Source organism: Acipenser ruthenus, chromosome 22 (genome assembly GCF_902713425.1).
Source record: "Acipenser ruthenus chromosome 22, fAciRut3.2 maternal haplotype, whole genome shotgun sequence".
In the NCBI taxonomy this organism is placed as follows: Eukaryota; Metazoa; Chordata; class Actinopteri; order Acipenseriformes; family Acipenseridae; genus Acipenser; species Acipenser ruthenus.
This window is the reverse complement of record NC_081210.1, coordinates 31,044,878-31,166,668: the sequence shown is the minus strand read 5'-3', so window position 1 is coordinate 31,166,668 and position 121,791 is coordinate 31,044,878. Positions and strand designations below refer to the sequence as shown.

Here is a 121,791-nt window from a genome sequence, read left to right as displayed (position 1 = left end):
CCATCATCTGTGCTGTCAGCTCAACAGTTTAGTAATTATGCAATTACAGCCATTGGGCATTGCATGTGCTTTACCATGACGTCACTGTGATATACCGTGCATGGCGTGGACACAACTGGGCATGCGTGACAGTTTGACATGCAGGCCGGCTGTGTTCTGCAAACTGACAGCGGCAGCTCTGCCTGGCAGTACCCGCTTAATTAGGGAAGGCTTTGATAATCAAGTGGCGTGCATGCCGATTCAATTATGCAGCTTGTGCTCAAATGTGTTATCTACGAAAACAAGGCAAATGCATTTATCATCTGAACAAGCCCTGTGCACGCTGGCACCTGTTGTTTTCTTATTGATCATCACTCCTTTGTATTTGAAGAGCGCTTTAACTTGAGTCCTCCTCTCATGCAAGCGATACGCAGCTGTACCCATAGAGCGGAGGCACCGCGGCAGAGTCCATAATGACCGAGCGATCCTTCAGAACGAGGACGCGAGCCTGTCCAGACAGTCGCTTACAGCACATATTCGGGCTTTTTCTTGCTCCTGGTCGTTTACGTCAAAAGTAAAAAAAAACAAAAAACAGAACACATGTTTGTGGTCAATGCATGCATTAAAAGTGTAGATTCCCGTCTCAGTGCGCAGCACAAGAGTGTAACACCCCCCCCCCCCCCCCCGATTTCTGGTTCTGAAAGATTGACAATTGTGACCATAAACGAGCCGTGGCTAGGGTGTCTCTTATTTTCTGTTCGGTTTGCAGAACGAGCTCGCCTTTTTCTGGGTTTAGAAGAAGGGACACACAGAACGCGTGAGGTGTGTGCAGCTCCTTAGTCCCGTCACAGATAGGATTTCATAATCAGTAATGGTCAGGATTAGTGCATTCTGCAAAGCTGGATGCTTGGGACCTGAAGCAGATGTGTGATGCTCTGGAATATTGTGCTGATGTACTCTGTGTGTGTGTGTGTCCTGATGCCAGGTTACCACCGCGGCACATTAGCAGGGTAATGATGCCGTTTCCCAAGGTTATACGAGGAGTTTACCATAGTTTACCATGTCTTTGAAACATGCTATACCATACCTGGCTGGACCCCTTTAAGGTATAAATTATAGCACCCCTTTAAGGTATAGTGAATTACAGCACCCCTTTAAGGTATAAATTACAGCACCCCTTTAAGGTATAGTGAATTACAGCACCCCTTTAAGGTATAGTGAATTACAGCACCCCTTTAAGGTATAGTGAATTACAGCACCCCTTTAAGGTATAGTGAATTACAGCACCCCTTTAAGGTATAGTGAATTACAGCACCCCTTTAAGGTATAATTTACAGCTCCCCTTTAAGGTATAGTGAATTACAGCACCCCTTTAAGGTATAAATTACAGGACCCCTTTAAGGTATAGTGAATTACAGCACCCCTTTAAGGTATAATTTACAGCACCCCTTTAAGGTATAGTGAATTACAGCACCCCTTTAAGGTATAATTCACAGCACCCCTTTAAGGTATAGTGAATTACAGCACCCCTTTAAGGTATAAATTACAGCACCCCTTTAAGGTATAGTGAATTACAGCACCCCTTTAAGGTATAATTTATAGGACCCCTTTAAGGTATAGTGAATTACAGCACCCCTTTGTTATAAATTACAGCACCCCTTTAAGGTATAGTGAATTACAGCACCCCTTTAAGGTATAAATTACAGCACCCCTTTAAGGTATAGTGAATTACAGCACCCCTTTAAGGTATAGTGAATTACAGCACCCCTTTAAGGTATAATTTACAGCTCCCCTTTAAGGTATAGTGAATTACAGCACCCCTTTAAGGTATAATTCACAGCACCCCTTTAAGGTATAGTAAATTACAGCACCCCTTTAAGGTATAAATTACAACTCCCCTTTAAGGTATAGTGAATTACAGCACCCCTTTAAGGTATAATTTACAGGACCCCTAAGGTATTTTTTAAAGCGTTCACTACTATTTTTTGAAAGGAATAATTCATCCTTTTGAAAAATAGAAGTGTTAAAACACTGCATTCATTTCCATACCTTGTGAAGCACAAAGACCTCAGACATCCAGCACCTTCAAATAGGTGTGAATGCAACACAGGCTGCTGGCAGAGTAAAAATAAAACCAAACGCTGCTTGCATCTGAAGTGGGAAAGCAAGCTGACATGACCCAGTAAAACACACAAGCAGACTGACTGATAACAGCAAAGTATTTGTGGGGTTGAGTATTTCAGGTTTTATTTCGTCGTTGTGGTGGATCTGCTGACATCAGATCACACCTCAATTTACATTATGAACCTGTATGAGATCTTGTCACAAAGACGGCCAGAGTGGGTGGCGTCAGACCAAAAAGGAATACACAGACACAGACAGTGGTTGTGATGAGCTGAGTGCAATGGCTGCACTCAGCGTTTATTAACAAATAAAAGGTTTGAAACCAGCACAAAAACAGGACACGGCACTACACGCCAAAATAAAAAGACAAACAAAACAGACTACACAGACAAACAAACACGGTGAGCAGATACTCTAACTATTTACTTATATTTACGTTACTCCTCTCTCTCCCGTTCTCCACTCACCGAACACCCAACCCCGACTGAATGAAATGTGCGTCTATATATACTATTGTGCTGGGATTCAATTACTAATTAATTATTCACTTGAATCCCAGCACGTGAATTCTGTCACTCAGACTTGATGCAGACAGTCAAAGCTCCGTGCTACTGGAAGTGACCAAGACAATCCCGAGCTGGGTTCCTGGGAGAGAGAACACGGGAAGATGAAATGCCTGGAAATGCTTCTGACACGTGGCACCCTTGTAGTTTGTCCTCTTTGTTCCCTGTAATGGGTGCTAATTTCTTTGTATTATACAGACAGGCGCTGCATGGATTGAGGGCTCTTCTGTGAATCCTGCACAGGCACTGCTTGTCTTGTTCCCTGCCTGCACTCCACCTCGGAGTGATGAGGTCAGAGACGGTTCTGAATGTCAAACACATCACGCTGAAGGGAGAGCTAACTGCTAGGCAACAACAAATCCTCAACTGAGCAGAGTGGCTTCAGACAAACGCTTTTCAGAATTGTCTAGTGAAGTCATGTAATTACCAGCACATTAGTCCCACAGATTCATTTAATTATTGCAATGTTAATGCTGTGCACGGCGTGTGTGTGTGTGTGTGTGTGTGTGCGTGTGCGTGCGTGAGTGTGTGTGTGTGCGTGTGTGCGTGCGTGCGTGTGCGTGTGTGCGTGAGTGAGTGTGTGCGTGCGTGAGTGTGTGTGTGTGCGTGTGTGCGTGCGTGAGTGTGTACGTGTGCGTGCGTGCGTGAGTGTGTGCGTGCGTGAATGTGTGTGTGTGTGTGTGTGTGCGTGCGTGAGTGTGTGTGTGTGTGTTCTGTATTTGTTTCATTATTGCAGTGTTATTGCTGTGCACAGTGTGTGTGTGTGTGTGTCAGTGTGTGTGTGTGTGTGTGTGTGTGTGTGTGTGTATGCGTGTGTGTGTGTGTGTGCGTCAGTATGAAATAAGAAATACTTATTTCTGTTTGAGTGGCAGTTCAAAGCCAGGGCTTAATAACACCAACAGCAAGTTAATAAAGAAAACCAAACTACATTTTTTTTAAATAAATAACAGATATTGAAATGGATTCATTTCCCAGAGGCTTTTTTTTCATATGTAGAATGGAAGTGAGCACTGGTAATGACTGCCATGACAGTATATAAGCCTCTGTGGCCTTGGGCTCTCTCGTTCCTCTCGCGCTGTCATTTCTTATTGGGTAATGTATATTATTATTCAAATTCTCTCCTGGGCTGCTGCGGCTTCATTACCCGTCCTCATGAACAGTCATCCTGGTTCACCTCATTGCAGAAATACGAACGTTAGCATCATTTTATTTGTGGGACACATATGGCCCTTGTAGCTTAAAGGCTCAAGATATTATTGGAATAGAAACAGGAGAGCCCAGCCCAGCGCTGCAGGTTTCTATGCTTGGGACCCTCTCTGGAGCAGGTCTCACTGTCTGGTACAGGCACTGGCACTCCACTGCTTCCCATGATTGTTGCTGAATAGTTGCACAGTGCTTACAGTATATAGGTTTCATACACATTGGCACCCAATGCAGACGGGAGGGTTTTTCTAATTCCAGCTCCATCCTGCAATGTGTTGGGTTGTTGTGTCTCTAAGGCATTATTCTGAACTTTCACAGACCTGGATTCCTGCCTGGTCTGCTATTTACCTGTTGCAGTGCATTTCTTATTAAAATACTCATGCGGGCATGACTGGGCCAGCAGCAGCAGCAGCAGCATTTCCACGAGGCCTGACAGCTGTGTGCTTTTAGTACCTCCCTGCATTAGCATTTAATAGATGCTTTTTAATTCCTCTTCTCACAGAGGGTAGCCGTGGCCTTTGCTTCTCTGAACAAAGGTACAGTATGTTTTTCACGAGGTCTCTTGGAAAGAATGAAAAATATTTTTTTCATTCAATCTTTTGAACCAAAATGATTCCCTCCAGCTTTGTTATGCTAATGTGTTTTGTGTGTTTTTCCAGCACAGAGCTGTTCTGGTAACACCTCACAGCTATAGGTTGGAGCTGGCTCTCATGAATAAAGAAGGGACAGAGCGTGAGTCGGGGGCTGGGAGACTGTGAGCAGCTGGTAGTCACAGCTTGAGAACAGGCCCGTGCCTCCCGTGTTCTGCAGGCCTCTATAGTGTACCTGCGCTCGGTCAGTGCTTGAGAAAAGAGTGTGAGAGAGTGAGAGAGTGAGAGAGGGAGTGTGAGAGAGAGAGAGAGTGAGAGAGGGAGTGTGAGAGAGAGAGAGAGAGAGAGACTCTCTCTGCCACGCTGCCATCACAGCCCGTCCCTCAAAGCCTATGAGCTTCTTTGCACACTTCCTTCTTTTCAAATCGCTCTCTAAACAAATACAAGCTGCCAGATTTCCCAGCTGATGCCGTTGATGCATCTTTAAACAGATAGTAACGGAGATTAAAACCCATCGCCTGCAAAAAGAGAGCGGCTGTTACAAGAGAATCACAGGCGGGGAGCTATTTAAAGACACGCAGAATCAACACTCAGCATTGTGAAGGGCAGGCATGGAAACGAATGTGATGCTGGGGAACTGTGACATGCTGTATACACACACGCATGCACACACGCACACTGACACACGCACGCACGCACGAGCACACACACACGCACGAGCACACGCACACACACACAAGCACTGATCAACGCACACGCAGACACGCACGCACACTCACTAGATCTGCACACACACACAGTGATGCAAAGACATCCCTACAGTACCTGCACACATAGATATTCTCACAGATTGACGTGCAATTTATATTGAACTTCCAGATTCTGACATTTTTTAGGATTACACCAATTCGTTCATAACCCTGATATTTCTCAAGTTCATATCCCGAATACACAGATATCCTCCACACCTCTACCATCTAAGTTCAATAATAGAGAGGGGAGGGGGGTCTAGTTTGAGCCAAGAATCTCCATTCCTCATTCTGATAAATGGAACCTGGCTTTCTTCTGTTTGCATTCATCACTGCTGCTGTCCATGCAAGAGAATTCTTAAGTGTTCTGAAGCGATTCTCCTGCCATTCCTGCAGAGCCGATGTCTGTGTATTTGGAAGACGCTGCCTCAGGCTGGCTGCTCTGTTCTGCGTGGCCCTGTGCAGGCTGCGCTCCTCTCCACTGTGGGGTCAGCTTGGAAGCACCCCTCTGGGGTCCCTCTTTGAATATCAGCTTTCTCTTCTTCATGATTTTATGAGCATGCTGTAGCTCTGTGTGGAACATACCCACATGTGGGCATACTGAGAGTGCCTGGATAAGGGCTGTGGGTTAGGAGCTGCCTGGACCAATATTAATACCAGGTAGCATGCATTTGGTCACCAAAGCTGGTTGGGGTTAGGGTGCTGTGATGTCGAAACGCCCTGCTTTGCCTGAGTGACCCCAATCTCTGTTGTGAAATGAGAGCTCTGGGTGTCATATGTTCATTGCTGTGTCTGATAAAGACAGTTGCTGGGTTATGTTCTGCTGCCTCGCTCCTTGCCCTCTGTGATGTTCGAATGACTCTCAGTCAAGCCTAGTTGAGTGACTTGCAGCTCATACCTTGCTGGCTGCCAGGGCTGTTAGTCTTACACTACCCTGCTCTGATTTGCTTGAGCTGTCGTTTACAGTACTAGGAAAGCATCCTGAAATGATAAATGTATATGACCTCTAAATGCTCACTGCTGATGTTGTGAATTAGTGAGTTATAATGAAGTGCAGGTGAAACATCAATGCATTGGGGTTCTCCACAGTGATGTTTGAGTAGCACGCGTTCTTCATGATAGGAAATGGAATGGACGCGTATATGCTGTGCAATGCACATTCAGACCAGTTATGTGACCAAGAAGTCATCATTGCATTTCATTCAAGAGCAAGCACGAAGTCTGCCAAGCATTTCAGTTTCTAATCCTGCTCGGAAAGACAATTCTCAAGTTACGCTAAAAGCAATTACTGGCAGACGTCACCCGACAATAATTGGTATAAATTGGCTTTGAAAAACACGCTGCGACTCAGCTTGGAGCTGCATCTGAATCGACTCTCCCTACCTGTCCATCTATTCTGGAAGCATGAGAAATCATTGAAATAAAAGGAAAGTGTTTTTCAACTGAGAGCCGCTGTATTATTCATCAAAGGCGAGCCAGACGATCTCCTCTAATACTGTTCATCATCCCTGCTGAAAGGTGTGGGTGAGCATGACGAGTTCAAAAGAGATGACCCTTTGCTTCTCAACCACAGCTATTATAAACTACTGTAGACATCGCCTCCATCAAAGAGGCCCCATTCTGAACTGAGGAGTCCAGAGAATAATGCAAAAGATTATAACGCACATGCAGGTACAAAAAACAAAAAACAACCAGCAGAGCGTTACTTTAAGAGAACACAAAACAACGGCCCCCTTGCTGCGTGTGGCCTTTGGAAGCGGCTGCTGTGAACATCGAGATATTCCTCATGCCTCCTTCAAGTCATCAACAGAAGCTGTTCCTTGTGATCTCAATCAGTAACACTGGAGCTGTCAGCGGCCGCGTTTAGCAGCGTGAGGTAGCGAAACAGAGAAAGCACATTTTCTATTGTGTGTGATTTCAACGTGCTGAAAACACTGCCTCTCTGTTTTACAGACACCAGAGTCGTTATCGTTAGCTCCCAGCTGTGTCTGCCAAACGCGAGTCTCCTTGACTTGTCTGTCTGTCACTTCCACAGCTGAGTGGCAGCAGAGGAGCTCAATGGAGAAGCTCAGAGCATGTGCTCTTCATCTCTGCCTCAGCGTTTCAGGACGCATTGCTGCGCACGGTAGCCAGGGGGCGCTCCAAGACGCTCCACAGTGCCCTGACCTTTTCAAATGCTACAGTCTGAAAAGCACTCGAGCCATGAGAGACAATAGAGCCTCAGAAAGAGGAAGAGCGAATGCCATCTCAATATCTGAAATCCAGGGTTTCTAGTTTTCCCAGGGCTATAATAAGAGTTGGTTACAGTGTATCTAATTCAAGTTGTACCTGATATAATAGCCAATAGTGCAGTGGTTTTTACATCAGAGAAAAGATAAGTGACACTTAACCACGCCGAGGTTCTCTCAACGTCATTTCACAGATCTGTCGCACTTCATTTATTTTTGACACAACATGCGGTTTTATGCATGGATGGAGTTCAATTTTGTCACTAAAACCTATTGAATTCTATTGCAATGGAAACATGGCAGCCTCATCCATTTTCATTTGTGATTGTGCTCCGATCGAGACACTTCCTTCCCTGCTATGAATAAATGTGCTGGACCTTTTGTTCAATAATGCCAGCTGAAGTACTGTAACATCCACCCCCACACTTTAAACCGAGTTAGAGAAACGGATCTGCAGTAATGAGAGCAGAAAATATACTGTAAATGTAATCTGTGCACAAGTTAAAGCAGTGATGTTACTGAGACGGAAGACTGCTGTATTCGTTCAGCTATCAAATCAACCCGGTCCCACACCCTAGAAGGGCCACAGTGCCACCAGCAGTCTACGCGCTGTAACTGCAGCTCACCCCTTTAACCCAGAAAGAAGTCTGAACGTTCCAGCCCAGAAACAGGGCACAAATCATCCTGCCTGATCTGGAGCACCATCAATAATCTCTCCGGTAATCTCTGCATGGGTGACTAAACCCTATCAGGTAATGCTGTCACGTGTCCTTTCTCATCATCAGAGCTGGGCGTGGTTGTTCTTGGCGTAAACAGTTTTGCAGTTGATGATGCTAAAAGCCTAGCTTTATTAGCAAATCTATAACCCAATTTATCAAGAAAACTAATTGTTGAGCACCTGATGCATCCACTGCAGTTCCCTTGGGCAGGGTATGCTGATTGAATCGGTCATGTTTTATAGTTTTATTACTAGACTTTGCATTAAGCACGGTCTCCACCTCAGCCTGAATGAACAGGTTCTGCTCCCTGTGCAGTTCGGATGAATGAACAGGTTCTGCTCCCTGTGCAGTTCGGATGAATGAACAGGTTCTGCTCCCTGTGCAGTTCGGATGAATGAACAGGTTCTGCTCCCTGTGCAGTTCGGATGAATGAACAGGTTCTGCTCCCTGTGCAGTTCGGATAAATGAACAGGTTCTGCTCCCTGTGCAGTTCGGATGAATGAACAGGTTCTGCTCCCTGTGCAGTTCGGATGAATGAACAGGTTCTGCTCCCTGTGCAGTTCGGATGAATGAACAGGTTCTGCTCCCTGTGCAGTTCGGATGAATGAACAGGTTCTGCTCCCTGTGCAGTTCGGATGAATGAACAGGTTCTGCTCCCTGTGCAGTTCGGATGAATGAACAGGTTCTGCTCCCTGTGCAGTTCGGATGAATGAACAGGTTCTGCTCCCTGTGCAGTTCGGATGAATGAACAGGTTCTGCTCCCTGTGCAGTTCGGATGAATGAACAGGTTCGGCTCCCTGTGCAGTTCGAAGATGTGGTGCAGTCGTAGCTGCACTGAAACCTCAGACACGCCGAGAAATAACTGGGAGAGAACTCACTGTGATGCCTTTAAAAAGTTTCTGTTGCTCTTATTGTATGACTTATATTGTAACACTTGAATGTATTTGTATTTGCTTGTGATTGTAAGTCGCCCTGGATAAGGGCGTCTGCTAAGAAATAAATAATAATAATAATAATAATACATTCTTCTTTTTATAAAGAAAGCCTTTTACATGCGTCTCCAGTGGAGAATTTCAGTTACGCGCTCTGCAGCAGCAGTAAGTACGTTCAAAGAAAAGTCTAACGGAAGTTGACTGGAAACAGCGGAGGACTGGGCTCAAGCCAGTGACAATAATGATATTCCGTTTAAATTGCAATAAAGCTACCCCCTGACACTTCACTCTGAGGAAGAGAATCTGCTCAATACTTAATGCCTTTCATTTAGAAACAGCTTGTCGACTCACAGTGCCAAGCAAAGTATGGATGAACAAAGTGAGTTTCCTTTTACCTGTTGCAACTGAAACAGGAAAATGATTCCATGTACATGTGAGATCTTTCATGACGAGCTACAGTAAATGAAGATGGTAAAGAGGACTGTGCGATGGCTGTGTTACAATTAAAATAAAGAAAGCCTTTTTCATTAAGGCTGTACAGAGCAAAATTAACAGTTCTAAATAAGTCAAGGCTACATCTCTGCCATGTGAAAGAGGACTGTCAGAGTAAATCAGAAGAGTCAGTGCCTCTCAGGCTCTGGAGCCACACTGCGCATCTCCTTCCCTTACAGATGAATGCAATAATGGCTTGAACTCAGACTCTCTGACTGAACTCTGCATGCACCATCAATGAGGACGCTGCTGTGATGAGGAGACTGCAAAGAGCAAACAACACGAGGAGGAACTCACTAATGGAGTGAGGAGCAGTGTGGAGTAGTGGTTAGGAGCAGCAGTGTTGAGCAAGGTACTTTACCTAGATTGCTCCAGTAAAAACCCAACTGTATAAATGGGTAATTGTATGTAAAAATAATGTGTAAAAAAATAATGTAATTGTATGTGAAAATAATGTGATATCTTGTAACAATTGTAAGTCGCCCTGGATAAGGTCATCTGCTAAGAAATAAATAATAATAATTAGCTTTGTGAATGTGGGGCTCTGCATTGCTGCCTTCATCTGGGGTCTTTATCACACAGGACTTTAAACACTCATCCAGGACTCTTACCATGAACCATGAGAGAGAGAGAGTGCAAGAGAGAGACAGGCAGAGAGAGAGAGAGAGAGAGAGAGAGAGAGCGAGAGAGAGAGAGAGAGAGAGAGAGAGTGCAAGAGAGAGACAGGCAGAGAGAGAGAGAGAGAGAGAGAGCTATCCGTGGAGGATCGAGGCTTTGAACTCGTTTAACTAGAGCAGCACAGTGAAGCTGCGATTTCTGATTCCCAGGAAGAAAAAGCTGCATTTTCATCCAATTTCACAATTTCTCTCTCTCTCCACTGGCAAACCATTAGCCCACACTGCTACCTGAAATCATAAGCAATCTTCAAATTTCTCTCAGTGTCGGTGGCAGGGCTGCTTCTGTGTCTGTTATTGTGCTGTTCTGAATGACACACTTAGCTGTCCCTACTGCCTGTCTCAGCACTGAACTCTGAGCAGCTCACAGCTTTGAACAATGCGTGCAGATGCAGCCTGGCAGAGAAACAGTCTCTCTGAATAGGAAATGCACAGATGAAGCACAACATCATTTTCACATGTCTTGAATACTGAACACACTCACAACAAGTCTATTGAAAGTCTTCAGCAATCACTATAAAAGCGTATTAGCATTTTGGTAAGACGTGCACTTAGAAAAAAGTGACAATGTCATTATGCATTGTTACAATGTACTTAAAGGGGAACTGTCCTCAAAATCACAAGGCTCTCTGAATGCTCTGTATGCAGAACACATGCGTCTCGCTGCGCCCATGTTGTTACAAAGTCAAGCGTTTGGCCAGTATTTCAGTTTTTGTGTCAGCTTTCTGGGTCTACCTACTACTTTTGTTTCTAGCCCCAGTTTTGATGAACGCATGCGATTGGCAAATAGACTTTTTATCTGGTGGTATAATCTGTATTTAACATATGCAATTGTCCATTAATATCCATTCTAAGCTTTAGTGCCATGCATATCTTTCCTGGCTCTTGTAAACATGGGAGTGCACCTCTGGTTCTTGGTATGGCTCTGACTGCTGTATTTACTGCTGATTTGATCATGCTTCGCATTTTAAAAGCACAGCGAAGGATCTGAGAAATATGCCTGTCTGATGTCATATATTACTGTGAGCTGCTATATATTGTTAATATGCTGGAGAGTCGGGTGTCAGGCTGCTTCGGGTTCACTTACTGTGATGATTTCCTGAATTAAAGGCAACATGTTTCATCACTGTCAGTCCTGAGCAGTGAGGATTTTCTTCACACAGAGCGCTGCTGTAGGCTGGCTTCAGAGATCCATCATGTGTCAGGAATGCTGTGACTTTACATAACTGCTGACACACCGTGAAAGCCAGAGAAATTACACGAGTTTCCTTTTTCACTTCTAATGTAAAGATGCACACGTTACTATAAACTAAACGAGACACTGAAAAATAACTTCTTTTTATGCATGGGATTTCAAAGGGGTGTTTTATCATCATATCTTCTACCATTTCTCAATTGTTTTGTATATTAGATATTTTTATCTGTAAAGCTCTTTCAGGCGATTTATCACGAAAGGTGCGATATAGAAATAGAGATTGATTGATTGAGATCAATAAGACAGACACAAGCACAGGCTATGCTGGTCTGCTGATCCCATTTCTGAGAAGGAGGCTCCATATTCATGACTGCTAATCCCATTTCTGAGAAGGAGGCTCCATGTTCATGACTGCTAATCCCATTTCTGAGAAGGAGGCCCCATGTTCATGACTGCTGATCCCATTTCTGAGAAGGAGGCTCCATGTTCATGGCTGCTGATCCCATTTTTGAGAAGGAGGCTCCATGTTCATGACTGCTGATCCCATTTCTGAGAAGGAGGCTCCATGTGCATGACTGCTGATCCCATTTCTGAGAAGGAGGCTCCATGTTCATGACTGCTGATCCCATTTCTGAGAAGGAGGCCCCATGTTCATGACTGCTGATCCCATTTCTGAGAAGGAGGCTCCATGTTCACGACTGCTGATCCCATTTCTGAGAAGGAGGCTCCATGTTCACGACTGCTGATCCCATTTCTGAGAAGGAGGCTCCATGTTCATGACTGCTGATCCCATTTCTGAGAAGGAGGCTCCATGTTCATGACTGCTGATCCCATTTCTGAGAAGGAGGCTCCATGTTCATGACTGCTGATCCCATTTCTGAGAAGGAGGCTCCATGTTCATGACTGCTGATCCCATTTCTGAGAAGGAGGCTCCATGTTCATGACTGCTGATCCCATTTCTGAGAAGGAGGCTCCATGTTCATGACTGCTGATCCCATTGCTTTACTTTGTTTTTTGGGGTCAACACATTCTGCACAGAACCTCTACAGCTGTTTAATGGTTTTCCCTGGAGCTGCACTCTTGTAGATTTTTTTTCAGTCTGCTCTTGAACGCTCTGTGTGCATTTTTATCCTCGTAATAAGCAAAGGTCACTGTCCTCTTAGACAGGGTTACAACTTCCTCAGGGGGCGTCGCCCCCTGGCCTCAATCAGGTACCAAGTCAAAGACAGGCATTAGCAGGGCTAGGAGAGGCAGACTGCATGACTGGTGTCTTTGCTAGAACACCTCTCTTCACATCTTCCAAAGCAATACTGGTGGAGTGTGATCCGCTGTGCTCTGTGCAGTGCCGACTCTTTTAAAGAAGCACATGCTCCTTGTCACAGTGGTGCTTTCAGAACTTTGTAATCCATCTGTCTGGCATCATCCCAAGCTAGGCCTGCCTCGACTCCCACTCCTCCCCGCTGCCTGGTCAACCTTCAGTGATTAAATCAGCAATTACTTCTCCTTTTCTATCATTTTTATGCTCTCAATACTTGCCATCTGTCAGGAAACCTGCATGATACTAAATGAGCCAGAAAAAAAGCTTAAAAAAAGGCATACAAATAAATCACAGACCAAACACCCCAACAACAAAAATATCAAATCTCAACTCACATGTTCCATTCCAATACTTTCATGCTTTTGCTCATGACTTGCAACACATATTTGCAGTATAGCTAGATTTGCTATCTGCCTGTACCGATAGCTTAGTGACAGGCCCCTCTAAACACATCCCTAAACAGACTGCACTGTAGTTACGTAGTATCAAACTAGCCAGATACAGCGACCACTACACAACGCATTCATATGTCAGAGAAAACATGTTTTATTTGTATTTGTGACATTTGTGAAGCTGATACTGGGCAATCTGTGACATGCTGTCCAATCCCTTCCATCTGCCTGTCCATCTGTTAAACACATGTACAGGATCGCCTCTGCAAACCCAGCTTCGTATCAACCAGTACTAATCAGGGGCAGCAGTGTGGAGTAGTGGTTAGGGCTCTGGACTCTTGACTGGAGGGTCGTGGGTTCAATCCCTAGTAGGGGACACTGCTGCTGTGCCCTTGAGCAAGATACTTTACCTAGATTGCTCCAGTAAAAACCCAACTGTATAAATGGGTAATTATATGTAAAAATAATGTGATATCTTGTAACAATTGTAAGTCGCCCTGGATAAGGGTGTCTGCTAAGAAATAAATAAATTAAAAAAAAAAAAATAATCACACAGCTCCTTCCAACTTAACATACCAGAGAACTGGGGAGGAGAGAACGCGGGTCTGAAAGAACCACTAATGGAATGTCTTGCAAAGTGAGCTTTTAAACTGGTTACTAGATCAAATCTATGAACACAAAATGAAAGCTCTGAACACGTCAGTAAACTTCAATCAATACATTTAATAAGTGACCCTAAAACAACCAACACCCTCAATCCCTCTGTCGCTACTCTACTGTCTCCATTTATGCTGGGGATTAGAAATAATTACAATGAACTGGGCACAATATATTACAATGAAACTGAAGCCTGGAAATCATAAGCAATGAAAAGAAGTCATTGTTAGGCATGATTCATTGCACACTGAATACAAACGTGCCTTACCAGACGCTATTAGTCTCAATTGTGTGTGCGTCTGTTAGGAAAACACACCACCTGCCTAGTTTATTAAAACGCAGGTAAATTACCAGCCAGTGCACCGCCATGTGTTACCCAGCACCTGCTGTTTGACTTCATTCAGCCTCACTCAGTGTAAACAGAACCAGAACAGGGAGGGAACAATACTATTGTGTCATAAAGATAGAGTTGCATTAATGAATGAAGCTGATTTATTCATTAATATATTTAACAGGATGCTTCATGTCAACTTTTTATTATACTTGATCAAGTCTGCTGAGCGAAATCCAGAAATAATTCACTCACAGTACTTTAGTTCTTTAAAAAGAGGTTCTGTCTTGAAAACACACGGTTCACCAGAGGAGAGCTCATCATGAAATCTGTCTGAATCCAACAGGAACACCACCTGGTTATCTGGTGCACTTTCTCCCAGTTCTGAAGTCATTCATTTTGATTTGAGCCCTGTTAATTCAGTATGATTTACAAGCGTTTACTGTCACTTCAGCTTTCCCCTCCACCCATCCATTCCCAATGAATTCACGGTTATTCTTCACTAGTTCTGTCTGAATTCAAACCCTCTTACTCGCCCACCGCGGGATTGTGAGAAGCGTTCATTCATGCATGCCGTACGCTTGTTACAAAGGAATTAAATCCACGTTTAATTACCCGGAACAGGGGTTGAATTCACAGTGAATGACTTCAGAACTCGGAGGAAGTGCAAGAGATATTCAGGTGTCATTCCTGCAGGATTCAGTCTGAATTCATTAGGAATTAACACCGGTTAATTTAAAGTGTTCCTGAAAGGAGAGAGGATTACACACTGTGCTTCCCACACAGCAAGCCTGCTAACAAGCACATCGTTTTGGAAGACAGGGCTTTGTTGTGCATGACACCGGTGTTCTGTTTCTCCTAATGCAGCAAGAAAGGCTGATCTAATCTAACCAGCAAATTTGGTGCCGCACAGAGATTTATCCGACAAGTAAAAACCCATGACAGCAAGCAAGCTCTGCTAAACTGCTGGTCTGCCTTGAGATGCATGGCTCGCTGCGAGGGACTGTGCAGTGTGCTGATATGATTGAGATCAGTGTCTCCAAGCAGCGCAGTGAAGCCTCTCTGGATTTCTACAAACTAAATTACTTGTTAACCATTGGCTTGCCTCTCATTCCAATTCCAGCAAGTTGGTTGAACACGTGTCGTCCCTCAAAGTAAACCCCACTTACCTTGTCCTCTCGCAATTCATTTTATATCATAACCCAATCCAGACTTTCTCCAAGTCCCAGGAGCAGTGGCTCTGTGGTAAAGGGAGCTGAACTGTCTAAGCCATTAATACAATTGAGGCTACACTGTTATTACTATGCAGTGTAAAGCATTCATTCATCAATGCATCACTCCTCTTCTGCTGATCAGGCATATGCTGCATCACTGCTTGATGTCTGGCATGCTGTTTGCTGATGATTCATCACAAACACTCAGAATGCGTGCTTGGCACTAATGATAGTTGCTTTTACCTACTTCCTCGGGGGCGGGGAGCCCTCACCCTGTCTTCAGTTCCACAGCATGCCCTGTACGTGGGAATTCAAATGTCAATGTTCAATTAAAAGAACTCATTGAGAGGATGGGAGATTACTCGGACAAGTGCCGTCAATCCACTACAGTTAATTCAAGAAGGCCAGGACAGCTAAAAACTAAATGAAAAATATTTCAAAACAAGTTTCATTGGGAATCTATTAACCTGGAATACTCCACAACGCCAGCAAGAAAAATACTACAATTACTGAGATCATGGCTCCTTCATATCCTGACAAAACTAATAAACTGCATAAGAAAATAAAATCAGTTCTGAAAATAGAGGCCAGCTGAATTAAAACTGAACCAGCTATCCACAGCAAAGTGCCCCCCCCCCCCCCCCTCCCCACAGGAAGGTTAGAGTGGCACAAATCATTCGTTAATAGTTAAAGCACTCCATTGTCCTGGTTATCTACAAACCATTTCTTATTGTGAGAGACAGAAGCTCCACTTATGAGCTCCTCTGTGGGGATCAGGAAAGGGAAGTGCATTTATGTTCAGGGAGTTTTTTAAAAAGCATTTTACATTACAATGGAATGGTTTGTTTTAAAAAAAGTCTTAAAATAGACGTGCCGATTGGTTTTGAGAAACAGATGCGACACACAGCTAAGTTATGCATGAAGTATTTCCATCTTGTCAGATTAAGACCTATTAAGATGTATCTAAAGATATATCTTGCCCTGAACACTCAGATAATGGACGTTCATCAGTGCATAATCACAACAAGCACATCACTCAAACAACTTTAAATGACCTCTCCTGATAAAGCAGGCAATCTTTCCAGGTATTTATTTAATATAACCAATAATATATTTCAAGCAGGTCAACCTGAAATGAAACGGTTTTCCTTTTCCTCATGCAGTATGTGGCAGCGGTGGACTAGACTATCCATCTGGACAGACAACACAGGATATATTATCACACACCGAGAAGCCTGGACAGACAACACAGGATATATTATCACACACCGAGAAGTCTGGACAGACAACACAGGATATATTATCACACACCGAGAAGCCTGGACAGACAGCACAGGATATATTATCACACACCGAGAAGTCTGGACAGACAGCACAGGATATATTATCACACACCGAGAAGTCTGGACAGACAGCACAGGATATATTATCACACACTGAGAAGTCTGGACAGACAACACAGGATATATTATCACACACCGAGAAGTCTGGACAGACAACACAGGATATATTATCACACACCGAGAAGCCTGGACAGACAACACAGGATATATTATCACACACCGAGAAGTCTGGACAGACAACACAGGATATATTATCACACACCGAGAAGCCTGGACAGACAACACAGGATATATTATCACACACCGAGAAGCCTGGACAGACAACACAGGATATATTATCACACACCGAGAAGTCTGGACAGACAACACAGGATATATTATCACACACCGAGAAGCCTGGACAGACAACACAGGATATATTATCACACACCGAGAAGTCTGGACAGACAACACAGGATATATTATCACACACCGAGAAGTCTGGACAGACAACACAGGATATATTATCACACACCGAGAAGTCTGGACATCCCAAAGCTGTCCATAAAGGTTGTGTAAAGCAGCAGCAGAGTACAGAGATTGAATTCTCACTACCTGCTGCCACTCGCCTTTCCTCTTTGATGGAAGAGGAGAGTACTGTTATCTATCTCTGCATGTCAAGGGGTCGGAATAAATCTGTTACAGCCAGCAATACAAAACTTTGAATTACTGCAACTCAATTCCATTGTGCCTGGGCAGTTCAACAGCAGAGAGAGAGAGAGAGAGAGAGAGAGAGAGAGAGAGAGAGAGAGAGACAGAGAGAGAGAGAGAGAGAGAGAGAGAGAGAGAGAGAGAGAGAGAGAGAGAGAGAGAGAGAGGTTTGGATAAGGCTGTGCTTTATTAGTCAAGCTGCAGCTATAGATCAAATAGGCCTGCAGTGCACGACTCTGGTCCTCCATTCCAGTCCAGATCTTTATTCCAGCCAGGTCTGCAAGAACCTGCTTAGGATGCGTTTAAGACCCGACTGGAACAAACCCCCACCAGCTCCAATGCACCCGGGGGTCAGCGCTGTGCAGTAACACACGGCATGGTTTGCACTCGGTTACAGGGGCTCATATGATTTCCATGCAATGCTGCTGTACTTCCAAACCACACAGTCTCCTTTACAATTCGACAGCACGTTACATTGCTGTTTAAAACTACCAGAAACTGAGGGGGAGGGTTTTCTGTCGGCTGCCAGATCCGAACCTTCACCCTGTTTGTCCAGCAGCTTCTTTCTATGCGTGGAGAGTCCTCCTGTGTGAGCCGCTACAAGCAATACTATTGTATTCAAACCAAGTGGACTGGAATCAACTGCTGTAAGAAATAACAAATACATCATTGAGGGGGTTTAAAAAGTGGTTAAAGAAATGAATAAATAGAGCTCTTGTACTGTGGTTTTAATGCATGGCCAGTCAACAGTGCTGCTCTTAGACCTCTCATGCAGTCATTAATACCACACTCTAACTTACCAGCCTTGCACAGCAAATCAACTTGCACAATACTCCATTCATATCAACAGCACCAAGTTTATTTCATATATGTTATACACACACACTGCTGTGCACAAGTCTTAGACATGATGCATTATGAGCATCAACAATTTACTCAAAGCCTCCACTAGTGTTTTCTATTATTATAACAACCTTGACTCGGTTGTTGATTTTCAAAGTGTGGTATCTGAAGCATAATCAAAAAACACAGAGAAACACCATCTGTTTATATATACACTATGTACATATACTGTATATATATATATATATATATATATATATATATATATATATATATATATATATATATATACACATAGTGCTGGGTACAATAGATCATCACAGCAACACAAAAAACAAACAAAGCTAGCTCATCCACTCCTGCCAATTCAGAACGAAACTCTCCAAAACACTGAATCCATCGAGCAGCATTAACAATAAACCTGCATCTGCTTCAGCTTAATGAGGCACAGCTCGGTGATACCAGACACACACACACACACACACACACACAGAGACACACACACACACACACACACACACTCTCACACACACAGAGACACACACACACACACACACTCTGACACAGAGACACACTCACACTGACACAGAAAAACACTCTCACACACACTGACACACACACACTCTCACACACACACTGACACCCACACAGATGAAAATCCAATTAACTGACTGACTTTCAGAAGAACTGTATCATCTGCTCTAGAAATGTAGTTTTACCGTTTATGAGGCTGATAGATGATGATTATTATTAGTTGAAAGGGATTGGAAAGATAGTCTGTATATTTACAGTTAGTTTCAGTAGATAACGGTGGGATCTATTCTGCTGTCATTTAAATCTGGCGGAGGCCCTGTTTAATAACCCAGGCAGACGAGGTGTGCAGAGCAACAGGCATCCGTAAAGATTTCATTTGCATGTTTTATCAGGGCCCTACCCACTTCCAGAAGTTACACGCAGGCTGGCAGAATGTGTTTTTATGCACTTACAAGTACCACCCCAGTATGAGCAACGACTCCTCAGCAGCCCCATGTTTGAAACGGTTGCTTTTTCAGATAAATGAAAGCGACTGAGCCCTTCTAAAGGACACAGCCCTGGTAACTGCTGCTCCTGCCTTAGCAACTCTGACGTTGTCATTAGAGGGAGTTTGCCTGTGGGAGTCCAAGATGCCTCAACAATCACCCCACTCTCTGGAGACGTGACAGCTTTCCAAGCCCTGCTATTAGGGCATTTCAACTCCCCTTCACTTCAGAGATATCAGGCTTGTGTCATCCCGCAAAGTCATCTGCTTTCAGAGCATCTCCAAATAAAAAAAAATAAAAAAGACTGAAACGCTGCTTCTGACTATTATTTTCTTACCTTCAGGTAGGAAGGGACATTTAGTAAATTTATTTTTTTGCCAGTTTCTTGCCTCCTTCTCCCTGGACTATTTGTATACACTGTACATGCACACATCTGACTGTGCTTCCCAGTTACAGCTGCCCTGGTTTTTGAATTCTTTGTTCCAAGGTTCTAGTTTTTGAATTCTTTGTTCCAAGGTTCTAGTTTTTGAATTCTTTGTTCCAAGATTCTAGTTTTTGAATGATTTGTTCCAAGGTTCTAGTTTTTGAATTCTTTGTTCCAAGGTTCTAGTTTTTGAATGATTTGTTCCAAGGTTCTAGTTTTTGAATTCTTTGTTCCAAGGTTCTAGTTTTTGAATGATTTGTTCCAAGGTTAGTTTTTGAATTCTTTGTTCCAAGGTTAGTTTTTGAATTCTTTGTTCCAAGATTCTAGTTTTTGAATGATTTGTTCCAAGGTTCTAGTTTTTGAATTCTTTGTTCCAAGGTTCTAGTTTTTGAATGATTTGTTCCAAGGTTAGTTTTTGAATTCTTTGTTCCAAGGTTAGTTTTTGAATTCTTTGTTGCAAGGTTCTGATCATATGGAATGGCCTCCCACACACGGCTATTCATTCTTCTAGAGCTTCTTTTGATCTCCGCTGTTTACATTAATTTAATTTCTCTGCACACTGTCCAAAATTATTATTTTGTGTTTGTTTGTTTGCATAGCTTTATTTATTGCTTCTCCCAGCAGATGTTTTTCAGTTTGTGTACGGAATATCTAAATGCAGGATTCCTGTCTCTTCCCTGGCAAGCTGCTCCTGCTGATGTGCTTCCACCCCGCTTGATCCGTCTTTAACAATGCTTCTTGTGCCACTCCACACCTGGGAGAAGTGATGGCTCTACAGACTGTAATCACTTCTGTGCCTGGCACAGCAGGGCACAGAGAGGGCACCGCGTCTGCCACTGCATTTATACTGCTGCAGTCAGCCTCTAGCTCTTAACTCTACTGCAGTGTTACATCTCAGATAACAAGTCTTAGATTTAGAAGCAGCACGGCTCTATAAATCAACAGAAATGGTGGTATGTGATGATATAAATGCATCATGATATTCCAGGCCCCTAAATTCACAAGCAGTAGATGCCTGCTGACACAATTAAGAGCCTTTCCCAGATCACTGATGGAAATGCTGAATTTCTGTGAAACTAATGTTCTTGCTAAATAGCTTCTGTGCTGTAGAAAGGAGCTGGATGAAATGACACACTCCACAGCAGAGCCACAATTACTATCAGCTTTACTGAGCCGCTCTGATTCATCGTGACATTCTCCATTAAAACATGACAATATCATGCAAGCGTGGGCAAAGCAATTAATCAGGAATTGTTACAGTGAGTTCTTATACAAGGATATAGTTGTACATGCCTCTTGGATGTGAAGGAATAGAGAGGCATATCCTTAGAGTTTAAGCCAGCATTTAATGTACACTGCTGTTTATTGAAAGGAGCAAACACACCTGTTCATGTCAATCCAGGTTCTTAAACACCATCAAACCACTAGGTTCCCATTCTGTAACATTAACATCAGAAAACCAGGAGGGGATTAGAGACCAGAGTCAACGCTTTGCAAACATCACCGCAGCATCCTAACTCGAGGAGATTCCTGCAGACCATGAAAAAAAAGAAAAATTACACACCGGCACACTATTCTCCAGCAGGTACTGGCTCCAGACTAGCACCTTAAACGAAAGATTCAAGGACACCGAAATGTGTCCAATTCGTTTACTAGTTTTATGACTTGATCAGTTTGAAAATGCTCTTCAACCGTGAGAACTACTGTAGCCCGATACTTGCAATGGTTACTTTGTTAAAAAAAGTCAGCTTACTTTCCCAAGCTAACTGTACTCAACGTTATTTTTTTCTGTTACAAGATTAAGTTATTGCAGCTCTAGCTGACATCTTAACTGCTATAAAGGGCTCCATTATCACAGCACTCTCTTCAAGGCCCGTTGAATAATGAAGTCCAGCAGCTTTTCATTGTATTCTGAACAAAAGCAGTTTGTGCTTCAGCATGCACGATTACATTGATGGGTCTATAACAGGTCTGGCATAACTAATAACTCTGGTTATCTCTGTTTTGCATGATTCCTCCAAGTTAAACCTCACATAGTGGTTCAGTGCACTAATATCTCTTACAGATATGCTAATGGTTTCTAGAAGTGTGCCGTTCCCCCTCTTCAGCGGCTGCATTGATGAGCCCGATCGTGTAGTCTGGACTCAAGTCAGAGTCCATCTCGCTGTGCTGCAGGGCTGGAACAGGGAACTAGAGCAGCAGCCGGGTCATGTAATCAGTGAAGTGTTTATACAGGGGATACGTTGCTGATATCTACATGCATCTGCGTTGTTGTTTCAATGGAACATGGCATTTTTACTTCCTGGAGACAGTGGTCATGTGTTGACAGGAAGAAAATAAAATCTTATTAAAATGGAGAAAAGCACACCTGTTGTTATTGCTTCCCTTTACGTTCCAGCGTCTTCAGAGTGATTGGTGTATAATGGAGTGGCAAGGTTTCCGTTCTGCCCGTGTGCAAGAATGATTATCATGCTCACAGCACACCTGCGTAATGAAGTTCTCCATCAGCCTGAATTGTGATTATCTGCATGCACTGATATCGTAGATGAGTTTCATAATAGGAACTGATTGGGATGTACTTATTAATGCATCAGTATGCATTCAATGACTGCATGGTTATTATGAGTTTCCAAAAGCCATTGTGCTATAATGAACAGTTCTCCCGCGGGGATATCATTGAAGCAGTTCTCCATGATAAGGGGCACGGCCGTGCTCCTGCCAAGGCAGGTATCCTATCACAAGCAGGTTAAACAATGGTGAAGATCTGTAATAGTACCTGCCTGGGGGAATGACTGGTACCAGGTTTCCAGATCTTGGTATAAACGTGCTTGCTGTCTGTCTGGGTTCAGTTCTTAACAGTAAATCCCAAATGATTGAACCCCACCCAAGTTGTAGATTGTCCTTTAATGAAATGTCAGTTTTGTGTGATGGAAGATCAAGCCTTCCCAGCAGTTAAAGATAAACTTTCTCTGCCATTCTCGATTTCTTCCCTCAAGCTCACAGTGAGTGATCTTGAGAGACTGGATCTTCTTTGATGCTGTTTGATGTCTAGTATCATACATAACAACACTGCTAGAGCCTTTCTCCTTTGTTAATATTCCTGGTTAAAATATATATAAATGGGAGGCTACAGCGCCTCCTTATCAAATTATTTGTGGAATAGTATTTCAATTTAGTGCTTCCCTTTTCCAGAATGCCTGTAGTTCCTTTCTCCTCCTCGACTCCTGTGCAGCAGTGTCTCCCTGCAGGGGGTTGATGGGTCCCGTCCCCCAGCCTGGTGCTCTGCGATCGCCCTCAGAGGCTCATCTCAAAAGAGGGTGGCTCCCGCTTCCCTGCTGGCCATGAGGAGACATCCTGGGCCGCAATGCTGCTGCCTTATATATATAGAGGGTGTGGGGGACCAGCTGTATGTACTATGGGTATATGAGATCATGCTACTGAAGTTCGGCAGTTCAGTTCTACACAATGCATTACAATTCTGCACCAACGCCCCGCTGTCCCAGGGCAAGCCTGACGCACGCTCCCCGTGAACATGTACATCCCAGCTCTGTGGAGAAACAGGGCAAACCTCAGTCTTTCACAAGCACCGACTCACAGGACATGACCTGTTCAACTGTCCCGGCTCCATGCAGTCAGATCCTGTTAGGCTTGCATCAAGCCTGTACCAGCCTCTCCAGTTCGATTAGGTTTTCACTTTCATTATACAGAAGGATACGGTGTATCAGTTTCATTGAATTTCATTCCAATATAGAACGGTCACCCTAATTTTAAAATATCAGAATATAAAAGGGGAGCATGGCCACTGGAATGAGGCACGAGGGTACGGAGGGACGTTCTCATTACTGCTCCCAATTCAAATCAATACTGCTGTGCTCTTGTACTGTACAGTGCTGCGTTGCTCGGTGCACATCTGTACAGATGCACGAGACTTGTTAGCAGTACAGAGCTATTTTATTATGATGTCCAGCTCCTTTCTTATTTTAATCAGGGTTAGCCGAAGTGCTGTCCAGCAGGACAGATGCCAGCCTGACCGCTCCTCCTAATGACTTGCCAAGCAGCCGGCACTGTTCAATAAGGAGAAGAACAGGAAAGGTTGACATGTCTGGCTCCATTTCCCTTGGCATCAGTTTAACAGCTGCTTTACTCAATGCCATTACGGGAGCTTCGATTTTATATTGTGTGACACTGAAATTTAAAAAAGCACTGCAAACAGGGCACAGATTACCAGGTGGCACAGAGGGTTAGAAACAGTTAAACATGTACTTTATTAACACAAAAACTAGCCAACAATAAACCTGCCCTGGTACGTTTCTACATGGCACACTGGCATGGTCTGGTCTTTGTTGGTTAATGCATAAAACTACAAACAGAAATACTATACACGATACACACACACAACCCATTCATTTATAGAAAAGCCATACAGAAAACTGTACGAAATATACCTGAATATACATGTGTTAAAGGATGCAGGTTTAGGCTATTACACAATACAGCACGTACAAATACATCCTTCTTCTAGACACACTGAATAATGTGCAGAACCAATACCATCAAAACCATGCTTAGAAACGTATGAAAAATCCCTGGATTTAAAAGTATTAAAAAGACAAATGTGTCTACTTGAGGGTCATGCTGGTTACGGTCATTTGTAGAAGGTATTTGGCACATCCTATTAACATGCCTGTTCTTGTATTATTTCATTACACAGTCCATTATTTTACAGGCAGTAAGGCTGCTGGAATGGAATGACCTTGCGACTAAATTGCTCTATAGTTCACTCTACACAAGTTTAATAACCTTCAGTCTGCTCCTAACTAACCCATCAACTTCATCCTGGAGCATCAGGGCTGACCTGGCAGGTGTATTCTATTCAGCAGGGCAGCTAAAGCACAAACACGGTACTTTTTCAAATACGTGTTTGCAGAAGTGTTTCAGCCAGAATGAACAGCTGTGAAATATTAATGATAATAATACAAATTGATAGAATGACACACCTTTATCTTCAGGATAAAAAACCCACCCATTAGAAGAGTCCCTGATACAGGCAGCGGTTTTATCTGACAAGGAAATCGGCTCTGTGCTCGTTCCTTTGTTGTTCTTTCCGCGCGGCTGACAGTTGCCCAATTATTGTGATCCCTGTAAAAGGGTTTGCTTACTAAAAAGGACTTGCAGTCTTTTACAGCTATTCACTGGAATTTAGAAGAGGCTCACGATCTGTACTGATGTCAACACCTCCCTGGTATTTATAGAAATCGTGAAGTTTTAGAAGGGATAAAAAAAATAATTCTATTGCAATTCCTATCATCAAAACCTATAAGGGTGTCCCATCCCAGTGCTGGGGGGCATTCCACTCCAGGTTTAACAGGTACAACGAGATCATGAATGACTCCCGGGTCTGGATGGAGGTTTAAATAGGTTCAATTAAACCATTTAGATCAGGGTGGGAACGAAGTCCAGTGAAACAGCCCAAAACAGTGTTTACACATTAAAGGGGTTCCCACTGCACGGCTACGAATGCTTCATGTAATGTTCGGGGATTTCACTGCTGCAACGTCTCATCACAGGCATTGCGAAAGGAATTAAAACCACCATCTGGAGAAATAAAAGCACACACATTTCATCACAGCTGGTCAAATCAAAAAGGATGTCAGCTTCGCACTGCGCTGTGACAGCCTTTTAATCACGCAGAGCCCAGAGGACAGAAGGGCAGTCAGATCACTTTGTTAAAGAGGTGTCCAGTTTGCTCCAGAAAGCCTCCTTCTGGAAGTGCTTCAGAAAGGCAGGTAAAGAGACTTCAATAAGAGCCTAAACACTACTGCAAATACAGCTCTCCCTCGAGGACGCATTTACTACAGCAAATACAGCTCGCCCTTGAGGAAGCATTAACTACTGCAAATACAGCTCTCCCTCGAGGATGCATTTACTACTGCAAATTCAGCTCTCCCTTGCTATTGCACCATTCAAGGATGCACATCTTACTTTGCCAGCTGACAGACATGGATAGCAACGTAAAGACTGAGCACCGTTTGTATGGTTTCCTTACTGGAAAACACATGTTGTATCTTCATTTCTGAGAATGACTAAAACTAATCTCCATTACTTACCCCTTTCATTTCCTGTCAGATCGTTTCATTAGTAGAAACAGCTGGTAGTACTAAAATGCACCATAAAATGTGTACAACAGCACCACCTAATGGGTATTGCATTGCATTATCTTGAAGAGTAAAAATTTATATTTATATATATATTACACACACTTTAGCACCAACAGAAAGAATGAATAAATAGATAATGAAACTAGAAATATACATATCACTGATTAATTTTTATCTATCTTTTTAAATGTTAGCAGTTTGCTCTTCCTTAAAATTAAAATGCACTGGACTAAAAAGATTAAACCCAACACCAACCCTTCACTGCTCACAGCATCGCAAACCTAATGACTGGGTCTGCCTGCCAAGTGAGCGGAGAACGGAGCAGTTTACATATATAAAAGCAGATGGGAGAGAAGAAGACTGCTGCACGGTGCTGTCCGGCGTGTTAATAAAGCACATGTTTCTGCTCGCTCGGGTCCAACATGACAGCGGTCGATTCCTCTTCCTCTGAATGACAGCTGCTGCTGCTGGAAGCCGTGTCCATGTCTCGCTGGTTGTGCGATGCAGGGTGGACCGACGCCTGCACTGCTATTTCCTGACCCTGCTGAGGGGGCACAGCGTCCTGTCCTGACTCGATGGTGAAGACCCTGTCTGGACAGCCCCCGATGGCCCGGCCCCCTTTGCCTGCCTGCCGTGGGTGCAGCGGGTCGTCCACGCGCACGGCTTCGAAGATCTCCTCCACGAAAGCCCTGCAGTTGAGGATGAGTGGAGGCAGGGGGATGCTCCGAGCCAGGTCTTCCATGTGCCGAGCGAACTCCATGGTCTTGTACTGGGTCACCTTGGCCAGCTCCAGCGTTTTGGCCGAGGTGATGATGGGGATGCGCTTGGCGATCTCGAAGGCCTTCTGCAGCTTCTCGGCCCCCTCCGTCCGGAAGAAGTCGTTGATGGCCTGCTCGGTCTTGCGCAGGTGGCTGCTGATCATGCACAGGCGGGTGACGTTGAGGACCATCACGATGGTGAAGGCGACCAGGCACACGATCACGTAGTACAGCCCCATCACACCGTGGGTGGAGATCACACGCAGGGTGATGGTGTAGTTTGAGCTCCCGGAGGAGCTGTGCGCAATGCAGGTGTAGCGGCCTCGGTCTTCAAAAGCAACCACAGTGATGTTCAACACTCCCCTGTCCAAAACCAGCCACTTTCCTCCTGAAAAAAACAAAACATATACACTCAATACAGTCCTTCCAAAGGGGCTGGACACATCCACACACTCCTGCGTTACACATGGCAGCACTGCCAGTGAAGGAGGAAGCTTCTCACAATGGATTTCTGAGACATTCTGGAAGTCCTTTAATGTTATATACCTGACTGGCATGTTACATAAAGACGACCAGCACTCACTTTACAGCTTTTAAAAAGGAAAATGAAGAGTCATATTTGTTTATTATTATTATTATTATTATTATTATTATTTGAAGATGCTACACTAGTGCTGGTAACATGTAATATTTCTTTGACCCAAGCCCCCGTAGTGAATGCTGTGCATTGAGACTCCAAGTGTTCTCTAGAGTTGAGCAAGCCCTTTGATAATGTATTGAGATACACCTGACTTGTGAATGCAGGACATGACGTAGGAAGCATGACACGACATCTTACCTGCTTCTTCAGCTTCCTCCAGCAGGTGTCCCTTGGAGTTGTACCAAACAACACGTGCATCCTGACCTCCAGTAACATTACAGGCGATCACAGCACTGGAGCCTTCCCTGACAATGACGTCACGGCGAGCTGGCAACCTCGCGAGAAGTTGGAAAGGAAGCACGGTCTCGTTGCGTTGTTGCTCTCGTGCCCACTGTTCTGTGGTATTCTGTGCTTTACCTTCAAGAGCAAACGCTAGCAAAGCGCAAAACGCAAGAGCCCAAACCATTGCAGCGGTGTTGTGTTTCAGCAACATCACAGCTAGGAGAAGTTACTCGATCACCTATGAAAGAAGAAAAAAATGTGTTCTCATGAAACAAGTTCAACATAAGCTATGTAGGGAGTCTTCAACATGTGATCGCTTCTGGAAAAGAAAAAACAGAAAAGCACCAATTACTACAGTTTAATTACAGCATTGCATAGTACACACACATACAAATATATTTCTCTTCAGCGTTCAGGGCCAGCAGGAACATTAGCATACGATGCACTATTCAGTTAAAGGCTCAGTTCATATGAAGCAGCTCGGGACGGTACACTTCACATTTCTCATCCTTTACCTTTATTATATATGAATAGAAAGAAAAACAAATTGCGGAAAACAAAACAATTCCAAACTTACTTACAAATACATAAAACGAAATACAGCTGTAGCTAACACAGACAACTACGGCACCAAAAGGCAAACCCGCTTTTAATCTCTTCTGTCTTCAACACTGCTTCATTACGCAACATTTCTGTAACTTCGCTGTCTTCTTTATCCAAAAACCCGGACACCTTCTTCAACAGAACTAACTGAACTAAACTCCATGTTACTCCTTCACTCAGCTTACCTCATTTACAATGAACGACTAACAGCACCACGTCACATGCGCCTGACACCTAACCCCACCACTAAACCTACCCATAAAACGAACTCTCTCACTATTACTTCAACACCATCTGTTTCGCACCCTGTAGCGGCCTCTAGTGGCTACTAGTACATCCGGCGTTCACCGCCTGAACCGAAAGGTAAAACGCAGTAATAGTTTGACGCATTAACCGAAAGTTGCCAATAAACGAAAAGCCCCTGTTTTCAAGTGTATTTATATGGAACGATATAGACTATAGTTGTACAAATATGGCATTGCAATACATGTGTTTTAAATGTTACCATTAAAAAATTTACATGCTTAACACGACATACCCAAACATAGCGTGCCGCTTCGTATCCAGTTTCAAATCCACGATTCTGCCTCAGTCCGGTTTTTACACAGTTGTGAAGTTATAAAAGCTGCATGGAGCATTCGCATAAATCATGCAAGAGCGCTCTGTAGCGCTGGCAACTACATAGAAAGTCGTCAAATAGCGGCGTGCAGTAATAATATCAGAATTTAATTAACATTAAAGTCTACGGGACGGGATTGGTTCCTGGGAAAATCCTGTTAATAACCGAGAGTTGACTTTATCAATGTAGCTAGTAATAACCGTCATCTACTGTATATATTTCATGAATACAATCATAATTTCTGTATTTTCCTCAATTTATTTTTCTTAAAATGACATATTAAGCTCAACACAAAAGCCAGGACTACAAGACAGGTTGTATATCACACAGCACTCGTCTAACAAACACCCGTGTGGCCTGACAAAATATGCACACTGTGATCAAACGTACCGATATAGGGTTATTCACAAACAAGCAACAATGCTACACAGTTTAAAAACGAGTAACACACAATACATTCATTACCAAAATAATAACCCGTACCATCGCCTTCTTCCCTGTCCAGCCGGAAACGGAAGTCGCGTTTGAAGTGCGTACGTCCTGTTTTTAAACTGATAGCGTGGAAACATTTCAAAGCTGACGTGACGTGGCTGCGGGAGTTCAGGGTACTGCCAGCACGTTTCGAAAGCACACTCTACAGGTAGGCAGCGCTGTGTTCTGTTACTTCATGCATGCTTTTGTAAGGAGAAAATGGGGTTAATAATATTATAACACGCAGGTCAAATGAACGTGGTCAAACCTAAGTCGCTGTTATAGAGTCAAGATCATGCTGGGTTATAGTACAGTGTACAGTCTGGCCAGGGAATGGAGGATTTGAGTAATGCAGATTGGATTTGCCTCCTCCTCCTCCTCCTCCTCCTCATCACAGATACAGTAAACTTGCACAGCCTCTGGGTATTCAATCAGAGCCACGTACAACGACAGAGGACTATACCCAACAATACTGTCGTGGCGCACAGGATGCGATTGCAGTATTATTTCAACGCTGGGTGTAATATGAGAGAAGAAATGATGTCCTTACATATAGCAACACGAAGACAAGCCATGGCGATACAGCCTTGTGCCGCACTAGTCTGTACGCTTTCCTACGGACAGCACAGTTTGAAGGGCCGGTTATTTGGATGTGGAATTCGGATAAGCCTTGCATGTTAATTTGTTTGCATTTCTTGTGATTTTCTGTTATAGCAAAATCTGAAAAAGGTATTTTATTATTATTATTATTATTATTATTATTATTATTATTAATCAAATCAACTCAGTTCTCATAAATGCAAACACAAATAAGTCCAGTATGTTTTATGTACAGTGTTAATGAATGATGCTGTCTTGTCATATATATAAAAAGCACACATTTGCATTCATATTTTTTCTACCAAACAAAATACTGTTTTTCTCCAGGAATGTTCCAGGATGTCTGAAGCAGAGAACGGCAGTGTCACAGGGGTGACATGTGACAGCCAGGAGCTCTCCCTGCAGAGCGATGATGCTGCTGGGGGCTCTATAGAGAGCGAGGCTGGGTCCAGAGAAAAGGGGGGCACAGCGGTAACTGGAGTCAGTCTGACCCGGAAAAGACCTGAAAACATCCCCCCTCCCTGTGAGCCCCAAGAGCCATGTGACGAAAAGCAGACACAGAGAGATGCACGACAGGTAACAATGGTACAGGTGTATACACAGTAATCCAGTCTCAAGGCATTTGTTTGTATTGTTTTTATCTAGCAATGCATTAAGTAATGAATGCACATATAATTGCTCATTCCTGACCTGTATGTACTGTGGGTCACCAGTGCCACGTGGAATTGAAAACCTTTGTCCTCCAGCAGAGTTGCTTTGCCAGTCTTTTGCACTGTGTAGATTACAATTCTACAGGAAGCATATCTAAATAATGGAGGAAGTGAAGCTGGTACACCAGGCCTGCTAGTTTGTGTTACTGTTAATCATGTGGATGTGTGCAGTGTACAGATAGTCTGAGTTGGGTAGCTTCATGTCACTTACTCTGTATAGGAGACCCAAGCTACTGTGAAAGCCCAGGGGGGCTGGGGATCCTGGGGAAGCTGGGGCAAGTCCCTCATCACCACTGCGTCAGCTACAGTCGCCACCGTCGGTAAGAGAAGCAGCACTGTATTCACTACTCGGGACAGGCATTACTGAGTCACATGATACAGTACATGTGCAGTGCTGACTGATTCCTGCTCTGTGTGTTCTATCAAGGTCAAGGGATTTCCCAGGTTATTGAGAAAGCAGAATCATCGCTTGGAATTCCGAGCCCTACAGACCTGTCGACAAAAGTGAGGGAGGAAGGAAAGCAAGAGGGTGAGAAGCAGTACAAGTGACCTCGACACTGTCCAGCACCTGATGAATCATTGGTCTGTGTGCTGTGTTTAAAATGCAGAGACCCTGAACAAAGCAATCAGGGTAATGTGCTGAATACACTCTGCGCTGGCTTTGCCACGTTCCATTATTTAAAAGCCCAGTTAAGGAACATGCATTATGAAAATGTAACGTAACACTAAAATAATAATATGATTCATTTTGTAAATACAGAAGGTCGTTGAATTTTTTTGACCTTACTAAATCAAATAAGACTCTTTAAATTGAGAGCCGGCTATGTGTTTAAACGCAGGTGCAGCAGGCAGTGGTAAGGACAGTGGGAGCAGCGCTCCGGTGGGGGCTGCGATGGGCATGTTCTCATCACTCAGCAGCGTGGTTCAAAGCACTGTGAGTATCTCTAAAGCAAATAGACAAAAGAGAAAACGGGCCCTCGGGGGCTGTATGGGATTCGTGTCAGAGATGCAGCTTGTGCACCTTTTATTAAAATAAAACTAGCAAAGATGAATCCATCATGCCAACAGGCAATTAAGAATAAAGCACCAGCTACACCTGCAGGTGAATGCAGGATAAAACACGTTCAAAGGGCAAAGCTGCAGCTTAAAACATTGTTCCTGTGCATGGCATTATAAAACACTGTTCAAGCTGCTGTTTGACATGGTTCCTGTACATTATAAAACACTGTTCAAGCTGCTGTTTGACATGGTTCCTGTACTTTGTAAAACACTGTTCAAGCTGCTGTTTGACATGGTTCCTGTACTTTATAAAACACTGTTCAAGCTGCTGTTTGACATGGTTCCTGTACTTTATAAAACACTGTTCAAGCTGCTGTTTGACATGGTTCCTGTACATTATAAAACACTGTTCAAGCTGCTGTTTGACATGGTTCCTGTACTTTATAAAACACTGTTCAAGCTGCTGTTTGACATGGTTCCTGTACTTTATAAAACACTGTTTACAAGATACAAGCTGCTCATATTGATGTTATTACCTCTCAGGGGAAAAGTGTTATAAGTGGAGGTCTGGATGCTTTAGAATTCATCGGGAAAAAGACCATGGATGCTATAGCAGAAGGAGATCCAGGGTTTAAGAAAACGAAAGGACTGATGATCAGAACTGAAACACTGTCCCAGGTGAACTTTATTTCATGTGTGTGTGTATTGTATGTCCATGTGTATTTTATGTATGTATGTATGTGTGTGTGCGTGTGTATTGTTTGTATATGTGTATGTATGTGTGTGTGTGTATACTGTTTGTATTTGTATTTGCTTGCGATTGTAAGTCGCCCTGGATAAGGGCGTCTGCTAAGAAATAAATAAATAAAAATAAATAAATATATGTATGTATGTGTACTGTAAGTATGTATGCATCTAGGTGTGCATGTATTCTGTCTGGTACAACAGTACAGCTGTTAAAACGACCCTACACAGTACAGCTGTTCAAACAACCCTACACAGTACAGCTGTTCAAACAACCCTACACAGTACAGCTGTTACCCGATTGTGTATTGTGTTTGAATTCACCTGGACTGCTTGCATTCTCATCTAGGTTTTACGGGAGGCGAAGGAACAAGAACAGCAACAAACAGCAGGGCAAGTTGCCACGGATACCAGTAGGAAAGCTCATTATGGGATGCTGTTTGATGAGTTCCAGGGCCTTTCCCACCTTGAGGCTCTGGAGCTTCTCTCCAGGGAAAGTGAAGCCAAGGTAAAGCACTTTCATCAGCAGCGTTGTAATGTGGATTCCATGAAGGGCTGGAAGCAGCATTGAACTGAGATTTCCATTCTGCCCTCGTCACGTTCAGCACCTTCACTCGGATCATCGTTACACACACACACACACACATTATTACAGGTCTCTTAAAACACATATTATTAATTAAAACTTACTTTTGAAGCTGGAATGGTTTCTAAACAGCTGCTTGTGGAGATCCTGGCTCAGTGCTTGCTTTGTGTTTGTCCAGGTGAGATCAGTCCTGACCTCGATGTCTGGGGAGGAGCTCGCCACTTTGAAAGAGGAGCTGCAGCTGATCAAAGAAGCCTTTTCACTGGGGGAATTCGACGATGAGGAGGAGGAGGAGGAAGAGAGGAAAGGTAGAACGGCAGTGCAGTATGACTGATCGTCTCATCAATGGGAAAAGCTTTCATGCAATGCATCGATACTCCAATATGTTCACATTGAAGCGATATCATTTCTCATGTGCACGCAAAGAATTCTGCATTTCAGTTGAAGCTTCTTTGAAACGCGGTTGAAAACAGTTGCAATATGTATGTATATATTTCTGTTTTTAGATGATGATGATGGTTCGGAGTTCGTGAAAGAGCTGACCGCTGTCATGGCAGAGCTACACGTAGCTACAACTGCAGACAAGCTCGGCAGGGTATGTCCTGAATGATCAAATCCCTACAGAAATAAAACCCGTTGCACTAAAACAGCCCTTTGCATGATCAGATTGCAGGTTGCACTGCCTTGGTTTGTATGTCTGCTGCATTTATTAGAAAAGCTGCCGTTTAGTGTCATGCTGGTGTGGTCAGGAAACAGCATCTCGCGTACGCTTGTGCCCAGACTGGGATGTGAGAACAGTGCACATGCGGGCTGTCCTCAGGGCTTTCAATAGAATGCAATACCTGTTACATTATTACAGATTACTGGCACTGGACAGCTGGGGTTCTTAATTCAAGGTGGCTGTAAATAAAGGCTATGCTGGTAGTCAAAGTGCATTCAGTTATGGCCTCTGTTTTAAAAATTAAAGGAACGTGTCTCTCCAGGCCAGAAAAAAGGCACACTGCTGGATGTCTGAAGTTCATATCCCTGGAGAATCGGAGAAGGAAGAAGAAACTGAAAGCACAGAAGCAGCTCCCAGGAGTTCTGTTGAGGTAGGAGCAACTAACTGACTTGAATGGTTATTGCAATGCACACAGTGTGCTGTGAGGCTTGTTCTGCTCAGTAATACCTGTTACACGAGTGTGTTGGCTTTGCTGTAGAAAGTGATACCTAGTAAGAGCTGCCTTTCATTAAAGGGGTTGAGTTTAGAGAGAGCGTATGTTTGCCTTGCCAGTGCAGGGATAGATAGAGGACTCCTATTGCATCGCGGTGTGACCCACGTGCTTGGGTCTTTTCATGTTCAGGTGCCTTCCTCTGTCTGATTTGCAGGATATTCACACGGATGCAATCCGAAGCCTGGCTGAAGTGACAGCCAGATCAATAGAGCAATTCCATAAAGCAGCTGAGCTGATCCTTCACAGCCGGGACCTGGAGTCCACGGCATTGGAACAGGCCAGATGTTTGTCACAGTAAGAGACGTCCTGTTGATTAAACCCAGAGTATACTGCAGCACGTACAGCCCAGCACAGTGTGCTTCTGCAGTCAGGACTGCTACCATATTCACTGTGACACCAGCACGAACACATATCCAGCCCATTCGTTAATGGAGAACACGTCGGGTACCAGCACATCTGTGGGGCGCCTTGCTTATTAAAATCCTTCAAAGAGAGAGGAGGAGGATGATGTGTAGACCAGGGTATAGTTATAATAACTGTAATGAATCTTGCTACTTATGTTTCATAGTGCATTACAATGTTTCATAGTGCATTACAATGTTTCATAGTGCATTACGATATTTCATAGTGCATTACAATGTTTCATAGTGCATTACAATGTTTCATAGTGCATTACAATGTTTCATAGTGCATTACAATGTTTCATAGTGCATTACGATATTTCATAGTGCATTACGATATTTCATAGTGCATTACAATGCTTTTTTCTTGTTTTTCAGGATGACCATCATTTTATGTAAAGAGATTTCATCGCTGTCTAAGAAGTTCACTTCTTGTTTAAGTACTGTTGGGGTAAGGTGTACTGTATTGCAAGGTACAATGCATTTACCACAGTGTATGTACCCTGGTTTGCCATGTTTATTAAAATGCCTTCCCGTGCCTTGCTGGTCTTTACAGCGCTTACCTGTGCTTTCCCATGCTGGCACTGTGCTTTATTACACGTTGCTATGCTTTTACTATAAGAGACCTCAAATAAGGTCCGATGTTTTTAAAGCCCCAAATCATCCGTGATCTGTGTTAAATACCAATCTATTTCCGTTTCAGTTTTTGTGTACAACACAAGACGATTCTCAGTTCGATTGTGTATCTACAATGGTGTTAGGCTGTTGTGAGATTGTTTTCTTGTGCTGTTACTTAATATCTGACTTCATTAAATGGATATTTTTTTTTTTTCCAGGCAAATGAAAAGGGCGATATCCTGAATCCACTGATCACTGGAGTCTTTTTGGAGGTTGGTTTATAATGTGTTGTTTTGGTTTTTTGAATACACAACTGAATTGCAATACCAGCTCATTCACTGACGCCAGTGGGTTTTCTGACCCAGTGAGTGGTTTCCAGTGAAGTGACTTCTGGTGTAATTAACCCAGAGGATTGTGAAGCATCCAGACGAGTTGATTGCTGTCTGCAGCTTGAGCTGATGCTTCCGGATCATAGAAAAATACACAGTGATCATTGTTTTGACTTGTTTATTTTTCAGGCTTCTAACAGTGCCTCGTATATCCAGGATGCTTTGCAGCTCTTGCTACCCGTTTTAGAGCTTTCTCACATCCAGGCTTGTACCAGCTCTGCACAGTAGCGGACAATAGATGGATTACACGCCAGTGCCAAAGCTGCAGCTGCTTCATAGAAGAGACAAGTGAGGGGATTTCAGGGTCTCTGCTGAACAGTTTGCAAAAGCTGGAAATGAACTGTGCTAATATAATCAAAGCAATGAGCACGGTCAGAAAGCTTAATTAACTGTGACCTGCTCTGTACCTGGACGCGTGCGTGTGAGAAAATAATAATGAAATAATCTGGATTTTAAAATAACAGTTTGTTGAGAGTAATGGTATTTCTTTTTACTTGTCATGTAATTTGATGAAATGTAAACCCTGTTTTTAACTCGACCACACGCCTGTTTCGTAGTGCGAGTCTTATCAGTGTCTGCAGGGAGACTGGAAGAAAGGTTTGGCTTTCTCTGATCCAGATTCTTTTCTTCCCGTTTCCTTTGCCATGAACATGTTGTACGACTTTATACTGAGCCCAGACTGCGTGTGTCGAGTTGTCTGATGTCGTGGACTTTAAAACATTTCAGGTAGTCGTTCTATCCAAAGGCTGCTCATAATAATATGAGTTGTACAGTACGTAGTGTACGCAAGTGGGATTTAAGCCACTACATTAGAACTGTGATGCTATTATAACTGCATCATTGGTAAAATAAAAATGACTGTACAATGTCTCAATACAACATGCTTCTGGTGTATGTGTATGTAATCAATATTGAATGACTTCCTTTTATTTAATGCAAATAAAACTCTATCCTATACATGTTGTGTGTGCAGTGCGTTCCTGTTGTCCTGTTTCTTCCTGCGTTTCACAGTGAAACAAGCAGTTTGGGATGCAACAGAATACTTCAAGAGTGTATAATAATGATTGCATATGAGTAAAGTAAAAATGAGCTGTCTTCATCAGTTTGCTAAAACAATCCTGCATTCCCTACAGACGCCTGCAAAAACAAACTAGATGGCTCATAGATTCAATACATACACATCTCATGGATGGTTCATAGATTACATACATACACATCTCATGGATGGCTCATAGATTCAATACATACACATCTCATGGATGGCTCATAGATTACATACATACACATCTCATGGATGGCTCATAGATTCAATACACACACATCTCATGGATGGCTGATAGATTCAATACATACGCATCTCATGGATGGCTTATAGATTCAATACACACACATCTCATGGATGGCTGATAGATTCAATACATACACATCTCATGGATGGCTCATAGATTCCATACACACACATCTCATGGATGGTTCATAGATTCAATACATACGCATCTCATGGATGGTTCATAGATTACATACATACACATCTCATGGATGGCTGATAGATTCAATACATACGCATCTCATGGATGGCTTATAGATTCAATACACACACATCTCATGGATGGCTGATAGATTCAATACATACGCATCTCATGGATGGCTTATAGATTCAATACACACACATCTCATGGATGGCTGATAGATTCAATACATACGCATCTCATGGATGGCTTATAGATTCCATACATACACATCTCATGGATGGCTCATAGATTCTATACACACACATCTCATGGATGGTTCATAGATTCAATACATACACATCTCATGGATGGTTCATAGATTCAATACACACACATCTCATGGATGGCTGATAGATTCAATACATACACATCTCATGGATGGCTCATAGATTCAATACATACACATCTCATGGATGGTTCATAGATTACATACATACACATCTCATGGATGGCTGATAGATTCAATACATACGCATCTCATGGATGGCTTATAGATTCAATACACACACATCTCATGGATGGCTGATAGATTCAATACATACGCATCTCATGGATGGCTTATAGATTCAATACACACACATCTCATGGATGGCTGATAGATTCAATACATACGCATCTCATGGATGGCTTATAGATTCCATACATACACATCTCATGGATGGCTCATAGATTCTATACACACACATCTCATGGATGGTTCATAGATTCAATACATACACATCTCATGGATGGTTCATAGATTCAATACACACACATCTCATGGATGGCTGATAGATTCAATACATACACATCTCATGGATGGCTCATAGATTCAATACATACACATCTCATGGATGGCTCATAGATTCAATACATACACATCTCATGGATGGCTCATAGATTCAATACATACGCATCTCATGGATGGCTTATAGATTCCATACATACACATCTCATGGATGGCTGATAGATTCAATACATACACATCTCATGGATGGTTCATAGATTACATACATACACATCTCATGGATGGCTTATAGATTCAATACATACACATCTCATGGATGGCTCATAGATTCAATACATACACATCTCATGGATGGCTCATAGATTCAATACACACACATCTCATGGATGGCTCATAGATTCAATACATACGCATCTCATGGATGGCTGATAGATTCAATACATACACATCTCATGGATGGTTCATAGATTACATACACACACATCTCATGGATGGTTCATAGATTCAATACATACGCATCTCATGGATGGCTGATAGATTCAATACATACACATCTCATGGATGGTTCATAGATTCCATACACACACATCTCATGGATGGTTCATAGATTACATACATACACATCTCATGGATGGCTTATAGATTCAATACATACACATCTCATGGATGGCTCATAGATTCAATACATACACATCTCATGGATGGCTCACAGATTCCATACATACGCATCTCATGGATGGCTGATAGATTCAATACATACACATCTCATGGATGGTTCATAGATTCAATACATACACATCTCATGGATGGCTGATAGATTCAATACATACACATCTCATGGATGGCTCCATATTAAATTGGTTGAGGCAGTTATAAAGATCCAGCAACCCTGGCTGTATTATTTCTAAACTCAAGAGAATCGGATGGGGATGAAGGACACAAAGCAGCAGCAACTGGTCAAGGGGGCTTCAGATCAATGAGACTTTTATTACAGCAGTTTATATTTCTTATTGTTATTTCAAAGCAATAGGAACAAAGACAATCATGCAATACCAATGCCAGATGAACCATGAAAAGGACAGACCCTATAAAGATGTGATCTAAAGGACCCAGTTAATAACGAGGCCAGCGTGTATGAAATGATTTTCTAAGTGACATTAAAGCAGGGTTTCATGACCCCCACCCTGATTTACTGTTCTGCTTCTTCAGCAAACAAGAAGAATGAGATTCTCCTCACTGCATTCATTCTGTTTAATATGCTCCTGGACCTATTAAAACACTCTCTCCCTCTCACTATTGCACTAATGTGTCTTTGTAGATATCACCTGCTGTAATCCTTACTACTGTAGCTGCATCCGAGTTTATATTGTACTTCAGTCATAGTGTTTGCACTTACTGTAAACTATGCTGCATTGAAAAATGGATCTTGCATTGTAGTACTGTACTGCCCTGTAACACCTGTGTGTGTGTGTGTGTGTATATATATATATATATATATATATATATATATATATATATATATATATATATATATTAATGGACTGTGTATGTCTAAAGGGTATTGAATACATTATACTGGTACAGAAAAGTGGTACCCGTGGTGCTGTATTGGATGGGACTGTCACTCAATTTAAATTAGGAGCGTCCTGTTTCATAAAATGTCGTACGACACGTTATTACAGTTTCTCCACCATTGTATTACTAAAAATGCAAAGCACAATTTTATGCAATTAACGCGTGTTTGTTGTTTTCTGGACTGCACTTGCAGATGCATATCCATTGCTCGAACACGTCTCTTCTGTCCTTTCCCAGTAAATACAGCTAACCTGCCCCAGCATGCATTGCAGCCGCGGCCGAAGCTCTCACGTGACTCGAGCTGTAACAGGGATACCGGGGTCAAGGGTTACCGAGAAGCTAACAGCGCGCCTGCGTGGTGATTGCATTTCAATTTACACGGAAACCGAGTGAAAACGACAGCGTCAACAGAAACGAGGGAAACGAAAAAAAAGAGATATAACGGAAAAAAACATCTAAGCAGGTACATTGGAGCCCACGTGAGGCAGAGTTTTATCACTTCAAAGCGGAACGAGAAGTGAAGACGGAGGACGCAGCATAAACACATTCTGCTTTTCCTCATTTGATTGTTTAGTCTAATGATGTTGCTTTGATAATGCATTAATACTACTACTACTAATAATAATAATACAGAACCTACCGTATCTCTGATCCAAAAACTAAACGTGTGTGTAACTACACGCGTGTTGTTCTTCCTCGAAAGTGTTTGGGTATGCGGTCCTGTGTTTACCTTGCATGTTCCCACAGTACCGGTGGGCGATGCAGTTATTGTTTTAACTGACAAATGATAATTAATCGGACGGTTTTTTAAATTTATTTTTTTGTATTGTTTGTTTCTTAGATTTTGCGCTTTCTGTGTATTTATTTATTTATTTTTTGTCCGGTACTGAAACTTGCTCCGTTGTACTGTTAGTTCCGCGTCACAAACGTTCCTGTGTGTGTCACGCTTTTATTATTGACTCAGCTCATTTTTGATAACGTTATATATATATATATATATATATATATATATATATATATATATATAATATATAATAAAATAAAATGCCTTTTGTAAAGTTAACCCCGTCACTGTAACGCTGCTTTTACAAGGAGGTGTTCATCAGATTCCCACTGCTGGAAGGTACCAACCAGCCTGGAATTTCGTGGGATATTCTCTCCTGGCTTGTGTGTCTAAACTTTCATGGAATGTATTGTAACCTTTTTAATATGGTAAAGCCACTGTGTGACGTGGACACTTTATTTAGTAGAGCTGTGGATCCTGCTTTGATAATGGATCCTAGAGTATCACACTTGTGCAGCAGTGTCCTTGTTTGACATTTTAGGGTACAAACAACGGACTGCCTACCTAGAAGTGCTCCAGAATTTTCAGAGGCCTTTTCAGTCACTTCCTCAGTCGTGCAAGATGCCAGCCGCGCTAGCAGATACCAGCAAGATCATCTGTGAAGTTTGGGCCAGCAATCTGGAGGAGGAAATGAGGAAAATCCGACAGATTATTCAGAGCTTCAACTTCATTGCCATGGTGAGAGCGAAGCCCCTGAAGCAGGGTTTTGGGTCAATTCCTTTTTCAAACCAAATTCCAATTCCCTTTGAACCAATTCCAACACACCATTCACCAAAATTGCAAATGGCAGTATTCTGTTAACACAAGCTTCTCACAGTGGCAACACATTACTTCCATTGACGTCACAGTTAGTCAATTCAATTGAGTGACAGTGGCTTCAGTTGATCCATCACAACACATTACTTCCATTGACATCACAGTTAGTCAATTCAATTGAGTGACAGTGGCTTCAGTTGATCCATCACAACACATTACTTCCATTGACGTCACAGTTAGTCAATTCAATTGAGTGACAGTGGCTTCAGTTGATCCATCACAACACATTACTTCCATTGACGTCACAGTTAGTCAATTCAATTGAGTGACAGTGGCTTCAGTTGATCCATCACAACACATTACTTCCATTGACATCAGTTAGTCAATTCAATTGAGTGACAGTGGCTTCAGTTGATCCATCACAACAGTGTTGTTTTGTGGATGTTGTTTAGGACACAGAGTTCCCAGGAGTTGTGGTGAGGCCGATTGGTGAGTTTCGCAGTACAGTGGATTACCAGTATCAGCTCCTGCGGTGTAACGTGGACCTGCTGAAGATCATCCAGCTCGGACTGACCTTCATGAATGAAGATGGGGACTACCCACCTGGAACAACCACCTGGCAGTTTAACTTCAAGTTCAACCTGACGTATGTGTGTGTGTGTGTGTACATTCCGTTCAGAAATGATGTTGAAATGTGAGTACGCTTTCTCTGCTGCTGAAGTTTGTTAAAATGAACCAGTTGCGTTTGGTTAACTGTTGTAATTCCCCATCCAGTTCACTGGTTGTTTAATTATATTCTTACATTGTCCACCCAGGGAGGACATGTACTCCCAGGACTCCATCGATCTGCTGCAGAACTCTGGACTGCAGTTCAAGAAACACGAGGAAGAAGGAATTAATACTCTCTACTTTGCCGAGCTCCTCATGACATCTGGTTTAGTGCTGTGTGAAAATGTCAAGTGGCTCTCCTTTCACAGGTAAGGCTCAAGGGAATATGTGCAGCAGAACGGTCTAACTGCATGCTATAGCAAATTGAATATTTTCAGCATGCAAGCATTGAGTCGATCAGGAAGTCACTGGAGCCTTGTTCTCTCTCGTTCGCAGCGGCTATGACTTTGGCTACTTGGTGAAGCTTCTCACTGACACCAGGCTGCCTGAGGAGGAGCACGAGTTCTTTCAGATACTCAACCTCTTCTTTCCTGCGATCTATGATGTGAAGTACCTCATGAAGAGCTGTAAGAACCTCAAGGTAGAGTGAAAAACAACCACGTGTTGCTGTTCCACTTGGGGTTACTGCAGCACGGTGTGAAGTGTTTGCGTCACAGTTAAACTGGGGTGGGAATCACTTGATCCGTTTCTTGTTCAGAAGAAGGGAGTTTATATCCTGTGAATTGGTTATTCCCAATCTTTTTTGCTGGTTAATCTGCATAACTTGGGGATAGACCGTGTCGGTTCTGTATGACGCTGCAGTGCTCCTAAATAATATCTGGCAAAATAGAAACAGCTGAACAGAAAAACACGTGCAACCTAGTCTTATTTACTTGTGTTGGTACCTGCATAGTTTCCATTGTAATGGTTTGTTACAAAGGTTCCTACCTTGGCATTCGCAGTGATCGGAGGCAGTGATGTTAGCTGTGTGTGTGTCTTCTCTTAAGGGGGGTCTTCAGGAAGTTGCTGATCAGCTGGAGTTGAAGAGGATAGGCAGGCAGCACCAGGCTGGCTCGGACTCGCTGCTCACTGGGATGGCGTTCTTCAGAATGAAAGAGGTATTCACGCAAAGGAACGGCACTGGCCATTTCTGCTGCTTTTACTGACTTCAAATATGAAAGTGCTTGCAGGAGCTCCCCCTCTGTTATTTACTGGATCTGCTCCTCTCAGTCTGCAGGGCCACACACTGGATTGAATTTAGACCAGAAGTGGAAGGCAGGTTATTGGCAATGTGATAGACATGTCTGAGCATTGTGTGCGTTTCTTTTTGTTTTAAATGAACCGGCTGTCATCTAACCCCATAGCAGAATGCTGGTTTAATAGTTAATTTCCAGTTAGAAGAGTGTATCTTAACGAGTCAATTCCTGTTTTTGTTTTTCAATTCCAGTTCCCATGTAATGAATTCCAGTTCCTTTAAAGGAATGTTGGTGCATCTCGGTGGTTCCTGTCCTGGTTGAATAAAGATTGACAATTGAGTAGCCTGAAGAAATATTCAGTGAAGCCAGTACAAACAGCTGGATAGCAACACCAGTATCCACCCGAAAGTGCTGCTTGTAAAAACGGGCTATGTTTCGTAGTGATGGAGAGAGTTTTGCAAGGATTAAATGGAACCCGTTCTAGCCGAGCTGTCCTGTTTGTTTCAGAGAGGTCTCTGGTATTAAACGTACTCATGAGATAAATGCACCCCTTTGTTAAATGTACTTCTTGGATAAATGCACCCCTTGTTACACACGTGATTCAAACACAGCATTCTTTTCTGTGCAGTTGTTTTTTGAAGATAACATCGATGATGCGAAGTACTGCGGGCGGCTGTACGGCTTGGGGTCTGGATCCACCCAGAGTCAGAACGGAATTGCAAACTCCTCTCAAGAAGAAACGAACAACAAACACTGACAGACTTGCCGCTGAGCCTCCACGCCCGGGTGCTTCTTTATCTCCCCAGCAGTATCCTGCATTCATTTCTTCCTCCAGCACCTTTTTAAGAAGTTCAGGTTGTGCGATCCAGATCTCGTCACTCCTGAAAGGACTTTGGTTTCTGTTGTCGCTAAATCTTGTGTTCTGTTAAGCCGTGTCTGCTTTTCCAGTTAAACTTCAGTACTAGAGCGGATCGCCTGCGATACCGACGCTGAGCCTCTCTAGCTTTAAATGATCCTTGTATTGCTTTCAGCTGCAGTACCACCACGTTTTTTTTGTTTTTAACAGGGGACCAGTGCCTGGGTGCTGTATGCAGTGGAAGACATTAGAAATGCAGCATTTTAACACACTCTGCTGCAATCCTCTTCTAAAATTCATAACTTGCTAACCAACGGCCGCTGTGACCCGTACAACAGGTTTCGAGTTGGATTCCCTAGGAACGTTTAAAACGGATCAGTGTCTGATACATAGCAGACAAGTTTGTAGTTGTACAATTTTAAAGAAGGCTGGGAAGTTATGTATATTACAAAGAAAGCTATTACGTTTTACAGTGTTTGTTTTCACTGAGAAATTAAGATTTTAGGAATGGATGTTGGCTCAGTAGGAAAAGAAAACTGTACCTTTTAAAAATGTTCACTTCCTGATTTTAATTTTATTATTTCCACAGATGATTGTGATGTATATTGTTTTTAAAAACGCCCGTTGTTTTAAACAGTTGTGTATTAAAGTGTTTTCTATAAACTGGATCTGAAGTTTGAATATGGTTCTCGTGTAGACCAGCCTTCGGGCATGATGTGCACAAGGTTTGGAAAGGGAGGTTTATTTAAAATAGAGTTCAATGGAACTATACAGTTCTAACTCTCCACTGGCACATGGGCGTGCTTTCAACAAGAAGGTAGGTGGTGGAGCAAGGGGCAGTGATTGCACAGTACCAAGGTAGTGCTGAGATGCTGAAGTGCAACACACATCAGACTGCAAAGAATGTACTTTACCAGTGGGGTTATCATGCGTTACTCAGAACAAAAGCATCACAGTGAAAGGGGACTCGGACGGACAATTCACTTTTGCAGGTTGCTGATATAACAGACTGTGATGTTAGAATTCTTAACCAGGCAGATCAAGCAACAGTTCTGACAGGAAGATTTGACAATCCCTTTCATTCTGTAAATACAAGCGCTTCAAAATACAACGGCACCAGGGAGATGGTAACCCTACCCCTGCTTTGCAACTGGGAGACTTTATTACACATAACCTGAAAAACTACTATAAACCTACTCACACCTAAACAAACAAACAAAAAAAAAAACTACCCAAAGCAATCCCTTACCACCACAAATAAAAATCCAAAGTCTGCAGCGATACCCGCCACAAGCAGACCATTACATGGATTACATCCCAAACCCGTCAGTCACCACAGCTGAAATGAGCCTCTGCTGTTAGAACAACAACTGGAGTAGAATTATTTCAATTACTGCCAGGATTTATACAAATGATCCAGAAAAAAAAATACATGAATAAATCAAACTACACCAGCATATTTAATCAAGTGCTTTTTATTCTTTACAAGATACAAAATGAGTGTGCTGTGTGGTGCAGTCTTCATTATTTCTGTTACTGTTAATTCTAGAATGAACTAAATAACCTAGAATCAAAAACAAGTAATACGACACGACCCGAGGGTCTCGTCAGTGTGAACAGTGCAAAGCACCCCCTGTGTATGAAAGGCTTTCACGCACAGAATTTGTGTCGGGCTTTTATCACAGAGGCTGCGGTTCCGTATTTGTGAAGCAGAGCTAAGCACCGCCGCTGAAGGTCTTCAGGAAGCGCGGAGGCAGAGTCCCTTCCCATGTGGAGGATGACGAGGCAGCATTCGATAACATCGGGGAACGGGTACCTCTGCAACACAACAAGAGCCCGTTCATTTACTATGCAGGGTTAAAGAACACGCAGCAGCCCTGACCGTGTAAGAAGACTCCTTATTGCACAGCACTGTCACCCATTCCAGGCTGTAATACAAGCTTGATTAGACACAGTGTATAGGTATCAGGCTCAGGTGTGTTTGATTAGACTCGTAGTAAAAGCAGGAGTGGATCTAATGGCTATGCAATGGGAGTCTAATTTCCAGCCCTGGAGCAGCTAGCATCACTACTTCACAAAACCAGGGCAGTTTCCTTTTTGAATTTCCTAAGCACTATATTGGGGGAAAGCACTGCTAAACCTCTATACTGAATTACTGAACAGATTCCTGGCAGCAGTGTTTCTTGTGACTAAGGTATGGTGCAGCTTCATGCCATCTATTGGTTCCTAAAAACAAATAAATGGGTAGAAATGTTTCAGTCACCTTGATGTGTTCTGGAATTTCAGCCAGCTGTTTGTTATACTCAGAAACCGAAGCAATTAAGGAAGTCAAAGATGTTGATTCTGCGGTACTGTTTGAGAAAGAAAAAAAAAACACAATGTCAGAAAAACATGACATTTGAGTTTAAAAAGCTGGTCCATGCATTAAAGCAGAGAAAGGAAAATCAACTTAACATATTCTTAGCAAAAAAAAAAACAACACAGTTTCATCCATTCCAGGTTTTACTACCAGCCTGATTAGCTCCAGTGTGTCTAGGTAACAAGCTCAGGTGAGTCTTATGAACCTTGTGGTAAAACCAGGAATGGATCAAACTACTGTTATTCCCATCCCTGCACACCTTGCTCCAGACTGGCTGGCTGCTGTTGCTTCATGTTCACTCCCAGACTCTGGTAGAGCGTGCAGCTCTTTCTGCTGCTCTTCAGGTGTAGCTGCTGCGCGGAGATGCTGCTGCATCATGCTGGACAGCCTGAGCTGTATCTCCTCTATGACGCTCTGCGTGGTCTGCAGAGCAGCGTGAGTCTCTGAAATCAGGACCGCGCAGGCGGACGCCAGCATTGTCTCTTGCGAGCGGCACGGCTCCTCCTCCAGGGTATCTGAACCTTCCTCTGTAGGAATCGCACCCTGCTCCTCATCTGCTGTGTCCTGAGGTCCGGTCCCATTGACAGCTGCAGGCTCCGAGGGACTCTGCACATCGCGTTGAAGTCCAGCGACGCTGGGCTGAGGGAGAGCTGCTTTCTCAGGCTGCGTTTCAGAAGGACGCTCATTGCTTTGATTCCACCACATTTCGTATAACTGGAAGTAACACACAAAGGCTTCTAGGCTTTGAACCGCCGCAATGCTGTGGGTGTCAGTGTGGTCGAGCTGTGCTTTGAGGCTGGAGACGGATTGCATACCTGGGGAAACATAATGAGTGGACTTTAAACACGCTAGACATGACAGGACTGTCCCAGCCTCCTCAGTGATGCAGCGAGGTGTTTGTTAAACACACTGACAGGACTGTCCCAGCCTCCTCAGTGATGCAGCGAGGTGTTTGTTAAACACACTGACAGGAATGTCCCAGCCTCCTCAGTGATGCAGCGAGGTGTTTGTTAAACACACTGACAGGACTGTCCCAGCCTCCTCAGTGATGCAGCAAGGTGTTTGGTATTCCCCTGATCTCGTCCCTTTCCTTACCTTTTGGCAGCAGCAGCCTGCACAGCTCTCTCATCAGGGTGAAATGCGTGGCGTCTCTGCAGCGGGTGAGGGCCCCCAGCATCGCTGTCACTGTCTCACCCCGGGCCAGCGCCACAGAGCTCAGCACTGCCAGCGTCAAGTCATGGGACAAATGGAACAAGAGCTAGGAGAAGAAACACACACACACAGAGTAACGGTCAGGCTTCACTGTGAACTGCTTCACTGCATGTTCCGACAGTCAGCGCTTCAGCAAATAACGAAGACTCAAGTAAATCAAATCGATCTGGAGTATTCATTATTTCCAAGAGCGTCCCAGGTAGGATTAGGGTTCTCTAGTCAGCCTTACCTGTTTAATGGGTATGTTTGCAGTAGCTGCAGGATTCTCTACAGATTTCACTTGCTGGTGCAGCAGCTTCACTTTATCCACATCAGCACTGGAGACGCCGAACTCCCTCTCCCACACCACAGCCACCGCGTCCACGAAGGGGACCCCCGAGCCCACAGTCCAGCCATGAGAGGAAGCACTGCCCCAGTCGATCAGCTTGGTTCCAGCAAGGCACTGGTGCAGCAATTCACTGGTGCAGAACACAAGCTGGTGACCCTACACACAATTCAATTGCAATCAATATCAAACAGAGCAATGCTACATGAATGTGTATTCATTTAGGGTTGGGAAAAGGGCACCTATTGTAATGTAGTAAAACCAGGAATGGGTGAAACCGCAATGCTGTCTGTATCACACAGGCTGCAGCACACTGCTTTTAGAAGCAGAACTGATGCCTCATGGGCTCTTTGCCTCACAAGAGCCCAGTCCTGTGACTCACCAGCAAGCTCTCCTGTGCCTGGAGAACCTCCCGGGCTCCCAGCCAGTCCTGTGACTCACCAGCAAGCTCTCCTGTGCCTGGAGAACCTCCCGGGCTCCCAGCCAGTCCTGAGCAGTCAGTAGCTCTCTGGCACATCTCAAGGCGAGCGAGTTAGACAGGGCATTCTCTCCGACGATCAGGGCCAGTTCTGCAGCCGTCTTCAGCGACATCACATCCCCCTTCTTGGCGATTACCTTGGCAGCATCATAGGTGGAGTCGGCAGCTAGATAACTGAGGGGTTGATATTATATTATACACAGAACCAGCGGTAAAGCGTATGGAGACAAGGAGCTTTTCAGGGGATGTACCTGTCCTGAAGTTCAATCCAGTTTGATTTGGTCAGGTTTACACTAGTTCATACCGTTTCCTCTATTACTTATCTAATGCTGGTCCTAGTCCAATAAAACTGCCTGCTGGCTTCAGACGCCTTGCAAGAGGGTGTAGCTTTGGCATCATGAACAGTACAAGCCCATGGAAACTCAACATGCAGTTAGGGCTTAAGCAGGAAAAGGCAGTGCTGCTTCCAAATACAGTAGATATTACATGTGAAAACGTCGTGTACAGGACCCATTGCTTTTTTAAATTGGGATGGGCAGCAGTGTGGAGTAGTGGTTAGGGCTCTGGACTCTTGACCGGAGGGTTGTGGGTTCAATCCCTGGTGGGGGGACACTGCTGCTGTACCCTTGAGCAAGGTACTTTACCTAGATTGCTCCAGTAAAAAAAAAAACCAACTGTATAAATGGGTAATTGTATGTGAAATAATGTATAATGTGATATCTTGTAACAATTGTAAGTCGCCCTGGATAAGGGCGTCTGCTAAGAAATAAATAATAATAATAATAATACAGCCCCAGTTTCTCACGTACCACTTGGCTGCGTTGGAATAATGCCCGTCTCTTTCCAGGATAGCTGCCCATGTGGTGTAGAGGTTCTTTATCACAGGGTCTTCAGGAAGCAGTCTAGCCTTGGCCAACGCTATGGCTTCCCTTTAAAAGACAAGTCTGGGTGTCGGGAATGAGGAATGGACTTTTACTGTCATTTTATTGCGCAGCACAACTCTGACCTCTCGAGATTCATGCAAGCCCTGGATTAGTTAACTGAACATGCAGAGACTCAAGAGGGATGGGAATAAGACTCCCATTGCAGAGCAGTTTGATCCATTCCTGATTGAACAGACACACCCAAGCCTGTTACCTCTACACTGTGGCTAATCCAGCTGGTAGTAAAACCTGGTGTGGGTGACACTGCTATGCAATAGGAGTCTGATTCCCAGTCCTGTATGTGAAAGATCGCATTACGGGTTAGTATCTGCCTGCTTACCTGTAGAGCTGCTGGGATTTCAGAAGGTCAATGGCTTCGTAGACCTTGTGGACAGAGAGGAGGTAGGAGGCTGCCTTGACGTACTGCTCTTGAAAACACAGCTGCTTCACGAAGGCTTCCACTGCCCGTACCCACACCTGGTAGCCAGCTGAACAGAAGCACACACGACCGCTTACAACTCACCCATCAACGCCTGTCGTTAAATTCATTTGGCTGCTTCTAGTATTTGCTAAAACTAGAACTCGCTAAACAGGAGTCGCTTAGTTTGATCCATGAAGGATTACTCACCCATTGGTGACACAGCTACCAAGTGTTCTGTTAACTCTCCCTTCTCAATCGCTACCTGCAGAGCACCGGCAAGATCTCCTTTCCACAGCAGCAGGGAGTTCAGAGGCTCGTAATGACCACCTTCTATGTGGCTCCTTCCTGTACGTGAAAGCAAGCAGATTACACACAGACTGGGTTTACACTACACACAGATTACACACGGACTGGGTTCACACTACACACAGATTCCACACAGACTGGGTTTACACTACACACAGATTACACACGGACTGGGTTCACACTACACACAGATTACACACGGACTGGGTTTACACTACACACAGATTCCACACGGACTGGGTTCACACTACACACAGATTCCACACGGACTGGGTTCACACTACACACAGATTCCACACGGACTGGGTTCACACTACACACAGATTCCACACGGACTGGGTTCACACTACACACAGATTCCACACGGACTGGGTTCACACTACACACAGATTACACACGGACTGGGTTCACACTACACACAGATTCCACACGGACTGGGTTCACACTACACACAGATTTAAAAACACAGATTAGCCTCATTCCATGTTACGTGTGTTACAGAAACATTAAGGACTGGAAATCACTGAAAATGTTCCCTTAGGAAGCTTTTGTCTTTATAAATGTAAAGATGTGTGTTATACCAAGTTTTCAGCCTACATTACAATGCAGGAGGGTGTGTGTGCGTGCGTGTCAGTGTGTGTGTGTGTGTGTGTGTGTGCGTGCATGTGTCAGTGTGTGTGTGTTTCAAGCTGTAACACATGTAATGTGGAATGGGCCACTGGAGACTGAGATCAGACACAATGCCTCAGTTCCTCACCTTCCTCCTCAAACATTGTGTAGAGCGCAGCTCTGTCTCCAAACAGGCCTAGCTGTATGTGTGCCCCGGATCCAGGCACACAGTTACTGGGCAGTGCTGGAGGAAGAGAAACAACAGTGGGGATCACAATTAAAACAAAGGGCCAAGCGGGAAAGAACTGCTATCTTAACGAGATAAGAAACAAAGCAAGCTGAAGCACACAAAATACAATCGAAATAAAAGAGTGAGATTTCTTGCCTTGGGAATGTCGAACAGCCGCTAGAGTCAAGCAGTCTCTCTGCTGATCTTCCCTAGACCTGTGATCCATGGAGGTGCTGAGGGGCAGGATCGAGCGAGGCTTCTTCTTCTTCACTGGAGCTTCAGCTGCGGGAACGAGAAAGAGACAAGCAGGATGTTACACACAGGATCGAGCGAGGCTTCTTCACTGGAGCTTCAGCTGCGGGAACGAGAAAGAGACGAGCAGGATGTTACACACAGGATCGAGCGAGGCTTCTTCACTGGAGCTTCAGCTGCGGGAACGAGAAAGAGACGAGCAGGATGTTACACGCAGGATCGAGCGAGGCTTCTTCACTAGAGCTTCAGCTGCGGGAACGAGAAAGAGATGAGCAGGATGTTACACACAGGATCGAGCGAGGCTTCTTCACTGGAGCTTCAGCTGCGGGAACGAGAAAGAGACGAGCAGGATGTTACACAGCACGGCACTGTCTCTAACACAAGGACTTCCTTTACTACAGGGCTGGAAATAAGACTCCTACTGCATAGCAGTTTCACCCGTTCCAGGTTTTAATACATGGTTGGTTAGCCACAGTGTAATGGTAACAAGCTCAGGTGTGTTTTATTATACTCATAGTAAACCCGGGAATGGATCAAACTGCTTTGCAATGGGAGTCTTGTTTCCATCCCTGTTCCAATTCAAAGTCTTTTGCTTTGCTTAGTCACACTGTGTTGTGAGAGATCGGCCACTGCAACAAGAAGAATAACTAACCTTGCTTTTCTCTCTGTTTCTCATCCTTTAGAGATTCCCTTGCCACAAAAGAAAAGCCCTTTCCACCATTCCTGTTTTTTTCTGAAACTATTGCATCTGGCTGCCGACATCTGGGCTCTTTCGACACAGCTGAAAGATAAAAGAACCAGTTAAAAATCAAGAAACATTTTTATTACAGGGATTGCGTTCCATTCACTTTTCCATCACTGCTCAGTGGTGTTGCTCTAACTAAAATAAAAAAGATTCACTGTCACTATCTGACCATGCAAGGTGTTCGCTTGGAAACGCGGCCCAATCCGTACGAAAGTCATGAGGCAAACAGGACAGTGTCCTTTCTACAGCAGCCACAATGCATGCAAGCCTGCAGATTATTATTAATATTATCATCCTCAACTGCTCTGGCCCAGACCTGCAGGAGTTCAGGTGATCTCGTCTATAATACTACAGACATCAAGGTGTGAAGGTCAGGGCTACAGAGCACACGTCTGAATACCTGCTGTGGTCGGGGTGTGTTCAGTCTTGACTGGTACATCCTCCTGCTCCTCCTCCGGCTCTGAAGCCCCCTCCTCAGCCCCTCTGCCTCCCTGATCTCCAGCGACGTGCCCCTTGCCCGCTGGCTTCTTCTTCTTCTTAGCCTTCGGCTTCGGCTGAAGGCCCCTCTTCTTCTCCAGCTCTATGCTTTTTTTCCCTGGGGTGTTAATGCAGGAGAGAGGATCCACACTCAGGATTTGTTTTCAGCTTTTATTTGTGCAGCATCAAGATTAAAAAGTCAAATCCATGTCTGGGTGTCATGCAGCTTCGTTAGGGTTTACAGGACGGACAAGTCAGTCAGTCGTCAGCTAAAAAAACAGAGCTATGCATTAAACAGAAGAGTCAGGCAACGACGGTTATGTATCAGAGTTCCCTCAGAGCTATGGGTTAAACAGAAGAGTCAGGCAACAACGGTTATGTATCAGAGTTCCCTCAGAGCTACGGGTTAAACAGAAGAGTCAGGCAACAATGGTTATGTATCAGAGTTCCCTGAACAGCTTGACCTATCAAGGAGGGACCGCGCTTACCCTTCGGTGGCTTTGTGTGTTCCTGCTTGGAGACGGCCCATTCCTGGACAGTGAAGTCGTCCCCTCCAGTCCAGACCAGGTCAGGGTTGACAGGAGACCACTGCACGCACAGCAGCCTCCCCTTGTGGCCTCTGTAGTTACAGATCGCTTCCTCCTTCAGGACGTCCCACACCTTGACAGTAGTGAGGAAAACATCACCTTACCAACACAGTGCTAGGAGAATCACTGATTTGAGATCTATTATAACAGACATCATTCCGTTTCATGTGGAACGCGTTGGAGTTTAACGGGAGTGGAATGAGCTTTGTTCTGATTTAATAAGACACATATCCAGTGTATTTGCATTCCTGTGTGAAGCCTCTATACAGCGCAGTGACTGAGAGCCCAGGATCCCTGATGACTTACCTGCGCTGTGCCATCGTAGCACACAGAGACCAGTCTGCCATCGTGATGAGGGCTCCACGCCAGGCTGGTTATCTTCGCGGTGTGTCCCACCAGACTCCGGTAGGGTTCCGTCACCAGAACAGGAGTGTCTGATGGAGTCTCTTCAAATAAACAGACACAGTAAATATACAGGCATATATACAGCACCCTGTACCAAACACAAAACAATGACTGCACACAGCGGTAAACTACACTGAACTGTGTTAACAGATACAGTAAATATACAGGCATATATACAGCACCCTGTACCAAACACAAAACAATGACTGCACAGAGTGGTAAAGTACAGAGGCTGGATCGCGAAGGCTTGGTTAATAGTTTGATTAAACGCTGTGCCCCCTTCTTTGAAACGTGCTTTCCCAGAAGCCTTCGATTCTTACCGATGATGCTCTTCAGGTTGTGCACGTACACAGTGGCGTTGTTGGACCCGGACGCTAGCAGGTGACTGGCATCGGGCTGGCTGCCATGCTCGTGGTGCCAGCGAAGCACATTGATGATCTTGTGATGCTGCTGAATGGAGCACAGCAGCCTCAGAGCTGGAGCTTGAAGGATTTCTATCGATCTGTAGAGACAGACAGGCACGTTGACCTGGATTAAAAACTGACACAGGCATGCGTGGAATACATACAGACGTACTGTACTAGCGCCTCCACTGGATCCTCGTCTCTGGGAGTTGCAGTGCAATTCACTGCTGTGTCACGCCACTCACCCGTCCTCATTCCCAATCGCTAGGATTTCACCATCTGGTTTCCAGCTGAGATCCGTGTGAGGTGACAGCTTGTGCTGCAAAAACAAACACAAAAACATTCAGAAAACACGACAAATCTGAAGAGTCTTCACACCGATTCCAGCTTCAGATCAAATCCCTGTCACTTAACATCTTCCTTGAGTTTGCATATTCTCAAAAACAAAACCCTGACAAGCTCCCACAGCAGTACTCTATATGGAACCTTTTTTTGCAGAAGTCGAGGTGCATGCAGGCTTACACAAGAACACCCGTCTTGCATGCTCACTCGTACGTGCTGCACATGGGGGGTCTGTTACACACAGGCAGCGTGCTGGGATCTCCAAACAGACTACCTGGCCTGTGATTTTAATAGAATCACCTTGATGCCGTTGGTGTCCCGGATGACCTTATCGATGTCGTTGGCTTCTCCAGCCAGCTTCCAGGGGTTGTGCTGCAGGATGACTCCCTCCCCAGCACAGCTGTACAGCGTCACAGTGGGTCTGTCCCCCTCACCCCCTAAAGTAGAAATCGGGTTAGGAACGTGCCAACATATCACCAAGACAGGCATCAATACTGCAGAGCCCCTGGAATTTGCACTGGAGTGACCGGACATTGGTAGAATGGTGGACTGTGTGTTTAACTGCACTGCAGGAGTTACAATGCAATTGAATGAGAGGAGAAGCTGTCGTTCACATGGCCATTCCCATGCAATTACAGAGTGCTTACAATGTAATGATACGGTTACTTGTACCCTGTAATCTGAAGCGCTACTGTAATGCCTTGGTGGCTTGTTTCACTGATTAACACACACACAATAAAATAAAAACAAGATAAAGAAAATAACAAGGCTGGTTTATGGATGATCTAAAATACAGCAACGCCTTTGCAATGTTCCTTATCAGTGGGAATCGCGGTGAAAGAATACTCCTGGTGAACAGAGAGGAAGACTCGCTGTAAAGGACTTACCAAAGGAAAGCGGGGGTACTGGAGGACCCCAGGCCAGAGTATACACGGTCTTTCTGTGATAGGAGCTGGATATCTGAGGAGGTCTGGAGGGGCAGAACAATAAAAACGTGTAGCAGGACGGGTTCATTTCATTTGCTTTCATGGATCTGCATGGAGGAAATCAGAAAGCAATTCTGCCTTATATATATATATATATATAAACTTACTTATTAGAGTACGAGTCATAAATGCCAACTTTGCCGTCATCAGTTCCAAATGCCAAATGACCTTCTTTCAGCGGGTGCCAGGATAACTGAAATGAACGCACACAAGCGAGAGATGAAACCCACTGGAGCTGTTCACTTTGTTAGTGAAATACCCGATTACAGGATGACAGGTTGTGACCCTGCTTGATCCTGACACAGCACCGGTACGTACAGCGGTCACTTTGGACTTGATCCCTTGCCAGAACGTCTTGGTGTCGTATCGGTTCTGGATGGACAGAGTGCTCCAAACCCGGATCATGTTGTCCCCGACCCCAAGGGCCAGAGAGCCAGTATCTACCGGGGAGAAGGTCAGACTGTACACAAACCCACCCAGGGAGGGCAGGGTCCAGCAGCAGTCCAGGGTTTCCAGGTCCCAGCACTTCACCTGGAAAGAGAGAATACGACATCAATAGAAACACACCATGCGCCGTTATGAGAAGGCTGTGGTATATTTAATCTAGTAATGACAATGATGCTAGAAACATCACTCTGTGTGTGATTACACCTGGTTCACATTTCCCTTTTCCTGTTAAACTGGATTCCTCTTCATGTTGCAAGGGGCATGGAAAAGCCAGGCTCTTGGGCTCTAGTCAAAACCATGTGCATCTAGCCTCTGTTATGTACAGTAGATTATGAAGTGTTAGGCTGTGCTCTCACATCTCTGTCCATGGAGGTGCTAATGAGGAGCTCCCTGCTCTCCCCCATGCACACGGAGCTCATGTTGAAGACGATGCGCGTGTGATTCTGTCCCTCCGACGAGGAGCCCAGCAGAGCCCACTTCTGTTTGCCAGATCTGGTGAGATCCCACACCACCAGCTCTCCTCTGCAATGACATGTGTAGAGCAATGGAACCCCGTTAATCTTTCTCTGCAACCTACAGCCAGACTTAAATGAGCAACACAGAAATCTACACAAAGACCCACAACAAACAGTTTGGATTAAAAAAAACCAAAAAAAAAACATTGCAAATAGGATTTTAATTAGAAATAAGCTGCCTCCATGTTACGCACAGATTCAGGAGAACGCTACCATCATCATCATCATCATCATCATCATCATCATCATCATCATCATCATCATCATCCTTACTCGACTCTGCCAAGTCCAGCTACTGAGCAGTGATATTGTGAGCACACCCAGTAGGCTGTGGCGTGGTCTGCTGAATCAATATGATGAGATTTATCACTAGAAGTTACCCTTTACTCTACAGCTTCATGCACAGGTAACGCTGGAGAATTGAAACTGAATCAGGAGGGCACTGCTTTTCTATCAGATGCTGCTCAAGTGGTTTCCTACCCGAAGCAGCTGGATATGATTTGTGTTGGCCGGGTGTGAGGCCAGTGCACCGTCAGCCACAGCCTCTCCTTCACAGTGGGGTCCACCCCCAGCCCCCTCCTCTTGAGGAAAGGCAGCTTCAGAGTCATCACACCTACAGACAGAGAAATGGAAACGGGGTCTGCCATGCAATACATACAGTATATCAATGCATACATGCATACAGACATACATACATGAACACATATACATATATACACACACACACACACTCACAGATACCCTTTGGTTTGCAAGTCACAGTGTACATTGCATGTAAATTTCAACTTAAAAGCGAGATCAAAGACAACAAAGCATAACATTCTACAAATACAGTATGTTGTTCTTGGACACGTATCGCTGACAGAGCCACTCAGCTCACTCCAACACAAGAAGACAATCTCACACAGGGTCAGCTGTGCACATAAACTTCTACTGTTGTCACAATTCTGGTGTTCTCAGTAGCATTGTGTCAAGCAAACGTGCATATCAGCCACCAGAGAACAGCTTATACTGCAGCCGCCAGACCCTACCTTTCCCCCTCGCTGTGCTCCACACTCGCACAGTCTGGTCCTTGCTGCCTGATGCCAGGTAGCAGCCTCTCTCCCCGTCTGGCACCTTCCTTCCATTCGCTACTTCAGCTTCTGAAAGTGAATCGACATGTCAGACAAACAGCGGATAGCTGCACCCCCCTCGAAGCGTTCCAGTATGCTGTGTTTTGTTACATCAGGAGGTGTTCTTACAGTCACCTTGCATCACTGTTTCTGCATTCACAGGTACCTGGCTCGTTTAATAAAGTCACAGGACCGGCCCTGAGCAAGCCCTATCAAGGTGGAATCTCTGCAAAGAGGGCAGCATGAGATTCACCACGAAGGCTACCCTAAGGGACGTGCAGCGGGACCTCACCCACCCTGCAGCACTGAGTTTGTTTAAGATTTGCCCGTGGTAGTCTGCGACAGGCTTGCAGAGTTGCTTTAAAGAGTCTGTTCTGTACCTGCCGTTTCCTCTGCTCGAGGGAGCAGCTCCTCCTCGCCTGGCTGAGGGCACCAGGCCAGGGCGTGGATTTCATCATCGTGGCCTCTCAGTCTGTGGAGCACCTCACTTTTTCTGCTGATATCAATCACAACAATCATCCCGTCTTTGTACCTTGGGAGAGGAAATTAAATACGTGCTGTATTAGTGAAACTGAACAGTCACCCATATTTTAAATGTGCGGCACACACCACACTAGTATAGTAACGCCCTTCACACATTTTATATTTATATTTTTTTAAGAGACGGCTAGATTCATCAGAGTGTATGAGCAATACCTAAGTAGCATTGTGCATGTCAGTAGTATCTGTTTGTCAGTTAGGGGTAGGGTCAGCACTCACCCCACTGCAATGTAGTTCTCATTGTGAGGAGAGCAGGATAAGCAGAAGATGGTTCGCGGCTCTGGGAAGAAGCTCTGGGTTTCATTCCTGTTGTGCCAGAAACACACAACGATGCCCTTCTCATCACCGGACACCAGCAAGTCTTTCACAACCGGGGACCAGTGCAGTGACGTGATCGTGCTCTACAAACAACAGAACACATTCCCCGTCATCCACAAAGGAAGATGAAGAGCACCCTGGCACTGCCGCTGTGCTGGTCCTGTGGCACTGGTGTACCCAGAGGACAGACTAACACAATCTTATTACCTGAAGGCATCTCCTTCAGGTAATAAGGAGACCGGGACCTCTCGGCTCGCACTGTACCTGGTGTGCTTTGTGTTCTTTCAGCGTCGCTTGTTTCTGAGAGTCCCAGATCTTCACAGACCCATCATCAGAGCTGCTTGCACAGATCTCCTCCTGACCAGGATAGCGGCAGAACGCAAAGCCAGAGACGCGTTCTCTGTGGCCTTTGAGCTCACCTTTAATCATATAGAAAAGAAAAGGAAAAGTGTAGAACTGCATCAGTGCTACGAAACTATTTCAACTGATCGGTCCTTCACACCGCAGGGCTGGCAATGAGACTGCCATTGCAGAGCAGTCCGATCCAGTCCTGGTTTCACTAGGGGTTTAATAAGACACACCTGAGCTTGTTACCTCTACACTGGGGCTAATCAAGCTTATAGTAAAACCTGGGATGGGTGAAACTCCTGTGCAATAGGAGTCAGATTCCCATCCCTGCATTGAGAGCTTTCCAGACAGTTTGAATTGGTGGAATAATAAGTTGATGACTTATTAGCTATGAAACCAGAACACTGTACTGTACAAGAAGTTCTGTACAAAGTTACATTGCTACAGAACGTCTTGACGTTTAACACTAACCACACTGCTGGATCAATAAGAGTCCATTTATAAAAAGTAGCATCATAGAATTATCTCATAGTGCCAAATACTGCGGTGGTGTCAGTATTGCTTCTGTTAGGATTTTGGATTATTTTAAAACAATATAATGTTAGTTAAGATACATTAAATTTAAAATCTGTTTCAGGTGTGATCACGTGCTGTAGTACTACTACGACTAATAATAATAACAATATACAAACTATTTAATATCAGAATAAGAAATAGCAGGCTTACACATCTGAAAACGCAAACAGTGAATTCTTTGCAAACCCTAACCCAATTAATATTCGCAATGCGCTCAGCTCACCGGCAAAGACTGGCGACGCTGCAGTGACGTTCACCAAGTAAACGGAACTTTTTGCTCCAAACCCAAAAACTCCTTTGGGACTGGTGTCGCTGGACCGGGAGCAGTACCAGTTTGGCGAGGCTGGGAGAAGTCTCTCCGACATCCTAAATTGTAGCCCAGATACTTTTTACAAATACCTTAACGATGCCACCACAGTCATGGTACAGTTCAGTGCTGTGCTAACCGGGCTGCAGAGAAATCTCATGCTGCCCCAGCAAACACAGACGAGCGACTAGTACTGTCGGGCAGACTACAAGAGGGAAAGAGGGACACACTTAGTGATTCGGCATGCAGGGACTCACTCACTGACATATATTTAAAAGGAACCCATTAGTGGCGTGGCAATTCGATAAACCTTTTTTTAAACCGTTTTGTAAAGATTTCAATCAGATGGTGATTACGTGGGGCTAATAATATAAATATGAGGATTGTGAATGATTTATGAGCGATCTTTTTTTCTGCAATAGATTGGTCCAGCCTGACCTGCTGTAAAGCAGTTTGATATTTGGTCAACATGGCTGCGTCCTGCGCTGTTGGTTTGGGTAAGTCGGCTTGTACGTGATTTTGTGTTTGTAAACGTTTATTTAACGTAGTTTCTGGTAGACTGAACGTGCCGTTCATTTCCTCGTGTTTTAGGTGTTTCGTTGGCGAGAGGACTCGTGAGATACGCAGAGGCAAGCCGGTAAGCAACACAAATGAACCCCTGCTGTACGGTCTGTATCAGTCAGAGGACATCCTGTATACAGAAATGCACGGTGCCGACACTCTGCTCCACACTGTCGTGCCCTGAGATGAATGTTTTACCAATTGATTTGTTAACACTTGCTGTGATTTACACATGAAGAGTCTAGATCGTGAATGTACCAATCCGATTCATGCGATTCAAGCCTGTCTCATGTTCTAAAATTATTGCTGTTCTGGAAGTTTTGTAGATTACTGCAGTTTGCCTTAAATCCGTGTAAAATGGCTGGGACTCAAGGATATCCGTCCTCCGTGTGTACGTTTTGTGTAGTTTAACCTTTTATTGGGTTTCACAAAACAAGAAAGGACTTACTTTAAAATATTGATATGCTTTATTAGATATCTGAAAACAAAATTAATTTATGTATTGAAAACATTCACTCAAGTAGTCGTTATCAGGTGCTGCCATACCAGTAGTGTTGTTAAGTAGAGGGATGAAATAAGACTCTGCTTGTGTTACAGTTTCACGTGTTTCAGGTTTCAATGCGAGCTTCATTAGCCACAGTGTGTACAGGTAAAAAGCTCAGGAGTGTCTTATTAAACTTCTCGTAAAACCAGGACTGCACTGCTGTGCAATGGGAGTCTTCTTTCCACCCTTCATTCCTTTACTCCGGGCTTGTCCTTGCTTTCCCAGGTTGCTTGCACCATGCAGAGTCCTGCCTCAATCCTGCATCCATACAACCACCGCTCTGGAAGGCAATAAAAACTGGGAGCGAAAGAACCGCGTCCTGCACCAGCCGCAGCCTCCCGAGGAAACACGCAGAGCAGCCGTGAGTGTCCATCAACTGCTTACTCTGAGCCTCTCTCATTTCAGAGTGCTGCAGTACATGCTTCTGTGCTGATCCTCTCTCATTTCACAATGTTAATACATGCTTCTGTGCTGAGCCTCTCATTTCAAAATGTAATATTCAGTTGTAAAAGGGCTCCAAAGGAGAATGCTGGGATATTTCAGCTCTCGGGTGTTTCAGCTCTGGGGTGTTTCGGTTGCCGGTCTAACTGTAAAGTATGTACCTTCTCTGCAGGAAGTATACCACTGTCGAAGACAAATTAAATACAGCAAGGACAAGATGTGGTATTTGGCAAAAATGGTGAGTAATTGGAGGCTCCTTGTCGGAGGGTTTCATCGCTGGGCCAACCTGTTGTTTTTCTGCTTTATACATTTTGAAGAGCCTCAGCAGTGATCAGAAAGATGTTTTTTAGTAACCACTAGGGGGCAGTAGAAGCTCAGGCAGTCTGGTCATCAGAACTGAAGAAGAATCTGTGTGGTTTCTCATCCTCATGTTACCAGCACTCTGAGCTCTCCTTTTGAGATTTAACTTCTCTTAATCCAGCACAGAGTGTAACTGAAATAGGACGTCCATGTAGTTCTGGGCACTGCATCACTGAAGAGCCTGGAGGGTTTGCAGTGTACAATGTTGGGACAGACTCTCACCCGCCACTGTCTTGTCTTGTTTCACAGATCAGAGGCATGACTATTGAGCAGGCCATAGCACAGCTGGAGTTCAATGACAAAAAGGGGGCGGCAATAATCAAAGAGGTAAGGGATGTGATGCATCGTGCTGCTGAATCTGCTGTGGCCACAGAGTGTTTCCATAGGCAATTCATTCAGCTGTACTTTCTAACAGGTACTGCAAAGCTATATTTTGATTCGGAGGAAGACTGCGTTGAAAAGGGTGCATGCACGGATGCAGAGGAAGCCGTACCAGTTTCTCTTGATTGTTTTCCAGCTGTTGCTCACATTGATTTAAAGCAGCGATGTGCACCCAAGGTGTTTTTATTTCTTATAAAACCACGTGTGTACGTGTGTGTGTGTGTGTGTGTGCGTGTCAGTGAAAAAGAGCCGGGCTCGTCTGCATCCGTGGTTACAGAGCTTTTAACCTCCCCTCACCTCACCGACAGGGGACAGGATCTGTAATGACACTGCATCACACAGCACTGCCCGTCACAGCTGCACTGAATGGCCCTTATTGAATACGCTGCCCATTGATCACAATGTCCACAGTAGTATTGTACCATCAGCCTGACCTGGTTTATATAGCTGTGCCACCCCCTCAGTTATTTTGAGATGTTAGTAATTGAAACACGTGTGCAAGGTGGGAGCTGTTGAAACATTGAGAGCCCAAGAGAATTTCCATTAGTCTTAAGAACATTTTTTGATCATGAAAAACAAAGTGCTTTACTGCTCCCATGTTCAGGTATATCTGTAGGATCTGTAGGTTGAAATGCATTGCTAATATGCATGTCCTGTTCCTCCAAATGGTAGAATTAAACTGATGTTAGGAAACAAATGTACTTGGTTGCTATAAGCACTTAGTGCAAATGAAGTGGAACGTGTGATGAATGATGAATCTGTGACCTGAATCTTTAATTGTGTGTAGGTTCTTCTGGAAGCCCAGGAGATGGCAGTGAAAAGCCACAATGTGGAATACAAGTCGAATCTGTATGTTGGTAAGTGGATTCCACACTGCAGATAGCCTGGCTGTGTTTTTAAATAGCTCAGGTCTTCAGAAAGAGAAAGCTGCCTGCATGCACAGTCGTGTGCTTCGTGGCAGTCCTGCAATAAGTCCTCCTCCTGGGAATAATGTATAATGTGAAGAGAACTGGTGCAGGCAGCCTGGGGAGCACGTTCAGACTGCAGGCTCTGCACAGAAGAGTCTGGAACGTGCTCATGCGCCAGATCGCTGAGTCTGCGAGCAGCAGATGGCAGTCTTGTGTTTTAAGTTTGCAGTAACGGGTTTTGTATGAGAGAGGTCTGTTTTTAAACCAGGTTTTTGGTCTACTGAGCTTCTTATTGTGAGACACTGATTGGCATTTTGCTTCTTCGTATTCATCAGAGTGATATCTTTTGCTTATTTTAGTTCTTTATTCTTCCCTTTAGATTGTCGTTATGTCTACCCCAGTGTGTCAGTTCAGGGATGGAAATAAGAATCCCATTGCAAAGCAGTTTGATCCATTCCTGGTTTTGCTATGAGTTTATTAAGACACACCTGAGCTTGTTACCTGTGCGCCGTGGCTAATCAAGCATGTGTTAAAACCTGGAGTGGGTGAAATTGCTCTGCAATAGGAGTCCTGTTCCCATTGGTTTGACAGCGTTTCTGTTGTGTTCACAGCCGAGTCCTTCTCTGGTAAGGGTCAGTATCTGAAGCGAATCCGAATCCATGGCAGAGGCATGTTCGGCATCATGGACAAGGTGTACTGCCATTACTTTGTGAAGCTGGTGGAGGGCGTGGCTCCCACAGAGGAGCCGAGGACTGGCTTTGATCAGGCCAAGGAGTATGTGCAACAGCTTCGCAATCGAACCATCATCCACTCTCTGTAGCAAAGAAACACATGGCATCCTCCAGCGAGCCCTCACACATCATCCTACAGCAAGCCCTCACACATCATCCTCCAGCAAGCTCTCACACATCATCCTCCAGCAAGCTCTCGCACATCATCCTCCAGCAAGCTCTCGCACATCATCCTCCAGCAAGCCCTCACACATCATCCTCCAGCAAGCCCTCACACATCATCCTCCAGCAAGCTCTCACACATCATCCTCCAGCAAGCCCTCACACATCATCCTCCAGCAAGCTCTCACACATCATCCTCCAGCAAGCTCTCACACATCATCCTCCAGCAAGCTCTCACACATCATCCTACAGCAAGCCCTCACACATCATCCTACAGCAAGCCCTCACACATCATCCTCCAGCAAGCTCTCACACATCATCCTCCAGCAAGCTCTCGCACATCATCCTCCAGCAAGCTCTCGCACATCATCCTCCAGCAAGCCCTCACACATCATCCTCCAGCAAGCTCTCGCACATCATCCTCCAGCAAGCTCTCACACATCATCCTCCAGCAAGCTCTCGCACATCATCCTCCAGCAAGCTCTCACACATCATCCTCCAGCAAGCTCTCGCACATCATCCTCCAGCAAGCTCTCGCACATCATCCTCCAGCAAGCTCTCACACATCATCCTCCAGCAAGCTCTCACACATCATCCTCCAGCAAGCCCTCGCACATCATCCTCCAGCAAGCTCTCGCACATCATCCTCCAGCGAGCCCTCACACATCATCCTCCAGCAAGCTCTCACACATCATCCTCCAGCAAGCTCTCGCACATCATCCTCCAGCAAGCCCTCACACATCATCCTCCAGCAAGCTCTCACACATCATCCTCCAGCAAGCTCTCGCACATCATCCTCCAGCAAGCTCTCGCACATCATCCTCCAGCAAGCCTTCACACATCATCCTCCAGCGAGCCCTCACACATCATCCTCCAGCGAGCCCTCACACATCATCCTCCAGCGAGCCCTCACACATCATCCTCCAGCGAGCTCTCACACATCATCCTCCAGCAAGCTCTCGCACATCATCCTCCAGCAAGCCTTCACACATCATCCTCCAGCGAGCTCTCACACATCATCCTCCAGCAAGCTCTCGCACATCATCCTCCAGCAAGCTCTCGCACATCATCCTCCAGCGAGCCCTCACACATCATCCTCCAGCAAGCTCTCACACATCATCCTCCAGCAAGCTCTCGCACATCATCCTCCAGCAAGCCTTCACACATCATCCTCCAGCAAGCTCTCGCACATCATCCTCCAGCAAGCTCTCACACATCATCCTCCAGCAAGCTCTCGCACATCATCCTCCAGCGAGCTCTCGCACATCATCCTCCAGCAAGCTCTCGCACATCATCCTCCAGCAAGCTCTCACACATCATCCTCCAGCAAGCTCTCGCACATCATCCTCCAGCGAGCCCTCACACATCATCCTCCAGCAAGCTCTCACACATCATCCTCCAGCAAGCTCTCGCACATCATCCTCCAGCAAGCTCTTTTTTGTGTTGATCTAAACAATAAACATGATATCCAGTCCATTTCCAAAGGCAGTGTGTGTGTGTTTTTGTTTCTTTTTATTAATATGACTCAGACAGAGAGAGATGGATTCAAAAGAAAGTCTTGCTGTTGCAGATGGATGATGGACAATCGATACCACAGAGCTGTTTTTATTGTGTTTTGAGTCAGTTAGACAGGAATCGAGAAACCTTTTAATCAGACATCAGGGGTCGTTCTCCTCACGCTAGCGCAGTGGGGGGGGGGAGTTGTTCCATACTCGGTGTATGGATCTCTACATTCTTCTTCTGCCTTGAATGTTATACAGCTTGCCAAAATACAATATGATTTGTTAAAAAAAAAAAAAAAAACACTGAAGGGCTTGTTGCAGTCTTGATGTTTGACTCTCTGTAGACCTGGCTGAAGCGTGCCTGCTCATGAGAAAGGCACATAAGCCCTCGCAGAAGCCCTTTCTGCCGGATGCTCTGAACTGTAGTTGTAACTCTCAGTTGCTTCTTATGTGGTAAACCAGGTGAACATGCAGTCTGAATACTGAAGGTCTGCAGCTCCACTCAGTGCTACTGTGTCTATTTCTCCTGTACTGTTCCTTGCCCTCTGTGTAAGCGTTCTGTCCTACTTTCTTCCTTTCTGTACAGCTACCTGGTTTCTTTACTCAGCTGGAATTGCTTTAAGTGTTTTTTTTGTATTATTATTAAATGCCATCTCCTGGCCTCAATTCCAGTAAAGTGCCCTCAATTTCAGATGAGAAGCCTGTCCTCTTTAAAAGCTCACAGATCCATACGACACATGCAGCTCAAATGGACCAGCGGCATACTTGCTTTACACAGGGTTTTTTTTAGCTTTTTTGCTTTATGTCAAAATATAGTGCTTTAAAAATAAATGATAGCCACACAACTATCTGACATGGTAAAGGCAATGGAAGAGGCTGTGTATCTTGCACAGATACTGGCCAGTGCAATGGAAGCGGTTGTGTGTCTTGCACAGATACTGGCCAGTGCAATGGAAGCGGTTGTGTGTCTTGCACAGATACTGGTCAGTGCAATGGAAGTGGTTGTGTATCTTGCACAGATACTGGTCAGTGCAATGGAAGTGGTTGTGTGTCTTGCACAGATACTGGTCAGTGCAATGGAAGTGGTTGTGTATCTTGCACAGATACTGGTCAGTGCAATGGAAGTGGTTGTGTATCTTGCACAGATACTGGTCAGTGCAATGGAAGTGGTTGTGTGTCTTGCACAGATACTGGTCAGTGCAATGGAAGAGGCTGTGTATCTTGCACAGGTACTGGTCAGTGCAATGGAAGTGGTTGTGTATCTTGCACAGATACTGGTCAGTGCAATGGAAGAGGCTGTGTATCTTGCACAGATACTGGTCAGTGCAATGGAAGTGGTTGTGTGTCTTGCACAGATACTGGTCAGTGCAATGGAAGAGGTTGTGTATCTTGCACAGATACTGGTCAGTGCAATGGAAGAGGCTGTGTATCTTGCACAGATACTGGTCAGTGCAATGGAAGTGGTTGTGTGTCTTGCACAGATACTGGTCAGTGCAATGGAAGTGGTTGTGTATCTTGCACAGATACTGGTCAGTGCAATGGAAGTGGTTGTGTGTCTTGCACAGATACTGCTGTAATATTTAAGTGCCTCAGATTTGTGCCAAAAGTGTGCTGGTGCTGTGACAAGTTGTCTGCTTTTCATTAAAAAAAATAAAAATAAAAAAGATAAATGAAGTATTGGTTCCACCACCCTGTGCTGCATGATTGATAATAAGTGAAGCATGTACTGTAATATAATGAACACTCTATAAACAGATTATTATAATTTAAATACGTTCTCATCCACCTAATACACCTTGGGTAAATGGGTAAGGGCTTGGTGCTTCATTTTATGTTAATGAAGCTACAAAACACTTGAGAATATACAGTGAGTGCCGATCGATCCCATCCCAGGATCCTCCCCTGTTCTGAGACGCGAGTCCTCAATCATTCTGTTCCAGGGGCATCATCACAGTGGCATCAGCGCATGGTTATGGATTTTAAAAGGACACCTCCTGCTCTACAAAGCCTGGGGTCAAATCTATAGCAAGTTCTCAATTTACATTCCTCTCTCTGACAACGCATATCTCAGCACAGAAATAATGCAGAAACAGTCACTCAAGGAAAAAACAAAAAGATTGATGAGCATCAAGTGTGGCTGAAGTGTGACGAGTCGGAGACAGCTAGCAGCCTCTCTCCCTGCCAGTGCTGTGTATGCTGTGTCCTGCATGCCAGACCCACAGGGACCGCCGAGTCTTGGATAAGACTGCCCAAATGCTTTCGAGCTCAGGGGTGCTGAGTGGAAAATGGACTGAAATTCTGTGATGGATGAAGCGATAGCTGCAGTGCACAATGAGGGCCACTTTAAATGTAATGGCTTCTAAACTAAAGACACTTATCTCTGTTTAACTTATATACCCGACAGTGGAACGCAACAGAAAACATGCTAAGGGTTCTTTAAAAAAAATACACTAGTAATCAGTTCAGTGTAGAATATCATTTGGTGAATGTTGAATCACAGTTTACTTTTAGATATGTGCTACATATCAATATGAAGAAAAACATACATGTGTCAAAATGGAATAATTAGTACAGAGAATAAGAACTAATGATCATGTTAATACAAATCCAACAGTACAACTACTGAAAAGTATTTCCATGGTGTTTATGTTGGGTCTTGTGTGTTCTCTGGTATATTAGAAAGCGGAGGTGTGGTTTACAGCAGGGATCAGCCCGTTTCAGCAGTGTGGACTCAAGCTCCTAAAACCTGCTTGCTGTGCCGTGCCACCCCTGCTCCTCACCTCGTGGGCACGCTGTAGGCAGCCCTGCCAAGCTTCTGTGAGATAGAGTGCAGTAACCAAACCGGAAATGAAATGACCGGACCATGTTACAGGCTTCCTGTTAACGCTTCACAAAGAACGTCTACAGAGACCGTATCTGCAGTTTGCAAGTTCAAAGAACATATTGAGTTTTTCTACAACGATTGCTTTCCTCCACAAACAGACGGCACAGCGCTGCCATATGTTGTGATGGCAAGATTTACAATAAAACCAGCCCCTTGTACTGCGTGTAATCATTTCTCTGCCTTGAAGTTCTCTTGGGAATCAGGCCATGCTGTGATAGAAAGGCTCGACAGGAGGTAGAATACAGAACGCACAAAGCATCGGGGGCCCTTTCCTTGTGCTGGCCTGAGACGTTCACAAACACCCCTTTCCTTGTGCTGGCCTGAGACGTTCATAAACACCCCTTTCCTTGTGCTGGCCTGAGACGTTCACAAACACCCCTTTCCTTGTGCTGGCCTGAGACGTTCACAAACACCCCTTTCCTTGTGCTGGCCTGAGACGTTCATAAACACCCCTTTCCTTGTGCTGGCCTGAGACGTTCACAAACACCCCTTTCCTTGTGCTGGCCTGAGACATTCACAAACACCCCTTTCCTTGTGCTGGCCTGAGACGTTCACAAACACCCCTTTCCTTGTGCTGGCCTGAGACGTTCACAAACACCCCTTTCCTTGTGCTGGCCTGAGACGTTCATAAACACCCCTTTCCTTGTGCTGGCCTGAGATGTTCACAAACACCCCTTTCCTTGTGCTGGCCTGAGACGTTCATAAACACCCCTTTCCTTGTGCTGGCCTGAGACGTTCATAAACACCCCTTTCCTTGTGCTGGCCTGAGACGTTCACAAACACCCCTTTCCTTGTGCTGGCCTGAGACGTTCACAAACACCCCTTTCCTTGTGCTGGCCTGAGACGTTCACAAACACCCCTTTCCTTGTGCTGGCCTGAGACGTTCATAAACACCCCTTTCCTTGTGCTGGCCTGAGATGTTCATAAACACCCCTTTCCTTGTGCTGGCCTGAGACGTTCATAAACACGTTTCTGTGAAACCTAAAGCTAATGAAGCATTCGGAGTGATGCCTTTAGAAGCAGTGATTTGCTGATATTAAGAGTCTTCCTCATGCATTTGCATCCTATTGAATTGGTATTGACACATGACATAGCCCTGCACACTAGTACAATCTGTAAAGCAGCAGGAGCTGATCCCCCACCCCCCCACCTACCCCCCCTGGCATCGCTCTTCCTGTGCTGGGGAACATGTCTCTGTCATTGTTACACAAGAAGGCAATGCCTTTATGCATATTATACAGTGTTTGAGAGCGGAGGGGGAACAGCTCCACTACTAATGAAATCTAAAGACTCTGATCTCAAATGCAAACATCTGTACAAATGATTGTTGCCAGTTGTAATGTTGAACGTCTCCCACTAGAGGTCCCTGTCTGTCCTATGTAGCCACACTAAATGCACGGGTGGCAACTGTATTAAATGGCAGCTTTTTCTATATTGAGGAAAATTGATCAAAATGTTTTACAGTATGTTAGCGGAGAACTTACTAAATCTTGTTACATTTTATTGAACATGTGCAGGGTTATTAAAAGTGAACCGTATTAATCAGATCAGGCAACATTTCATTCATGTCACACACAATTCAATAAAATGTGTCAAACATGTCATACATTTCAACAGATTAACTCAACAAACACAAAGGAAGTTAGTCTTACAGCGATTCATAAAGGAACATTTAGTCTGAAAGAGCAAGGGGCTCATTAAAGCGCTGCAGTGTTGCTGTCGTAGTATTGTGGGTGCAGTTAGTCTCCAGCAGCGCATCAAGACGCCCTGAACACGTGTGCAGAACTCCTGCATTGCACTGGGTTTGAATCGCCTGCTTTCATGTTGGCCAGGAAGGATGTCTTCTAAGTGAGCACGGCTCCGTGGTGTAACACTGCAGCATGAAGTGAGTTGCTCTTCAAGTCTGGAGTTTATAGAGTTTGCTGAAGGAAGCTCAGCCATGCCAGATCTGTGCCTGTCTCACTGGTTCAGCTCCTACAAAGAGCTGTGACTGACAGCACTCAGCAAAACTGAGCACCAGACCCAACCTTAGTGATACTCAAAGGCTTGGCTTGAGGCAGGGCATCCAAACACTACGCCTCTAAAGTACAGTCAAATAGTGAAACAGAGAAATAGCACCCTGAATATTAACCCTCACCCAAACCCTCACCCTCGCCCTCACCTCAAAACATCCACTTTAAGTGTCAGGTTGCTGCACTACAGTAACGGGTGTGCTGTCCTCTTGGGCACAGCAGTGCTGCACATGTAGGTTCAGGACCCTGCTCTGGGTTCACAGCAGATTGAACTTGTATGTGTTTGCATACCCTGTAAGCCTGCCCTACACTGCAGGTGTAACACAAGGAGCAGGTGCGTGTGTGAGTGTAATACAGGCACTCACAGACTGCCCTGTGCGATCGTGTTCTTCAGCTCCATCTGTAACTCGTGCTGGAAGCTCGCCGGCTCTGGCAGCGCTCGCTGATTTCTCTCTCTGTCACCAGGATCCAGAAAGAGGTGTTTCCAGTGCATGCTTGCACTTGTTATATTTATCAGTACTGCGTTTACACACTGTAGTCTGCTATGGGATGTAGGGATTGCTGGTATCGGGTCTCTGAATCCTTGCTTTGGATTTCTTATGCAGATGTGTGTGAGGGGGAGATGCAGCTGTAGTAATACCATCTGAGGCAGAAACGAATGGCATGTTTTCTTTTACTTCACTTGAGAGCTGCACATTTCTTTACTTAACTCGTGCTAATGATATACAATTCTAACGAGCTGGCTGAAGAACAGGGCACCAGAAGAGTAGGCGAGAGTAGGTTTCTTCTGATTTATATATGCCAATACTTGCTGCAATGGTTTTGTGAGGTTGGTTATTTTAGACGCTTGTAAAATCCCCAGCAGTCTGAATATTTTTTTTGAGCTTTATTTGAATCGCTTCATGGTGCAAATGTGAAGAATTTCACAGATTATCCTACATAATCACATTTAAAAACCACAAAACACAAGTATTCATACCATTTGTTACTGTACGATGGCTTTTCAAAGTGCCTGTGGAAGGTAATGTGCATTGTTATGTGGTGTGCAGTCTTTATTATGCTCTTGTGAGTGCTACACAGGGTGCAATTCAAGCAAAGTGTTAGCATTTGTATTGTGGCTGTTGTAGCCCACATAGTGGTGGTGGTGGGGGGGTTCAGTGTGATCACTGGAGACGAGGCTCGGGAGATTACCTCTCATTCTCTCGATGTGTCTGCACAGCGAGGGGCAGGTCTGGAGAGCTTACCTGCAGAAGGGAGAGTAGAGCGATCCTGCTTCGGACATCTCCGGAGAGCTTCTCAACAAAAAGAACCAGTCCCCCGACCCTCGGCTACCGAGGGGCTGGCACACTTGGTTCAAGCAGTGCCAGTTCCTCCATGTTAATCCCCTGCTAGTCCTCATGTGCTGCTGGCTTCCTGCAATGCAAACCAGCAAATCCCACAAAGCACCCCTTTCTAGCACGCACTGTAAAATCCACTGAGTTTGATTTGGTGAGATGCCAAGTCAATCACTCCTGATTAGACGAGTGTAAACATCCTAATCGTTTCCAAATGCAATGTGTGTGCTGTGCTGCCATGCCAAAGCAAGAGAGTCTGTCACATACACTGAAGAAAAAGAGCAGTCCTTCACGCTGTGTCATACTGTGAACAGAACATACACCCGGAGAAACTACAGACCCTCCTAAACATGCAGGGTGACATGCCTGCCAGCTGGGCAGGAACGAGCCTCAGAGGAGCATCGCAGCAGCAATATCTGCCCTTCTCCGTTCTCCAAAAAAACGTCTCGTGTGAGAAAACACATTTGTTAAAGGAGGCTTTAAAAGGAACACACAGTCACAAATGATAAAATGTCTGAGACTTTTTAGAAGTTGTTTAAGACGCCTAATTAAAGCACAAAGTGGTCTAATATTTTCATACAGGACGAGTGCCTGTTGTTTCGATATCACTGATTACTGAGCAAAAATTGAAATTCTGTCACCCTGAGGTTTTCATGCAGGTCGATATATAAAGGATATAAAGGACTCACATTATGCATGAGTAGCTACCAGCATCACCTCTGCCAATGCTACCCTCCTAAAGATAACAGAAGACTGTCAACTCATTTGCAGACTACTAGCACTAGTATCTACTCCAGCCCCTATGTTCTACAGCATGCTGTCCAGTGGTGTTAGCTAAATGAGTTAGAAGGAGTTTTATTTCCGATTTCTACCCGTCTGCTTGTCGGTTGTATCGGCAGCACATTATTCTGTTCCCCATGTCTCTTGAAGCCCTGCTTTCTCCTGTCTCTGGTACTGTAGACCTGACAGGGCGACTCATAGATCTTGTCACTCTTTCCCCCCCTCAGGGTTTGCTTGTCTCACCACCTTATGTGCACTGTCATTATAGACAGGTAGTGTATATAAAGCGTATGCTAACAGTGCACTGTTGAAGGGTGGTCATCTGTATCAAATGGAGCTGTTCTTTCTCATCAGGATCATTGCATGTTTCATTATAGAAAAGCGCCCCTTTATTACACTGCAATAACACAGTGATTACACAGCTGGTTGTGTAATTGCAATGCAATTGCATGCAAAATGTAGGTAGTCTCCAACCTCTTTCTAATTGCATACATTAATGCATCTTTCTTCGTAATACCCTATACGATACCATACACAGTGAAAGCGGATTAGCTGCAAATACAGTGGCTGATTTACTCAGTTTCAACAGCTGAATCCTCAGCAAGTGCACCAGGTCTGCGCTGAAGCTGTGATCACATTCCTGCTTTCAGCTTTGCATTCAGCAGGCTCAAGGTTATAGGCTTCTGTAAGGTTGTTGTTTCATAAATCAGGCTATAATGCAATTGCTTGAGTTTGAAGCAGCGCGGCTATTAATTTGCCTCACACATCCAGGAGCACTTAGGGTGACATTACTAACACCGGGAATGCATGATCTGTGTCAGCTGACCTGTTGAAGCGAATGTTTTTATGCATGATCTCAGTCAGCTGACCTGTTGAAGCGAATGTTTTTATGCATGATCTCAGTCAGCTGACCTGTTGAAGCGAATGTTTTCATGCATGATCTCAGTCAGCTGACCTGTTGAAGCGAATTGTTTTTATGCATGATCTCAGTCAGCTGACCTGTTGAAGCGAATGTATTCCACAAGCTGTTGTAAAAAAATCAAATAAAAGACGTCACTGCACCGTTTCCTAATGAAAAGTGAACGTCGGCAAGGTATTCCACTTTTGTAGCGTTTCCTTTTAAAGAGGCACATCCTTGCATCGCCTCAAGCAATGACATCTTCTTTGAAAGATATCAACCTTGCCCCAGGCAATGAATCGTATTCATATGAACGAGCAAAAACAACCTTGCCCCATGCAGATGAGAATCCTTCATAGATGAAGTGAACTGATCAGCATTCTTCTAACCCTGCAACATTTTAAATACCGGTACGGTTACATCATATTTAAACATATTACAGCTTCAATAAGTTCTAGGGATGCCCTTAAATATCGTGTAGTAGAGTTTAGGCTGGACCCCCCCTTACACACCTGATTAGGATCACAGGTCAAGGTTCTGGATGGGCTCATTCCAATTCTAGAATATTTAAGGAGGATCGCAGGTCAAGGTTCTGGATGGGCTCATTCCGATTCTAGAATGTTTAAGGAGGATCGCAGGTCAAGGTTCTGGATGGGCTCATTCCAATTCTAGAATGTTTAAGGAGGATCGCAGGTCAAGGTTCTGGATGGGCTCATTCCGATTCTAGAATATTTAAGCAGGATCCTGGGCCAGCAGTGCTGCAGACTGTGCAGGTGGAGGCCTCTTTCTAACCCATTCAATAAAAAACCAACACAGATTTAAAAATGTTGAGGCTTGTGATTCCTCTGAAGACCCTGTGCTGCCCTCATCCTGTAACTTGATTAGACCGAGTCGCAGAGACATGAACGACTTCCTCAGGGTCACCCGCTTGAATGAGACAGTGAAACCTATAGCTGCATTTGTCAGCTGGAATACATATGCATGGGGTTTCCATTTCTTTGAAAGATCAGTGGCAGAGATACGTGTAAAAGAAAAAAAGAGAGTCAATTGCAGATGTTACCAACACTTAAGTGCACAAATGAAGCATGCAGGCTTCTCTGCCGACCCTGCCACTCTGGAGGATCAGTTGTGATTTTTTTGAAGGTATAATCAATGATCGAATAGGCATCCAATAATCCCAATCAGTTATTCATGATCGTGTGGTTTCTGTGCAGGGACAGGAAGTCTTAAGCTTGTTCTGATGTGGTTGACTCATTCCTGAACTGTTTCTCCGCACAGGTAGCTGTACATTTGATTTCTTGCCAGGACTGTGACCTCTGAGTGAATACAGAAGGGGCTGTGAGACACACTTAATCACCGCCTAACTGCGTCTCAGCGGCTATCGCTTACAAAGATAAATAGAGAAACAGCCGATGACAACCTTGGGCTCTGAAAGTGGAGAGGCATAAATCCTGGAATGATTGCACAGCGAGGGAGGGCTCCCGAGCTTGCAGCCCGAGGGAAAAGTCTCGCCAAGAAGTGGAAGAGGAAAAAACGACAACGGCCGTCGTTTTATATTGTTTTAATTATTTTGTTCAATAAACAGTAAAAAAAAAACACAACTAGCATTTAATCCCATACAGGCACCACGTCACATTTCCCATTTTACAGACAAGCGGGACGGAAACGAGATGAGGTGACCTGCCCTCAGGGCCACTCAGTACGTCAATAGCAGAGCTCGTGTTCAAAGCCAGATCTTCAATAAACAGTTCATTCAGTACCCAGCCGATCACATTACTCTCTGTCCTGCACACAACCTTGGAACATCTACCGATCTGCTGATAGAAACAGATGCTTGTCCAGTCTTTCCACCCCCAGGGCTCTCGCATTGATTTGGATAATATCACACTTCACTTCCGAATGGTGTGCTTTGTGTAGACCTGCACTGTGTGCTGGCCACCTCTCGTCAAGGCCAGTAAGTGATGACTCAGTTGAAGGAGATTCTGTTTCCTACCAATATTCTGCAATCTAATGCAGCACGTTCAGATTTAACAGGATTTGCTGTAGCTTCTGTTTGTTAGTTTAAGCGTATTAGTTCTACAGGAAAGCAAACACGTTCTATTTAAATTGTAATAAAACAAGTTAAAGACACACCCACTATTATTTTAATAAAAACAGCGTATCTTCTCTTTACTTTGTATTTCACATTAAAAATATTCAAGGTTTATAGAGATGATTTAGTTCATCTTGTTTTTCTTTTAGGCTAGAGTTCTGACGTCATTCGAGTCAAAGTTTCCCTGCTTGGTAGCGTAAAATGAATTGTGTATTTTAATGCTAATTGGCCCTTGAATTTAAACTCAGCTGCTAGAAGGTAGAATATATATTTTTTTTATTTTCTGGAGAGCGTGGACCTAAAAGTTGAAAATAGTTCAGCTATAACACCACTGCTTTAATGCTGACGACACTATGAAGTGATCGCAGTGTCATTAGATGTGATTGTGTGTAAATACAAGTGATCATTATAGTAAAACAGAAATAAAAGAATGCTTGCAGAATTGACATGCTAGCAGTTCTGGTAAAACATGGTAAATCAATGATTGCAAATAACACAACATGAAGCTGAGGGAACACGAAGCCACTTTATCAGGAACAGCGGCTTGAAACCTGGTTCCAGGAGACCTAGTTTGAGGCAGCTTTGCTGTATCAAACCCCACGTCTCCTTTGGTGTGCTACACAGCGGCCTGAAACCAGTGCTCCAAGTATCTTCCTAAACCAGCAGCCAGTGTTTATCTCTGTGTTTCACAGGAATCTGAACAAGTAATTTAAAATATACACACATTTTTGTTTAAGCTAATTAAATGCTAATGGAATGAACACAAATAATGTGGCTCTTTAATTATTCATGAATCTTATTCATATCATTTAGAATAGTCTTTGTCATGAGGGACCCCTATTCTGGGCCGAGGAAATTGACAATGTAAGTAATTGTTCATTTCATTCCTTGTAATTACATTTGAAAGTGTATTATTAACATTTTATGAGCTGTTTTCTTCCTTGCAGCTGATATACGCAGTGGTGTTTGATTTCCCTCTTTCCTCCAGGGTAGTCCAAAGAATAGTATTTTCGAGATAAGGCTTTGAGCTACTGAAAAGGATTCTTTCCAATACAAGACAGTAGACAGAACGAGGGATACAGAAGGTAATAATCCAATGCCTATTAAAAAAGGCTTTTCATAATAACAACACAGCCTATCAATCAACCCTAGTAACCAAACAGGGGTTAAAAAAACAACACAAAACATTGGCCGCTATGGCCCATCATATGAGTCATGCCCTTTCAAACGCATCAGTGCAAATGCTTTTGGACTGGGCAGACATTGGGAATGGCACAAGACACACGTGAATCTGTCCCCTCTGAAAACGAAAAACAAAGCTAATTCCACATTTTCTTCAGCTGTCAAACCAATTTGCTGTTTTCATTTCCCTTCTCGTCAGAAGCACTGGCTTTCTGTAAACACACACGGCTGGTTTCTCAGAAGCACAGCGGCTCGCAACGCTGTTTTATAAAGTAATCCAAAATGAGAACGGGTTATGTTTTCAGAGAACTATATCGGACATTCAAAATGTTTCTAGTGAAACCAATGAACTTGCCTCCTTAAAGGAATGCCAGTGGGTTCCCCTCGTGTTCACAGCTCAGCAGTTGAGTATAATAATGGTTTGTATTGTGCAGCAGCATGTGATTTCTGAAGTGCCCTTTTACACACACATTGTTCATTCTTGTTTCTCATCAGTGAGACAGTTATTGAGAGTTGCACTATAGTTTGGTTTGTTCAGGTCATTATCTTTTCCAGATCTAGGCTGACAAAGCTTTCCCAGTTAGCTGGTCGAATAATTTATTAGTCACTCGAAATTAAGCCCAAAGACCATTTTCTTCACATGGAACTAGCTAAGCGAAGGTTAATTATATATAAACTTTGCTGGAGGGGAGAAGAAAAGGCTCCGGTTGCACTGCTGAATACAGAGCTCTGTGGTTTTATGGCGCTGTACTATATGTGTGTACTGTGGGAACCTATTTTCTATTCATGGGTTGTGTTTTGGGATACCTTGGGATTGGTCAAAGTAATCGCGTTTAGCATTAGTCCCTTGAAAAAGGACTAGCAGAATATTGTCACAGTTAATGAAAACGCCCAGCATAAAGACGCCATTTGTTTTGTGTTTGAAGAATAAAAGGAAGTCAGAGTAAGGATCCATTCTGATTGAATTACTTCTGAGACGAGACAGAGATCGTCCTTATTGGATGCAAATAAATGAAAAGAATATTTCAAAATAAATAATAACACGACTAAGAATAAACAACGAGAGCCCCTGCTTGTCTTGGCCTGGCTTAGGATACAAGTGCGGATCGCTAGAGACCATGCATCATTCTGTTTAAATCTGAAGGGCTACTGAAATCGCTCGTTTGTGAATTAATGAGACGTTAGTTTCGAAAAGACATTAAGGAGTGCGGCGAATCCTAAATATTAAAGAAACAATTTAACCAGCAGATTTCTCCCTCTAAGCCCCAATTTCCCCAATTCCCAAAGCAAATTTAGCATTCTCCGAACTACAGCTGCCCAAAGAATAAGCCTGTGCCCCCAGGCGGCCGCGGTAATCTCAGGCTGTTTTTAAACAAATGCAGCCATGAACTGGGAAGGAATGGAGCAAATTGAAAACATGCATTTCTGCTCTGCAAAGAATCCAATTACAGAGGAAAAATGGGCTGTGTACGGGGGGTTACCCTGCATATGCTTCAAGGTTCTCAATTTCATATCCAGTCTAAGAAGGATGAGTCTGAGAATCAGTGGGACCTGGAGGAGGTGGTAAGATCATGCCTTTCCCTGACATGCAACAGCAGTTTAGTGCACCTTGTGTGCATTTGTTTTTCTCAGTCACTCCCCGTTTCCATCGCTCTGCACACATGGCAGATTTGTTTCTTATACTCTGGGTGAATGTCCACAGCAGCCCGCTGCCACAGCACTATCCTGGTGTGATAAACAGCTCCTTCTCAAGGTGAAGATCAGTTCAAGGTGGGAGTGGGGAGGTGGGTGGTGGGCGGTTGGGGGGTGGCAGATGGGAGTGGGGAGTGAGGGGTGGGGGTTGGGGCTTGGGGGTTGGGTTGGGGTGGGGGGGTGTGATGGTTATGGGGGGTGTTTATAAGGTCTTAATAGTCAGTAACAAGTATGCAGTGCAGTTCTCAGCTGGATCCGTCTCAAACTGACACTTATTGTAGTTTTTCAATGGGCTCTTTGGCAGTGCAATAAAGGAAGCCATTTAGTTGTTGGATATCATAATTCAGTTTAATTCAGCTTTATCCAGTGTCTGCCATGTCAAACCTAAATACTATTATACTAGTTATAATTCATGATTACTTCAGTGACAGAGGTCTTACTCTGAAGGTGACTTCATTACATTACGGGTTACAGGCTCATACATCAAAGCTGGTGATGAAATAAGTAACTGCACGGCCCCAATCTTGTGGGCTGTGGACGGCGCCTGACTGTGAAATAAAGAAGTAATTCAATTAGCCTGCCTGCTATATCTAAGAGCAGCCAAGCGGTTCTGTTTCTCAGGGAAGGTTTCAGTTTGAATAAAGCGTTCCCTTGAGACTGGAGGTGATGAGCCTGCCAATGGGACCCTGTGACCTCATCATGGTTTATTAAAGGTCAGGTCGCGGGGCTCATTTCAACACCTGGGTGACAGAAACCAGTAATGCTTTACATGAGGGGTCTCTAATTACTGTGCATTTGCATAGTAATGACTTAGTAAATACACATGTACTTACACATCATTACAATGTTATTATGCACAGTTACAACGTACTTCATGTGTGAATCTTTTTGCAAGATCTATGTAAGTACACAGTTATCAGAAAAGTATCAGAAAAGTGAGTTAGGGTTAGGGGTAGGGATAGGTTTTGAGTTAGGGTTAGGGGTAGGTTTTGAGTTAGGGTTAGGGTTAGGGGTAGGGATAGGTTTTGAGTTAGGGTTAGGGTTAGGAGTAGGTTTTGAGTTAGGGTTAGGGTTAGGGTTAGGGTTAGGGGTAGGGTTAGGGGTAGGGTTACATCTTTGAAGGAATAGGTCTGTGTTTGATCTAATACTCCAGCATCTGGACTCATCTCTTGCAGAAATCAGATAAGCACTATACAGCATCTCTGTACTTGATCTATCGCTTATACCTGCATGTCAGGATGCCATCTGTCTCTGTCAAGTTCCATTGGAGAACTATGTGTGAAAGCAGTGCTCTAAATGGGCTCCAAGGAGATTATTGCTTTCCTTCATTGATTACAAACAGACCCAGACTCAGCTGCACGTCGGAGGAACCAGCGGTTCAGTGGTGTGTTTAAGGGAGGGATTGTGAATCTGTAGAGGCAAAAGAAATCAGAGCGCAGCAAAGACATGATCATTGCCTCCAAGACCTGATTTGGAAAGCATTCAAGATGCAGAGGCAGGCTTTTTGATTGGTTCCTCGGCGGCAACTGGAATTCTTAAATCAGAGGTTACATCTTATCTTGCCAGTTTGCCACTTCATCTTTTAAATGTTTTTATTTTTTATTCTGTCTTCCACTGCCAGCATCGAGCAAAGTAGCACTTGAGATTGCTGAGACGGGCCATCAATAAGAGGCTCGTGTCAAAGGATACTCAGTATTGGCAGCCTACTAATACAATAAGAATTATTACCATAACAAAGAGCCATGGACTTTTTAACACGAAACCGCTTTGCAGTTATAAATGCGAACGACACTGCCAGCAGATCTGTCCTATCACAGTGCCTTCTGCATGCGATACAAACACAAAGGACAATGGAATAGGGGTCTGCAGAGATTAGAAACCATGCTCTTTCATACTGGCTTCTCACATCTCCCCAACAGCACAATGGCTATTTGAGATCACATGCAAAGGGCTTTAATCTTTGAGGTTTTGAATTCCTGGTAACCAGAGAGTACAAAAGAAGAGACAGCTCCTCAGCTGCCTATGACACCTACAATCCATAAAAAATAAGAAGGATATAATAATATAATATAATATCTTTATTTTTATACAGCGTCTTTTATAGTGGACCACCATCACAAAGCGCTTTACAGAGGTAGGCTGTGAACTGTGCATTATATGCAGAATCACTTACAAAAAATATGTTAAAAAACTAGATTTATTTTATCTCCAGATAAAATCTGACATTTCTATAAATAAAATGTAAGGGCTTAAATGTATTCTAAAGGAAAGCTTCTAATCCTGTTCTGAGATGCATAAATGCGGAAATGTTTTATCTTGCAAATTGGAAAATTATTCCTGGTGGAGAGAAAGGGGATAAAGATCTTGCTGTTCTTCACCAGCACTGACTCTGCTGCGACAGACTGATGATCAGGTCAGAAACCAGCAACACATTTTCATTGCATGGGGAACAGTGAGGCTCAACACTTTACATCAATGTTATTGTGCATAGTTAAAATGTACTTAATGTGGAAAAGTATTTGCATTATATAACTCTAACCCTAACCCTTTTCTGACACAATTGTGTACTTACATATATCATATATCACATGCGTGCGTGCGTGTCAGCTCCAGTCACAGCATTGAAATGAAGACTGTACAGTGTGTGTGTGGACCGTACACAGCATTGAAATGAGACTGTACAGTGTGTGTGTGGACCGTACACAGCATTGAACTGAGACTGTACAGTGTGAGCAGAGATTACATGCAGCACCTTAGTTTAGGGATGCATTACAGATAAGCAAGATTGTCTGTATAAATGTGTTATAAAGGATGTGATGCACAATATTAGGCAGTTACAGATCCAAATCTACTGTCAACAGCAGCAGTAAATGAAATGCATGATTGGATTGAGAGATTGAAAATACAATACACAGAACAGTTTTATATTGACAGGTCTTATCCTCATGTTTAACATCAGATCTTTGTTTAAATGAGACTAGAATTATAATCTTGCCCACATTTCAAAGCCCTTCTGTTCTTCTGCTAAAATCATGACAAGGAATTTGCTTAATGTAAACTTTTTGTAGATTTTACCCAATGAAGTGAAAATGCAATTAGTTTAAACTTCATTGTGTTCAAGCTGAGGACATTTTTACTTGGACAGCAATTACTTTTGAGAGATTTCGATTCTCGGTGCTTAATGTAACTGCTTCCAATTATGATAAATTAGCGTAATTAAATGAAACTGAAGAAACCATGGGGTGATTTATGGGGTTTTTGTTTTTACACAATGCAGAAAAGTCTGTAACACGGTTCTGCATTACTTATACAGAGCAAGCACAATAAATAAATACACAACCATAAAAGGCATCATATATCACAGACCATAATAAAAAAAAACATTAACAAATGGAAAACACTGTCTTTGTTTTCAATTAACCAATGAGTAAGTAGCCATCAGTTCTTATTTAATAAAGCGAGGACTAAAGCCAGAAGGGTTTGTACTGCATACCTGTAATAGCTTCCATTATTAGTAAGCACACTGAGCTGCAGGCTGGGGTCAACACAATGTTGGAAAGTCTGCAAAGAGTCTACATGCATCTGGGGGGAACCTGAGCCCATTATATTTCCAGAGCCTCAAAGCTTGCAGTATTATAGATTGAGGTCTGCTCACTCAAAGACCAAGGTTAAGGTTAAGGATTCAGATCTGGAATTTGAGCAAGCCAAGGATTGCGGTGCAGATGAACCTTGGAAATCCTGACAAATCGTGCCGGCAATTCATCTCTATGTGCTGACAGCGATTGGTGATAATGCTGCAGTCCTCGACTGCTTTGAAGAGCGCAGATGGGACTTAGAATACCGTCTTTCTTTACTTATTCTGTAGCCAGGTCTAAAAAACAATTGAGGAGCATTGAACACCTGATCAGTATCTGGGACCAGGATAGCCAGGTCTATAAAAACAATTGAGGAGCATTGTACACCTGATCAGTATCTGGGACCAGGATAGCCAGGTATAAGAGGTCTAAGAGGTGCTTCTGTGCATGTAAAGAAAAGAGAATAATGTGTGTCTCACAGGATCCCAGCAGGCCCTGGACTCTACCAGCAGGTATGTAGGCTACAGTACATCATGACATGGTAAGTGTAACCAGCAGCAACCAGTCAAACAAAGGATAGCTTGTCAGAATAAATGTGAGCCCACCCTGCTGTTTTTACCACATCTGAACAGAAGAGCAGCTTCCCTCTCGTCTCGTATGGGAGATGAACCTGTTCTTATTGCTCACAGGCTCTGAGAGATGGCTGTAAACTAAGGGAGCTGGTTCCTCATTTGATTTCACAGCTGGGCACGCTCTATCAACCATCACCTCAGTATGTTATTAAAATAAATGGGGCTTTGTTTTACTGTATGTAGAATGATGCTCCATTTCTTATTCAATTAAATACAGCGAAAGAGGGAAATGAAATACATAATGTTAAAATTGATAAGGCACGTATGCAATAACGAGGACATTTCTACAAAGAATAAGTTTTGCTATTTTTCAAAACTAATAAAGAATTAATAAAAACATGCTTGAAAAAGGGGATTAACTCTTCACTGCAATATTTATTGGACAGCTACCGAATTTCTGTTCCGATAACTCTACAGTATATGGTTGTATTAGACTGAGCTGGAGTTATGCTTGCAGAAGCCTGGAGATGAATAGTTTGTGGACAGGGAAAGCTCGGATTCATTGTTCAGGCCTGTTCAGAGCAATACATTATAACAGCATTATTATTGCATTGCATTTTAGCCTGGTCTAGCATACAATTATAGGTAGCAATACCATGCATGTACGTAAACAATGGGGTTTTTTTTTCAGCGTTCATAATGCATTTTATTCCAATACAGTTTCATTCCTGTTGTTTCCAAACTGCCCTGCACATTTTCTGATTACGAAAGAGCTCGAATGAACTCAGTCTTGCAGGGTTGTCTCTGCTCAATGCATGGGCAGTTTATGAGGCATTTTCCGCTTTTTACTAAATCTAATCTTTCATGTTCATTTTTCTGCTGTGAAACACAAAGTGATATAAAATCTCCCAAGCTCTTAAGCTTCCTTGGAGATGCAGGATAAAACCACAGTCACATGACTTGGTAAAAGCATGCACATAGAATGAAGAACTCATGAGAAAGATTATACTGTGTATCGTAGGTGTGTGAGGTGACAGATCCATGAATGAAGAACTCTTTGAACTCATGAGAAAGGGCATGTCCGTGATACTGTGTGGTGCCCCTTTGCTTCTTGTCCCTTTATCTGCCCGTAGAGATTTGGGTGTACAGGACTAGATGCATTGGAATTGGTCCTGCCAATAGTTTAAACCCCTGATTAGAAATGTATACTCGTCATACACTCTCTGTCATTGCCACTTGACTTTCACCTGACAGCCATTGCTCAATCTTCTACAATTTATGTGATGATTGTGGGCTGAGGTCATTCCAGCTTCCCCTCTCTACACAGCAGACCTTGGGATGTTAATGTGTGTTTTTATTACCTCCCGGCTTGAGGGAGCTCAGTCACACTGCGCCGGGCTGAAACGGAGCCACCTTGACTTCCCAAGGGTGTCTCCTCATCTCGTTGGAATGTAAAATAATGTTTTGCTAGCTGTTCGGTGCTAGCTGGGTGAGATGCTTGAGCCAGGAATGTGAAGGAGCCTCTGTATGTGGTAGGGGGATAGTGAATGCACGGGTAACAGATTCACAATAATGTCGCTTTGCTGCTTTGGCTGTGTTACTATGCAGAATAGATAGTGCCACGTGAACAGAGAGAAAGGAGGGGTCATAATCGAACTCACTACAAGGGTGTGGTGTTGGCAATGTTCAAACTGAAAGAAGCGCTGTGCCTGGTGCTCAGTTTTTGATCTCGCTGTCGCTCAGAGCACGCAGCTCTGCCCATTAAAGTTATTCTTTTCTGAGCGAAACAAATCAAGATATATTTGACTTGAATAATCCGTTTTATTTTTCCGTGCAGTGGCTCATATTGAACACGGAAATGATCTGTATGTGATGTCGGCTGGGGTGTGGTACTGTATGACATGCCCTGGTGTAGGGGACTGTAAGCATGGTGATAAATGAAGACAGGGGTGTCAGCTAGGGGGAGATGCTGGAAGTCAATCAGTCCTGAAGGACAGTACATATCTGAGGTGCCATCTGGACACATCCTCCTGTACTGTTCATCAATCACATGGGCACTCTGTGACACCGCCTTGTTTCTCACCAGTTGTAAAGGTATTGTATGTTGGCCCTCATTGTAGAGCGCAAAGTGAACACCTGCAAGACTTCACAACTAATATCAGCCTGAACACATTGCACGAGGTGTCTTTTATGTACAGGATTAGAATTTAATATTGTTGTAAATCACAATTTATATACAAGGATCAGGGTGCCAAACTGCAAATACAATGCACATTAAAAAACATACATTTCACATGTCTATAAATACATTGAAATGGTTTCTGCACACTGAAATGAACGCATTTCCGTGCACATCTCTGCTGCAAGGGAAACTAAAAAGCAGAGGAGACAAAGCTTTGTCATCATCACCATGGATCAGCAAGATTTAATTCACACCTTTAATTTAAGACAAAAGAATAAAACACAAAATGAGCATTTAAACGCCCACTCACGGCGGTGACATGCAAATTGAATCCACGGAACTGCAAAGCTTTTAAGGTATCAATAGCCTATATGAATAATACCCACAGATACAGGGAGTCATTCATGAAAGAGCTCATCAGTGGAGCTTGTCAATGAGATTAGGTCCCGCTGATCTGGTGCTTTCCAAGGGGCTGTGAAAACAGAGTTACAATTTAACAGCCCCATCCCCAAGATTATTTTGTGCCGTCTTGAGGAACAAATGGGGAAACACAATCATTCTAAGTGTGGTTGAATGAAGCAGCTTGAAATGGTCTTTATTACTGCCTAGCTTGGACGCTTCTTTTATTTCCAATACAGAAATAAAGACATGTAACAGCCTGGCAAAGTCATCTCAAGGCCAAGCCGGCACCGACGTCATTATATTTTATTTGAATGCCCATTTCGTATTCGTAAACAGACCCCCTGTGTAAAAATGATTCATGGAGTGCAGAATAGGTGCAGCTCCATATTGATGACTGCTTCAGTGATTATAATTACAGCTCCTGTAGTGAGACGCTGCATACAGTGATTTGCACACTCTTTCTAAGGAGGTACAATGTAGGTGATGTAGCCCAATCCATTCTAGTATTGAGGGCAGCAAGGTGAGCTGTTAGCAATTCCTGCTGCTTTTCTGATAGTGTGAATATGGGTTGTGTAAAAGGGTGGAGGCTGTAAGCGAGCGCCTTAACCGCTCTGCAAAAGAGCCGGGATCGTCCGCATTATATTTCCATTCCAGTTTCCGTTGCTCTCCTATTGAGATTAGTTTGAGTGCACCTGGCTGTCTAATGATCTCCAGACTGGCTGCCTTCTTGCTCGCAGCACTGTGTCGTTCTGGAATTTTTTGTTGTTTTGTCTCTTGTGTGATATTGTATCCTTTGAACAATCAGACAACAAAAAACCAAAAAACAACACAGCAAATCAACACAGGCCTGGAAGCAAGAAAGCCAGAGAGCAGCAGAGAAAAATGATCTGAAATCTCAACACTGGTGCAAACCCACAGAGCGTGCCTCAAACATCATAAAAAAGAACACTGGTGCAAACCCACAGAGCGTGCCTCAAACATCATAAAAAAGAACACTGGTGCAAACCCACAGAGCGTGCCTCAAACATCATAAAAAAGAACACGGGTGCAAACCCACAGAGCGTGCCTCAAACATCATAAAAAAGAACACTGGTGCAAACCCACAGAGCGTGCCTCAAACATCATAAAAAAGAACACTGGTGCAAACCCACAGAGCGTGCCTCAAACATCATAAAAAAGAACACTGGTGCAAACCCACAGAGCGTGCCTCAAACATCATAAAAAAGAACACTGGTGCAAACCCACAGAGCGTGCCTCAAACATCATAAAAAAGAACACTGGTGCAAACCCACAGAGCGTGCCTCAAACATCATAAAAAAGAACACTGGTGCAAACCCACAGAGCGTGCCTCAAACATCATAAAAAAGAACACTGGTGCAAACCCACAGAGCGTGCCTCAAACATCATAAAAAAGAACACTGGTGCAAACCCACAGAGCGTGCCTCAAACATCATAAAAAAGAACACTGGTGCAAACCCACAGAGCGTGCCTCAAACATCATAAAAAAGAACACTGCTGCAAACCCACAGAGCGTGCCTCAAACATCATAAAAAAGAACACGGGTGCAAACCCACAGAGCGTGCCTCAAACATCATAAAAAAGAACAGTGGTGCAAACCCACAGAGCGTGCCTCAAACATCATAAAAAAGAACACTGGTGCAAACCCACAGAGCGTGCCTCAAACATCATAAAAAAGAACACTGGTGCAAACCCACAGAGCGTGCCTCAAACATCATAAAAAAGAACACTGGTGCAAACCCACAGAGCGTGCCTCAAACATCATAAAAAAGAACACGGGTGCAAACCCACAGAGCGTGCCTCAAACATCATAAAAAAGAACACGGGTGCAAACACACAGAGCGTGCCTCAAACATCATAAAAAAGAACACTGGTGCAAACCCACAGAGCGTGACTCAAACATCATAAAAAAGAACACGGGTGCAAACCCACAGAGCGTGCCTCAAATATCATAAAAAAGGGCAACGATGAAGGACAATGAAGACACTGCAAATATATTTAAAGGGTGACAGCTCCGTGATCCTTTACAGATGCAGCGCAGTGTTGTTCGTGACCTCTGCTGTTCTCCATGGGATTAAAACGAGCAAGGAATTTTGATGAGTTCATTTTTTCTTTTGTACCCTGTTTTTACTCTTTGGCTTTTGGGATCTTTCATTTTCTATTTTTTTTTTAGCCTTTGCAGCCTGTGAGAATATATATATTGGGTTTTGCTCATGGATTACGCCTGGCTAAGGGATTGAAATAAAATCCCTCCTAAAGTCAGGCAGACACTTACTTTGTGTGGTTCGAGCAGAGAGGAGAATCGTGCTGATTACCATGGATATGAGCCGGGTCTGATGACTGGTGTCAGAGTAGAGAGACAGCAGGCACCTGAACACTCTGCATGTATACCAGTATACAGTCCTGTATCCCTCAGACATCACGTGTCTATCTATATATAATGACTTTGAAATTTAGTTTAGAATTGCATAATTAGAACAAGAACAATAACAACAATAATAACAATAATAATAATAAATAATAATAATAACAATAATAATAATAATAATAATAATAATAATAATAATAATAATAATTAGCTTGTTTAGCAGGTTACTCCAGGAAGATACAGAAAATGCTTTTTTTTTTTTTTTATTTACTACTGCTGTTGAGAATTAATATGAAGCTGTGACATACACTAAATAACTGTTACCCTTAAAAAATGTAACCACAGTAAAACATAGCAAAGTGTAATAAAGCACTGCAAAAAATAGCGAGGTACTGTATGGGGAAGCATATTAATAAACATGGCAAACCAAGGTAAACAGTGTGGAGTAGTGGTTAGGGCTCTGGACTCTTGACCAGAGGGTCGTGGGTTCAGTCCCAGGTGGGGGACACTGCTGCTGTACCCTTGAGCAAGGTACTTTACCTAGATTGCTCCAGTAAAAACCCAACTGTATAAATGGGTAATTGTATGTAAAAATAATGTGATATCTTGTAACAATTGTAAGTCGCCCTGGATAAGGGTGTCTGCTAAGAAATAAATAATAATAATAATAATAATAAACTGTAAAAATACTGTGCATAAATACTGTGCATAAATACTGTGGTAAAGGTTTCTAAGGGTACAACCAGTCATCCAGTCCATTCAGCCGCAGGGCACAGTTACAGCAGCAACAATTCCTTTTTCTAATGTGTTTTTCCAGGGCTATTTTTTCACTCTCTGAGGTACGTTTTCAATACAAATGCTCAAGATCTCAAAGGTAAATTACATATTTCCTTTACAAATTTCCGTTCCTAGTCTGCAGTTGAGGCTGAGGACTAGCTGGGAAGTAAAGATTATAATGAACATGTTTCCACAGGGTTACTGACCATGAAGAATACACAAAACAGATTTGTCACTTGAAGCCAGGCTTAATGTTCCGGCTAACTGTTACAAAATAGATGTTGACAAAAAAGTGGCAGCTTCTGCAAACCAACATGACTACTGCAATTCCAAATAACACCCCTATGGGAGAGCCAGAAATAAATATGACAGTTGCAATACATCAGCATCCTTCGAGACAATAACTAGATTGTCATATATGAGGACCCGCTACAAAGCGATTATTGCTTTGCCACACTTTGAGAGGTCCTGGGGTAATACACAGCTTATGCGTTTGGTTGTGAGTCAGAGAGGCCTTCCTTTGATGTGTGGCTTTTATTTATTTATTTAGGTACAGGAGTCAGTCAACAGTGAGTCAAGCTGGCCATTAAAAACAGAAACAGAAACAAAGCCAGGCAGTTTTAGCTTGAGTCGTAAAGACGGACTGATTGAAAGAATGCTCACTGCGTGATTGAAACTGTAATGGTGTTTTTGAAAACCTCTTTAATTTCTTGGATGAATCGATGCAATCCAGGGAATAGGAGAGGGTGTTTGCACGCTTAACTGTGCGTTACCTGCTTGAACGTGCTCACCTAACCCTGCACAGCTGGCAAAGCTAATCAGCTGCGAGAAGCAGGAGTAATTGAGTAATACGCTGCACAGGGATTTCCATGTTAAACAGCCAGGCTGAAGGACTGTGCTATTCCTCGCCCTTATTAATCCCACTAATGATGTGCTTGAATGTTTCAGTATGAATTCGGACCGGTTCAGTTGCACTCCCGCCTGCTTCATCACGCCCGCGGAACATTCAGCTTCGCTTCAGATCCGATTGCTCTTCTGCGACGTGCTGCTGAAGGCTGCCTGACACGTCCTCTCTTTCGCTGTCCTTGTATATTATCATAGTATGGCTTTTGTATTAGAAAAAAAGTCTTACACTCCAAGGTAGAAAATTCTAGGACCCAAATATTTTCCTTCTAGAACCTTACCCCAGACTTGATCACTATATATATTTATATATATACTGTATATACAGTAAATGAAAACAGATGCAGATTTATCTAAGCAGCATTGTATTTCAATCAGGAAATTCGTTCATTAATTCTGTATACCACATTCATTTTGCTGCTGCAGGAAAGGCCAATATGCCTGAAGACATTTAAGATTTTCTTTCTTAATTAACTTTATAATATACAGCACTTCGGAGATTGATAGTAGAATGTTTTTATGCTTTTCTGCTAATTTTCCACACTTTTTTAAATGACATCACAAATCTTTTTTTTAATTAGGAGAGTACAGTCGGTGACACACACCTTTAGATAATTTCAACTCCCTTCAATTTGCAACGGTGAATATAAATTTAGACAGTAAATTTGCCCGTTTAGAGTGACGGAGCTGAAATGCTCCTTTTAAGGGAATGAGATGTGAAATGGTTTCTAATTGTGGATGCAAGCAGACTAGATGTTTAGGTGTGTGAAAACAGGACGTGCAGACTAGATGTGAAGGTGTGTGAAGACAGGGCGTGCAGACTAGATGTGAAGGTGTGTGAAGTCAGGGCGTGCAGACTAGATGTGAAGGTGTGTGAAGTCAGGGCGTGCAGACTAGATGTGAAGGTGTGTGAAAACAGGGCGTGCAGACTAGATGTGAAGGTGTGTGAAGACAGGGCGTGCAGACTAGATGTGAAGGTGTGTGAAGTCAGGGCGTGCAGACTAGATGTGAAGGTGTGTGAAGTCAGGGCGTGCAGACTAGATGTGAAGGTGTGTGAAGACAGGGCGTGCAGACTAGATGTGAAGGTGTGTGAAGTCAGGGCGTGCAGACTAGATGTGAAGGTGTGTGAAGTCAGGGCGTGCAGACTAGATGTGAAGGTGTGTGAAGTCAGGGCGTGCAGACTAGATGTGAAGGTGTGTGAAGTCAGGGCGTGCAGACTAGATGTGAAGGTGTGTGAAGTCAGGGCGTGCAGACCAGATGTGAAGGTGTGTGAAGACAGGGCGTGCAGACTAGATGTTTAGGTGTGTGAAGACAGGGCGTGCAGACTAGATGTGAAGGTGTGTGAAGTCAGGGCGTGCAGACTAGATGTGAAGGTGTGTGAAGACAGGGCGTGCAGACTAGATGTGAAGGTGTGTGAAGTCAGGGCGTGCAGACTAGATGTGAAGGTGTGTGAAGTCAGGGCGTGCAGACTAGATGTGAAGGTGTGTGAAGACAGGGCGTGCAGACTAGATGTTTAGGTGTGTGAAGACAGGGCGTGCAGACTAGATGTGAAGGTGTGTGAAGTCAGGGCGTGCAGACTAGATGTGAAGGTGTGTGAAGTCAGGGCGTGCAGACTAGATGTGAAGGTGTGTGAAGTCAGGGCGTGCAGACTAGATGTTTAGGTGTGTGAAGACAGGGCGTGCAGACTAGATGTGAAGGTGTGTGAAGTCAGGGCGTGCAGACTAGATGTGAAGGTGTGTGAAGACAGGGCGTGCAGACTAGATGTGAAGGTGTGTGAAGTCAGGGCGTGCAGACTAGATGTGAAGGTGTGTGAAGTCAGGGCGTGCAGACTAGATGTTTAGGTGTGTGAAGACAGGGCGTGCAGACTAGATGTGAAGGTGTGTGAAGTCAGGGCGTGCAGACTAGATGTGAAGGTGTGTGAAGTCAAGGCGTGCAGACTAGATGTGAAGGTGTGTGAAGTCAGGGCGTGCAGACTAGATGTGAAGGTGTGTGAAGACAGGGCGTGCAGACTAGATGTGAAGGTGTGTGAAGTCAGGGCGTGCAGACTAGATGTGAAGGTGTGTGAAGTCTTTCCCTACTAAGTTTCTTTGAGTATTTCATTTACCGCTGTCGAGTGTTTCATGGGTATGAAGGGTAGAATTATGCAACATGTCTCAATGTTGCATATTATCAATCAGTTCAGTTCAGCAACCTTGTTGCACCCGGCAATACGCCTAAAGGAACAAACTGAAAGAAAAAGACAGCATTTCAATTCTGGGTGCGGATTGGCATCTCCTTTGGAAGTGGCAATTGATTTTCTGAAGGCTTTCACCTTGAATTAATAAAACTGAAATAGAGCTGAAAAGGCTTGACTGAAGCTGAAATACAAGAACATGAGGAATGCCAGATTTCTTTTGTATTGTTGTAGTTTAAAAGTGTTGTGGTAAGAAGGAAGGTCCGACACACGGAGCTTCGGAAGACAGCGAGATTCTGTCCTTTTAAATTACACCCCTCTAGAAGGGCGAATGGGACGAGCCTTGATGGGCAGTACGCCCTTTTCTGTCATCTTCATATGTTCTTACATTTAAAGAATATATTTTCAAAGATGAATAACAGTATTTCATTTTTCAAAAAACAAGACTAAAAAAAAACACTTTCAATAACAAGAACCAGTAATACTACGACCTCGATTAATACAGCAAAACCAAATCTCTTTCAAGAAATAACAAGAAATCTGTACTTACAGAATAATAAACGCAGAATCAGTTATATTATCTTACACTCTTCCAATTAAAAGAAAAAAAAACTTCATTCGTCAAATGTTTATAGTTTGGAAGAGTTAATGAAGATTAATGGTATACAACAGCATGTTTTATTAAGCACACATCCCTTCCTCCCACTGTATGTGTGATCTTTGAGCAGTGAAGGCTGCACTCACTGTAGCTTTACTGGCATGCTGCCAAACAGTTGCCTTTGAGGATAAGGCTTGCAGTGCTTGGAGGCGCGTATCTGAGTGCTATAAATTGCTTTTATTTACTCAAAAGATCAATGGAAATGCACAATGTGGCAGGATCTCCACACCTCAGACAGCTGACTGACAAATGCATGCAAATGACTACATGAAACAGCCTCCTGCTTACTGATACAGCAATCAGATATACATTGAGGGCTCTTGCATTGACCTTGAGAAAACTGCCAGGCGTAGTTAAATAGAATCAGAGGAGTTTACAGCAGTAATGGTAAGAATCAAACCATCATAAATCACTGGTATACTGGGTCAGTATTAAAAAAGGGGACATATTAATAGGATGCAATGCATATACCAGCCCACATTGTTATATAGCTATTGATTTCTCTACAAATATGCATTTCAAACTTTCTTGGCATATTTTTTAGGATTTTGCCCGAAGCCGGTGCCTGAACCCAATATGAGGACCACACCAATATATGGGTGTTTTCTCCCCTCTAGATCTGACAGTTACCTGCACGCCATGCAGCAGCTTGGAAACAAGATAACTGACATTGACAGATATTCTTTAGTTTAGTTTATTCTGATCTCATTCTTTCAATGCTACAGCCTTTCAGCCTTTTTTTATTTTTTTACATAGTGTTCATATTTATTGCTTGGGGGCAGTTTGTAAGTCCACTTTATCACAGTCAGTACATTTATATTTTAAATTAAGAAGAAGATGTATTTTCAATAGGATGATACACAGAGGGAGTAACAGTGTAGTAAGAAGTGCTTTCAGTGTAATGCTTCCAGAGTCTCACCTTTAGGACCTTGTCGTTTGTTTGTGAAATCTCTAAGTACAAGCTGTGAAAGATCCTGCTTCCTGAACTGTATTTATTGCACAGCCAGTTTAAAGGTTAGCAGAGTTCTTTATCCCCCAAAGGATTCACTCTCGGACTCATTCTCAATACGTACATGACTCAGAAACCCATCTGACCTTTTCTGTTCTGCAGTACCCTGCAGTGTGTAATCTTGTATGATTACGTGACACAGGCCAGAGTAAGAATCCTGACAAAGTTAATCTGAGGTAAGATGCCTCATTCTTTTTTTCTCTGCCAGACAAACATTGTATTCATGCATGAATATAGAAAACAAAATATATACACAATAGTTCTGTAGACTTCATTGGACACTATTTTAAAAAGGCGATACATTATTTATTGCAAACAACAAATGGTTGGATTTAGTAGCTAGTAATGTTTATAAACAATAAAAACAAAACTACCGACTGATCAAAATGCTGTTAAAATGCTTTGTGTTCACTTCATGGAACAGAGAGATAGATGTACTGCTGGAACAGATGAAAATCATGTGCAATTCAATTAAGGATGCTTGTGGATGTGAAATCAACACTTGATCCCCACAAGCAACAGAGTCAGAGACAGTAAAAAAAAAAAAAAAAACGGAGTTTGAAACTACTTCCTCTGTAATTCGTTTACACCGTTACTCGGACGTGTGCCTTAGCTATGTGTTTGTACTTCTGTTAAATGAACATTTTGGCGTGAATGCAGTGAGGAATCACCCCTCTTAGGGTCATGTTTTATCCAAAGCTGGTTTGTCCCAGAGGCTGCTCAGCCCAAATGTATGCAATGCGGTATAATGAGTCAGGGAATAAAAAAAAAACGCAAATGCTTTCAGTAATACTGTACAGATACGGGTTTATTTTTGCAGATAATGTTCATTTTCAGCATTATAAAAAGAGTGGGGGGGCTAACATGTACCCTACTGAAAAGCAGCCTGAATGTACTGGGAATGGGAGATCCCCAGTATAAACACTGCCAGGCTCCACACACAGGATCACAGCTCATCACCATTCATGTAACAGGATCATTACAGTACCATGAATAGTAAATTCAAAAAAGGCAATTTTTTCAAAGGGTGACTGACTAATTGCCCTTTATTAACTCAGATCTGATCATTTGGAAGATCTTCCGGAGATCAATAGTCTCCTTTCAGATATATAGTGGTATAAAGTAACTCCTGTCAAAGATGAGTGCAGACAGTGATGAACCCAGCCGCTAATAGCCTGCTAAGGGTTTTCAGCATTTTGAGATTTACTTTTCTTGACATTTTCAAATATCACGATTATTAACGGCTGGATATATTCCCAGTGTTAACTGTTGACTGCTTATCAGTTACGCATTACTAAATTGGGCTGGCAAATCCACTTCTTCATGAGCCCTGCTTGGGAAAGGCCACGCTAATGATTGTGAAACAGCGATGCAATGGATAAGCTGCACAGCGAGCTGACCTTTTGCAGCAGGAGAACTTTCTATTTGCTGTGGTAAGTAAACATTTGTACAATGCTAACTCTGAAATATTTCCATTATAAAATGGTATTTGCTGCCCATGAGCGAGTAGCTGAACTGCACACCCTCGCTATAACGAACCTGTTGAGGGCCAAGCCTTTCGTTATATCGAGGGTGTATTTAATGTTAGACGGAGCGACATGAATATGCATCTGGCCATGCCTGAATGTTTTATACCTACATTAATATTGGGTCTCTTCACCGGCATTAAGAGCAATGCTATTCTACACAGTTACAATGTACTCAATGTGTGAATCTTTTTGCATGATACATGTAAGTACACAATTGTATCAGAAAAGGTTCAATGTTAGGAGGGGTTAGGGTTTGGTTTAGAGTTTAGAGTATCACACCAAAAAATTACACATTAAGTACATTGTAACTATGCATAATAACATTGTAATTATGCGTAAGTACACATGTATTCACTAAGTAACTACTATGTGAGTACACAGTAACTAGAGACACAATGTAAAGTGGTACCAAAGTCACAATCAAAGCAGGGATTCTGGTCAGGCCTTTTGTATGCGTCAATCCTCTTCTTTAAAGGAGTCCAACTCAAATCAGGTTCAACATCTCTAGAATTCTCAACAACTCTAGAATTCTCAACAACTCTAGAATTCTCAAGGAGACTAGAACTCCTCAGATCTGAGCTAAATAAAAGCTACAAGATTTTAAAAAGCAACCCAGTTTACACCAGAGACCAGCTCTGCCAGGCTGTGTGCATTTGTGCAAACCTACCCAAGGGGAGATCAGCCATCGCCTGACTGAAAAGGGCTGTAAACTTTTCATCTTTCATAGCATCATGTACGAGCCTGAGCCCCAGATTGCTCACAGTATTCGATGTAATATTAATGGATGGTTTGTGTAAAATAAACCACCAATCGAAATAGGGCACAGAGTGACGGGGTTGTGCAAATGTACTCGCTTAAAGATATAACCATAAACACATGGTTTCCTCGGCCACATCACAATATTCATTGCACACATGGATTACTGTCATAGGAGCAGCTTTTCCAATCACAGAAGAATTCAAAGGGACGCCACACTGTGCAGCACATTAAGCCTCTCAAATAATAAACACCACACTGAAATAATTCTCCCTATCTCTCAAAGAGCAGGTGGCTTTGCATAGGGAAGTTGTATGTGTTTTCCACCCCATGCCTTATCACCCCGTACAGCTCAGAGTGTTTCATGTGCACTCTTCCAAAGACTTGCTGGCAGTGTGTTGGATCCGGGCCAAAGACTAGCCTTTGGTTAAACTGAACATGTGACAAATCCTATGGAGCTGTTCAATCCGATGGGCCAAATCTGAAAGCGTTTCACACAGCAGAGAATGTGTCACTGTGCTATTTCTGGTAAAAAATGTCTTTTATCTGCCTCTGGTCAGAGCCAGACACACTTTATGACTGAACTGAATAACAGAACAAGGAGAAGAAACTTCGGGGGGGGGGGGGCTGGGTTTTTTTAGATGATGTTATGGAAATAAAAACAAAAGGTCTATTTTTACTCAGCCTGATAATATCCTGGAAAGATTTATAGATGAAACCATGGAAACAGTCCAAAAATCTTCGACGGTGGCTCCCCCTCCTTATCTAGACTTTCACTCATATACAGTATATTAATCACCCACCCTAATGAATAAACAGTGTGGAGGCAGGCTGTTAATGTGGAAATCTTAACCATGACCTTAACCCTATAACCCTGACCCTGTTCTGATACAACTGTGCACTTACATATATCGTGCAAAAAGATTCACACATGAAGAGCATAACTGTGCAGAATAGCATTGCAGTTATGTGTAAGTGCACATGTGTTTACTAAGTAACCAGTCTGTAGATACACAGTGATTTGAGACCCTTCATGCAGAGTGTTACCCGCTGTCATGTGCAGCCCCCACTCTGTGTCACTGGAAACTGGGTAAATCAGGACCTTTCTCCCAGCAGCACTCCTTTAACAGCCCTTAGACTTGCCCTTCTGTCTTTGATCAGAGAAGTCTCCTTTGTGTCTTATTAATATCAGATAATGAAGACTCAATCCCCTCCTGTCCTTTATCTTCAAACCCAGACATGCTCTCGGAATTTACAACAGCTTCTATTTTATATTCCATAGTTCTCGCAGATAATGCAAATGTTATTTTGGTGGTTTCAGCTGCTATAGAATAACAGGCTTATTAATCTGGGAACCTGAACAAAACACGTTGCTTCAGCATTATCACTGGAGATAAATATTGAAACGAGGCATTAAAAATGGTTTAATTGTTTGTGTAAGATGACACAAAGCTATAATCTTGTGTCTTATGATTCTGCTTTTAAATTTTAACAGGAAGGACACCATGATATCTGTGATATAATATCAAACGTTTTGAGGAAAAGGGTTTCAAAACCAAAACTTGTAGAATTTCCCAAAACATCTTTGCTTGAAAAAAAAATATTATTTTCAATTTCCAATTGTATCGGTCAGTAAAAAAGGCATTTTTAAAGCAAAAAGCCTGCATATTCTTCTAAGATGATAGCTCATTGCTGTTATCTGAGCCTTCAACAGGTAATGAAAGAAAAGGGTATGAAAGTAAATGAACTCGTGGAATATGCATTCCGCATTATCATCGGAGTGGCTCAGGGGACCGGAGATAGAGTTCCATTATTCATATAAGGGCTTAGTAAAATAATGAAGGTACCGGCACATCACAAGAGTCATCAGGCTTTATTTAGTATGAAATCAGAACGCAATGGCTGCACCTCTCTAGATGCCGAACCACATGTTTAAATACAAGAGAATGGAGAAGAAGAGCAGCACTATATCCCCTCCAGGCACTGCGTGGATAATTGAACTGCATTCAGCTTCCTATCTATCTGTCTGTTTTATAATGCATAGATGGTTTTTTTTTCAAAGTTTTGACAGGGCAGCTTCTTGAACTCCTTCGAGTTCACACAAACTGTTTTAAAATTTCTAAATGTTAAAATAAATAAAATGGCATCAGAAGGGGATATGTAGAAACACAAGCAGAAGAATAAATCGGATGTGTTCAGGGTGTTCTGGACAAGCCCTTCTCCATCTAAATTGTCACGCAGTATATAAATAAGCCCTTAAGCTAAAGCAAAGCAGAAATGTCATTTACTAATATAGTATTCATTTCAGGCCAGTCTAAGCAGTGGTGCAGAGCAGGTATGCATTGAGCCAGGCTGCATAACACAGAAGCAGCTTGGATCCAGACTGGATAGTGGAAAAGAACATGCAGATTGACTTGTTCACAATCCCATTGCTGGCCTTGTAAACGGGCAGCTGCTCATTCTCCTGATGCATTCAATTCATTGTACAATGAATCCAACAGGACTCCTGATGCATTGTACAACGAATCCCACAGGACACCTAATGCATTGTACAATGAATCCCACAGGACTCCTGATGCATTTGACAATGAATCCCACAGGACTCCTGATGCATTCTACAATAAATCCCACAGGACTCCTGATGCATTCTACAATGATTCCCCTCAATGTCCTGGAATGTACAGGGCCAGCTGGATTCTCATATAAATTGCCCAGTGTGTGTGGAAGTCATTTGAAAACCATGGTGGGGGTATTTTTCTGGAGCTCAGATGAAATTCATGAGCACATTTAGTATATAAAGATAGCTCAGGGACCAGCTAAACTGGTCTTATCACAAAGCTTATTATCATGCTGACGTCACCCTGCTGTGTGGTGCTGCTATGTGGGTGTTTCCAAGGGGATAAAGCACAATGACAAATCATTTCACACATGAAGCTCGCTTAGCAATGCTTTGCAGAAGCACATGTATCGCGGCTGGAAGAAAGCAGGGGAGCCATTGGGCCCTATACACAAAACTTTAAGCAATGGTTTACTGAAGGATTTGTTAAGGGTTTTTTTTTTTTAGGAAATCAATCTAGGAATAGGGCTCAATATTTCAAACATTTAAACGTGTTTTAGCCTTTACTAATTGGTATTAGTTGCAATTAAAGGGACCTTCTGGGGACATTTCAGACAACATGAAAGTATTTATTTCAAAATAAAATAAAATAAGGAGACATGCATGAATGCAAAGTGATTGCACAGCACATTTGAACTGCGTTTGTTATGAATGTGTCTTAAGAAAAGCACACTGTAGCAGAGCGGATAAAGAGGCATGGAGCACAATTCTGAAATGGAAAATAAACTCAATATGCACAGACACACACAGACACGCATTCATGTTTTCAATATGCACAGACACACACAGAAATGCATTCATGTTTTCAATATGCACAGACACACACAGAAACGCATTCATGTTTTGAGTATGCACAGACACACACAGAAACGCATTCATGTTTTTAATATGCACAGACACACACAGAAACGCATTCATGTTTTTAATATGCACAGACACACACAGAAACGCATTCATGTTTTGAGTATGCACAGACACACACAGAAACGCATTCATGTTTTTAATATGCACAGACACACACAGAAACGCATTCATGTTTTCAATATGCACAGACACACACAGAAACGCATTCATGTTTTCAGTATGCACAGACACACACAGAAACGCAATCATGTTTTCAGTATGCACAGACACACACAGAAACGCATTCATGTTTTTAATACACACAGACACACACAGAAACGCATTCATGTTTTCAGTATGCACAGACACACACAGAAACGCATCCATGTTTTTAATATGCACAGACACACACAGAAACGCATTCATGTTTTTAATATGCACAGACACAAACAGAAACGCATCCATGTTTTTAATACACACAGACACACACAGAAACGCATTCATGTTTTCAATACACACAGACACGCATTCATGTTTTTAATATGCACAGACACACACAGAAAGGCATTCATGTTTTTAATATGCACAGCCATACAGGGAAACGCTAACAAACACATAGCATACCCTGCAAAGAAAACTAAAAGCAATCGTTTTTATTCAACTCGGAAAGCTAATACTGGTTATGGAAATAACTGACCCCCAGCCAAGCATGTCTGAATCATTGAAGAGCAGGTGTGAACATTTCTTTGGTGGAAGGATGAAAATAATACCTGCTTTAATCTTTCTATGTTGAGATTAAGTACCAAGTGTCCTGTCAACAAAACCTGGAAATATAAAACAGAGTCCACAGGACCCTGGCACTGTGTGGGGTGTAATCTAGAAATGTGTGATCAGAGACTGGGGCGGGTATCACCAAGTTCTACCACTTTACTTACAAGAGTAAAGATTCATGACAAGTTTATTATTATTATTATTATTATTATTATTATTATTATTATTATTATTATTTGTTTATTTAGCAGACGCCTTTATCCAAGGCGACTCACAGAGACTAGGGTGTGTGAACTATGCATCAGCTGCAGAGTCACTTACAACAACGTCTCACCTGAAAGACGGAGCACAAGGAGGTTAAGTGACTTGCTCAAGGTCACACAGTGAGTCTGAGTGAGCCAGGATTTGAACCGGGGACCCCTGTGTGAGCCCCACTCCCCTGGGCTCCAGGGAGACCCTTACTGTAGCACACAGCACACTCGCTGGGGGCCCTCCTGGCAGGGTGATCCGGTGCACTGCACTCAATGAAGCACTCCTTGGGTTTAGACTATAAATGACAAGATTAAGTACGTTTGACCTTTTAGATCATGGATAAGGAGCATGATAGGTTCTCCAGTGCTTTGGGTAGAAAGGGTGAATCAATCTCTGGGGACTGGAACACGAGAGGATAAGGATATCTGTGAGGATTGGGCTTGCAGAGGGACGGCTGATTGATGAGGTTCTGTGGAGCAAGGGGGAATGCAGCACCCAGTGAAACAAGCCTGCTGAACACAGATTTATCACTGAGATCAGCCATCTCAACTCTGTGAGGCTCAGGGCTACATCTACAGCAGGTATGGGGGGGGGATAGGGGCACAGGAGGGGCAACCAAGTATGGAAAAGCAAACCTGTGAAGAGAGAGGTTAACTAGAGTGTGCATTGTGCAAGCAATTAACAAGCCCTAATGCACAGGGCTGAGGGACAACAAACGCAATACTGTACAGTAGAATTTTTTTTTCCAGTTTAATGAAACGAAAGCATTTCCACTTTAGATTGCATCGATATACTATATCCAATGTGGTCCTACAATCTATTTCCTACATGATAAGCTATTATTTTGTGTTTGTTTGTTGTAACAAACACCTGCCTCAGGGAATGATAAAACCACATGAAAAACCCTTTTCCTCATGGACTTCATTTCATGTAGGGCCTTTACCAAAGCCCACTTTAAACAATTTGAATTTCCACACTCATAAACATGCCAACATGTCCCGTGCAATTCATCATCCGTGCCAGGGGCCGCGTTCTCCCTTTTCTTACTTGCTCTTCCAAACACACACTCTGTGCACACACACAAACACACACACACAAACACACACACTCCGTGCACACACACACACACTCCGTGCACGCACACACACACACTACACGTCGCCATGTGAACATCATCTCTATAGAAAAACCATCATCTCACTATCATCACAGAAGAGATGGCGTCGCCATGTGAACATCAGTCTAGGTCTGTAAAGAATAGTTCTGTTCTGAATGCTTACAAACTGGTGCACCGTCTGGAGCAAAAGGAAGATCTTGCGAGCTGCATCTGAAATGACGGCACGCTGCTTCATCTCATTTCTGTTAAGTGGAAGTGCAGTTACTGTGCAAAGCAACCAGGAGACTCTCCCCCTGGAATGAATCCAGTGCAGTTACTGTGCAAAGCAACCAGGAGACTCTCCCCCTGGAATGAATCCTTAAGGAGCATTAGAGGATTTTATAGAGCAAAGTAATTGGAAAGTAGCAAATGTGATAAACAGAAAACAAAAGGCCTGGGGCTGTGTAATCAAAGCACAGTACTGTCGGGGAGGAAATTGCAGTCTAGCAGAATGTGTCTGTAACGTTACTGAAGCTAGAGTCACTGTTCACTTGCTAGAGACCATGGAAAATGCAATTCTCTTTAGATTCTAGACATCAGAAAATTGCCTTGTCAATTATACAACAGCAGTTATTTAAACATTAAATGTAACTCATGTAAATGCATTTAGACATTTTGCAAAACTGAGCAAAGTGTTCAACAAAAAACCATATTAAAGTTGAAATGTTTGGCGTTCAAGCTAAGTTTGTAGTAACCTAAAAAGAGTACTAGGGGGACCCTAGCGGTTCACCGTGCAAAAACACCAACACTGGAAATGCGGGCTGAGTCATGCAGGCGTGGTGCAAAAACACCAACACTGGAAATGCGGGCTGAGTCATGCAGGCGTGGTGCAAAAACACCAACAATGGAAATGCAGGCTGAGTCATGCAGGCGTGGTGCAAAAACACCAACACTGGAAATGCGGGCTGAGTCATGCAGGCGTGGTGCAAAAACACCAACACTGGAAATGCGGGCTGAGTCATGCAGGTGTGGTGCAAAAACACCAACACTGGAAATGCGGGCTGAGTCATGCAGGCGTGGTGCAAAAACACCAACACTGGAAATGCGGGCAGTCCTGTGTAGTTAGAGGCGCTTCATGGAAATCACTGTGTTATCACTGTGTAGTTAGAGGCGCTTCATGGAAATCACTGTGTTATCACTGTGTAGTTAGAGGCGCTTCATGGAAATCACTGTGTTATCACTGTGTAGTTAGAGGAGCTTCATGGAAAGTGTACATACAGTAGGAGGGAACAACTACATTTGCATCGGCAACAACCTGACAGTCAAAATATCAGCGACCCCCCCCAAAAAGAAATGTAGCCCCCCTTATGTTAGCCAGTAGATTTAACAACAGTAAAAGGGTGCCCCAGAAAAAATAAAATAAAATTAAGACCCAACTGCATGCTATTTAACTAAGGCTAAAAGATCCAAATTAACATTTTTCGGTAAAGGCTGAGTTCCTAGCCCTCAGAAATGGAATCTCTTTTACCCCCTGTAGAGACGAAACGCTTGTGGCCTGTTGAAATGAAGCAATTTCATGCCTTATTTACATATAAAACTGCAATTACCATTTTAAATGGTTTAGCTTAAAGCAAATTGGACTATAATAAACACATTTACATATCTGCTAATGGGACCGAAATCAGGTTAAATGTCTTCTTAAGCTATTATTCAAACTGAACCCCTGCCAAATGACTACTGATGTGCTAATGGCCCTTTTCACAAAGAATAAACACCAAACTCCATAATACAGCATGAACAAACCAACAAGTACTGTACAGAAAAGCCAGCTGGATCCGTGTGCCATTTACCTTTATGAATAAACCCCAAACTCCATAATACAGTATGAACAAACCAACAAGTACTGTACAGAAAAGCCAGCTGGATCCGTGTGCCATTTGCCTTTATGAATAAACCCCAAACTCCATAATACAGCATGAACAAACCAACAAGTACTGTACAGAAAAGCCAGCTGGATCCGTGTGCCATTTACCTTTATGAATAAACCCCAAACTCCATAATACAGCATGAACAAACCAACAAGTACTGTACAGAAAAGCCAGCTGGATCCGTGTGCCATTTACCTTTATGAATAAACCCCAAACTCCATAATACAGTACAAACAAACCAACAAGTACTGTACAGAAAAGCCAGCTGGATCCGTGTGCCATTTGCCTTTATGAATAAACCCCAAACTCCATAATACAGCATGAACAAACCAACAAGTACTGTACAGAAAAGCCAGCTGGATCCGTGTGCCATTTGCCTTCATGGAAATACACTTTTTCATTTCTACTTTTCGTTTAGCAAGCTGCTCCCTCTAATGCATTTCAACTCTTAAGTGAATTACTGTAAAACCTCTGGTCCCAGACTCTCATTCATCAGTTATAGTACCTTTCCTAAAACCCAAACACCAGCAGAAATTGTTCAACAAACTAAAAAAAGAAACTCTATTTACAGCAGTGCAACGGAATTGACTTTCTTCCCTTGCAAGAACGAATCAAGTCATTCTGGGTGAATATTAGCTGAAGAATGCATGGAGAATACCGAGCTACGCACCTCGCGTGAAGAGAAGTGCCCTTTCAAAATAACTCACCAATCCTGATGCAACTAGAAGAGCAAACCGGCACACGAAATGAACACAGGGAGGCTGCTTCTCTCTATGAAGCTCTATAAAATAATCATAAGAAAATCTGTCTCTCAGCAAACCTGAGAGATTTTCAGTAGAAGTACACAAAGGCGTAGATTGAGGAAGTCTCAAAGGAATTAAAACATGGAACAGGATTGTGGGAAACACTTTTTGGAAATGCAATCAGTTCAGCGTCATGCATGATAATGTAATATAGTACTGTGTAAAGGAGAACGTTTCTGTATTTACTGAGGAATGAGAACGCAGCGATACCTTTCTTTTTGTGCTGGCATGACACTATACACGCTGAAGGAATAAAATAGCATAAACCATCTTTGTGGAACCCCAGATAAATATGAAGAAAAATACCCCTGAAGGACTTGAATGTTTCAAACATTAGCAAACAACCGTCCTGCTGAAAAGAAAAAAAACAACAAAGAATACTTCCATCCAAAGAAAATTGCTGGATGTCATTAGATACATGTCAGACTTCAAAACAAATCCACATCAGAAATAAAAATGATTCACAAATGGATATGGCAAAAAATAGCCACAATGAGATTCACATAGATGAAGGAGCATTGCAGAAGACAAACAGCAAGGGGAAAAAGAGCTTATAAAGGCAGATATAAGAGGGAAACACAAAGGTTATAAAACAGCAACAAAATATAAAAAACTGGGCAGTGGAAGTGTGCTGTGATTCCTGCAGATCTCCTGGCCCTGCAAATGGCATGGCAATCAGTGCTGGTGTATCAGGCAGTTTGGAGAGATTCGCTGCTGTTGAGAATGATGTCATCGTGCACGGTGGTTAAGACGCTTGCTTGCTTGCGGTGTGTGGGGTCACCAGTACTGTGTGTGCTGGGTTTAGTGACTCAAATCTCATAGATGTTAATGGGAGGAAGAGTGTGACGGGCAGTGCTGTGTGATGCAGTGTCGTTACGGATCCTGTCCCCTGTCGGTGAGGTGAGGAGAGGTTAAAAGCTCTGTAAGCACAGATGCAGACGAGCCCGGCTCTTTTGCATCGCGGTTGAGACGCTCGCTCGCAGTAGGATCGCCAGTCCCACCCCAACCCAGTTCCGCTGCTCATGAGTAGAAATACTATTGTTGTTCTGGTGAATCACGATCGCTGCCATGCTGAAGACGCCTTGTTTTTGATACGGTATTGAGGTTCCGTTTCTGCAGCATGCATTTTATTATGGTATCATGGCTCACATTTACTGTAGGTCAGTTTTGACTAGCGGCTTTGTTTTTAGCAAGATCTGACCGTATAGAGATATATAATTATTATAACACTTTCTGTATGTCTTTTCTAAACAATAGCCATTCTACTGTCTTCACTCCCCTGCATGGTTCCTCCTCTGCCTCTCAGTGCTTGATGGGGTTGCTCCTCTGTGGGCAGAGGGATTAGTTCTCGGCAGTGAATTGATCTCTGAACACTTCAGGCAAGACATTTACCTGTGCTCAGAAACATAATGATTCAATTGGAAAGGATTCATTACTGAAAAAAGGATTTTATTCACAGCCCTAACAAAAAAAAAAAAAAAAAAAAAAAACCTCAGAGGCTCAAAATGGATTAGCAATGGATTATAGTTAGTTGTATCTTTAATCTGAAAAGAAACTAAGAGACATCTTTTTTTTAATCACGGTGGAATATAAACAGAAAAACTGTAGGTGCCATGGTTTTGTATTCTTTGCTAAGGGCACAGTTGAAAGACTGTGTATTATCCTGCACCAGAAGTAAACTGAACTGTGTACAATGCTTGTATACTGGGGATAGTTAGTATTTTGAATAGTGAAAGGGTAAGAAGATTGAGATAGCACTGTTTAAATATAGATCCACAATGAAGATATTAAATGCATCCCCAAAGACAGGGCGTCTACAATACGTGCCAGACAAGCTTCAGTCTATGGATAATAGCCTGGTCAATTCCACACACACTTGTTGGGTGTAATTCCCAAATGGCGTTGTCAGACTTTTCATCTATAAATATGGGCAAGCCTATCTGTTAGACCTCTGTCTACACCAAGACCAGTTTTACACCAGCAGGATTATAGAAACCTAATCAACACACGTGATAATTAGCACTCTTATGAGAACGCACTGGCTTGTTTAAGGGGTCAGTAGGGATAAAGTGGAGGTGACGGAGTCAAACTCCAAATGTAACCCTGCAGCACTTAGTGCAGCTCCCTACAATGAGAAAGGGGGCTCCTTTCTGTGTCCTGCACCTTGTAACACGCCTCAGAGCTGGAGAAGTCAGCTGAGCTGCTTGATCCAGAGCGAGTGGAGATTCGTGTTGCAGTGCCCTCTCACAGGCTCTCCTGATGCCCTGTCAGAGTTCACTTCACTTCATTCAAATCTTTACTCAGAAGACTATACCTTCTTTTACTGCTGTCTCAAAGGTCTTCTGATTTCCAGAATAAAAGATTTTCTGAGAGATTCATAAGATAAACGCCCTTCCTCTTAAATTAGCTCATAGACAAGTAAGGTAACAGGATGCTTTTTGAAATATACAGATACACTGTACAGATGATAGTGAAGGAGTTAAACCTTTTGAATGACAACCTGATAACACGTTCGCTGATGAGCTGCAAGTGGTTATAGACACTTTATAACCATGTTAACTATTCACTGCAGTAGATATGTGGGAAAAGTTACTACAAATGAAAACATGCATACAGTGAACCATAGCTATGTCACCTGTGATGCTTTACAGGTCCAAGAACTCACAGGCTCTCTCCTGATAGACAATGGCAGGCTCCTCATCTCTGATACAGTACTGTATGTGTGCAGGTGAAATATTCACAAATGAATGAAGCAGCAATTTAATGGTTACACATCATCAGGTGTTGCAATCTCCATTGTCAGGCTGTCCATTCCTCTTCCTTTATGCTGTGTTTCACATCACCCCCTCCACAGGCAGAGCAAGCTGCCTGTTCCTCTCCATCGCACCCCACCCCACTATGTCAGACTCCACGTAGCAGCAGCTACACATGGCAGAGAGAATATGACAGAGAAGCAGTTGCTAACTAAAAATAACTTTCACTTGACATGAACAAATTGATGTGAAAGGATGCATGAAAAATAGACAAGGCCGCAAGATGAATTCATGGCGCTTTATTTTTTTGTATTTAGTGTTTGTCGAGGGAAGATTACTTGTGATATTATACTTGAACGGAAATGTAGCTGTTTTATTTACTCATTAAATGCCTGATGGCACTGCTGATTAAAATGAGAACATTCATCTGAAACTCTTGTGATAGATTTTTGGACGTGTCAATTTAAATGTAAATAAACTACAATGCAAAACGCACATAATTAATGACTATATTACTGATCTACCTCGTGGTAATCAACACATTAGCTTGAATTGATTGGAATAAATGAATGAGTCTGAAAAACCCTGGGAGACAGGAAGGATAATATAATAAATGTGGGTCCCGAGAATGTGGCAAGGTTAACTTCATCTGACATTTTAAATTGCGTAAGTGTCACAATGAACCCGTTTCAAATTTATTGGGTTTTTTTTTTTTTTTTTAATATAATATCATCTGAATTTCAAAGGCATTTCTCATTTCTAATCCGCAGTGTTGATGAATTTGTTACTATTCAATTCACGCATCATGTCTTGAGCCTGACTCGTGGCACAAATCCAAGAAGTGGAATGATATGCCTGCTATGCATTGCTCAGTAGCACACCGCGTCAAACCCATGGAGCCGCTTACCTTAGGGCTCATTGTTACTCAAACAGGGAGCGCAGGTTGGCATGACGGGCCATCTCAGACTCTCAACGAAGGCAAACCTTACATACCCTTACAGGGGACAGCTGTAGGGATGCTCAAGGAAGCTTCAATAGGGGTAGCAAGACGCTGTAGGGATGCTCAAGGAAGCTTCAATAGGGGGTAGCAAGATGCTGTAGGGATGCTCAAGGAAGCTTCAATAGGGGGTAGCAAGATGCTGTAGGGGTGCTCAAGGAAGCTTCAATAGGGGGTAGCAAGACGCTGTAGGGATGCTCAAGGAAGCTTCAATAGGGGGTAGCAAGATGCTTTAGGGATGCTCAAGGAAGCTTCAATAGGGGGTAGCAAGACGCTGTAGGGATGCTCAAGGAAGCTTCAATAGGGGGTAGCAAGATGCTTTAGGGATGCTCAAGGAAGCTTCAATAGGGGGTAGCAAGATGCTTTAGGGATGCTCAAGGAAGCTTCAATAGGGGGTAGCAAGACACTGTTGACACACGGTTGTTTAGTTCCCATGTCTTCTAAAACAATACAGGGTCAGGTAAGGGCAGGTAAGAGCATGACCATGTCATGCCCCTTGAGTCTTGAATCTGTTCGCTTCAAGTCTCCTGGGCGATGCTCTGCTGTGATTGCTTCAGTATGAAGTCAATGCTATTACATGCCCAATAGATTTATGAATGACACCTGAGCCTGCTTTCCACAAAAGAACAATATATACTTTGTATAATCTGTCTGCTGCCAGTAAAATGGAATAACTGAGCAGGAAGTGGACAATACACAATCCTCAGGAATCTCCCTGACTTTCCTATCTAATTTGAGTGATAACCTCTGTCCATGAAAGCGTCCACCCTCATCTGGAAATGCCCCTCTTTTACAGAAATATTATTTTTAAGTGATTCAAAAGTTTGTGAAGGCCCAAAGCCTGCCAAGCCAGCTATGTCACTGAATTAGACCCATTTGCAATCCGCTGTCTTCCTGAATGTTTCCTTGTGTTGATAAGTGCAGTGTTAATGAAGTACCTGGGCTGCTCTGTCTTGCAATCCGCTGTCTTCCTGAATGTTTCCTTGTGTTGATAAGTGCAGTGTTAATGAAGTACCTGGGCTGCTCTGTCTTGCAATCCGCTGTCTTCCTGAACGTTTCCTTGTGTTGATAAGTGCAGTGTTAATGAAGTACCTGGGCTGCTCTGTCTTGCAATCCGCTGTCTTCCTGAACGTTTCCTTGTGTTGATAAGTGCAGTGTTAATGAAGTACCTGGGCTGCTCTGACTTGCAATCCACTGTCTTCCTGAATGTTTCCTTGTGTTGATAAGTGCAGTGTTAATGAAGTACCTTGGCTGCCCTAATCTCCATTGCTACAACACGCTGTGCCTAAATGTCTCATCATAGTAACAAACAGACGTTCTGAACAATTAGGTAAAGAGATTCAAGGCTAATGACGAGAAAGAAGTTTGTTTTGATTACAAACGTATCGAGATCTACGCTTGGCAGGTTTGTGTAATGCTCCCAGGCTCCATTTGTTCTTTAAGACCTGGATAAAAGCAGCATTTCCAACTTAAAATCACACTTCAAGAGAACAGCTTGTAGCTGTTACGTGCTGCCACAATGGCAAGCCAAATGATCAATTAGAGATATCTCAAATTTCATTTTAAGATATCTTGAAATATTTAGAGATATCTGTAAATGAAGTCACTCAAGCAATTCCAGTGAGGTTTTGAGCTTTTTTTTCTTTTTTCTTTTTAAATCAGCCTGAATCCCTACAAAAAGGAACCATTTGAATAAAAAATATGATCCTTTTATGCTTGGCAAACAGAGTTATAAACATCACAAGGCCTGCATGATGGGGTTCTGAGAACACTTTTGAGTGCACCACACAACAGCACACTATGCTGAATCTGGACTGATCAAGCTTGGTTGTAATTACCTGCCATTGTTTGGTGTCGCACAGACATGTGTCATGCTGGTCCGGTTGCCCTTTTGATAAAACATGAATAATAATTTCCCAACCTGAATAACAAGCTGAGTTGGAACAGGGCTGCTCGGCACTCTTCTGAATGCAGTGAATCAGGATCTCTGAGATGGGACGGGGCTGCTCGGCACTCTTCTGAATGCAGTGAATCAGGATGTCTGAGATGGGACAGGGCTGCTCGGCACTCTTCTGAATGCAGTGAATCAGGATCTCTGAGATGGGACGGGGCTGCTCGGCACTCTTCTGAATGCAGTGAATCAGGATCTCTGAGATGGGACGGGGCTGCTCGGCACTCTTCTGAATGCAGTGAATCAGGATGTCTGAGATGAGACAGGGCTGCTCGGCACTCTTCTGAATGCAGTGAATCAGGATCTCTGAGATGACTGTCAATCTAATCAGCTACACAACCACACTCTCGAATACTGTCAATCTAATCAGCTACACAATCAAACTCCAATATACGATGTGTCACGTCTGAAAACGTGTAAGGCCATAAAAGTGGCAATGATGCAAATCTACAAAAGACTTTTTCTTGTGGGGCTCATGTGATTGAAATGGCTTTGCAACATCACTCTGTTATTCGGAGCGTGCTGTTAGATTGATGCCCACATGAGGTGTTTCTTTGCATTATCACAGTGTTTCTTGGTTTCTTGAGACCTCACAGCAGGAGGGCATGGCTCTATTCTCAGAGCCTGGAGGACATTAGCCTCAGGTACTGTATTGTAGGGTGTCCTGGGTACTCGTACCTCGTACACATCCACAGTATAATCAATCATCAGTTTAACAAATGACTGTACAATCTTCTTGAATAGCACCATCTGTTCATGTTGCAAGAGAAACAGTGTGTTTAGTGTAGGGAGGGGGTCTTTACAAGATGAAGCCAGTCTTGTAGGAGGCTAATTGGAAATGAATTATCACAAATTAACAGCAGTGTATTGATTTTACTATTTAAAAGTTAATGCTGTTTCCTTCTCTATCTGTCAGCAGTTCCGGGCCCCAGTGTTGCACTGAGATTCCTAATGGAGTAAACAGCGCTAGTAGATATGAAACTAAAGGCACAATAACCTGAGGGAGATGCTGCCCATGGCCTCCCCTGCCCCCTTTAGCAGATCCTAACTCTGCTGCTGAGAGACTGACAGGCCTGGCCCGCTTGCCAGGCTCCCCCATGACTACTGGTTGCTAATGCCCGCTTCTTATCAGCAGTCACCCACACGGTTCACACTGAATAATCAGCATTCATTTCCTGATGTTTAATTATTGAAAACCTGGCATCGGCTCTCTCTTTGACTTCTGCTCTCTCTATTCTTTAAGGGGTTACAGTAACAATATAGATCAAAAATCAATTACTTTTCTTTTAATTCATTCTATTCACAACCTGTATATACTTGTAATACCCCCATTGATTGGCATGGCAGTGCTTTGGGGATGCAGAACCACCTCACCTCTGTATCACAGTGATTCGTGTGAATGTGCCGACTACGCCAGAACCTTCATTTGAAGAGGTATCCTCTGAAAAACAGACGATAGCACAGGATCTTCATAATCAACTGACTCTCAACCTAAAAGCAACCTAAAAACACAGCCTAAAATCAACCTAAAAACACAGGCTCAAATCAACCTAAAACACAGGCTCAAATCAACCTAAAAACACAGGCTCAAATCAACCTAAAACACAGGCTCAAATCAACCTAAAAACACAGGCTCAAATCAACCTAAAACACAGGCTCAAATCAACCTAAAACACAGGCTCAAATCAACCTAAAAACACAGCCTAAAATCAACCTAAAAACACAGCATAAAATCAACCTAAAAACACAGCCTAAAATCAACCTAAAACACAGCCTAAAATCAACCTAAAAACACAGCCTCAAATCAACCTAAAACACAGGCTCATATCAACCTAAAAACACAGCCTAAAATCAACCTAAAAACACAGCCTATAATCAACCTAAAAACACAGCCTAAAATCAACCTAAAAACACAGGCTCAAATCAACCTAAAAACACAGCCTAAAATCAACCTAAAAACACAGCCTATAATCAACCTAAAAACACAGCCTAAAATCAACCTAAAAACACAGGCTCAAATCAACCTAAAAACACAGCCTAAAATCAACCTAAAACACAGCCTAAAATCAACCTAAAAACACAGGCTCAAATCAACCTAAAACACAGGCTCAAATCAACCTAAAACACAGGCTCAAATCAACCTAAAAACACAGGCTCAAATCAACCTAAAACACAGTCTAAAATCAACCTAAAACACAGCCTAAAATCAACCTAAAAACACAGGCTCAAATCAACCTAAAACACAGGCTCAAATCAACCTAAAAACACAGCCTAAAATCAACCTAAAACACAGCCTAAAATCAACCTAAAACACAGTCTAAAATCAACCTAAAACACAGGCTCAAATCAACCTAAAAACACAGCCTAAAATCAACCTAAAACACAGCCTAAAATCAACCTAAAAACAGTCTCAAATCAACCTAAAAACACAGCCTCAAATCAACCTATTCCCCATCTGCAAAGATCTCAGCTCACAGTAAGTTAAACAGTACTGCTGCTCGACTGCCCATCATACCGTGCTGCAGGTCTTATGAGACGAGCTGAACGTGACACAGGAAATGAGCTGAGTGAATTGCAAACACGACAGCGTCCCACCTCACAAGACGTTGAGTTCTGAACCGTCTTTCTTACAACAAGAAAGAAAAAGGCGGTTTTAAATAGTTCAATGACAGATGTAAAGGCAGAAAATGTAAATGAAAAATATCAAAGCAAACCTATTCGCGTAACCTTCACTCCCACACAAGCAGATCAAAGTCCTTCTTTATCATGTGCACCAAGGCACCCAAACGCAATTAAGGTCTGTTTGATAGCCAGAAGAAATGTAAAAGCATGTGTCCCTTTACTGAGTCAAAGATTGGAGCTTTCACATTAAAGTATTTTAAAACATCCATATAAGAGGCTCTGTAATATGAATAACAATGCTTTATACTTTCGGATTTCCGTGACTCAGAGAGCATGTCTCCAGGAATTGACATTGTGATTTAGTTAAACTCATGGGGAACATTATGATTAGGTTACAATTTTACATTTTTGAATCCCCCCTAAGGAGAGACGCATGGTACATGGGTGCCATTCCTCAAATATAGTGTCACCTTGCACTGGTATGGATACGCTTTCTCTCCTCCCGCTTGGACAGGTCGCTCTGTAGTGAGCCAAGCGCACACACACTCCACTAGAATTGAACTAGAATTGTTTAAATTGAAGATGCCAGCTCTTCAACTGCACAGCATGCAAAGCAAAATAGAAATCGATAACAAAACCAAGCTGTCGCACGAAGAGACACCTTTACACTTTTCACTTCCCCCTGGATTAGCCTGCACTACAATGTGTTTTTTTTATTCTTTTGCACACACAGTAGTTGTCTGTACTTCAAAGATGAAAAATACATTCGATAGTAAGTGGCTGATTCAAAGAAAACTCAGCTCCTCAAGGGAAAATACAGCTACATTATGAATTGTAAGCAAACTTAACTCATGCGATGGCCTTTGGGAAATTCAAATGAAAAAGCAGCAACAGCACACTGGGCCCTGTCACCTCTGTTTACTGGGGTCGTGTCATCGTCTGGACTTGGCTTAACCGCACTTGGAACTGTTTTGCAATGTTCTGTGAATTATCATGACTGTCAGCTCAGATGAAAAGACTGCTGTGATATTTATTTCCCATCACAGCTGTGTGTATTACAGCCTTTATTAGTGGATTGGTGAATGCATCTATACGTGTGCCTAATGCTGCAATTCCAGGAAGCTCGTCTCTGTCTAAATGTGATAGGAACTAAGAGGCGAGTTCAGTTTGTGTGGACTCTGCGAAGTTAACCCCTTGTTGCACATTCTGCACAAACTTGCATGTCCCATCTATCCCTCTACAATGTCATATTCAAGGGTGTGCACTGTACAGAGCGCAAATATGATGCAACTCACCGTATGCTACAATATATATATATATATATATATATATATAGATACCTGTGTATTTAGTTTTTAGACTAAATGTTTTCAACTTCAATAGACAAAGTGTTTGTTGATGAGTCGCATGCATGACCGATAGTCTGGACTTCATTCCGTGACTTTACTGTAATTGAACTCATCCTTGTTAATTCAGTTCATTGGTTATCCAGTTATTTGTTATTTATATTATTACATCCATGGCCGGCAGATGCCCAAGTTTAATATGTGTGTATCACAGTAATAACATAGTAACTACAATGGGAAATCAAATTGTATTAAACATGATCCTCCTGTAGACGGATCTGCATCATATTGTATTAAACATGATCCTCCTGTAGACGGATCTGCATCATATTGTATTAAACATGATCCTCCTGTAGACGTATCTGCATCATATTGTATTAAACATGATCCTCCTGTAGACGGATCTGCATCATATTGTATTAAACATGATCCTCCTGTAGACGGATCTGCATCATATTGTATTAAACATGATCCTCCTGTAGACAGATCTGCATCATATTGTATTAAACATGATCCTCCTGTAGACGGATCTGCATTGTTATTCCTACTACTGATTTACTATTACACACATCTGGGGTAATTAAACCCCCATGTATTCCAATTGAACTATAACTGAATCAGATTGCAATTGAAGAGTCTCAATCATATAGGCCTGCTATAAAAATGAGCTTCCTTGTGCTTGTAAATGGTCTGTGTGCAGGAAGGCGTAAAAGCGTTTTTAAAGACAGATTGATTATTCTGTATAAACACTTAGGCCACCCGGAGTGTAATCCCAGCCTACACTGTATCTCAGAGTAAGAGTACGCAAACCAGGAAACGTGTGTTTTTCCATCCAGTTCCTTTCATCCTTCGTGTTTGAACTGTGTTAGCTGTGACACGAATGCATTTCTGTTTCTCCCACTCCACACCTTCTGCACGAACAGAGGTATCAAAACTATCACCTGCAACATTAAATATCCTAATTAAACCAAACTGTCATTTTCATGAGGACTCTTTAAATGCCTTTGTTTCTAAATGGTAAGTATGGGCTTTAAACAAGCCTGGCCGCGTGCGTCTGTATCATTAAAATAACAAATGCATCTGCTTAGAACCGCGAGGGTCAATCGCCATTAGCAAACATCAATGGAGGTCGTTCCATCTCTCCAAGCAATTACTTCCCACTCAAGCCACTTCTTATTCATTTGCCTTTCTGCGATTAAATTGTCCATCAAATTCTGGTTATGCCAAAAGAACACTTAAAACCTGCTTTTATTACTCTGCTTGATACAATTAACCTCCTAACTCACCTGTGAAGCTGCAAGATGTTCAGCACTTAGGAAAACTTGGTCAGTCGAATACAGCGAGGGAAGAAACCAGTCAGTACAGTACCTTAAAAAAGAGGCATCACTTTACATAAAGAGCCTTTTGATTGCATTTAATCACACTTTAATAGCACAGTAATTGCATTGATGGTGGAGTTGTCACAATGCAAGCTCTGTTAAATCATCAAATGAAACAATGCATTGCATTTAAACATGGGCTTGTGTATTTGGAAACACTTCATATTGAGTGTGTCTAATTACATAGTCATTACTTATTAAATACAGGTGTACTTACACATAATTACAATGTACTTAATATGTACATATTTGTTCTCAATATAACCCTAACCCTACCTCTTTTCTGATATAATTGTGTACTTACATATATTGTGCAAAAATATTTCCACATTAAGTGCATTGTAACTATGCCTAATCACATTGTAACTGTGTGTAAGTGCACATGCATTTACTAACGACTCTGTAAATACACAGTGATTAGAGACACTGCATGTAAAGTGTTAGCGAGTATTGACAGTGCAATGTGCTTATCATGTTATATTGTTTGTAATTGCAGTTTGCAGTTCATGATTTCAGCTTAACGTGTTTGAATCATTCATCTTTTATTTTCAATACTGCCCTGAGCTTTCAACTGGTGTGAGGCATATTCATACTTTTCTTTTAAAACGTTGCATCTGTTGCATTTTCCGTACTGAGCATCGTACATTGAAATGAGCTGGATAAACTTTAGTTTCAAGCCGTCGAGTTATAACAATGCAATGTGCAAACTGAAAGTCCATGGCACGCTGCAGCACAGGACCCGGCCACAGGACTCATTGTTTACAGCTTGCTCTTTCTTCATCCTCACTTAGTTCTATGGAATGTCTTGTGGGATGTTCAAATAGTCATTTGTAATGACAGCATAAGGGTTTTTTTAAAAGGGTTTGAGATGCGTGAAGTGTCTAATGCTTTTCAATCAAAAAGTATTCTGTAGCTCTGGAGAAGACACCCCTCTAGTGCAATATTTAATTGGGTAACCGGCTGGAAACGAAGCAGTTCTGAGGCTGTGTGGTCCAGTGGTTAAAGAGAAGGGCTTACAATCAGGAGGTCCCCGGTTCAAATCCCACCTCAGCCACTGACTCATTGTGTGACACTGTGCAAGTCACTTAACCTCCTTGTGCTCCGTCTTTCGGGTGAGACGTAGTTGTAAGTGACAGTGCAGCTGATGCATAGTTCACACACACTAGTCTCTGTAAGTTGCCTTGGATAAAGGCGTCTGCTAAATAAACAAATAATAATAATAATAATGTGGATGGCATGGAGTGTGAAAATGGAAAAGGGATTTTCTTGTCACAGGTAGTTAGGTGGTCTGAAGATGGCACTGTCTCTAAATGCACACGTAAGCCTTGAAGCAACTGTCACACCAATGTAACTCCCCTTTGAAATGGAGCACCGATGGCTTATTAAGAGGATCTCTTGCCTGTGGCCACAGCACTTAAAGACTGCCATGGATGGATTCATTTCAGCATGTCTTAAACTTGTTCTGCCTTGCCAGTAGAAACCAAGTGACGAGGAACACTTCCAGCTGCTTCAAGGTATTGCTTCATATACTCAGGCTAAGAGGATTTCAAAATGCCTCAGACTGAACTCTATCAGCCAAGGGTGACTGATTTACCCGTCTGTGCCTCATCCCGGAGTGGAGCAGCGGGTGGGCTCCATTTAAATGGTGTGCCGTCTGGAAATGTTTTCACAGTCAACCTCACTAACACTAATAGTCCGGAATGATGTTCACGCAACCAAACACTGATACGGCTGTAACTGTTCGGATGGTTAAAAAAAATAAAACACAAGAGCACATTTCACGTTGTTTATCAGTGTCACCAGAACTGCAAGATGCAATGAGATCTGTCTGTGTGCTGTCTCTGTGGATTCTACTCTCAGCAGTACCAGGACAATAACAGCCTTATGCAGCAGGTTTGTTTTTATTTGAAACGCTGCACTTGTACCTTCTACACAGAAATGCACGTTTCTTATCAGCTGTTCAATGCCATTGATCAATATTTGTTCAGGATGTAAATTATTTAGCAAGTTACAAATCACACTGCATTTAGATATACGATGGTGACTCAAAGAAAGCAAAGAGCCAGGAAAAGCTCCTGCACTGCATGATCACAAGGTCAATCATCTGGAACATCATCAAACAGTAGCACTTCCCATTAGTCTAGGCAAAGGGAATTGCACACATATACAGTGTATATACATACATGAGTAACATGTAGTACAAATGCAAGTTCAGGACGTTGGAACATGCCATTGAACATTTTATTTGCCACTGGAAACAGATTTACAAGAAGCTAGACACGTCACACACATACAAACTGTGCAGTGACATGCCAATAGACTTTATTATGACTACTGAACAAAAAAATTCAATTTCTGTGTTCTTTTGTGAGTAGTGCTGTACCGAGTATTCTTTCATTGAAAACGCGTATCATGTTTTCAGCCTCTAAAGACTGAGTGCATTATAGTCTTTTCCCATAAAGCGCTTTTGTTAGTGCAAAGTTTTGTAATGTTTAGTATGCCCAAGTGTCCCTTTACCCAGGAGATGGAAGCAATGCAGGACTGGAATGCTGATGAAGGGAGTTAGGCTAAACTACCACAGCAGGGATGAAATAAAGTTAGGGGAGTGAAAATGACTTTAATACATTGCGGGTCGATCTACAAAGTCACAAAAACCTACGAAAAATCAAGATAGGAAAGAAAAAACAATCATACATAGAGATATATAAATATCTAAATAAACATATGCATATACATAACCCTGGTTGTTTTGATATTATATATATGAAAGGAGGCATAACTGTCGTGTACAAAAATGTACACTAAAGGGTTAAATGATTAGGATATATATATATATAGATAGATAGATAGATAGATAGATAGATAGATAGATAGATAGATAGATAGATATATTCATGGCTCTCTTTTCCCCTCTGTACCATCCTACAAAAATACATTTATTTCACCCATGACTAATGTGTAAGAGATTCTTGCAACATTTTTCATATATGATATATTTTTTCAATAACATTGAAAATTGTAAAACATTTTAAAATTAAAAACTTTTACAATTTTAAAAATTTTAACAAATTTTATAACATAAAATTCCGAGCAACAATTGTCCATCTTACCTTCCAGAGTTTTTTTTGCAGTGCTCGCAGGTGAAATGAGGTGCCCAGGGTTTGTCTTGATCCCTGACAGGCATGCCAAAATATGCCTTGTAGGCCTCACACATCTTAGCAGATGCTTCCACGGAGTACTTTTTCGCTCTTGTCTTGGTAAATTGGCCGCAGACATAGCAAAATGTGTCTGCCGGATGCTTGCAGCCTCTTGATGCCATCTCAGAAAAATGCAGATATGTATCCACTTAGGCAGCTGGAACTAAACTGAACTGGTGGGCTTAAGGCCCCTGTATTTATACTACTATTTATATTACTTGAAAGTTCTAGAAAGTTCTAGAAGTTACTCCAAGTTTACTCAGCACTGAATCTATCTGGAATGTTCTGGAAAATAGGCAAATTTCAAAATATCACTGTCCTGGTCACAAAAGCAAAGTTTGTGGGGAATAATAGCCATTTTCTATACTTTTGAGGCATAAGCAATTAGGAAATAACACTTACTACCCAGGAACCAAAAAAAAAAAAAAAATTGTTACACAGTGTTATTTATGCAGAGTAATCGAAAACAAAGCCTGAGGTCCCAGGAAGTCTCAAAAGCTTGCTATTATTGTGATAATGTATTCAATTTATTTAATAAAGCCTTGAATGTCATTTCAGAAGGATTGTATTCCAGAAAAAGGGATTTTTCAGATGGTTCAGTCTGCAGCATATAATATACCAGACTCTGCTACAGTATAACCCACACCATCGCAAGCACATACGAGTGTTGTGAGCCGTGAAGTCGCTGTGCGGGTCAGAACATACTGGATTTCCTGGTTCAGTTATCTCTGCTATTCAATGTACCCGTCCTCAATCTGTATACCTCGCGATCCCTTTAATATCAACATTGCTGAGGACACATAGAAATCTGTTCTACGGATAAGCACGTCAGTGACAGCTTGCTGTGTCTCATCATTTCTGGCAGTACAGAAAGCCAGGGAAGGTGAGAGATTTTAACTGGACCTCAAGTCAAGCACACACAGAAAGCAACAGCTCATTAGAGACACTGTGAAGAAATGAGTGCTCTTCACATAAAACCAGCTCTGAAATCCAGTAGGAGAGGGGAAAGCTGCAGCGTATGATTATCAGTGGACTGAACGCTGGGCATGCGTGTTCACAAATGAAGGTCGTTCAGCTGCAGCAGGTGGGAGGCAAGGTTATAATTGCTACATTTGAGGCACTTTAATGGTAAAGGCAGGGAGGAAAAAACAACCTTACTTAGGCAATCCCAGCAGAGCAGTCTTTACTGTCTGTAGAACTGAACTTCTCTGCTGAAAATCATCTAGAACTACAAGACACTCCAACGTGCTCAGTTTAGAATCTTACATGCAATTCAAGATGCTTAAAATAATACTAATAATAATAATAATGAAGAAAACAAATACAAATAAAGAATAGAGCTATCTTCCCCTTATAAGAACTGTAAACAGAAGCTGGAAATGAGCTCCAGTGGTCTAAGAACAGTAACATGATGAAGGGACGTGATTTTATTTGAATGTATTGCTGTGTCTCGGCTCATAGAGGTGCAGAGCTCTCTGCTTCTACACTGGCAATTCATCACAGCGCGAGCTGGTCCCCCCAGACCCTCAAATAAACCTACTCCTTCTATCACCAGGACTCTGATCGCACTGGCAGTCTGTGACTTTCCTGTGTGCAACGTGTTTAAAAAGGATCCTGAGCATGTCCCTGGGGTCACTGTGGGGTGGAAGGCATGTTCCTGGGATCAGTGTGGGGTGGAAGGCATGTTCCTGGGGTCACTGTGGGGTGGAAGGCATGTTCCTGGGATCAGTGTGGGGTGGAAGGCATGTTCCTGGGATCAGTGTGGGGTGGAAGGCATGTTCCTGGGATCAGTGTGGGGTGGAAGGCATGTTCCTGGGATCAGTGTGGGGTGGAAGGCATGTACCTGGGATCAGTATGGGGTGGAAGTTGGAAGGCATGTTCCTGAGGTCAGTGTGGGGTGGAAGGCATGTTCCTGGGATCAGTGTGGGGTGGAAGGCATGTACCTGGGATCAGTGTGGGGTGGAAGGCATGTTCCTGGGATCAGTGTGGGGTGGAAGGCATGTTCCTGGGATCAGTGTGGGGTGGAAGGCATGTACCTGGGATCAGTATGGGGTGGAAGTTGGAAGGCATGTTCCTGGGGTCAGTGTGGGGTGGAAGGCATGTTCCTGGGGTCACTGTGGGGTGGAAGGCATGTTCCTGGGATCAGTGTGGGGTGGAAGGCATGTTCCTGGGATCAGTGTGGAGTGGAAGGCATGTTCCTGAGATCAGTGTGGGGTGGAAGGCATGTTCCTGGGATCAGTGTGGGGTGGAAGGCATGTTCCTGGGATCAGTGTGGGGTGGAAGGCATGTTCCTGGGATCAGTGTGGGGTGGAAGGCATGTTCCTGGGATCAGTGTGGGGTGGAAGGCATGTTCCTGGGATCAGTGTGGGGTGGAAGGCATGTTCCTGGGATCAGTGTGGGGTGGAAGGCATGTTCCTGGGATCAGTGTGGGGTGGAAGGTGGAAGGCATGTTCCTGGGGTCAGGGATTTGTAGAGTTTGTTGAAAACAGAAGTCATGATACACAAATCACCGCTAAGAAAACCAACCGAGAGATTAAAACAAAAAAAAAAACGAATTGCAAAATTAAAAAAAACACAGATACAGCCCTAAATGCCATTAAGTGCAGTACAATCACTGCTGCATAAGCAGGTTTTACCTGTTTTTTTAATACATGTAATTTCACAGCACATTAAAGTGTAGCATTTCATAAATACCAATACAGGAGGTATTAGGATTTTGCAAATGCGATTAGTTCAGTAGTTGTTGGAAGGTCACACAGGCTGCTGCTATAACAGGAAATGTTTAACGAAATGAGCTGAAGTTAGTTTTAAGAGGGCCACCACTTCACACAGTGCATGCCTGTCATACAGTATGAGCAGCTGCTATACACAGCACCTGCAATGCTGCACTGCTGCCGTGGCTCAGCAGTGCTCAGTGTTGCACCAGCACTCTGTGTAACACACATCGTATTTCTGGACTTCTGGAAGGAAAACCTGTCTGTTCAAAGATGCACGGCTCTCAAACGCCACACCAATGTCATTAATAAAGAAATGCTATTGTACCGCTGAAAAATGCTTTTATAAAAAAAGAGCTGGTCTAGATCCCAGTACCGAGAACGACCAGGACAGCTTTCAGTTTCAGCTCCTTCTGGAAAACCACATTACCAGGAAGCTGCGCCCTGGCTGTACTGAATAAACAATTGCAATCTATAACAGAGCTTGATATTGATGTCATTCAGCCCTCTGAAATCATATTTGTGTCTTCATTGAGAATGACTGCTAGTCATATCTACTTCTTTTAGTATTTCTACAAATTCTACCAGTGAGCTTTTAACAGTTATACTGTAAAGACCCTTATAAATGTTTCCCAAGGTGAAAGCATAGCAAAGTGTGATGAAGCATATTGAAAGTATGGTAAAGCATTGTGAAGAATAGCGAGGTATGGCAAAGCATATTAATAAGCATGAGAAACCAGCAGGGTAAACTCTGGTACATGCATAGTATAACCATGGGGAAAAGCATGGGAAACCTGCAAAAAAACCCATGGAAAAATACAGTGTTAAACTTTTGTAAGGGGAATGCAATAGATCTGTCACCAAGCCTTGCTCTGTGCTGCTGGCAGACACTCAAAGGCACTGGCTGTCCCAGGCTGGGGGAGCCTTGATGAACTTTAAAGTGGAGGGCAACGTTTTCTGCATGGATGTCGAATTCTTGTCTTTGTGCTTAACAAAGCAGAGGTACTAAAGCTAATAAATAGCAGGAGGTTTTGCACAGCAAAATGCAGCTTTTATTTATTCAGACATATCAGTGTGTAAAGGGCTGTCTATTGATTGAATCAACCCAAAGATGGATCAAAGAGGTTAAAAACACACACGGTCTGGGTTTAAGAGCTTGTTCAATGACATGCCCGGCGGATTTTTAAAATCTTTTTTTTTTTTTTTTTTTTGTGTGGTGCTTAAAATAAGTTTCATTAGTATGTGAAGTGCGCCTGTGCTCTGCTGATAAAACGACTCTAATAGCATGAAGGCGTTTTATTATCCAGCAGGAGGTTTCGCATTATAAATGCAAGTGCTCCCTTGTTCAAAACAACCCCAAGGGACCCGGCACCTCTAAAAAGACAGGAAAGACACAGAGGAAACTTTGTCTCACATTTCAACATGCTGCAGCTTTTACAGCTCTGTAAAGGTTAGCAGATCAGTACGGAATGGAGATCATGCCAAACACATGTTCCCTGTTGTTGTCTGGGGAGAATTAGCAATGATAGGAGGGAGGCATTCCATATATGGGATTGGAAGGACAAGTAAAAATAGTTCCTGGAATACTGGTGCAAGCCCCAGCAAGGATCGACAGAAAACCCTTGGATTTTACATGCAGTCCGCCGTGTAGTGAACACCTCAAACGGTAAGGCACAAAGCTTTCTTCTTCGTATGCCTTCTGGACAGGGGAAGAAGTTCTTGTATGGTTTTTAATTGAACTGATTTGGGAGTCATTAGCTTTGTGAACTGTGCTACTGTGTCTGTCTCTGTATGCATGCAGATCTGAAGGCAGGCAGAGCCCCCGTGGTGTGGTGAATATTTAAAACAGCTTTTAGAAATCAGTGGGAGCCTCTTTCAGGGTCACGCGAGGTGAGCCTTGGCGTGGGTGTGTAGATACCTGAGCTCCTTACTGTGTGGCAGGAGGAATTACTAAGCTAGTACAGTCCGTTACAATCTGACAAGAAAGTGTTGTACCCAAATGAGGGCTTGGATGAGGATAATGTGCCTCACTCACACAGTTTTTTAAAGGACTGTTTTTATATAGAACTGAACTTATATTAAACGGTGGTGCTTTGTGACAAAAATGAGAATAAACTAAAAAAAACACTAAAGCATTTGAAAAGCAGAATCATTGCAAAATGGATTAAATGAATGAAAATGTGACGTTCCTTAAAACAGTCCTTGTAGTTTTGTGATGTGGGCCCGCTACAGCAGTGTGTGTACTGCAGCGTAGAAAGAGTCTGTAACAAGCTGGGTCCCTCGTGGAGTGCAATCTACAGGCTGCTTTTATGCTGAGACTCTCTGCACA

At 43.2% G+C, this 121,791-nt stretch overlaps 6 protein-coding genes across 12 annotated transcripts in view; 4 read left to right on the top strand and 2 right to left on the bottom strand.

Annotated features, from left to right (window-relative positions):
• Positions 1–23,920: 23,920 nt before the first annotated feature.
• On the bottom strand, positions 23,921–29,280 carry LOC117412774 (microfibril-associated glycoprotein 3-like). 5 transcript variants are annotated; one of them, XR_009308179.1, is made up of 4 exons: positions 29,205–29,269; positions 27,434–27,755; positions 26,093–26,983; positions 23,921–25,274 (listed from the first exon to the last, which is right to left on the bottom strand). XR_009308179.1 is itself a non-coding variant. In XM_034908705.2 (3 exons), the coding sequence occupies exons 2-3, from the start codon at positions 27,726–27,728 to the stop codon at positions 26,223–26,225; spliced, it is 1,056 nt and encodes a 351-aa protein (XP_034764596.2). In that variant the 5' UTR covers positions 27,729–27,836; positions 29,223–29,280; the 3' UTR covers positions 23,921–26,222. The 5 variants fall into 5 exon arrangements, 4 of the variants coding, with proteins under 4 accessions (XP_034764596.2, XP_034764597.2, XP_034764594.2 ...); XM_034908705.2 differs by having other exon boundaries at positions 23,921–26,983; positions 27,434–27,836; positions 29,223–29,280; XM_034908706.2 differs by having other exon boundaries at positions 23,921–26,983; positions 29,223–29,278.
• LOC117413221 (protein FAM114A2-like) lies at positions 29,269–36,428 on the top strand. 2 transcript variants are annotated; one of them, XM_058996550.1, is made up of 14 exons: positions 29,269–29,379; positions 30,138–30,386; positions 30,741–30,840; positions 30,948–31,049; positions 31,360–31,454; positions 32,063–32,197; positions 32,613–32,771; positions 33,028–33,157; positions 33,356–33,444; positions 33,833–33,940; positions 34,218–34,357; positions 34,843–34,915; positions 35,301–35,354; positions 35,601–36,428. In XM_058996550.1, exons 2-14 carry the CDS (start codon positions 30,150–30,152, stop codon positions 35,697–35,699), a joined length of 1,521 nt encoding a protein of 506 aa, XP_058852533.1. In that variant the 5' UTR covers positions 29,269–29,379; positions 30,138–30,149; the 3' UTR covers positions 35,700–36,428. The 2 variants fall into 2 exon arrangements, with proteins under 2 accessions (XP_058852533.1, XP_058852534.1); XM_058996551.1 differs by lacking the exon at positions 29,269–29,379 and adding an exon at positions 29,803–29,939.
• Positions 36,429–39,569: 3,141 nt separating this feature from the next.
• Positions 39,570–44,252, top strand: LOC117412983 (CCR4-NOT transcription complex subunit 8). Of its 2 annotated transcripts, none has more exons than XM_058996548.1 (7): positions 39,570–39,747; positions 40,610–40,806; positions 41,337–41,578; positions 41,700–41,861; positions 41,989–42,133; positions 42,540–42,650; positions 43,357–44,252. In XM_058996548.1, exons 2-7 carry the CDS (start codon positions 40,690–40,692, stop codon positions 43,483–43,485), a joined length of 906 nt encoding a protein of 301 aa, XP_058852531.1. In that variant the 5' UTR covers positions 39,570–39,747; positions 40,610–40,689; the 3' UTR covers positions 43,486–44,252. The 2 variants fall into 2 exon arrangements, with proteins under 2 accessions (XP_058852531.1, XP_058852532.1); XM_058996549.1 differs by having other exon boundaries at positions 39,575–39,747; positions 41,337–41,530.
• A 791-nt stretch (positions 44,253–45,043) lies between these two features.
• Positions 45,044–59,022, bottom strand: LOC117431740 (gem-associated protein 5-like). Its single transcript, XM_058996547.1, has 28 exons — positions 58,724–59,022; positions 57,841–57,995; positions 57,478–57,659; positions 57,099–57,250; positions 56,638–56,748; positions 56,087–56,219; positions 55,448–55,613; positions 54,963–55,175; positions 54,752–54,837; positions 54,546–54,628; positions 53,959–54,095; positions 53,562–53,635; positions 53,233–53,414; positions 52,814–52,953; positions 52,409–52,580; positions 51,844–52,038; positions 51,351–51,479; positions 50,603–50,728; positions 50,366–50,461; positions 49,510–49,647; positions 49,222–49,369; positions 48,768–48,887; positions 47,922–48,132; positions 47,385–47,639; positions 47,039–47,201; positions 46,203–46,758; positions 45,848–45,935; positions 45,044–45,402 (listed from the first exon to the last, which is right to left on the bottom strand). Exons 1-28 carry the CDS (start codon positions 58,863–58,865, stop codon positions 45,235–45,237), a joined length of 4,521 nt encoding a protein of 1,506 aa, XP_058852530.1. The 5' UTR covers positions 58,866–59,022; the 3' UTR covers positions 45,044–45,234.
• Positions 59,023–59,068: 46 nt separating this feature from the next.
• Positions 59,069–64,379, top strand: LOC117412721 (large ribosomal subunit protein uL22m-like). The gene is made up of 7 exons (XM_034021257.3): positions 59,069–59,304; positions 59,399–59,444; positions 60,138–60,273; positions 60,526–60,591; positions 60,963–61,040; positions 61,882–61,951; positions 62,614–64,379. The coding sequence occupies exons 1-7, from the start codon at positions 59,277–59,279 to the stop codon at positions 62,820–62,822; spliced, it is 633 nt and encodes a 210-aa protein (XP_033877148.3). The 5' UTR covers positions 59,069–59,276; the 3' UTR covers positions 62,823–64,379.
• A 56,637-nt stretch (positions 64,380–121,016) lies between these two features.
• The window catches only part of LOC117973632 (delta-sarcoglycan-like), a 101,624-nt gene continuing 100,849 nt past the window's right edge, over positions 121,017–121,791 (top strand). The window contains exon 1 of the mRNA XM_058996545.1: positions 121,017–121,128. The gene's annotated coding sequence lies outside the window, so the exon portion shown is untranslated. The remainder of the gene's footprint in view (positions 121,129–121,791) is intronic.

What these genes read in the sequence shown, in the direction of transcription:
- LOC117413221 (XM_058996550.1), top strand. Translation starts at nt 30,150, where the DNA reads ATGTCTGAAGCAGAGAACGGCAGTGTCACAGGGGTGACATGTGACAGC. An exon ending in GGAGGAGGAAGAGAGGAAAG is followed by an intron (nt 33,158 to 33,355) that starts GTAGAACGGCAG and finishes TTCTGTTTTTAG; the next exon opens with ATGATGATGATGGTTCGGAG. An exon ending in TCACTGGAGTCTTTTTGGAG is followed by an intron (nt 35,355 to 35,600) that starts GTTGGTTTATAA and finishes TTTATTTTTCAG; the next exon opens with GCTTCTAACAGTGCCTCGTA.
- LOC117412774 (XM_034908705.2), bottom strand. Translation starts at nt 27,728, where the DNA reads ATGTTGCTGAAACACAACACCGCTGCAATGGTTTGGGCTCTTGCGTTT. An exon ending in GGAGGAAGCTGAAGAAGCAG is followed by an intron (nt 26,984 to 27,433) that starts GTAAGATGTCGT and finishes TGTTTTTTTCAG; the next exon opens with GAGGAAAGTGGCTGGTTTTG.
- LOC117412983 (XM_058996548.1), top strand. Translation starts at nt 40,690, where the DNA reads ATGCCAGCCGCGCTAGCAGATACCAGCAAGATCATCTGTGAAGTTTGG. An exon ending in TTCAGAAATGATGTTGAAAT is followed by an intron (nt 41,579 to 41,699) that starts GTGAGTACGCTT and finishes TTGTCCACCCAG; the next exon opens with GGAGGACATGTACTCCCAGG. An exon ending in AAGTGGCTCTCCTTTCACAG is followed by an intron (nt 41,862 to 41,988) that starts GTAAGGCTCAAG and finishes TCTCGTTCGCAG; the next exon opens with CGGCTATGACTTTGGCTACT.
- LOC117412721 (XM_034021257.3), top strand. Translation starts at nt 59,277, where the DNA reads ATGGCTGCGTCCTGCGCTGTTGGTTTGG. An exon ending in AGGAAACACGCAGAGCAGCC is followed by an intron (nt 60,274 to 60,525) that starts GTGAGTGTCCAT and finishes CCTTCTCTGCAG; the next exon opens with GAAGTATACCACTGTCGAAG. An exon ending in TGTGGTATTTGGCAAAAATG is followed by an intron (nt 60,592 to 60,962) that starts GTGAGTAATTGG and finishes CTTGTTTCACAG; the next exon opens with ATCAGAGGCATGACTATTGA.
- LOC117431740 (XM_058996547.1), bottom strand. Translation starts at nt 58,865, where the DNA reads ATGTCGGAGAGACTTCTCCCAGCCTCGCCAAACTGGTACTGCTCCCGG. An exon ending in AGCGTCGCCAGTCTTTGCCG is followed by an intron (nt 57,996 to 58,723) that starts GTGAGCTGAGCG and finishes ATATGATTAAAG; the next exon opens with GTGAGCTCAAAGGCCACAGA. An exon ending in TATGACTCGTACTCTAATAA is followed by an intron (nt 54,629 to 54,751) that starts GTAAGTTTATAT and finishes CTGCCCCTCCAG; the next exon opens with ACCTCCTCAGATATCCAGCT.